General features: G+C 47.3%; 1 protein-coding gene across 2 annotated transcripts; it reads left to right on the top strand.

Moving 5' to 3' along the window:
• Positions 1-3694: 3694 nt before the first annotated feature.
• LOC137346252 (class I histocompatibility antigen, F10 alpha chain-like) lies at positions 3695-105081 on the top strand. 2 transcript variants are annotated; one of them, XM_068009702.1, is made up of 8 exons: positions 3695-3880; positions 70696-70956; positions 78306-78578; positions 79216-79479; positions 87840-87950; positions 88643-88675; positions 89042-89089; positions 104698-105081. In XM_068009702.1, the coding sequence occupies exons 1-7, from the start codon at positions 3832-3834 to the stop codon at positions 89086-89088; spliced, it is 1038 nt and encodes a 345-aa protein (XP_067865803.1). In that variant the 5' UTR covers positions 3695-3831; the 3' UTR covers position 89089; positions 104698-105081. The 2 variants fall into 2 exon arrangements, with proteins under 2 accessions (XP_067865803.1, XP_067865801.1); XM_068009700.1 differs by having other exon boundaries at positions 3747-3880; positions 87843-87950.
• The last annotated feature ends 18929 nt before the right edge of the window (positions 105082-124010 follow it).

The raw sequence follows: 124010 nt of genomic DNA, 5'->3' as shown, positions 1-124010 counted from the left end.
CCATTTAGTTTATATTGCCTCTCCTCATTCTTCCTTCCAAAATGCATCACTTCAAACAGTTCTCTGCATTAAATTGTATCTGTTGTGGATCTGCCCATTTCACCAGTCTGTTTAATGAAATGTTGGCCTTTATCTCGAGGGAGCTGGAATGCAAAGTGGAGGAAGTGATGATTCAGGTGGACGGAGCCTTGGTCAGACCCCACCTAGAGGAACTGTGTTCAGTTCTGGGCACCGCCCCTCAGCAAGGATATATTGTTCTTGGAGGGGATGCAGTGCAGATTGACCAGAATGATACCAGAGCATAAAGGGAGGTTACATACACTCGGCTTGTAGTCCCCTTGTATAGAAGGTTGAGGGATGATCTGATTGAGATATTTATAATGTTAAAAGGATTTGACAGTGTTAATACAGGGCAACTATTTCCTGTGGTGGAGAAATTGAGAGCAAGGAAAATATCAGCGGGGAGGATAAAAGAGCAGCTCGGAGAGTGAGACTGGCGGGGAGGATAAAAGAGCAGCTCAGAGAGTGAGAGCACACTGAGACTGGCGGGGAGGATAAAAGAGCAGCCCTGGAGAGTGAGAGCACACTGAGACTGGCGGGGAGGATAAAAGAGCAGCCCTGGAGAGTGAGAGCACACTGAGACTGGCGGGGAGGATAAAACAGCAGCCCTGGAGAGTGAGAGCACACTGAGACTGGCGGGGAGGATAAAAGAGCAGCCCTGGAGAGTGAGAGCACAGTGAGACCGGCGAGGAGGATAAAAGAGGAGCTCGGTGAGCGAGAGCACAGTGAGACCGGCGGGAGGCGGATAATAGAGCAGTTTGGAGAGTGAGAGCACGGTGAGACTGGCGGGGAGGATAGAAAAGCAGCTCGGAGAGTGAGAGCGCAGTGAGACTGGTGAGGAGGATAAAAGAGCAGCTCGGAGAGTGAGAGCACAGTGAGACTGGTGAGGAGGATAAAAGAGCAGCTCAGAAAGTGAGAGCACAGTGAGATGGGAGGGGAGGATAAAAGAGAAGCCCAATGCAATTAATTGAGAGGGGTGGTGAGGAGGAAAATAAGACTGGCAAAGAGAGAATATGAGAATAGAAAGACTGTCAACATAAAAGGGAACCCAAAAATCTTCATGGAACTAGTAAGCGGGTAGTAAGAGATGGAGTGGGGCCTATTAAGGGCCTAATGGCACAGGGCAAGGCTAGAATACTTAATGAATACTTTGTATTGTTGGCTACTAAGGAAGTAGAATCTGACAAAATATCAGAGGAGGGGCAATAGATAGGGTAAAAATAGAGAGGGAGGGTTACGAAAAAGGCTGGTGATGCTTTGGGTAGATAAATCACTGGTTGCATCCCAGTTTGCGAAAGAAAATGGGGGTGGAGCTAGTGGAAGGGCTTGCCATAATCTTCCAATCTTCCCTGGATATGGGGCAGGTGCCAGAGGATTAGAGAGTGTCAAATGTGGCATCCTTATTCAAGAAAGGGTGTAAGGACAGTCTGAGCATCTACAGGCCAGTTAGTTTAACATCAGTGGTGGGTAAGGTTTTAGAAACAATGATCAGGGTAAAAATCAACAGGCACTTGGAGAGGTTTGAGTGAATTAAGGAGAAGCAGCATGGATTTGTAAAAGGCAGATCATGCTTAACTAATCAAATTGAATTTTTGGATCAAGTAACAGAGAAAGTTGATGAAGGGAATGCGATGGATGTTATTTATATGGATTTTAAGAAAATGTTTGATAAGGTACCGCAAAAAATTGTGGTTAACAAAATTGAGGCTCATGGAATAGGAGGGTTGGAGTCTAATGGGATAGAAAATTGGCTTAAGTACAGAGAACAGTGAGTGGTGGTAAATGGCTGTTTTTCAGACTGGAGGATGGTAGACAGTGATGTTCCCCAAGGGTCAGTGCTGGAACCACTGCTTTTTTTGCTATAGATAAATGACTTGGATCTTGGAATACAGAGTAGAATTTCCAAATTTGCCACTGATACCAAACTTAGAGGAGTGGCAAACAGTGAGGATGATATAAACTGCCTGCAAAAGGACATAGGCTAGCAGAATGGGCAGACAGGTGGCAGATAGAATTTAATACAGATAAGTGTTAGGTGATATATTTTGGCTGCAGGGATAGGGTGAGGCAATATATACTTAATGGCACAGTTCTAAAGAATGTGAAGGAAGAGAGGGATCTGGGGGTGCATGTGCATCAACCTTGGAAGGACATATTGAGAGAGTGGTTCGCAAAGCAGATGGGATCTTGGGCTTCATAAACAGAGGCATTGAGTACACAAGCATGGAAGTTATGCTGAACCTTTACAAAGCTCTGGTGACGCCCCAATTGGAGAATTGCATCCAGTTCTGGTCACCACACTTCGGGAAGGATGTAAGAATCCTTGAGACGGTGCAGAGGAGATTTACCAGAATTGTTCCAGGGATGGAGGATTTTAGTTATCAGTTTAGGTTGAGAAAGCTGGGGTTATTCTCCTTAAAACAAAGGAGATTGAGGGGAGATTTAATAGAAGTGTATAAGATTATGACAAGCTTTGATAAGGTAGACAAGGAAAATTTGTTTCCATTAACTAATCGAACAAGGACTAGGGGGACACAGATTGAAAGCTTTGGGGAAATGATGCAGGGGGAATGTGAGGAAGAATTTTTTTTACGCATTGAGTGGTAATGACTTGGAACTCACTGCCCATGAGGGTGGTGGAAAATGGATGGGCAGTTGAAGGAAATACGTTTCCTTCCTGGGGTGGCACAGTGGCGCAGTGGTTAGCACTGCAGCCTCACAGCTCCAGGGACCCGGGTTCAATTCCGGGTACTGCCTGTGTGGAGTTTGCAAGTTCTCCCTGTGTCTGCGTGGGTTTTCTCCGGGTGCTCCGGTTTCCTCCCACAAGCCAAAAGACTTGCAGGTGATAGGTAAATTGGCCATTATAAATTGCCCCTAGTATAGGTAGGTGGTAGGCGAATATAGGGATAGGTGAGGATGTGGTAGGAATATGGAATTAGTGTAGGATTAGTACAAATGGTTGGTTGATGGTCGGCACAGACTCGGTGGGCCGAAGGGCCTGTTTCAGTGCTGTATCTCTAAACTGAACTAAACATTTGCAGGACAACGGGGATCAAGTGGAAAAGTGGGATTGACTGAATTGCTCCGTGGAGAGCTGGCATGGACTCAATGGGGCGAATGGCCTCCTCCTATGACATGAATGACTCTATGAATCTATCATCTTAAAATTCGAGCTATGCTGTTTAGGAAGGAAGTCAGGAAGCACATTTTCACAACAAGGGTAATAAACATTTGGAACTCTCTCCTCAAAATAGTTGTGAAAGGTGGGACAATTGGAGCGTTTCAGACTAAGATTAATTGAATATTATTGGATAACGGTATCAAGGGATATGGAGCAGAGCCAGGAAAATGGAATTAAGATACAGGATCAGCAATGATCTATTTGAATAGTGTAACAGGCCCGAAGAGCTGACTGACCACCTCCTGTTCGTAATAATCTTCTCACTTTTTGTAGCAAACGTTTATCCTCCCTGACAACTGGTGATGTAACTATCAGTATTTCTCTGATTTGGATAGTTCACGATATTTGTTAAGTTTGTTGGGGATCCCCGAATCAAACTGTCTGAAACTATTCCGCCTGGAGCCTGATGATTCATAGTTTGTTTTAATTCTGATTGGACATTAACTTATGTCAAACCAATCAGTCTGAGGAAACTGGAACAGAGTTTAATATCATCAGTACAGGACACAGCTCACAGACTGAGAAGCAAAGGTTTTTTGGAAAAGGATTTCCCACAAACTGCTCCTTTCAGCTTGTCGAGGGAAGCAACAATGATTGGACTGATAGTGCTGGTCCTTCTGTGTGGAGGGGTCTCTGCAGGTGAGTAATGGAGTGTGAGAGGGACAGTGTCAAACTGGGTATTGGGGCATTAACCCTCGGTCAGTGAGTGATGGGGTGTGAGAGGGACAGTGCCAGACTGGGTATTGGGGCATTAACCCTCGGTCAGTGAGTGATGGGGTGTGAGAGGGACAGTGCCAGACTGGGGACTGGGGCATTAACCCTCGGTCAGTGAGTAATGGGGTGTGAGAGGGACAGTGCCAGGCTGGGTATTGGGGCATTAACCCTCAGTCAGTGAGTAATGGGTTGTGAGAGGGACAGTGCCAGACTGGGTATTGGGACATTAACCCTCAGTAAGTGAGTGCTGGGGTGTGACAGGGATAGTGCCAGACTGGGTACTGGGGCATTAACCCTCAGTCAGTGAGTAATGGGGTGTGAGAGGGACAGTGCCAGACTGGGTACTGGGGCATTAACCCTCGGTCAGTGAGTAATGGGGTGTGAGAGGGACAGTGCCAGACTGGGTATTGGGGCATTAACCCTCGGTCAGTGAGTAATGGGGTGTGAGAGGGGCAGTGCCAGACTGGGTACTGGGGCATTAACCCTCAGTGAGTAATGGGGTGTGAGAGGGACAGTGCCAGACTGGGTATTGGGGCATTAACCCTCAGTCAGTGAGTGATGGGGTGTGAGAGGGACAGTGCCAGACTGGGTATTGGGGCATTCACCCTCGGTCAGTGAGTAATGGGGTGTGAGAGGGACAGTGCCAGACTGGGTATTGGGGCATTAACCCTCAGTCAGTGAGTGATGGGGTGTGAGAGGGGCTGTGCCAGACTGGGTATTGGGGCATTAACCCTCGGTCAGTGAGTAAACTAATTAGTTGGGGGGAGGGTTCAATTGAAGGGAAGTTTAAAAAATCTAAAAGAAACGAGAGAGCAGAGTTCCAGGGTAGTGAAGAGGCGAACGGTAATCTAAGTGTGACAGGAAGGGGCAGAAAATATAAGCAGAAGAGTTTAGCAGAAATTAGAACCAGAATGAGTAATAATGGTAAAAAGTCAAAGCTTAAAGCTCTTTATCTGAATGCACGCAGCATTTGTAACAAGATAGATGAGTTGATGGCACATATCGAAATAAATGAATATGATTTGATAGCTATTACAGAGACGTGGTTGCAGGGTGACAAAGACTGGGAACTCAATATTCAAGGGTATTCCAGAAAAATAGGCAAAAAGGAAAAGGAGGTGGGGTAGCTTTGTTAATAAAGTAAGGTATCAGTGCAGTGGTGAGTAGTGATATAGGTGCAATAGATCGTGATGTGGAATCAGTTTGGGTTGAAATCAGGAATAGCAAGGGGAAGAGGTCACGGGTGGCTGTCGTCTATAGGCCCCCCGAAGAGTTGCCTCATTGTCAGACAAAATATAAATCAGGAAATAATGGAGGCATGTAAGAAGGGCACGACAATTGTCATGGGTGATTTTAATCTGCATATTGATTGGCAGAGGTAACATGGAAGACGAATTTGTAGAGTGCATCAGGGATTGTTACTTAGAACAATCCATTGCAGAACCTACCAGGGAACAGGCTATTTTCGATCTAGTAATGTGTAATGAGGTAGGATTAATAAGAGATATGGTAGTTAAGGATCCTCGAGGGGGTAGCAATCACAACATGGTAGAATTTCAAATTCAGTTTGAGGGCGAGCAACTCGGGTCACAAACCAGTGTCTTCAACTTAAACAAGGGCAATTACGGAGGTATGAAGAAAGAGTTGTCTCAAGCAGGCTGGGAAAATAGTCCAAGGGGAAGGTCAGTGGATGAGCAGTGGCAGACATTTCAGCAGATATTTCATAACGCTCAGCAAAAATCTATCCCGGTCAAAAAGCAGGACTCGATGAGAAGGATGAACTACCCGTGGTTAACAAAGGCGGTCAAGGAGAGTATCCAATCAAAAACTAAGGCATACAAAGCGGCAAAAACTAATGGTAGGCCAGAGGATTGGGAATTTTTTGGGAACTAGCAGCGGATGACTAAAAAGCTAATAAAGAAGGAGACAACTGATTATGAAAGTAAATTGGCAAGAAATATAAAAACAAACAGCAAGAGCTTCTATGGGTATATAAAAAAGAGAGTAGCTAAAGTGAGCGTGGGACCCTTGGAGGATGCGACTGGAGAATTGACAACGGGGAACAGGGAAATGGCAGATAATTTAAACCAATATATTGCATCGGTCTTCACGGCGGAGGACACTATAAACATCCCACAGATATCAGATAAGCAAGGAGCTAATGGGAGGAAAGATCTTGTAACAGTCTCTATCACGAGTGACAAAGTATTTGACAAACTAATGGGAGTAAAGGCAAACAAGTCACTAGGACCTGATGGCCGACATCCAAGGGTTTTAAAGGAAGTGGCTGCAGAGATAATGGAGGCATTGGTCGAAATATTCCGGAACTCACTGGATTCCGGGATTGTCCCAGCAGATTGGAAAACCACTAATGTGATGCCCCTGTTCAGGAAGGGAGGGAGACAAAAAGCAGGAAACTATAGGCCAGTCAGCTTAACATCGGTCATTGGGAAAATGCTGGAGTCCATTATTAAGGAAGAAATAACAGGATGTTTAGAAAAGCTTAATGCAATCAAACAGAGTCAACATGGTTTTATGAAAGGGAAATCATGTTTGACAAATTTGCGAGAATTCTTTTGAGGTTATAACAAGCAGAGTTGATAAACAGGAACCAGTAGATGGAGTGTATTTAGATTTCCAGAAGGCATTTGATAAGGTGCCACATAAAAGATTATTGCACAAGATAGGAGCTCACGGTATTGTGGGTAATGTATCAGCATAGATTGAGGATTGGTTAACTCACAGACGACAGATTCGGGATTAATGGGTCTTTTTCAGGTTAGAAATACATAACTAGTGGAGTGCCACAAGGATCAGGCTTGGGGACTCAATTATTTATTTATATTAATGACATGGAGGAGGGAGCAGAGTGTAATGTATCCAAATTTGCTGCTGATACAAAAATAGGTGGGAGGGCACATTGTGATGAGGACATAAGGAATCTGAAGGGGGATATAGATAGGTTGAGTGAATGGGCAAAAACTTGACAGATGGAGTTTAATGTGGGGAAGTGTGAGATCAAAAGGCAGACTATTATTTAAATGGAGAAAGACTTCAATAAAGTTCAGCACAGAGGGATCTGAGTGTTCTTGTGCATGAAACACAAAGTTAGCATGCAGGTGCAGCAAGTAATTAAGAAGGCAAATGGAATTTTGGCCTTTATTGCTCGGGGGTTAGAGTTTAAAAATAGGGAAATCTTGTTACAACTGTACAGGGTGTTGGTGAGGTCGCACCTGGAGTACTGCGTACAGTTTTGGTCCCCATATTTCAGAAAGGATATACTGGCATTGGAGGCAGTTCAAAAGAGATTCACGAGGCTGATTCCTGGGATGAAGGGATTGACTTATCAAGAACGGCTAAACAGGTTAGGCCTTTTTTCATTAGAGTTTCGAAGAATGAGGGGTGATCTTATTGAAAGGTACGAGATACTGAGGGGGCTTGACAGGGTAGATGTTGAGAAGATGTTTCCACCAGTGGGGGAATCTCAAACTAGGGGACATAGTTACAGAATAAGGGGACACTCATTTAAAACTGAGATGCGAAGGAATTTCTTCTCTCAGGGTAGTGAATGTCTGGAATTCTCTCGCCCAGAAAGTTGTGGAGGCTAGATCACTGAAAGTATTTAAAGAGGAGGTAGATAGATTTTTGAAATATTGGGGAGTTGAGGGCTAAGAGGAGCTGGCACGAAAGAGGAGTTGAGGTCTGGGGCCGATCAGCCATGATCTTAATGATTGGCAGGGTAGGCTTGAGGGGCTGAATGGCCTACTCCTGCTCCTATTTCTTATGTTCTTAATGGGGTGTGAGAGGGACAGTGCTAGACTGGGTACTGGGCCATTAACCCTCGATCAGGGAGTAATGAGTTGTGAGAGGGACAGTGCCAGGCTGGGTACTGGGGCATTAATCCTCGGTCAGTGAGTAATGGGGTGTGAGAGGGACAGTTCCAGACTGGGTACTGGGGCATTAACCCTCGATCAGGGAGTAATGAGTTGTGAGAGGGACAGTGCCAGGCTGGGTACTGGGGCATTAATCCTCGGTCAGTGAGTAATGGGGTGTGAGAGGGACAGTGCCAGACTGGGTACTGGGGCATTAACCCTCGATCAGGGAGTAATGAGTTGTGAGAGGGACAGTGCCAGGCTGGGTACTGGGGCATTAATCCTCGGTCAGTGAGTAATGGGGTGTGAGAGGGACAGTGCCAGACTGGGTACTGGGGCATTAACCCTCGATCAGTGAGTAATGAGTTGTGAGAGGGACAGTGCCAGGCTGGGTACTGGGGCATTAATCCTCGGTCAGTGAGTAATGGGGTGTGAGAGGGACAGTGCCAGACTGGGTACTGGGGCATTAACCCTCGGTCAGTGAGCAATGGGGTGTGAGAGGGACAGTGCTAGACTGGGTACTGGGGCATTTACCTTCGGTCAGTGAGTAATGGGGTGTGAAAGGGACAGTGCCAGACTGGGTACTGGGCCATTAACCCTCGGTCAGTGAGTAATGGGTTGTGGGAGGGACAGTGCCAGACTGGGTACTGGGGCATTAACCCTCGGTCAGTGAGTAATGGGTGTGAGAGGGACAGTGCCAGGCTGGGTACTGGGAAATTAACCCTCGGTCAGTGAGTAATGGGTGTGAGAGGGACAGTGCCAGGCTGGGTACTGGGGCATTAACTCTCGATCAGTGAGTAATGGGGTGTGAGAGGGACAGTGCCAGACTGGGTACTGGGGCATTAACCCTCGATCAGTGAGTAATGGGGTGTGATCGGGGCTGTGCTAGACTGGGTACTGGGGCCTCAGCACAAAAGCAAAATACTGTGGTTGCTGGAAATCTGAATAAAAATAGAAAATTCTGGAAATACTCAGCAGTTCTGGCACCATCTGTGGAGAAAGTGTTAACGTTTCAGGTCGATGACCTTTTGTCAGAACCGGGAAAAGTTAGAAATGCAATCAGGTTTAAAGAGGTGAAAGGGGGAAGGTTGGAAAAAGAACAAAAGGGAAGGTCTGTATCGGGTGAACGGGAGAAGGGGTTAAATGGAAAAAAAAAGAGTTGTTGCTGCAAGGCCAAAGGGAGTGGTAATGGCACAAGTAAAGAGGAGGTGTGATTGGCAGAATCATGAAAACCTGCCCTTCTAAAGCAAAGAAAAAGGATAAAAACAAAAGTAAAACTGAAATCCGCAAAGAAGTAGGAAACAAAATGGAGGAAGGGATTACATTCTGAAATAGTTGAACTCAATGATTCTGGAAGCTGTAAACTGCCTCATTGAAAGATGAGGTTCTGTTCCTCGAGCTTCATTGAAACAGTGTATGAGGCTGAGGACAGAGATGTCAGAGTGAGAGCAAGGTGGAGAATTAAAATAACAGGGAACGAGAAGCTTGGGTCACTCTTGTGGACTGAATGGAGGTGTTTCACAAAGCGGTCACCCAATCTGCTTTCTCCACAATGCAGAGGAGATCGCATTGTGAGCAGTGAATATAATATACTTGATTGAAAGAGGTACAAGTAAATCACTGAAATAAAATAAAAGATAATGCAGATGCTGGAAACCTGAAATTAAAACAGTTCTGGAAATACACAGCTGGTCGGGCAGCATCTGTGGAGAGAGAGAAACTGAGTTAACATTTCAGGTCTGTGACCTTTCCTCAGTGGAAATTGGAAACAAAGTGTATTGGTGCCATTTTCTGATATCACACTGATCTGGAAAATTGCATCAGTTTCCAATTTCCACCTTTCACTCACCTTCACATGTTGCATCTCCAACTCTTCCCTTCTCTTCCTTGACCTCTCAGCCGACATCCAGGAATGGAGACAATCAGCTTATATTCACGATAAACCTACTGATTCTTTCAGCTAACTCGACTACTCTTCCTCACACTCTGCTTCCTGTAAGGACTCCAGTCTATTCTCCCAGTTTCTCCATCTCCATCATATCTGTTCTGACGATGCACCCTTTCATACCAGTGCTTCCGATATGTCTTCCTTTCTCCTCAACGAAGGAGTCCCCCCACCATAGTTCAAGGGGGCTCTTGATCATGTCCGTCCCATTTCCCGCACATCTGCCTTCACCCCTTCCCCTCCCTCCCAGAACCATGATGAGGTTCCTCTTGTCCCCACCTTCCACCCCACCAGCCTCCGTATTCATCCTTGGCCATTTGAACCACCTCCAGCGTGATACGACCACCAAACACATCTTCCCCCTCCCATTTCAACATTCCAAAGGGACATTTCCCTCTACGACACCCTGGTCCACTTCTCAATCACCCCCAACAGCCTCTCCCCTTTCCACAGCCCCTTTCCATTGCAAGCGCATGAGATGCAACACCTGCCCTTTTACCTGCTCTCTTCTCACTGTCCAAGGCCACAAACATTCCTTCCAGGTAAAACAGCAATTTACATGTACTTTCAATTTAGTCTCCTGTATTCACTGCTCATGATGCAGTCTGCTCTACATTTGGGAGATAAAATACAGATTGGGTGATTGCTTTGCGCAACACCTCTGTTCAATCTGCAATTTCCCAGCTTCCGGTGGCCTTCCATTGTAACTTTACGCTTTGCTCCCACTCTGACCTCTCTGTCCTCGGCCTCCTGTTCCAATGAAGCTCAATTTAAGCTCGAGGAACTGAACCTCATGTTTCAATGAGGCACTTTACAGTCTTTCGAACTCAACATTGAGTTCAACAATTTCAGATTGTCATCTCTGGCCCCTTTTTTGTTTCCCTTTTTTTTGCAGCTTTTGATTTTAACTCGTTTTTCGATTGTTTTTGGTTTCGGAAGCAGCTGTTCATGATTCCGTCATTTACACCTCTAGACTCCTCTTTTGTTTCTTTACTTGTCCTATTACCACTCCCTTTGGCCTTCCACCATCAACCCTTTCGTGATTTAATCTCCCCTGCCTTCCATCTTCCCTGTTATTCTTTTCCCACCCTCCCCCTGTTCACTTGCTTAAAACCTTAATGACATTTATAACTTTTCCCAGTTCTGATCAAATGTCATCAACCGGAAACGTTAACTCTCTTTCTTTCTCCACAGATATTACCTGACCTGAGTATTTCCAGCATTTTCTCTTTTTACTGGAGCATTTCCCCTTGCTCAGTGGATAATGGAGTCTGAGGGAGATGGTAGCAGGCTCGGTACTGGGGCTGGAGAAGGAGAGACCATGGTGGGAGCAGGGTGTGGGCAGTGGACTGAGGGACAGGGATATGGGGATGGAGAGAGAGGAACATAAGAACAGGGGTAGGGTATTCAGCCCCTTGAGCCTGTTCCACTATTCAATTAGATCATGGTTGATCTATGTCTCAACTCCATTTTCCTACGTTTGCTCAATCTCCGTCGAGACACTGACCCAACAAAAGTCTATCTCAGCTCTGAAAGCTGCAATTGATCCCCTGTATCCACAGACTTTTGGGGGAGAGAGTTCCAGGTTTCCACTGCTCTTTGTGTGAAGAAGTGCTTCCTGATTTCACTCCAGAACAGTCTGGCTCTAATTTTAAGATTATGTCTCCTCGTTCTTGATTCTCCCACTCGGGGAAATCGTTTCTTCATATTGATTCTATCAAATCCTTGTAACATTTTAAACACCTCGATCACATCACCTTCAATCTTCCATAATGGAGAGAATACAAGCTGAGTCTAAACAACATGTCCTCATAATTTAACCCTCTAAACCCCAGGATCATTCTGGTGAATCTGTGTTGCTCTCTCCCCAAGGCCATTCTATCCTTCCTGAGGTCCGGGGCCCAGAACTGAACACAGTTACTCCAAATGGAGTCTGACCAGAGCTTTATATAAACTGGAACATAACTTCCACCCCTTTGTATTGCAGTCCCCCCGAGATAAAGGCCAGCCTTCCAAATCCTTATTGTCCCTGTCCACTGGTCTGTAATGATTTCTCCATTTGCTCTCCCCAGGTTCAAGTTTCCCACCGGATGGAAAATATACCCATTTATCTTTCTTAGACCCAAAGTGGATGATCTCATATTTCCCACAGTGAACTCCATCTGCCCTAGTTTTGCCCGCTCATTTAATCTGTCAGTGTCTCTTTGTAACTTCCTGTCTCCTGTCTACACAATTTACTGAGTTACCCAACTTCGTGTCGACAGCAAACTTCGATATAAAATGCTCTGGGTTAAATTCAGGAGCTCCCCCACCTCACACAGTGTTAACAGTCCACACTCAAATGTTGAGCTCTGAGGAGCTCCAGAGACCTCACCGTACAGTAGATGGTGCTACAGGAGCAGGGCGCACAGATTACAACAACAATTTATATTTATATAGCGCCTTTAATGTAATGAAAGGTGAGTGCAGCAAGTTCCAGGTAACAAATCGGGTTAGATTGTGGGGGGACTGGAGGAAGAACGGGTGAGACATGAGTTCACAGAGTCCCTGATTGGAATTCAGTGTGAGATCTGGGAGATCACAGGCTTTTAGAGCATTGTCAGGGGTTGGGAAGGGAGGTTGTGGGATATCAGTGCCTCTTTCTCTCTGTTTGGTTCTTTTTTTGGGGGTTCATGTACTGCTGTCTCTCTCTGGGGTTGGTATTTTGGGGTTCATGTCCTGATATCTGTGTGTGTGTGTGGGGTTGGTGTTTTGGGTTTCATGTCTTGATGTCTTTCTCTATGTGTGGGTTTGGTGTTTTGGGGTTCATGTCCTGATGTCTCTCTGTGAGGTGTTGGTGTTTTGGGGTTCATGTCCTGATGTCTCTCTCTGTGTGGGGTTTGTGTTTTGGGTTTCATGTCCTGATGTCTCTCTCTGTGTGGGGTTTGTGTTTTGGGGTTCATGTCCTGATGTCTCTCTGTGAGGTGTTGGTGTTTTGGCGTTCATGTCCTGATGTCTCTCTCTGTGTGGGGTTTGTGTTTTGGGGTTCATGTCCTGATGTCTCTCTCTGTGTGGGGTTTGTGTTTTGGGGTTCATGTCCTGATGTCTCTCTGTGAGGTGTTGGTGTTTTGGGGTTCACGTCCTGATGTCTTTCTGTGGGGTTGGTGTTTTGGGGTTCATGTCCTGATGTGTCTCTCTGTGTGGGGTTGGTGTTTTGGGGTTCATGTCCAGATGTCTTTCTGTGGGGTTGGGTTTTGGGGTTCATGTCCTGATGTGTCTCCGAGTGGTGTTGGTGTTTTGGGGTTCATATCCTGATGTCTCTCTGGTGGGGTTGGTGTTTTGGGGTTCATGTCCTGATGTCTCTCTCGTGTTGGTGTTTTGGGGTTCATGTCCTGATGTGTCTCTGCGTGGGGTTGGTGTTTTGGGGTTCATATCCTGATGTCTCTCTGTGTGGGGTTGGTGTTTTGGGGTTCATGTCCTGATGTGTCTCTCTGTGTGGGGTTGGTGTTTTGGGGTTCATGTCCAGATGTCTTTCTGTGGGGTTGGGTTTTGGGGTTCATGTCCTGATGTGTCTCCGAGTGGTGTTGGTGTTTTGGGGTTCATATCCTGATGTCTCTCTGGTGGGGTTGGTGTTTTGGGGTTCATGTCCTGATGTGTCTCTGCGTGGGGTTGGTGTTTTGGGGTACATATCCTGATGTCTCTCTGGTGGGGTTGGTGTTTTGGGGTTCATGTCCTGATGTCTCTCTCGTGTTGGTGTTTTGGGGTTCATGTCCTGATGTGTCTCTGCGTGGGGTTGGTGTTTTGGGGTTCATATCCTGATGTCTCTCTGGTGGGGTTGGTGTTTTGGGGTTCATGAACTGATGTGTCTCTGTGTGGGGTTGGTGTTTTGGGGTTCATGTCCTGATGACTCTGCGTGGGGTTGGTGTTTTGGGGTTCATGTCCAGATGTCTTTCTGTGGGGTTGGGTTTTGGGGTTCATGTCCTGATGTGTCTCCGAGTGGTGTTGGTGTTTTGGGGTTCATATCCTGATGTCTCTCTGCGTGGGGTTGGTGTTTTGGGGTTCATATCCTGATGTCTCTCTGGTGGGGTTGGTGTTTTGGGGTTCATGTCCTGATGTGTCTCTCTTTGTGGGGTTGGTGTTTTGGGGTTCATATCCTGATGTCTCTCTGGTGGGGTTGGTGTTTTGGGGTTCATGTCCTGATGTCTCTCTCGTGTTGGTGTTTTGGGGTTCATGCCCTGATGTGTCTCTGCGTGGGGTTGGTGTTTTGGGGTTCATATCCTGATGTCTCTCTGTGTGGGGTTGGTGTTTTGGGGTTCATGTCCTGATGTGTCTCTCTGTGTGGGGTTAGTGTTTTGGGGTTCATGTCCTGATGTGTCTCGATATGTGGGGTTGGCGTTTTGGGATTCATGTCCTGATGTGTCTCGATGTGTGGGGTTGGTGTTTTGGGGTTCATGTCCTGATGTCTCTCTGTGTGGGGTTGGTGTTTTGGGGTTCATGTCCTGATGTTTCTCTGTGTGGGGTTGGTGTTTTGGGGTTCATGTCCTGATGTTTCTCTGTGTGGGGTTGGTGTTTTTGGGTTCATGTCCTGATGTTTCTCTGTGTGGGGTTGGTGTTTTGGGGTTCATGTCCTGATGTTTCTCTGTGTGGGGTTGGTGTTTTGGGAGTCATGTCCTGATGTTTCTCTGTGTGGGGTTGGTGTTTTGGGGTTCATGTCCTGATGTTTCTCTGTGTGGGGTTGGTGTTTTGGGGTTCATGTCCTGATGTTTCTCTGTGTGGGGTTGGTGTTTTGGGGTTCATGTCCTGATGTGTCTCGATGTGTGATGTTGGTGTTTTGGGGTTCACGTCCTGATGTGTCTCTCTGTGTGGGGTTAGTGTTTTGGGGTTCATGTCCTGATGTCTCTCTGTGTGGGGTTGGTGTTTTGGGGTTCATGTCCTGATGTTTCTCTGTGTGGGGTTGGTGTTTTGGGGTTCATGTCCTGATGTTTCTCTGTGTGGGGTTGGTGTTTTGGGGTTCATGTCCTGATGTCTCTCTGTGTGGGGTTGGTGTTTTGGGGTTCATGTCCTGATGTCTCTCTGTGTGGGGTTGGTGTTTTGGGGTTCATGTCCTGATGTTTCTCTGTGTGGGGTTGGTGTTTTGGGGTTCACGTCCTGATGTTTCTCTGTGAGATGTTGGTGTTTTGGGGTTCACGTCCTGATGTCTTTCTGTGGGGTTGGTGTTTTGGGGTTCATGTCCTGATGTCTCTCTCTGTGTGGGGTTGGTGTTTTGGGGTTCATGTCCTGATGTCTCTCTGTGTGGTGTTGGTGTTTTGGGGTTCATGTCCTGATGTCTCTCTCTGTGTGGGTTTGGTGTTTTGGGGTTCATGTCCTGATGTCTCTCTGTGTGGGGTTGGTGTTTTGGGGTTCATGTCCTGATGTCTCTCTTGTGTTGGTGTTTTGGGGTTCATGTCCTGATGTCTTTCCGTGGGGTTGGTGTTTTGGGGTTCATGAACTGATGTCTCTCCGTGGGGTTGGTGTTTTGGGGTTCATGTCCTGATGACTCTGCGTGGGGTTGGTGTTTTGGGCATCATGTCCAGATGTCTTTCTGTGGGCTTGGGTTTTGGGGTTCATGTCCTGATGTGTCTCCGAGTGGTGTTGGTGTTTTGAGGTTCATATCCTGATGTCTCTCTGGTGGGGTTGGTGTTTTGGGGTTCATGTCCTGATGTGTCTCTCTTTGTGGGGTTGGTGTTTTGGGGTTCATGTCCTGATGTTTTTCTGTGGGGTTGGTGTTTTGGGGTTCATGTCCTGATGTGTCTATCTGGGGTTGGTGTTTTGGGGTTCATGTCCTGATGTGTCTCTCTGTGGGGTTGGTGTTTTGGGGTTCATGTCCTGATGTTTTTCTGTGGGGTTGGTGTTTTGGGGTTCATGTCCTGATGTGTCTCTGTGTGGGGTTGGTGTTTTGGGGTTCATGTCCTGATGTGTCTATCTGGGGTTGGTGTTTTGGGGTTCATGTCCTGATGTGTCTCTGTGTGGGCTTGGTGTTTTGGGTTCATATCCTGATGTCTCTCTGTGTGGGGTTGGTGTTTTGGGGTTCATGTCCTGATGTCTCTCTGTGTGGGGTTGGTGTTTTGGAGTTCATGTCCTGATGTGTCTCTCTGTAGGGTTGGTGTTTAGGGGTTCATGTCCTGATGTGTCTCTCTGTGTGGGGTTAGTGTTTTGGGTTTCATGTCCTGATGTGTGTCTCTGTGTGGGGTTAGTGTTTTGGGGTTCATGTCCTGATGTCTCTCTGTGTGGGGTTGGTGTTTTGGGGTTCATGTCCTGATGTCTCTCTGTGTGGGGTTGGTGTTTTGGGGTTCATGTCCTGATGTCTCTCTTGTGTTGGTGTTTTGGGGTTCATGTCCTGATGTCTTTCCGTGGGGTTGGTGTTTTGGGGTTCATGAACTGATGTCTCTCCGTGGGGTTGGTGTTTTGGGGTTCATGTCCTGATGACTCTGCGTGGGGTTGGTGTTTTGGGCATCATGTCCAGATGTCTTTCTGTGGGCTTGGGTTTTGGGGTTCATGTCCTGATGTGTCTCCGAGTGGTGTTGGTGTTTTGAGGTTCATATCCTGATGTCTCTCTGGTGGGGTTGGTGTTTTGGGGTTCATGTCCTGATGTGTCTCTCTTTGTGGGGTTGGTGTTTTGGGGTTCATGTCCTGATGTTTTTCTGTGGGGTTGGTGTTTTGGGGTTCATGTCCTGATGTGTCTATCTGGGGTTGGTGTTTTGGGGTTCATGTCCTGATGTGTCTCTCTGTGGGGTTGGTGTTTTGGGGTTCATGTCCTGATGTTTTTCTGTGGGGTTGGTGTTTTGGGGTTCATGTCCTGATGTGTCTCTGTGTGGGGTTGGTGTTTTGGGGTTCATGTCCTGATGTGTCTATCTGGGGTTGGTGTTTTGGGGTTCATGTCCTGATGTGTCTCTGTGTGGGCTTGGTGTTTTGGGTTCATATCCTGATGTCTCTCTGTGTGGGGTTGGTGTTTTGGGGTTCATGTCCTGATGTCTCTCTGTGTGGGGTTGGTGTTTTGGAGTTCATGTCCTGATGTGTCTCTCTGTGGGGTTGGTGTTTAGGGGTTCATGTCCTGATGTGTCTCTCTGTGTGGGGTTAGTGTTTTGGGTTTCATGTCCTGATGTGTGTCTCTGTGTGGGGTTAGTGTTTTGGGGTTCATGTCCTGATGTCTCTCTGTGTGGGGTTGGTGTTTTGGGGTTCATGTCCTGATGTCTCTCTGTGTGGGGTTGGTGTTTTGGGGTTCATGTCCTGATGTCTCTCTGTGTGGGGTTAGTGTTTTGGGGTTCATGTCCTGATGTCTCTCTGTGTGGGGTTAGTGTTTTGGGGTTCATGTCCTGATGTCTCTCTGTGTGGGGTTGGTGTTTTGGGGTTCATGTCCTGATGTCTCTCTGTGTGGGGTTGGTGTTTTGGGGTTCATGTCCTGATGTCTCTCTGTGTGAGGTTGGTGTTTTGGGGTTCATGTCCTGATGTCTCTCTCCGTGGGGTTGGTGTTTTGGGTTTCATGTCCTGATGTGTGTCTCTGTGTGGGGTTGGTGTTTTGGGGTTCATGTCCTGATGTCTCTCTGTGTGGGGTTAGTGTTTTGGGGTTCATGTCCTGATGTGTCTCTCTGTGGGGTTGGTGTTTTGGGGTTCATGTCCTGATGTGTCTCGATGTGTGGTGTTGGTGTTTTGGGGTTCATGTCCTGATGTCTTTCTCTCTGTGGGGTTGGTGTTTTGGGGTTCACGTCCTGATGTTTTTCTGTGGGGTTGGTGTTTTGGGGTTCATGTCCTGATGTCTTTCTCTCTGTGGGGTTGGTGTTTTGGGGTTCATGTCCTGATGTTTCTCTGTGTGGTGTTGGTGATTTGGGGTTCACGTCCTGATGTTTTTCTGTGGGGTTGGTGTTTTGGGGTTCATGTCCTGATGTGTCTCTGGGTGGGGTTGGTGTTTTGGGGTTCATATCCTGATGTCTCTCTGTGCGAGGTTGGTGTGTTGGGGTTCATATCCTGAGGTCTCTCTCTGTGTGGGGTTGGTGTTTTGGGGTTCATGTCCTCATGTGTCTCTGTGTGGGGTTGGTGTTTTGGGGTTCATGTCTTGATGTCTCTCTGGGTGGGGTTGGTGTTTTGGGGTTCATGTACTGATGTCTCTCTGTGTGGGGTTGGTGTTTTGGTGTTCATATCCTGATGTGTCTCTGTGGGGTTGGTGTGTTGGGGTTCATGTCCTGATGTGTCTCTGTGTGGGGTTGGTGTTTTGGGGTTCATATCCTGATGTCTCTCTGTGTGGTGTTGGTGTTTTGGGGTTCATGTCCTGATGTGTCTCTGTGTGGGGTTGGTGTTTTGGGGTTCATGTCCTGATGTGTCTCTTGTGTTGGTGTTTTGGGGTTCATGTCCTGATGCCTCTCTGTGTGGGGTTGGTGTTTTGGGGTTCATGTCCTGATGTCTCTCTTGTGTTGGTGTTTTGGGGTTCATGTCCTGATGTGTCTCTGTGCGGTGTTGGTGTTTTGGGGTTCATGTCCTGATGTGTCTCTGTGCGGTGTTGGTGTTTTGGGGTTCATGTCCTGATGTGTCTCTGTGTGGGGTTGGTGTTTTGGGGTTCATGTCCTGATGTGTCTCTGTGCGGGGTTGGTGTTTTGGGGTTCATGTCCTGATGTGTCTCGATGTGTGGGGTTGGTGTTTTGGGGTTCATGTCCTGATGTGTCTCTGTGTGGGGTTGGTGTTTTGGGGTTCATGTCCTGATGTGTCTCTGTGTGGGGTTGGTGTTTTGGGGTTCATGTCCTGATGTGTCTCGATGTGTGGGGTTGGTGTTTTGGGGTTCATGTCCTGATGTCTCTCTTGTGTTGGTGTTTTGGGGTTCATGTCCTGATGCCTCTCTGCGTGGGGTTGGTGTTTTGGGGTTCATGTCCTGATGTCTCTCTTGTGTTGGTGTTTTGGGGTTCATGTCCTGATGTCTCTCTTGTGTTGGTGTTTTGGGGTTCATGTCCTGATGCCTCTCTGTGTGGGGTTGGTGTTTTGGGGTTCATGTCCTGATGTCTCTCTTGTGTTGGTGTTTTGGGGTTCATGTCCTGATGCCTCTCTGTGTGGGGTTGGTGTTTTGGGGTTCATGTCCTGATGTCTCTCTTGTGTTGGTGTTTTGGGGTTCATGTCCTGATGCCTCTCTGCGTGGGGTTGGTGTTTTGGGGTTCATGTCCTGATGTCTCTCTTGTGTTGGTGTTTTGGGGTTCATGTCCTGATGTCTCTCTGTGTGGGGTTGGTGTTTTGGGGTTCATGTCCTGATGTCTCTCTTGTGTTGGTGTTTTGGGGTTCTTGTCCTGATGTCTCTCTTGTGTTGGTGTTTTGGGGTTCATGTCCTGATGTCTCTCTTATGTTGGTGTTTTGGGGTTCATGTCCTGATGTCTCTCTTGTGTTGGTGTTTTGGGGTTCATGTCCTGATGTCTCTCTGTGTGGGGTTGGTGTTTTGGGGTTCATGTCCTGATGTCTCTCTTGTGTTGGTGTTTTGGGGTTCATGTCCTGATGTGTCTCGATGTGTGGGGTTGGTGTTTTGGGTTCATGTCCTGATGTTTCTCTTGTGTTGGTGTTTTGGGGTTCAAGTCCTGATGTGTCTCTGTGCGGTGTTGGTGTTTTGGGGTTCATGTCCTGATGTCTCTCTTGTGTTGGTGTTTTGGGGTTCATGTCCTGATGTCTTTCTCTCTGTAGTGTTGGTGTTTTGGGTTCATATCCTGATGTCTCTCTGTGTGGTGTTGGTGTTTTGGGGTTCATGTCCTGATGTGTCTCTCTGTGTGTGGTTGGCGTTTTGGGTTTCATGTCCTGATGTCTCTCTTGTGTTGGTGTTTTGGGGTTCACGTCCTGATGTCTTTCCGTGGGGTTGGTGTTTTGGGGTTCATGAACTGATGTGTCTCTGTGTGGGGTTGGTGTTTTGGGGTTCATGTCCTGATGACTCTGCGTGGGGTTGGTGTTTTGGGGTTCATGTCCAGATGTCTTTCTGTGGGTTTGGGTTTTGGGGTTCATGTCCTGATGTGTCTCCGAGTGGTGTTGGTGTTTTGGGGTTCATATCCTGATGTCTCTCTGCGTGGGGTTGGTGTTTTGGGGTTCATATCCTGATGTCTCTCTGGTGGGGTTGGTGTTTTGGGGTTCATGTCCTGATGTGTCTCTCTTTGTGGGGTTGGTGTTTTGGGGTTCATATCCTGATGTCTCTCTGGTGGGGTAGGTGTTTTGGGGTTCATGTCCTGATGTCTCTCTCGTGTTGGTGTTTTGGGGTTCATGCCCTGATGTGTCTCTGTGTGGGGTTGGTGTTTTGGGGTTCATGTCCTGATGTGTCTCTCTGTGTGGGGTTAGTGTTTTGGGGTTCATGTCCTGATGTGTCTCGATATGTGGGGTTGGCGTTTTGGGATTCATGTCCTGATGTGTCTCGATGTGTGGGGTTGGTGTTTTGGGGTTCATGTCCTGATGCCTCTCTGCGTGGGGTTGGTGTTTTGGGGTTCATGTCCTGATGTCTCTCTTGTGTTGGTGTTTTGGGGTTCATGTCCTGATGTCTCTCTTGTGTTGGTGTTTTGGGGTTCATGTCCTGATGCCTCTCTGTGTGGGGTTGGTGTTTTGGGGTTCATGTCCTGATGTCTCTCTTGTGTTGGTGTTTTGGGGTTCATGTCCTGATGCCTCTCTGTGTGGGGTTGTTGTTTTGGGGTTCATGTCCTGATGTCTCTCTTGTGTTGGTGTTTTGGGGTTCATGTCCTGATGCCTCTCTGCGTGGGGTTGGTGTTTTGGGGTTCATGTCCTGATGTCTCTCTTGTGTTGGTGTTTTGGGGTTCATGTCCTGATGTCTCTCTGTGTGGGGTTGGTGTTTTGGGGTTCATGTCCTGATGTCTCTCTTGTGTTGGTGTTTTGGGGTTCATGTCCTGATGTCTCTCTTGTGTTGGTGTTTTGGGGTTCATGTCCTGATGTCTCTCTTGTGTTGGTGTTTTGGGGTTCATGTCCTGATGTCTCTCTGTGTGGGGTTGGTGTTTTGGGGTTCATGTCCTGATGTCTCTCTTGTGTTGGTGTTTTGGGGTTCATGTCCTGATGTGTCTTGATGTGTGCGGTTGGTGTTTTGGGTTCATGTCCTGATGTTTCTTTTGTGTTGGTGTTTTGGGGTTCAAGTCCTGATGTGTCTCTGTGCGGTGTTGGTGTTTTCGGGTTCATGTCCTGATGTCTCTCTTGTGTTGGTGTTTTGGGGTTCATGTCCTGATGTCTCTCTTGTGTTGGTGTTTTGGGGTTCATGTCCTGATGCCTCTCTGTGTGGGGTTGGTGTTTTGGGGTTCATGTCCTGATGTTTCTCTTGTGTTGGTGTTTTGGGGTTCATGTCCTGATGTCTTTCTCTCTGTAGTGTTGGTGTTTTGGGTTCATATCCTGATGTCTCTCTGTGTGTTGTTGGTGTTTTGGGGTTCATGTCCTGATGTGTCTCTCTGTGTGTGGTTGGCGTTTTGGGGTTCATGTCCTGATGTCTCTCTTGTGTTGGTGTTTTGGGGTTCACGTCCTGATGTCTTTCCGTGGGGTTGGTGTTTTGGGGTTCATGAGCTGATGTGTCTCTGTGTGGGGTTGGTGTTTTGGGGTTCATGTCCTGATGACTCTGCGTGGGGTTGGTGTTTTGGGGTTCATGTCCAGATGTCTTTCTGTGGGGTTGGGTTTTGGGGTTCATGTCCTGATGTGTCTCCGAGTGGTGTTGGTGTTTTGGGGTTCATATCCTGATGTCTCTCTGCGTGGGGTTGGTGTTTTGGGGTTCAGATCCTGATGTCTCTCTGGTGGGGTTGGTGTTTTGGGGTTCATGTCCTGATGTGTCTCTCTTTGTGGGGTTGGTGTTTTGGGGTTCATATCCTGATGTCTCTCTGGTGGGGTTGGTGTTTTGGGGTTCATGTCCTGATGTGTCTCGATGTGTGATGTTGGTGTTTTGGGGTTCACGTCCTGATGTCTCTCCGCGTGGGGTTGTTGTTTTGGGGTTCATATCCTGATGTCTCTCTGGTGGGGTTGGTGTTTTGGGGTTCATGTCCTGATGTGTCTCTCTTTGTGGGGTTGGTGTTTTGGGGTTCATATCCTGATGTCTCTCTGGTGGGGTAGGTGTTTTGGGGTTCATGTCCTGATGTCTCTCTCGTGTTGGTGTTTTGGGGTTCATGCCCTGATGTGTCTCTGCGTGGGGTTGGTGTTTTGGGGTTCATATCCTGATGTCTCTCTGTGTGGGGTTGGTGTTTTGGGGTTCATGTCCTGATGTGTCTCTCTGTGTGGGGTTAGTGTTTTGGGGTTCATGTCCTGATGTGTCTCGATATGTGGGGTTGGCGTTTTGGGATTCATGTCCTGATGTGTCTCTTGTGTTGGTGTTTTGGGGTTCATGTCCTGATGTCTCTCTTGTGTTGGTGTTTTGGGGTTCATGTCCTGATGTCTCTCTTGTGTTGGTGTTTTGGGGTTCATGTCCTGATGCCTCTCTGTGTGGGGTTGGTGTTTTGGGGTTCATGTCCTGATGTCTCTCTTGTGTTGGTGTTTTGGGGTTCATGTCCTGATGCCTCTCTGTGTGGGGTTGGTGTTTTGGTGTTCATGTCCTGATGTCTCTCTTGTGTTGGTGTTTTGGGGTTCATGTCCTGATGCCTCTCTGCGTGGGGTTGGTGTTTTGGGGTTCATGTCCTGATGTCTCTCTTGTGTTGGTGTTTTGGGGTTCATGTCCTGATGTCTCTCTGTGTGGGGTTGGTGTTTTGGGGTTCATGTCCTGATGTCTCTCTTGTGTTGGTGTTTTGGGGTTCTTGTCCTGATGTCTCTCTTGTGTTGGTGTTTTGGGGTTCATGTCCTGATGTCTCTCTTGTGTTGGTGTTTTGGGGTTCATGTCCTGATGTCTCTCTGTGTGGGGTTGGTGTTTTGGGGTTCATGTCCTGATGTCTCTCTTGTGTTGGTGTTTTGGGGTTCATGTCCTGATGTGTCTCGATGTGTGGGGTTGGTGTTTTGGGTTCATGTCCTGATGTTTCTCTTGTGTTGGTGTTTTGGGGTTCAAGTCCTGATGTGTCTCTCTTGTGTTGGTGTTTTGGGGTTCATGTCCTGATGCCTCTCTGTGTGGGGTTGGTGTTTTGGGGTTTATGTCCTGATGTTTCTCTTGTGTTGGTGTTTTGGGGTTCATGTCCTGATGTCTTTATCTCTGTAGTGTTGGTGTTTTGGGTTCATATCCTGATGTGTCTCTCTGTGTGTGGTTGGCGTTTTGGGGTTCATGTCCTGATGTCTCTCTTGTGTTGGTGTTTTGGGGTTCACGTCCTGATGTCTTTCCGTGGGGTTGGTGTTTTGGGGTTCATGAACTGATGTGTCTCTGTGTGGGGTTGGTGTTTTGGGGTTCATGTCCTGATGACTCTGCGTGGGGTTGGTGTTTTGGGGTTCATGTCCAGATGTCTTTCTGTGGGTTTGGGTTTTGGGGTTCATGTCCTGATGTGTCTCCGAGTGGTGTTGGTGTTTTGGGGTTCATATCCTGATGTCTCTCTGCGTGGGGTTGGTGTTTTGGGGTTCATATCCTGATGTCTCTCTGGTGGGGTTGGTGTTTTGGGGTTCATGTCCTGATGTGTCTCTCTTTGTGGGGTTGGTGTTTTGGGGTTCATATCCTGATGTCTCTCTGGTGGGGTTGGTGTTTTGGGTTTCATGTCCTGATGTCTCTCTCGTGTTGGTGTTTTGGGGTTCATGCCCTGATGTGTCTCTGCGTGGGGTTGGTGTTTTGGGGTTCATATCCTGATGTGTCTCTGTGTGGGGTTGGTGTTTTGGGGTTCATGTCCTGATGTGTCTCTCTGTGTGGGGTTAGTGTTTTGGGGTTCATGTCCTGATGTGTCTCGATGTGTGATGTTGGTGTTTTGGGGTTCATGTCCTGATGTTTCTCTGTGTGGGGTTGGTGTTTTGGGGTTCATGTCCTGATGTCTCTGTGTGGGGTTGGTGTTTTGGGGTTCATGTCCTGATGTTTCTCTGTGTGGGGTTGGTGTTTTGGGGTTCATGTCCTGATGTTTCTCTGTGTGGGGTTGGTGTTTTGGGGTTCACGTCCTGATGTTTCTCTGTGAGGTGTTGGTGTTTTGGGGTTCACGTCCTGATGTCTTTCTGTGGGGTTGGTGTTTTGGGGTTCATGTCCTGATGTCTCTCTCTGTGTGGGGTTTGTGTTTTGGGGTTCATGTCCTGATGGCTCTCTGTGTGGAGTTGGTGTTTTGGGGTTCATGTCCTGATGTCTCTCTGTGTGGTGTTGGTGTTTTGGGGTTCATGTCCTGATGTCTCTCTCTGTGTGTGGTTGGTGTTTTGGGGTTCATGTCCTGATGTCTCTCTCTGTGTGGGGTTTGTGTTTTGGGGTTCATGTCCTGATGTCTCTCTCTGTGTGGGTTTGGTGTTTTGGGGTTCATGTCCTGATGTCTCTCTGTGTGGGGTTGGTGTTTTGGGGTTCATGTCCTGATGTCTCTCTTGTGTTGGTGTTTTGGGGTTCATGTCCTGATGTCTTTCCGTGGGGTTGGTGTTTTGGGGTTCATGAACTGATGTCTCTCCGTGGGGTTGGTGTTTTGGGGTTCATGAACTAATGTGTCTCTGTGTGGGGTTGGTGTTTTGGGGTTCATGTCCTGATGACTCTGTGTGGGGTTGGTGTTTTGGGCATCATGTCCAGATGTCTTTCTGTGGGGTTGGGTTTTGCAGTTCATGTCCTGATGTGTCTCCGAGTGGTGTTGGTGTTTTGGGGTTCATATCCTGATGTCTCTCTGGTGGGGTTGGTGTTTTGGGGTTCATGTCCTGATGTGTCTCTCTTTGTGGGGTTGGTGTTTTGGGGTTCATGTCCTGATGTTTTTCTGTGGGGTTGGTGTTTTGGGGTTCATGTCCTGATGTGTCTATCTGGGGTTGGTGTTTTGGGGTTCATGTCCTGATGTGTCTCTCTGTGGGGTTGGTGTTTTGGGGTTCATGTCCTGATGTTTTTCTGTGGGGTTGGTGTTTTGGGGTTCATGTCCTGATGTGTCTCTGTGTGGGGTTGGTGTTTTGGGGTTCATGTCCTGATGTGTCTATCTGGGGTTGGTGTTCTGGGGTTCATGTCCTGATGTCTCTCTGTGTGGGTTTGGTGTTTTGGGGTTCATGTCCTGATGTCTCTCTGTGTGGGGTTGGTGTTTTGGGGTTCATGTCCTGATGTGTCTCTCTGTGTGGGGTAGGTGTTTTGGGGTTCATGTCCTGATGTGTCTCTCTGTGGGGTTGGTGTTTTGGGGTTCATGTCCTGATGTGTCTCTCTGTGTGGGGTTAGTGTTTTGGGTTTCATGTCCTGATGTGTGTCTCTGTGTGGGGTTGGTGTTTTGGGGTTCATGTCCTGATGTCTCTCTGTGTGGGGTTGGTGTTTTGGGGTTCATGTCCTGATGTCTCTCTCCGTGGGGTTGGTGTTTTGGGTTTCATGTCCTGATGTGTGTCTCTGTGTGGGGTTGGTGTTTTGGGGTTCATGTCCTGATGTCTCTCTGTGTGGGGTTAGTGTTTTGGGGTTCATGTCCTGATGTGTCTCTCTGTGGGGTTGGTGTTTTGGGGTTCATGTCCTGATGTGTCTCGATGTGTGGTGTTGGTGTTTTGGGGTTCATGTCCTGATGTCTTTCTCTCTGTGGGGTTGGTGTTTTGGGGTTCCGTCCTGATGTTTTTCTGTGGGGTTGGTGTTTTGGGGTTCATGTCCTGATGTCTTTCTCTCTGTGGGGTTGGTGTTTTGGGGTTCATGTCCTGATGTTTCTCTGTGTGGTGTTGGTGATTTGGGGTTCACGTCCTGATGTTTTTCTGTGGGGTTGGTGTTTTGGGGTTCATGTCCTGATGTGTCTCTGGGTGGGGTTGGTGTTTTGGGGTTCATATCCTGATGTCTCTCTGTGCGATGTTGGTGTGTTGGGGTTCATATCCTGATGTCTCTCTCTGTGTGGGGTTGGTGTTTTGGGGTTCATGTCCTCATGTGTCTCTGTGTGGGGTTGGTGTTTTGGGGTTCATGTCCTGATGTCTCTCTGTGTGGGGTTAGTGTTTTGGGGTTCATGTCCTGATGTGTCTCTCTGTGGGGTTGGTGTTTTGGGGTTCATGTCCTGATGTCTCTCTTGTGTTGGTGTTTTGGGGTTCATGTCCTGATGTCTTTCTCTCTGTAGTGTTGGTGTTTTGGGTTCATATCCTGATGTCTCTCTGTGTGGTGTTGGTGTTTTGGGGTTCATGTCCTGATGTGTCTCTCTGTGTGTGGTTGGCGTTTTGGGTTTCATGTCCTGATGTCTCTCTTGTGTTGGTGTTTTGGGGTTCACGTCCTGATGTCTTTCCGTGGGGTTGGTGTTTTGGGGTTCATGAACTGATGTGTCTCTGTGTGGGGTTGGTGTTTTGGGGTTCATGTCCTGATGACTCTGCGTGGGGTTGGTGTTTTGGGGTTCATGTCCAGATGTCTTTCTGTGGGTTTGGGTTTTGGGGTTCATGTCCTGATGTGTCTCCGAGTGGTGTTGGTGTTTTGGGGTTCATATCCTGATGTCTCTCTGCGTGGGGTTGGTGTTTTGGGGTTCATATCCTGATGTCTCTCTGGTGGGGTTGGTGTTTTGGGGTTCATGTCCTGATGTGTCTCTCTTTGTGGGGTTGGTGTTTTGGGGTTCATATCCTGATGTCTCTCTGGTGGGGTTGGTGTTTTGGGGTTCATGTCCTGATGTCTCTCTCGTGTTGGTGTTTTGGGGTTCATGCCCTGATGTGTCTCTGCGTGGGGTTGGTGTTTTGGGGTTCATGTCCTGATGTGTCTCGATATGTGGGGTTGGCGTTTTGGGATTCATGTCCTGATGTGTCTCGATGTGTGGGGTTGGTGTTTTGGGGTTCATGTCCTGATGCCTCTCTGCGTGGGGTTGGTGTTTTGGGGTTCATGTCCTGATGTCTCTCTTGTGTTGGTGTTTTGGGGTTCATGTCCTGATGTCTCTCTTGTGTTGGTGTTTTGGGGTTCATGTCCTGATGCCTCTCTGTGTGGGGTTGGTGTTTTGGGGTTCATGTCCTGATGTCTCTCTTGTGTTGGTGTTTTGGGGTTCATGTCCCGATGCCTCTCTGTGTGGGGTTGGTGTTTTGGGGTTCATGTCCTGATGTCTCTCTTGTGTTGGTGTTTTGGGGTTCATGTCCTGATGCCTCTCTGCGTGGGGTTGGTGTTTTGGGGTTCATGTCCTGATGTCTCTCTTGTGTTGGTGTTTTGGGGTTCATGTCCTGATGTCTCTGTGTGGGGTTGGTGTTTTGGGGTTCATGTCCTGATGTCTCTCTTGTGTTGGTGTTTTGGGGTTCATGTCCTGATGTCTCTCTTGTGTTGGTGTTTTGGGGTTCATGTCCTGATGTCTCTCTTGTGTTGGTGTTTTGGGGTTCATGTCCTGATGTCTCTCTGTGTGGGGTTGGTGTTTTGGGGTTCATGTCCTGATGTCTCTCTTGTGTTGGTGTTTTGGGGTTCATGTCCTGATGTGTGTTGATGTGTGGGGTTGGTGTTTTGGGTTCATGTCCTGATGTTTCTCTTGTGTTGGTGTTTTGGGGTTCAAGTCCTGATGTGTCTCTGTGCGGTGTTGGTGTTTTCGGGTTCATGTCCTGATGTCTCTCTTGTGTTGGTGTTTTGGGGTTCATGTCCTGATGCCTCTCTGTGTGGGGTTGGTGTTTTGGGGTTCATGTCCTGATGTTTCTCTTGTGTTGGTGTTTTGGGGTTCATGTCCTGATGTCTTTCTCTCTGTAGTGTTGGTGTTTTGGGTTCATATCCTGATGTCTCTCTGTGTGTTGTTGGTGTTTTGGGGTTCATGTCCTGATGCCTCTCTGTGTGGGGTTGGTGTTTTGGGGTTCATGTCCTGATGTCTCTCTTGTGTTGGTGTTTTGGGGTTCATGTCCTGATGCCTCTCTGCGTGGGGTTGGTGTTTTGGGGTTCATGTCCTGATGTCTCTCTTGTGTTGGTGTTTTGGGGTTCATGTCCTGATGTCTCTGTGTGGGGTTGGTGTTTTGGGGTTCATGTCCTGATGTCTCTCTTGTGTTGGTGTTTTGGGGTTCATGTCCTGATGTCTCTCTTGTGTTGGTGTTTTGGGGTTCATGTCCTGATGTCTCTCTTGTGTTGGTGTTTTGGGGTTCATGTCCTGATGTCTCTCTGTGTGGGGTTGGTGTTTTGGGGTTCATGTCCTGATGTCTCTCTTGTGTTGGTGTTTTGGGGTTCATGTCCTGATGTGTGTTGATGTGTGGGGTTGGTGTTTTGGGTTCATGTCCTGATGTTTCTCTTGTGTTGGTGTTTTGGGGTTCAAGTCCTGATGTGTCTCTGTGCGGTGTTGGTGTTTTCGGGTTCATGTCCTGATGTCTCTCTTGTGTTGGTGTTTTGGGGTTCATGTCCTGATGCCTCTCTGTGTGGGGTTGGTGTTTTGGGGTTCATGTCCTGATGTTTCTCTTGTGTTGGTGTTTTGGGGTTCATGTCCTGATGTCTTTCTCTCTGTAGTGTTGGTGTTTTGGGTTCATATCCTGATGTCTCTCTGTGTGTTGTTGGTGTTTTGGGGTTCATGTCCTGATGTGTCTCTCTGTGTGTGGTTGGCGTTTTGGGGTTCATGTCCTGATGTCTCTCTTGTGTTGGTGTTTTGGGGTTCACGTCCTGATGTCTTTCCGTGGGGTTGGTGTTTTGGGGTTCATGAGCTGATGTGTCTCTGTGTGGGGTTGGTGTTTTGGGGTTCATGTCCTGATGCCTCTGCGTGGGGTTGGTGTTTTGGGGTTCATGTCCAGATGTCTTTCTGTGGGGTTGGGTTTTGGGGTTCATGTCCTGATGTGTCTCCGAGTGGTGTTGGTGTTTTGGGGTTCATATCCTGATGTCTCTCTGCGTGGGGTTGGTGTTTTGGGGTTCATATCCTGATGTCTCTCTGGTGGGGTTGGTGTTTTGGGGTTCATGTCCTGATGTGTCTCTCTTTGTGGGGTTGGTGTTTTGGGGTTCATATCCTGATGTCTCTCTGGTGGGGTTGGTGTTTTGGGGTTCATGTCCTGATGTGTCTCGATGTGTGATGTTGGTGTTTTGGGGTTCACGTCCTGATGTCTCTCTGCGTGGGGTTGGTGTTTTGGGGTTCATATCCTGATGTCTCTCTGGTGGGGTTGGTGTTTTGGGGTTCATGTCCTGATGTGTCTCTCTTTGTGGGGTTGGTGTTTTGGGGTTCATATCCTGATGTCTCTCTGGTGGGGTAGGTGTTTTGGGGTTCATGTCCTGATGTCTCTCTCGTGTTGGTGTTTTGGGGTTCATGCCCTGATGTGTCTCTGCGTGGGGTTGGTGTTTTGGGGTTCAGATCCTGATGTCTCTCTGTGTGGGGTTGGTGTTTTGGGGTTCATGTCCTGATGTGTCTCTCTGTGTGGGGTTAGTGTTTTGGGGTTCATGTCCTGATGTGTCTCGATATGTGGGGTTGGCGTTTTGGGATTCATGTCCTGATGTGTCTCTTGTGTTGGTGTTTTGGGGTTCATGTCCTGATGCCTCTCTGTGTGGGGTTGGTGTTTTGGGGTTCATGTCCTGATGTCTCTCTTGTGTTGGTGTTTTGGGGTTCATGTCCTGATGCCTCTCTGCGTGGGGTTGGTGTTTTGGGGTTCATGTCCTGATGTCTCTCTTGTGTTGGTGTTTTGGGGTTCATGTCCTGATGTCTCTCTGTGTGGGGTTGGTGTTTTGGGGTTCATGTCCTGATGTCTCTCTTGTGTTGGTGTTTTGGGGTTCTTGTCCTGATGTCTCTCTTGTGTTGGTGTTTTGGGGTTCATGTCCTGATGTCTCTCTTGTGTTGGTGTTTTGGGGTTCATGTCCTGATGTCTCTCTTGTGTTGGTGTTTTGGGGTTCATGTCCTGATGTCTCTCTTGTGTTGGTGTTTTGGGGTTCATGTCCTGATGTCTCTCTGTGTGGGGTTGGTGTTTTGGGGTTCATGTCCTGATGTCTCTCTTGTGTTGGTGTTTTGGGGTTCATGTCCTGATGTGTGTTGATGTGTGGGGTTGGTGTTTTGGGTTCATGTCCTGATGTTTCTCTTGTGTTGGTGTTTTGGGGTTCAAGTCCTGATGTGTCTCTGTGCGGTGTTGGTGTTTTCGGGTTCATGTCCTGATGTCTCTCTTGTGTTGGTGTTTTGGGGTTCATGTCCTGATGCCTCTCTGTGTGGGGTTGGTGTTTTGGGGTTCATGTCCTGATGTTTCTCTTGTGTTGGTGTTTTGGGGTTCATGTCCTGATGTCTTTCTCTCTGTAGTGTTGGTGTTTTGGGTTCATATCCTGATGTCTCTCTGTGTGTTGTTGGTGTTTTGGGGTTCATGTCCTGATGCCTCTCTGTGTGGGGTTGGTGTTTTGGGGTTCATGTCCTGATGTCTCTCTTGTGTTGGTGTTTTGGGGTTCATGTCCTGATGCCTCTCTGCGTGGGGTTGGTGTTTTGGGGTTCATGTCCTGATGTCTCTCTTGTGTTGGTGTTTTGGGGTTCATGTCCTGATGTCTCTGTGTGGGGTTGGTGTTTTGGGGTTCATGTCCTGATGTCTCTCTTGTGTTGGTGTTTTGGGGTTCATGTCCTGATGTCTCTCTTGTGTTGGTGTTTTGGGGTTCATGTCCTGATGTCTCTCTTGTGTTGGTGTTTTGGGGTTCATGTCCTGATGTCTCTCTGTGTGGGGTTGGTGTTTTGGGGTTCATGTCCTGATGTCTCTCTTGTGTTGGTGTTTTGGGGTTCATGTCCTGATGTGTGTTGATGTGTGGGGTTGGTGTTTTGGGTTCATGTCCTGATGTTTCTCTTGTGTTGGTGTTTTGGGGTTCAAGTCCTGATGTGTCTCTGTGCGGTGTTGGTGTTTTCGGGTTCATGTCCTGATGTCTCTCTTGTGTTGGTGTTTTGGGGTTCATGTCCTGATGCCTCTCTGTGTGGGGTTGGTGTTTTGGGGTTCATGTCCTGATGTTTCTCTTGTGTTGGTGTTTTGGGGTTCATGTCCTGATGTCTTTCTCTCTGTAGTGTTGGTGTTTTGGGTTCATATCCTGATGTCTCTCTGTGTGTTGTTGGTGTTTTGGGGTTCATGTCCTGATGTGTCTCTCTGTGTGTGGTTGGCGTTTTGGGGTTCATGTCCTGATGTCTCTCTTGTGTTGGTGTTTTGGGGTTCACGTCCTGATGTCTTTCCGTGGGGTTGGTGTTTTGGGGTTCATGAGCTGATGTGTCTCTGTGTGGGGTTGGTGTTTTGGGGTTCATGTCCTGATGCCTCTGCGTGGGGTTGGTGTTTTGGGGTTCATGTCCAGATGTCTTTCTGTGGGGTTGGGTTTTGGGGTTCATGTCCTGATGTGTCTCCGAGTGGTGTTGGTGTTTTGGGGTTCATATCCTGATGTCTCTCTGCGTGGGGTTGGTGTTTTGGGGTTCATATCCTGATGTCTCTCTGGTGGGGTTGGTGTTTTGGGGTTCATGTCCTGATGTGTCTCTCTTTGTGGGGTTGGTGTTTTGGGGTTCATATCCTGATGTCTCTCTGGTGGGGTTGGTGTTTTGGGGTTCATGTCCTGATGTGTCTCGATGTGTGATGTTGGTGTTTTGGGGTTCACGTCCTGATGTCTCTCTGCGTGGGGTTGGTGTTTTGGGGTTCATATCCTGATGTCTCTCTGGTGGGGTTGGTGTTTTGGGGTTCATGTCCTGATGTGTCTCTCTTTGTGGGGTTGGTGTTTTGGGGTTCATATCCTGATGTCTCTCTGGTGGGGTAGGTGTTTTGGGGTTCATGTCCTGATGTCTCTCTCGTGTTGGTGTTTTGGGGTTCATGCCCTGATGTGTCTCTGCGTGGGGTTGGTGTTTTGGGGTTCAGATCCTGATGTCTCTCTGTGTGGGGTTGGTGTTTTGGGGTTCATGTCCTGATGTGTCTCTCTGTGTGGGGTTAGTGTTTTGGGGTTCATGTCCTGATGTGTCTCGATATGTGGGGTTGGCGTTTTGGGATTCATGTCCTGATGTGTCTCTTGTGTTGGTGTTTTGGGGTTCATGTCCTGATGCCTCTCTGTGTGGGGTTGGTGTTTTGGGGTTCATGTCCTGATGTCTCTCTTGTGTTGGTGTTTTGGGGTTCATGTCCTGATGCCTCTCTGCGTGGGGTTGGTGTTTTGGGGTTCATGTCCTGATGTCTCTCTTGTGTTGGTGTTTTGGGGTTCATGTCCTGATGTCTCTCTGTGTGGGGTTGGTGTTTTGGGGTTCATGTCCTGATGTCTCTCTTGTGTTGGTGTTTTGGGGTTCTTGTCCTGATGTCTCTCTTGTGTTGGTGTTTTGGGGTTCATGTCCTGATGTCTCTCTTGTGTTGGTGTTTTGGGCTTCATGTCCTGATGTCTCTCTGTGTGGGGTTGGTGTTTTGGGGTTCATGTCCTGATGTCTCTCTTGTGTTGGTGTTTTGGGGTTCATGTCCTGATGTGTCTCGATGTGTGGGGTTGGTGTTTTGGGTTCATGTCCTGATGTTTCTCTTGTGTTGGTGTTTTGGGGTTCAAGTCCTGATGTGTCTCTCTTGTGTTGGTGTTTTGGGGTTCATGTCCTGATGCCTCTCTGTGTGGGGTTGGTGTTTTGGGGTTCATGTCCTGATGTTTCTCTTGTGTTGGTGTTTTGGGGTTCATGTCCTGATGTCTTTATCTCTGTAGTGTTGGTGTTTTGGGTTCATATCCTGATGTCTCTCTGTGTGTTGTTGGTGTTTTGGTGTTCATGTCCTGATGTGTCTCTCTGTGTGTGGTTGGCATTTTGGGGTTCATGTCCTGATGTCTCTCTTGTGTTGGTGTTTTGGGGTTCACGTCCTGATGTCTTTCCGTGGGGTTGGTGTTTTGGGGTTCATGAACTGATGTGTCTCTGTGTGGGGTTGGTGTTTTGGGGTTCATGTCCTGATGACTCTGCGTGGGGTTGGTGTTTTGGGGTTCATATCCTGATGTCTCTCTGGTGGGGTTGGTGTTTTGGGGTTCATGTCCTGATGTCTCTCTCGTGTTGGTGTTTTGGGGTTCATTCCCTGATGTGTCTCTGCGTGGGGTTGGTGTTTTGGGGTTCATATCCTGATGTGTCTCTGTGTGTGGTTGGTGTTTTGGGGTTCATGTCCTGATGTCTCTCTTGTGTTGGTGTTTTGGGGTTCATGTCCTGATGCCTCTCTGTGTGGGGTTGGTGTTTTGGGGTTCATGTCCTGATGTTTCTCTTGTGTTGGTGTTTTGGGGTTCATGTCCTGATGTCTTTCTCTCTGTAGTGTTGGTGTTTTGGGTTCATATCCTGATGTCTCTCTGTGTGTTGTTGGTGTTTTGGGGTTCATGTCCTGATGCCTCTCTGTGTGGGGTTGGTGTTTTGGGGTTCATGTCCTGATGTCTCTCTTGTGTTGGTGTTTTGGGGTTCATGTCCTGATGCCTCTCTGCGTGGGGTTGGTGTTTTGGGGTTCATGTCCTGATGTCTCTCTTGTGTTGGTGTTTTGGGGTTCATGTCCTGATGTCTCTGTGTGGGGTTGGTGTTTTGGGGTTCATGTCCTGATGTCTCTCTTGTGTTGGTGTTTTGGGGTTCATGTCCTGATGTCTCTCTTGTGTTGGTGTTTTGGGGTTCATGTCCTGATGTCTCTCTTGTGTTGGTGTTTTGGGGTTCATGTCCTGATGTCTCTCTGTGTGGGGTTGGTGTTTTGGGGTTCATGTCCTGATGTCTCTCTTGTGTTGGTGTTTTGGGGTTCATGTCCTGATGTGTGTTGATGTGTGGGGTTGGTGTTTTGGGTTCATGTCCTGATGTTTCTCTTGTGTTGGTGTTTTGGGGTTCAAGTCCTGATGTGTCTCTGTGCGGTGTTGGTGTTTTCGGGTTCATGTCCTGATGTCTCTCTTGTGTTGGTGTTTTGGGGTTCATGTCCTGATGCCTCTCTGTGTGGGGTTGGTGTTTTGGGGTTCATGTCCTGATGTTTCTCTTGTGTTGGTGTTTTGGGGTTCATGTCCTGATGTCTTTCTCTCTGTAGTGTTGGTGTTTTGGGTTCATATCCTGATGTCTCTCTGTGTGTTGTTGGTGTTTTGGGGTTCATGTCCTGATGTGTCTCTCTGTGTGTGGTTGGCGTTTTGGGGTTCATGTCCTGATGTCTCTCTTGTGTTGGTGTTTTGGGGTTCACGTCCTGATGTCTTTCCGTGGGGTTGGTGTTTTGGGGTTCATGAGCTGATGTGTCTCTGTGTGGGGTTGGTGTTTTGGGGTTCATGTCCTGATGCCTCTGCGTGGGGTTGGTGTTTTGGGGTTCATGTCCAGATGTCTTTCTGTGGGGTTGGGTTTTGGGGTTCATGTCCTGATGTGTCTCCGAGTGGTGTTGGTGTTTTGGGGTTCATATCCTGATGTCTCTCTGCGTGGGGTTGGTGTTTTGGGGTTCATATCCTGATGTCTCTCTGGTGGGGTTGGTGTTTTGGGGTTCATGTCCTGATGTGTCTCTCTTTGTGGGGTTGGTGTTTTGGGGTTCATATCCTGATGTCTCTCTGGTGGGGTTGGTGTTTTGGGGTTCATGTCCTGATGTGTCTCGATGTGTGATGTTGGTGTTTTGGGGTTCACGTCCTGATGTCTCTCTGCGTGGGGTTGGTGTTTTGGGGTTCATATCCTGATGTCTCTCTGGTGGGGTTGGTGTTTTGGGGTTCATGTCCTGATGTGTCTCTCTTTGTGGGGTTGGTGTTTTGGGGTTCATATCCTGATGTCTCTCTGGTGGGGTAGGTGTTTTGGGGTTCATGTCCTGATGTCTCTCTCGTGTTGGTGTTTTGGGGTTCATGCCCTGATGTGTCTCTGCGTGGGGTTGGTGTTTTGGGGTTCAGATCCTGATGTCTCTCTGTGTGGGGTTGGTGTTTTGGGGTTCATGTCCTGATGTGTCTCTCTGTGTGGGGTTAGTGTTTTGGGGTTCATGTCCTGATGTGTCTCGATATGTGGGGTTGGCGTTTTGGGATTCATGTCCTGATGTGTCTCTTGTGTTGGTGTTTTGGGGTTCATGTCCTGATGTCTCTCTTGTGTTGGTGTTTTGGGGTTCATGTCCTGATGCCTCTCTGTGTGGGGTTGGTGTTTTGGGGTTCATGTCCTGATGTCTCTCTTGTGTTGGTGTTTTGGGGTTCATGTCCTGATGCCTCTCTGTGTGGGGTTGGTGTTTTGGGGTTCATGTCCTGATGTCTCTCTTGTGTTGGTGTTTTGGGGTTCATGTCCTGATGCCTCTCTGCGTGGGGTTGGTGTTTTGGGGTTCATGTCCTGATGTCTCTCTTGTGTTGGTGTTTTGGGGTTCATGTCCTGATGTCTCTCTGTGTGGGGTTGGTGTTTTGGGGTTCATGTCCTGATGTCTCTCTTGTGTTGGTGTTTTGGGGTTCTTGTCCTGATGTCTCTCTTGTGTTGGTGTTTTGGGGTTCATGTCCTGATGTCTCTCTTGTGTTGGTGTTTTGGGCTTCATGTCCTGATGTCTCTCTGTGTGGGGTTGGTGTTTTGGGGTTCATGTCCTGATGTCTCTCTTGTGTTGGTGTTTTGGGGTTCATGTCCTGATGTGTCTCGATGTGTGGGGTTGGTGTTTTGGGTTCATGTCCTGATGTTTCTCTTGTGTTGGTGTTTTGGGGTTCAAGTCCTGATGTGTCTCTCTTGTGTTGGTGTTTTGGGGTTCATGTCCTGATGCCTCTCTGTGTGGGGTTGGTGTTTTGGGGTTCATGTCCTGATGTTTCTCTTGTGTTGGTGTTTTGGGGTTCATGTCCTGATGTCTTTATCTCTGTAGTGTTGGTGTTTTGGGTTCATATCCTGATGTCTCTCTGTGTGTTGTTGGTGTTTTGGTGTTCATGTCCTGATGTGTCTCTCTGTGTGTGGTTGGCATTTTGGGGTTCATGTCCTGATGTCTCTCTTGTGTTGGTGTTTTGGGGTTCACGTCCTGATGTCTTTCCGTGGGGTTGGTGTTTTGGGGTTCATGAACTGATGTGTCTCTGTGTGGGGTTGGTGTTTTGGGGTTCATGTCCTGATGACTCTGCGTGGGGTTGGTGTTTTGGGGTTCATATCCTGATGTCTCTCTGGTGGGGTTGGTGTTTTGGGGTTCATGTCCTGATGTCTCTCTCGTGTTGGTGTTTTGGGGTTCATTCCCTGATGTGTCTCTGCGTGGGGTTGGTGTTTTGGGGTTCATATCCTGATGTGTCTCTGTGTGGGGTTGGTGTTTTGGGGTTCATGTCCTGATGTGTCTCTCTGTGTGGGGTTAGTGGTTTGGGGTTCATGTCCTGATGTGTCTCGATATGTGGGGTTGGCGTTTTGGGATTCATGTCCTGATGTGTCTCGATGTGTGGGGTTGGTGTTTTGGGGTTCATGTCCTGATGTCTCTCTGTGTGGGGTTGGTGTTTTGGGGTTCATGTCCTGATGTTTCTCTGTGTGGGGTTGGTGTTTTGGGGTTCATGTCCTGATGTTTCTCTGTGTGGGGTTGGTGTTTTGGGGTTCATGTCCTGATGTTTCTCTGTGTGGGGTTGGTGTTTTGGGGTTCATGTCCTGATGTTTCTCTGTGTGGGGTTGGTGTTTTGGGGTTCATGTCCTGATGTTTCTCTGTGTGGGGTTGGTGTTTTGGGGTTCATGTCCTGATGTGTCTCGATGTGTGATGTTGGTGTTTTGGGGTTCACGTCCTGATGTCTCTCTGTGAGGTGTTGGTGTTTTGGGGTTCATGTCCTGATGTTTCTCTGTGTGGGGTTGGTGTTTTGGGGTTCATGTCCTGATGTCTCTGTATGGGGTTGGTGTTTTGGGGTTCATGTCCTGATGTTTCTCTGTGTGGGGTTGGTGTTTTGGGGTTCATGTCCTGATGTTTCTCTGTGTGGGGTTGGTGTTTTGGGGTTCACGTCCTGATGTTTCTCTGTGAGGTGTTGGTGTTTTGGGGTTCACGTCCTGATGTCTTTCTGTGGGGTTGGTGTTTTGGGGTTCATGTCCTGATGTCTCTCTCTGTGTGGGGTTTGTGTTTTGGGGTTCATGTCCTGATGGCTCTCTGTGTGGGGTTGGTGTTTTGGGGTTCATGTCCTGATGTCTCTCTGTGTGGTGTTGGTGTTTTGGGGTTCATGTCCTGATGTCTCTCTCTGTGTGTGGTTGGTGTTTTGGGGTTCATGTCCTGATGGCTCTCTGTGTGGGGTTGGTGTTTTGGGGTTCATGTCCTGATGTCTCTCTGTGTGGTGTTGGTGTTTTGGGGTTCATGTCCTGATGTCTCTCTCTGTGTGGGGTTTGTGTTTTGGGGTTCATGTCCTGATGTCTCTCTCTGTGTGGGTTTGGTGTTTTGGGGTTCATGTCCTGATGTCTCTCTGTGTGGGGTTGGTGTTTTGGGGTTCATGTCCTGATGTCTCTCTTGTGTTGGTGTTTTGGGGTTCATGTCCTGATGTCTTTCCGTGGGGTTGGTGTTTTGGGGTTCATGAACTGATGTCTCTCCGTGGGGTTGGTGTTTTGGGGTTCATGAACTAATGTGTCTCTGTGTGGGGTTGGTGTTTTGGGGTTCATGTCCTGATGACTCTGTGTGGGGTTGGTGTTTTGGGCATCATGTCCAGATGTCTTTCTGTGGGGTTGGGTTTTGGGGTTCATGTCCTGATGTGTCTCCGAGTGGTGTTGGTGTTTTGGGGTTCATGTCCTGATGTTTTTCTGTGGGGTTGGTGTTTTGGGGTTCATGTCCTGATGTGTCTATCTGGGGTTGGTGTTTTGGGGTTCATGTCCTGATGTGTCTCTCTGTGGGGTTGGTGTTTTGGGGTTCATGTCCTGATGTTTTTCTGTGGGGTTGGTGTTTTGGGGTTCATGTCCTGATGTGCCTCTGTGTGGGGTTGGTGTTTTGGGGTTCATGTCCTGATGTGTCTATCTGGGGTTGGTGTTTTGGGGTTCATGTCCTGATGTCTCTCTGTGTGGGTTTGGTGTTTATGTCCTGATGTCTCTCTGTGTGGGGTTGGTGTTTTGGGGTTCATGTCCTGATGTGTCTCTCTGTGTGGGGTTGGTGTTTTGGGGTTCATGTCCTGATGTGTCTCTCTGTGGGGTTGGTGTTTTGGGGTTCATGTCCTGATGTGTCTCTCTGTGTGGGGTTAGTGTTTTGGGTTTCATGTCCTGATGTGTGTCTCTGTGTGGGGTTAGTGTTTTGGGGTTCATGTCCTGATGTCTCTCTGTGTGGGGTTAGTGTTTTGGGTTTCATGTCCTGATGTGTGTCTCTGTGTGGGGTTAGTGTTTTGGGGTTCATGTCCTGATGTTTTTCTGTGGGGTTGGTGTTTTGGGGTTCATGTCCTGATGTGTCTATCTGGGGTTGGTGTTTTGGGGTTCATGTCCTGATGTGTCTCTCTGTGGGGTTGGTGTTTTGGGGTTCATGTCCTGATGTTTTTCTGTGGGGTTGGTGTTTTGGGGTTCATGTCCTGATGTGCCTCTGTGTGGGGTTGGTGTTTTGGGGTTCATGTCCTGATGTGTCTATCTGGGGTTGGTGTTTTGGGGTTCATGTCCTGATGTCTCTCTGTGTGGGTTTGGTGTTTTGGGGTTCATGTCCTGATGTCTCTCTGTGTGGGGTTGGTGTTTTGGGGTTCATGTCCTGATGTGTCTCTCTGTGTGGGGTTGGTGTTTTGGGGTTCATGTCCTGATGTGTCTCTCTGTGGGGTTGGTGTTTTGGGGTTCATGTCCTGATGTGTCTCTGTGTGGGGTTAGTGTTTTGGGTTTCATGTCCTGATGTGTGTCTCTGTGTGGGGTTAGTGTTTTGGGGTTCATGTCCTGATGTCTCTCTGTGTGGGGTTGGTGTTTTGGGGTTCATGTCCTGACGTCTCTCTGTGTGGGGTTGGTGTTTTGGGGTTCATGTCCTGATGTCTCTCTGTGTGGGGTTAGTGTTTTGGGGTTCATGTCCTGATGTCTCTCTGTGTGGGGTTAGTGTTTTGGGGTTCATGTCCTGATGTCTCTCTGTGTGGGGTTGGTGTTTTGGGGTTCATGTCCTGATGTCTCTCTGTGTGGGGTTGGTGTTTTGGGGTTCATGTCCTGATGTCTCTCTGTGTGGGGTTGGTGTTTTGGGGTTCATGTCCTGATGTCTCTCTCCGTGGGGTTGGTGTTTTGGGTTTCATGTCCTGATGTGTGTCTCTGTGTGGGGTTGGTGTTTTGGGGTTCATGTCCTGATGTCTCTCTGTGTGGGGTTAGTGTTTTGGGGTTCATGTCCTGATGTGTCTCTGTGTGGGGTTAGTGTTTTGGGGTTCATGTCCTGATGTCTTTCTCTCTGTGGGGTTGGTGTTTTGGGGTTCCGTCCTGATGTTTTTCTGTGGGGTTGGTGTTTTGGGGTTCATGTCCTGATGTCTTTCTCTCTGTGGGGTTGGTGTTTTGGGGTTCATGTCCTGATGTTTCTCTGTGTGGTGTTGGTGATTTGGGGTTCACGTCCTGATGTTTTTCTGTGGGGTTGGTGTTTTGGGGTTCATGTCCTGATGTATCTCTGGGTGGGGTTGGTGTTTTGGGGTTCATATCCTGATGTCTCTCTGTGCGATGTTGGTGTGTTGGGGTTCATATCCTGATGTCTCTCTCTGTGTGGGGTTGGTGTTTTGGGGTTCATGTCCTCATGTGTCTCTGTGTGGGGTTGGTGTTTTGGGGTTCATGTCTTGATGTCTCTCTGGGTGGGGTTGGTGTTTTGGGGTTCATGTACTGATGTCTCTCTGTGTGGGGTTGGTGTTTTGGTGTTCATATCCTGATGTGTCTCTGTGGGGTTGGTGTGTTGGGGTTCATGTCCTGATGTGTCTCTGTGTGGGGTTGGTGTTTTGGTGTTTATGTCCTGATGTGTCTCTTGTGTTGGTGTTTTGGGGTTCATGTCCTGATGCCTCTCTGTGTGGGGTTGGTGTTTTGGGGTTCATGTCCTGATGTCTCTCTTGTGTTGGTGTTTTGGGGTTCATGTCCTGATGCCTCTCTGTGTGGTGTTGGTGTTTTGGGGTTCATGTCCTGATGTCTCTCTTGTGTTGGTGTTTTGGGGTTCATGTCCTGATGCCTCTCTGTGTGGTGTTGGTGTTTTGGGGTTCATGTCCTGATGTGTCTCTGTGTGGGGTTGGTGTTTTGGGGTTCATGTCCTGATGTGTCTCTTGTGTTGGTGTTTTGGGGTTCATGTCCTGATGCCTCTCTGTGTGGGGTTGGTGTTTTGGGGTTCATGTCCTGATGTCTCTCTTGTGTTGGTGTTTTGGGGTTCATGTCCTGATGCCTCTTTGCGTGGTGTTGGTGTTTTGGGGTTCATGTCCTGATGTCTCTCTTGTGTTGGTGTTTTGGGGTTCATGTCCTGATGCCTCTCTGTGTGGGGTTGGTGTTTTGGGGTTCATGTCCTGATGTCTCTCTTGTGTTGGTGTTTTGGGGTTCATGTCCTGATGCCTCTCTGTGTGGGTTGGTGTTTTGGGGTTCATGTCCTGATGTCTCTCTCTGTGTGGGGTTGGTATTTTGGGGTTCATGTCCTGATGTTTCTCTGTGACGGGTTGGTGCTTTGGGGTTCATGTCCTGATGTCTCTCTCTGTGTGGGGCTGGTGTTTTTGGGTTCATGTCCTGATGTCTCTGTTGTGTTGGTGTTTTGGGGTTCATGTCCTGATGTCTCTCTTGTGTTGGTGTTTTGGGGTTCATGTCCTGATGTCTCTCTGTGTGCGGTTGGTGTTTTGGGGTTCATGTCCTGATGTCTCTCTTGTGTTGGTGTTTTGGGGTTCATGTCCTGATGTGTCTCGATGTGTGGGGTTGGTGTTTTGGGTTCATGTCCTGATGTTTCTCTTGTGTTGGTGTTTTGGGGTTCATGTCCTGATGTGTCTCTGTGCGGTGTTGGTGTTTTCGGGTTCATGTCCTGATGTCTCTCTTGTGTTGGTGTTTTGGGGTTCATGTCCTGATGCCGCTCTGTGTGGGGTTGGTGTTTTGGGGTTCATGTCCTGATGTTTCTCTTGTGTTGGTGTTTTGGGGTTCATGTCCTGATGTGTCTCTGTGCGGTGTTGGTGTTTTGGGGTTCATGTCCTGATGTGTCTCTGTGTGGGGTTGGTGTTTTGGGGTTCATGTCCTGATGTGTCTCTGTGTGGGGTTGGTGTTTTGGGGTTCATGTCCTGATGTGTCTCTGTGTGGGGTTGGTGTTTTGGGGTTCATGTCCTGATGTGTCTCTGTGTGGGGTTGGTGTTTTGGGGTTCATGTCCTGATGTGTCTCTGTGTGGGGTTGGTGTTTTGGGGTTCATGTCCTGATGCCTCTCTGCGTGGGGTTGGTGTTTTGGGGTTCATGTCCTGATGCCTCTCTGCGTGGGGTTGGTGTTTTGGGGTTCATGTCCTGATGTCTCTCTTGTGTTGGTGTTTTGGGGTTCATGTCCTGATGTCTCTCTTGTGTTGGTGTTTTGGGGTTCATGTCCTGATGCCTCTCTGTGTGGGGTTGGTGTTTTGGGGTTCATGTCCTGATGTCTCTCTTGTGTTGGTGTTTTGGGGTTCATGTCCTGATGCCTCTCTGTGTGGGGTTGGTGTTTTGGGGTTCATGTCCTGATGTGTCTCTTGTGTTGGTGTTTTGGGGTTCATGTCCTGATGTCTCTCTTGTGTTGGTGTTTTGGGGTTCATGTCCTGATGTCTCTCTTGTGTTGGTGTTTTGGGGTTCATATCCTGATGTCTCTCCGAGTGATGTTGGTGTGTTGGGGTTCATATCCTGATGTCTCTCTTGTGTTGGTGTTTTGGGGTTCATGTCCTGATGTCTCTCTGGGTGGGGTTGGTGTTTTGGGGTTCATGTCCTGATGTCTCTCTGTGTGGGGTTGGTGTTTTGGGGTTCATGTCCTGATGTCTCATCTGTGTGGGGTTGGTGTTTTGGGGTTCATGTCCTGATGTCTCTCTTGTGTTGGTGTTTTGGAGTTCATGTCCTGATGTGTCTCCGTGTGTGGGGTTAGTGTTTTAGGGTTCATGTCCTGATGTTTCTCTGTGTGTGGGGTTGGTGTTTTGGGGTTCATGTCTTGATGTTTCTCTCTGTGTGGGGTTAGTGTTTTGGGGTTCATGTCCTGATGTCTCTCTCTGTGGGGTTGGTGTTTTGGGGTTCATGTCCTGATGTGTCTCTCTGTGTGGGGTTGGTGTTTTGGGGTTCATGTCCTGATGTTTCTCTCTGTGTGGGGTTAGTGTTTTGGGGTTCATGTCCTGATGTCTCGCTCTAAGTGGGGTTGGTGTTTTGGGGTTCATGTCCTGATGTCTCGCTCTAAGTGGGGTTGGTGTTTTGGGGTTCATGTCCTGATGTCTCTCTTGTGTTGGTGTTTTGGGGTTCATGTCCTGATGTGTCTCTGTGTGGGGTTGGTGTTTTGGGGTTCATGTCCTGATGTGTCTCGATATGTGGGGTTGGTGTTTTGGGGTTCATGTCTTGATGTTTCTCTCTGTGTGGGGTTAGTGTTTTGGGGTTCATGTCCTGATGTCTCTCTCTGTGGGGTTGGTGTTTTGGGGTTCATGTCCTGATGTGTCTCTCTGTGTGGGGTTGGTGTTTTGGGCTTCATGTCCTGATGTTTCTCTCTGTGTGGGGTTGGTGTTTTGGGGTTCATGTCCTGATGTCTCGCTCTAAGTGGGGTTGGTGTTTTGGGTTTCATGTCCTGATGTTTCTCTGTGTGGGGTTGGTGTTTTGGGGTTCATGTCCTGATGTTTCTCTGTGTGGGGTTGGTGTTTTGGGGTTCATGTCCTGATGTTTCTCTGTGTGGGGTTGGTTTTTTGGGGTTCATGTCCTGATGTCTTTCTCTCTGTGGGGTTGGTGTTTTGGGGTTCATGTCCTGATGTGTCTCTCTGTGTGGGGTTGGTGTTTTGGGGTTCATGTCCTGATGTCTCGCTCTAAGTGGGGTTGGTGTTTTGGGGTTCATGTCCTGATGTGTCTCTCTGTGTGGGGTTGGTGTTTTGGGGTTCATGTCCTGATGTCTCTCTCTGTGTGGGGTTGGTGTTTTGGGGTTCATGTCTTGATGTGTCTCGATGTGTGGGGTTGGTGTTTTGGGGTTCATGTCCTGATGTCTCTCTGTGTGGGGTTGGTGTTTTGGAGTTCATGTCCTGATGTCTCTCTGTGTGGGGTTTGTGTTTTGGGGTTCATGTCCTGATGTCTCTCTGTGTGGGGTTGGTGTTTTGGGGTTCATGTCCTGATGTCTCTCTGCGTGGGGTTGGTGTTTTGGGGTTCATGTCCTGATGTCTCTCTCTGTGTGGGGTTGGTATTTTGGGGTTCATGTCCTGATGTTTCTCTGTGAGGGGTTGGTGCTTTGGGGTTCATGTCCTGATGACTCTCTGCGTGGGGTTGGTGTTTTGGGGTTCATGTCCTGATGACTCTCTGCGTGGGGTTGGTGTTTTGGGGTTCATGTCCTGATCTCTCTCTGTGTGGGGTTGGTGTTTTGGGGTTCATGTCCTGATGTCTCTCTGTGTGGGGTTGGTGTTTTGGGGTTCATGTCCTGATGTCTCTCTGTGTGGGGTTGGTGTTTTGGGGTTCATGTCCTGATGTCTCTCTGTGTGGGGTTGGTGTTTTGGGGTTCATGTCCTGATGACTCTCTGCGTGGGGTTGGTGTTTTGGGGTTCATGTCCTGATGTCTCTCTCTGTGTGAGGTTAGTATTTTGGGGTTCATGTCCTGATGTTTCTCTGTGAGGGGTTGGTGCTTTGGGGTTCATGTCCTGATGTCTCTCTCTGTGTGGGGCTGGTGTTTTTGGGTTCATGTTCTGATGTCTCCCTATGTGGGGTTGGTGTTTTGGGGTTCATGTCCTGATGTCTCTCTGTGTAGGGTTGGTGTTTTGGGGTTTATGTCCTGATGTCTTTTTGTGGGGTTGGTGTTTTGGGGTTCATGTCCTGATGTGTCTCTGTGTGGGGTTGGTGTTTTGGGGTTCATGTCCTGATGTCTCTCTTGTGTTGGTGTTTTGGGGTTCATGTCCTGACGTCTCTCTCTGTGTGGGGTTGGTGTTTTGGGGTTCATGTCCTGATGTCTCTCTTGTGTTGGTGTTTTGGGTTTCATGTCCTGATGTGTCTCTCTGTGTGGGGTTGGTGTTTTGGGGTTCATGTCCTGATGTCTCGCTCTAAGTGGGGTTGGTGTTTTGGGTTCATGTCCTGATGTCTCGCTCTAAGTGGGGTTGGTGTTTTGGGTTCATATCCTGATGTCTCTCTGTGTGGGGTTGGTGTTTTGGGGTTCATGTCCTGATGTGTCTCTGTGTGGGGTTGGTGTTTTGGGGTTCATGTCCTGATGTGTCTCGATATGTGGGGTTGGTGTTTTGGGGTTCATGTCTTGATGTTTCTCTCTGTGTGGGGTTAGTGTTTTGGGGTTCATGTCCTGATGTCTCTCTCTGTGGGGATGGTGTTTTGGGGTTCATGTCCTGATGTGTCTCTCTGTGTGGGGTTGGTGTTTTGGGGTTCATGTCCTGATGTTTCTCTCTGTGTGGGGTTGGTGTTTTGGGGTTCATGTCCTGATGTCTCGCTCTAAGTGGGGTTGGTGTTTTGGGTTTCATGTCCTGATGTTTCTCTGTGTGGGGTTGGTGTTTTGGGGTTCATGTCCTGATGTTTCTCTGTGTGGGGTTGGTGTTTTGGGGTTCATGTCCTGATGTTTCTCTGTGTGGGGTTGGTTTTTTGGGGTTCATGTCCTGATGTCTTTCTCTCTGTGGGGTTGGTGTTTTGGGGTTCATGTCCTGATGTGTCTCTCTGTGTGGGGTTGGTGTTTTGGGGTTCATGTCCTGATGTCTCGCTCTAAGTGGGGTTGGTGTTTTGGGGTTCATGTCCTGATGTGTCTCTCTGTGTGGGGTTGGTGTTTTGGGGTTCATGTCCTGATGTCTCTCTCTGTGTGGGGTTGGTGTTTTGGGGTTCATGTCTTGATGTGTCTCGATGTGTGGGGTTGGTGTTTTGGGGTTCATGTCCTGATGTCTCTCTGTGTGGGGTTGGTGTTTTGGAGTTCATGTCCTGATGTCTCTCTGTGTGGGGTTTGTGTTTTGGGGTTCATGTCCTGATGTCTCTCTGTGTGGGGTTGGTGTTTTGGGGTTCATGTCCTGATGTCTCTCTGCGTGGGGTTGGTGTTTTGGGGTTCATGTCCTGATGTCTCTCTCTGTGTGGGGTTGGTATTTTGGGGTTCATGTCCTGATGTTTCTCTGTGAGGGGTTGGTGCTTTGGGGTTCATGTCCTGATGACTCTCTGCGTGGGGTTGGTGTTTTGGGGTTCATGTCCTGATGACTCTCTGCGTGGGGTTGGTGTTTTGGGGTTCATGTCCTGATCTCTCTCTGTGTGGGGTTGGTGTTTTGGGGTTCATGTCCTGATGTCTCTCTGTGTGGGGTTGGTGTTTTGGGGTTCATGTCCTGATGTCTCTCTGTGTGGGGTTGGTGTTTTGGGGTTCATGTCCTGATGTCTCTCTGTGTGGGGTTGGTGTTTTGGGGTTCATGTCCTGATGACTCTCTGCGTGGGGTTGGTGTTTTGGGGTTCATGTCCTGATGTCTCTCTCTGTGTGAGGTTAGTATTTTGGGGTTCATGTCCTGATGTTTCTCTGTGAGGGGTTGGTGCTTTGGGGTTCATGTCCTGATGTCTCTCTCTGTGTGGGGCTGGTGTTTTTGGGTTCATGTTCTGATGTCTCCCTATGTGGGGTTGGTGTTTTGGGGTTCATGTCCTGATGTCTCTCTGTGTAGGGTTGGTGTTTTGGGGTTTATGTCCTGATGTCTTTTTGTGGGGTTGGTGTTTTGGGGTTCATGTCCTGATGTGTCTCTGTGTGGGGTTGGTGTTTTGGGGTTCATGTCCTGATGTCTCTCTTGTGTTGGTGTTTTGGGGTTCATGTCCTGACGTCTCTCTCTGTGTGGGGTTGGTGTTTTGGGGTTCATGTCCTGATGTCTCTCTTGTGTTGGTGTTTTGGGTTTCATGTCCTGATGTGTCTCTCTGTGTGGGGTTGGTGTTTTGGGGTTCATGTCCTGATGTCTCGCTCTAAGTGGGGTTGGTGTTTTGGGTTCATGTCCTGATGTCTCGCTCTAAGTGGGGTTGGTGTTTTGGGTTCATATCCTGATGTCTCTCTGTGTGGGGTTGGTGTTTTGGGGTTCATGTCCTGATGTGTCTCTGTGTGGGGTTGGTGTTTTGGGGTTCATGTCCTGATGTGTCTCGATATGTGGGGTTGGTGTTTTGGGGTTCATGTCTTGATGTTTCTCTCTGTGTGGGGTTAGTGTTTTGGGGTTCATGTCCTGATGTCTCTCTCTGTGGGGATGGTGTTTTGGGGTTCATGTCCTGATGTGTCTCTCTGTGTGGGGTTGGTGTTTTGGGGTTCATGTCCTGATGTTTCTCTCTGTGTGGGGTTAGTGTTTTGGGTTTCATGTCCTGATGTCTCGCTCTCAGTGGGGTTGGTGTTTTGGGGTTCATGTCCTGATGTCTCGCTCTAAGTGGGGTTGGTGTTTTGGGGTTCATGTCCTGATGTCTCTCTTGTGTTGGTGTTTTGGGGTTCATGTCCTGATGTGTCTCTGTGTGGGGTTGGTGTTTTGGGGTTCATGTCCTGATGTGTCTCGATATGTGGGGTTGGTGTTTTGGGGTTCATGTCTTGATGTTTCTCTCTGTGTGGGGTTAGTGTTTTGGGGTTCATGTCCTGATGTCTCTCTCTGTGGGGTTGGTGTTTTGGGGTTCATGTCCTGATGTGTCTCTCTGTGTGGGGTTGGTGTTTTGGGGTTCATGTCCTGATGTCTCGCTCTAAGTGGGGTTGGTGTTTTGGGGTTCATGTCCTGATGTCTCGCTCTAAGTGGGGCTGGTGTTTTGGGTTCATATCCTGATGTCTCTCTGTGTGGGGTTGGTGTTTTGGGGTTCATGTCCTGATGTGTCTCTGTGTGGGGTTGGTGTTTTGGGGTTCATGTCCTGATGTGTCTCGATATGTGGGGTTGGTGTTTTGGGGTTCATGTCTTGATGTTTCTCTCTGTGTGGGGTTAGTGTTTTGGGGTTCATGTCCTGATGTCTCTCTCTGTGGGGTTGGTGTTTTGGGGTTCATGTCCTGATGTGTCTCTCTGTGTGGGGTTGGTGTTTTGGGGTTCATGTCCTGATGTTTCTCTCTGTGTGGGGTTAGTGTTTTGGGGTTCATGTCCTGATGTCTCGCTCTCAGTGGGGTTGGTGTTTTGGGGTTCATGTCCTGATGTCTCGCTCTAAGTGGGGTTGGTGTTTTGGGGTTCATGTCCTGATGTCTCTCTTGTGTTGGTGTTTTGGGGTTCATGTCCTGATGTGTCTCTGTGTGGGGTTGGTGTTTTGGGGTTCATGTCCTGATGTGTCTCGATATGTGGGGTTGGTGTTTTGGGGTTCATGTCTTGATGTTTCTCTCTGTGTGGGGTTAGTGTTTTGGGGTTCATGTCCTGATGTCTCTCTCTGTGGGGTTGGTGTTTTGGGGTTCATGTCCTGATGTGTCTCTCTGTGTGGGGTTGGTGTTTTGGGGTTCATGTCCTGATGTTTCTCTCTGTGTGGGGTTGGTGTTTTGGGGTTCATGTCCTGATGTCTCGCTCTAAGTGGGGTTGGTGTTTTGGGTTTCATGTCCTGTTGTTTCTCTGTGTGGGGTTGGTGTTTTGGGGTTCATGTCCTGATGTTTCTCTGTGTGGGGTTGGTGTTTTGGGGTTCATGTCCTGATGTCTTTCTCTCTGTGGGGTTGGTGTTTTGGGGTTCATGTCCTGATGTGTCTCTCTGTGTGGGGTTGGTGTTTTGGGGTTCATGTCCTGATGTCTCGCTCTAAGTGGGGTTGGTGTTTTGGGGTTCATGTCCTGATGTGTCTCTCTGTGTGGGGTTGGTGTTTTGGGGTTCATGTCCTGATGTCTCGCTCTAAGTGGGGTTGGTGTTTTGGGTTTCATGTCCTGATGTTTCTCTGTGTGGGGTTGGTGTTTTGGGGTTCATGTCCTGATGTCTCTCTCTGTGTGGGGTTGGTGTTTTGGGGTTCATGTCTTGATGTGTCTCGATGTGTGGGGTTGGTGTTTTGGGGTTCATGTCCAGATGTCTCTCTGTGTGGGGTTGGTGTTTTGGAGTTCATGTCCTGATGTCTCTCTGTGTGGGGTTTGTGTTTTGGGGTTCATATCCTGATGTCTCTCTGTGTGGGGTTGGTGTTTTGGAGTTCATGTCCTGATGTCTCTTTGTGTGGGGTTGGTGTTTTGGGGTTCATGTCCTGATGTCTCTCTGTGTGGGGTTGGTGTTTTGGGGTTCATGTCCTGATGTCTCTCTGCGTGGTGTTGGTGTTTTGGGGTTCATGTCCTGATGTCTCTCTCTGTGTGGGGTTGGTATTTTGGGGTTCATGTCCTGATGTTTCTCTGTGAGGGGTTGGTGCTTTGGGGTTCATGTCCTGATGACTCTCTGCGTGGGGTTGGTGTTTTGGGGTTCATGTCCTGATGACTCTCTGCGTGGGGTTGGTGTTTTGGGGTTCATGTCCTGATGTCTCTCTGTGTGGGGTTGGTGTTTTGGGGTTCATGTCCTGATGTCTCTCTGTGTGGGGTTGGTGTTTTGGGGTTCATGTCCTGATGTCTCTCTGTGTGGGGTTGGTGTTTTGGGCTTCATGTCCTGATGTCTCTCTGTGTGGGGTTGGTGTTTTGGGGTTCATGTCCTGATGTCTCTCTGTGTGGGGTTGGTGTTTTGGGGTTCATGTCCTGATGACTCTCTGCGTGGGGTTGGTGTTTTGGGGTTCATTTCCTGATGTCTCTCTCTGTGTGGGGTTGGTATTTTGGGGTTCATGTCCTGATGTTTCTCTGTGAAGGGTTGGTGCTTTGGGGTTCATGTCCTGATGTCTCTCTCTGTGTGGGGCTGGTGTTTTTGGGTTCATGTCCTGATGTCTCTCTGTGTGGGGTTGGTGTTTTGGGGTTCATGTCCTGATGACTCTCTGCGTGGGGTTGGTGTTTTGGGGTTCATTTCCTGATGTCTCTCTCTGTGTGGGGTTGGTATTTTGGGGTTCATGTCCTGATGTTTCTCTGTGACGGGTTGGTGCTTTGGGGTTCATGTCCTGATGTCTCTCTCTGTGTGGGGCTGGTGTTTTTGGGTTCATGTCCTGATGTCTCTCTGTGTGGGGTTGGTGTTTTGGGGTTTATGTCCTGATGTCTTTTTGTGGGGTTGGTGTTTTGGGGTTCATGTCCTGATGTGTCTCTGTGTGGTGTTGGTGTTTTGGGTTCATATCCTGATGTCTCTCTGTGTGGGGTTGGTGTTTTGGGGTTCATGTCCTGATGTCTCTCTTGTTTTGGTGTTTTGGGGTTCATGTCCTGATGTCTCTCTGTGTGGGGTTGGTGTTTTGGGGTTCATGTCCTGATGTCTCTCTTGTGTTGGTGTTTTGGGGTTCTTATCCTGATGTGTGTCTCTGTGTGGGGTTGGCGTTTTGGGGTTCATGTCCTGATGTCTTTCTCTCTGTGGGGTTGGTGTTTTGGGGTTCATGTCCTGATGTGTCTCTGTGTGGGGTTGGTGTTTTGGGGTTCATGTCCTGATGTTTCTCTATGTGGGGTTGGTGTTTTGGGGTTCATGTCCTGATGTCTCTCTCTCTGTGGGGTTGGTGTTTTGGGGTTCATGTCCTGATGTCTCTCTCTGTGTGGGGCTGGTGTTTTGGTGTTCATGTCCTGATGTCTCTCTGTGTGGGCTTGGTGTTTTGGGGTTCATGTCCTGATGTCTCTCTGTGTGGGCTTGGTGTTTTGGGGTTCATGTCCTGATGTTTCTCTGTGTGGGGTTAGTGTTTTGGGGTTCATGTCTTGATGTCTCTCTCTGTGTGGGGTTAGTGTTTTGGGGTTCATGTCTTGATGTGTCTCGATGTGTGGGGTTGGCGTTTTGGGGTTCATGTCTTGATGTGTCTCGATGTGTGGTGTTGGTGTTTTGGGGTTCATGTCTTGATGTGTCTCGATGTGTGGGGTTGGTGTTTTGGGGTTCATGTCTTGATGTGTCTCGATGTGTGGTGTTGGTGTTTTGGGGTTCATGTCTTGATGTGTCTCGATGTGTGGGGTTGGTGTTTTGGGGTTCATGTCTTGATGTGTCTCGATGTGTGGGGTTGGTGTTTTGGGGTTCATGTCTTGATGTGTCTCGATGTGTGGGGTTGGTGTTTTGGGGTTCATGTCTTGATGTGTCTCGATGTGTGGGGTTGGTGTTTTGGGGTTCATGTCCTGATGTCTCTCTGTGTGGGGTTGGTGTTTTGGGGTTCATGTCCTGATGTCTCTCTGTGTGGGGTTGGTGTTTTGGGGTTTATGTCCTGATGTCTTTTTGTGGGGTTGGTGTTTTGGGGTTCATGTCCTGATGTTTCTCTGTGTGGGGTTGGTGTTTTGGGGTTCATGTCCTGATGTCTCTCTTGTGTTGGTGTTTTGGGGTTCATGTCCTGATGTCTCTCTGTGTGGGGTTGGTGTTTTGGGGTTCATGTCCTGATGTCTCTCTTGTGTTGGTGTTTTGGGGTTCATATCCTGATGTGTGTCTCTGTGTGGGGTTGGCGTTTTGGGGTTCATGTCCTGATGTCTTTCTCTCTGTGGGGTTGGTGTTTTGGGGATCATGTCCTGATGTGTCTCGATGTGTGGGGTTGGTGTTTTGGGGTTCATGTCCTGATGTTTCTCTATGTGGGGTTGGTGTTTTGGGGTTCATGTCCTGATGTGTCTCAATGTGTGGGGTTGGTGTTTTGCGGTTCATGTCCTGATGTGTCTCTGTGTGGGGTTGGTGTTTTGGGGTTCATGTCCTGATGTCTCTCTGTGTGGGGTTGGTGTTTTGGGGTTCATGTCTTGATGTGTCTCGATGTGTGGGGTTGGTGTTTTGGGGTTCATGTCCTGATGTCTCTCTGTGTGGGGTTGGTGTTTTGGGGTTCATGTCCTGATGTGTCTCAATGTGTGGGGTTGGTGTTTTGGGGATCATGTCCTGATGTGTCTCGATGTGTGGGGTTGGTGTTTTGGGGTTCATGTCTTGATGTGTCTCTGTGTGGGGTTGGTGTTTTGGGGTTCATGTCTTGATGTGTCTCTCTGTGTGGGGTTGGTGTTTTGGGGTTCATGTCCTGATGTCTCTCTGTGTGGGGTTGGTGTTTTGGGGTTCATGTCCTCATGTGTCTCTGTGTGGGGTTTGTGTTTTGGGGTTCATGTCCTGATGTGTCTCGATGTGTGGGGTTGGTGTTTTGGGGTTCATGTCCTCATGTGTCTCGATGTGTGGGGTTTGTGTTTTGGGGTTCATGTCTTGATGTGTCTCTCTGTGTGGGGTTGGTGTTTTGGGGTTCATGTCCTCATGTGTCTCGATGTGTGGGGTTGGTGTTTTGGGGTTCATGTCCTGATGTGTCTCGATGTGTGGGGTTGGTGTTTTGGGGTTCATGTCCTGATGTTTCTCTGTGAGGGGTTGGTGTTTTGGGGTTCATGTCCTGATGTGTCTCGATGTGTGGGGTTGGTGTTTTGGGGTTCATGTCCTGATGTGTCTCGATGTGTGGGGTTGGTGTTTTGGGGTTCATGTCTTGATGTGTCTCGATATGTGGGGTTGGTGTTTTGGGGTTCATGTCCTGATGTGTCTCGATGTGTGGGGTTGGTGTTTTGGGGTTCATGTCTTGATGTGTCTCGATATGTGGGGTTGGTGTTTTGGGGTTCATGTCCTGATGTGTCTCGATGTGTGGGGTTGGTGTTTTGGGGTTCATGTCCTGATGTGTCTCTGTGTGGGGTTTGTGTTTTGGGGTTCATGTCCTGATGTCTCTGTGTGGGGTTGATGTTTTGGGGTTCATGTCCTGATGTCTGTCTGTGTGGGGTTTGTGTTTTGGGGTTCATGTCCTGATGTGTCTCTCTGAGTGGGGTTGGTGTTTTGGGGTTCATGTCCTGATCTCTCTCTGTGTGGGGTTGGTGTTTTGGGGTTCATGTCCTGATGTCTCTCTGTGTGGGGTTGGTGTTTTGGGGTTCATGTCCTGATGTCTCTCTGTGTGGGGTTGGTGTTTTGGGGTTCATGTCCTGATGTCTCTCTGTGTGGGGTTGGTGTTTTGGGGTTCATGTCCTGATGACTCTCTGCCTGGGGTTGGTGTTTTGGGGTTCATTTCCTGATGTCTCTCTCTGTGTGGGGTTGGTATTTTGGGGTTCATGTCCTGATGTTTCTCTGTGAAGGGTTGGTGCTTTGGGGTTCATGTCCTGATGTCTCTCTCTGTGTGGGGCTGGTGTTTTTGGGTTCATGTCCTGATGTCTCTCTGTGTGGGGTTGGTGTTTTGGGGTTCATGTCCTGATGTCTCTCTGTGTGGGGTTGGTGTTTTGGGGTTCATGTCCTGATGACTCTCTGCGTGGGGTTGGTGTTTTGGGGTTCATTTCCTGATGTCTCTCTCTGTGTGGGGTTGGTATTTTGGGGTTCATGTCCTGATGTTTCTCTGTGACGGGTTGGTGCTTTGGGGTTCATGTCCTGATGTCTCTCTCTGTGTGGGGCTGGTGTTTTTGGGTTCATGTCCTGATGTCTCTCTGTGTGGGGTTGGTGTTTTGGGGTTTATGTCCTGATGTCTTTTTGTGGGGTTGGTGTTTTGGGGTTCATGTCCTGATGTGTCTCTGTGTGGTGTTGGTGTTTTGGGTTCATATCCTGATGTCTCTCTGTGTGGGGTTGGTGTTTTGGGGTTCATGTCCTGATGTCTCTCTTGTGTTGGTGTTTTGGGGTTCATGTCCTGATGTCTCTCTGTGTGGGGTTGGTGTTTTGGGGTTCATGTCCTGATGTCTCTCTTGTGTTGGTGTTTTGGGGTTCTTATCCTGATGTGTGTCTCTGTGTGGGGTTGGCGTTTTGGGGTTCATGTCCTGATGTCTTTCTCTCTGTGGGGTTGGTGTTTTGGGGTTCATGTCCTGATGTGTCTCTGTGTGGGGTTGGTGTTTTGGGGTTCATGTCCTGATGTTTCTCTATGTGGGGTTGGTGTTTTGGGGTTCATGTCCTGATGTCTCTCTCTCTGTGGGGTTGGTGTTTTGGGGTTCATGTCCTGATGTCTCTCTCTGTGTGGGGCTGGTGTTTTGGTGTTCATGTCCTGATGTCTCTCTGTGTGGGCTTGGTGTTTTGGGGTTCATGTCCTGATGTCTCTCTGTGTGGGCTTGGTGTTTTGGGGTTCATGTCCTGATGTTTCTCTGTGTGGGGTTGGTGTTTTGGGGTTCATGTCCTGATGTCTCTCTCTGTGTGGGGTTAGTGTTTTGGGGTTCATGTCTTGATGTCTCTCTCTGTGTGGGGTTAGTGTTTTGGGGTTCATGTCTTGATGTGTCTCGATGTGTGGGGTTGGCGTTTTGGGGTTCATGTCTTGATGTGTCTCGATGTGTGGTGTTGGTGTTTTGGGGTTCATGTCTTGATGTGTCTCGATGTGTGGGGTTGGTGTTTTGGGGTTCATGTCTTGATGTGTCTCGATGTGTGGTGTTGGTGTTTTGGGGTTCATGTCTTGATGTGTCTCGATGTGTGGGGTTGGTGTTTTGGGGTTCATGTCTTGATGTGTCTCGATGTGTGGGGTTGGTGTTTTGGGGTTCATGTCTTGATGTGTCTCGATGAGTGGGGTTGGTGTTTTGGGGTTCATGTCTTGATGTGTCTCGATGTGTGGGGTTGGCGTTTTGGGGTTCATGTCCTGATGTCTCTCTGTGTGGGGTTGGTGTTTTGGGGTTCATGTCCTGATGTCTCTCTGTGTGGGGTTGGTGTTTTGGGGTTCATGTCCTGATGTCTCTCTGTGTGGGGTTGGTGTTTTGGGGTTCATGTCCTGATGTCTCTCTGTGTGGGGTTGGTGTTTTGGGGTTTATGTCCTGATGTCTTTTTGTGGGGTTGGTGTTTTGGGGTTCATGTCCTGATGTTTCTCTGTGTGGGGTTGGTGTTTTGGGGTTCATGTCCTGATGTCTCTCTTGTGTTGGTGTTTTGGGGTTCATATCCTGATGTGTGTCTCTGTGTGGGGTTGGCGTTTTGGGGTTCATGTCCTGATGTCTTTCTCTCTGTGGGGTTGGTGTTTTGGGGATCATGTCCTGATGTGTCTCGATGTGTGGGGTTGGTGTTTTGGGGTTCATGTCCTGATGTTTCTCTATGTGGGGTTGGTGTTTTGGGGTTCATGTCCTGATGTGTCTCAATGTGTGGGGTTGGTGTTTTGCGGTTCATGTCCTGATGTGTCTCTGTGTGGGGTTGGTGTTTTGGGGTTCATGTCCTGATGTCTCTCTGTGTGGGGTTGGTGTTTTGGGGTTCATGTCCGGATGTGTCTCTCTGTGTGGGGTTGGTGTTTTGGGGTTCATGTCCTGATGTGTCTCTCTGTGTGGGGTTGGTGTTTTGGGGTTCATGTCTTGATGTGTCTCTCTGTGTGGGGTTGGTGTTTTGGGGTTCATGTCTTGATGTGTCTCGATGTGTGGGGTTGGTGTTTTGGGGTTCATGTCCTGATGTCTCTCTGTGTGGGGTTGGTGTTTTGGGGTTCATGTCCTGATGTGTCTCAATGTGTGGGGTTGGTGTTTTGGGGATCATGTCCTGATGTGTCTCTCTGTGTGGGGTTGGTGTTTTGGGGTTCATGTCTTGATGTGTCTCGATGTGTGGGGTTGGTGTTTTGGGGTTCATGTCCTGATGTCTCTCTGTGTGGGGTTGGTGTTTTGGGGTTCATGTCTTGATGTGTCTCGATGTGTGGGGTTGGTGTTTTGGGGTTCATGTCTTGATGTGTCTCGATGTGTGGGGTTGGTGTTTTGGGGTTCATGTCTTGATGTGTCTCGATGTGTGGGGTTGGTGTTTTGGGGTTCATGTCTTGATGTGTCTCTGTGTGGGGTTGGTGTTTTGGGGTTCATGTCTTGATGTGTCTCTCTGTGTGGGGTTGGTGTTTTGGGGTTCATGTCCTGATGTCTCTCTGTGTGGGGTTGGTGTTTTGGGGTTCATGTCCTCATGTGTCTCTGTGTGGGGTTGGTGTTTTGGGGTTCATGTCCTGGTGTGTCTCGATGTGTGGGGTTGGTGTTTTGGGGTTCATGTCCTCATGTGTCTCGATGTGTGGGGTTTGTGTTTTGGGGTTCATGTCTTGATGTGTCTCTCTGTGTGGGGTTGGTGTTTTGGGGTTCATGTCCTCATGTGTCTCGATGTGTGGGGTTGGTGTTTTGGGGTTCATGTCCTGATGTGTCTCGATGTGTGGGGTTGGTGTTTTGGGGTTCATGTCCTGATGTTTCTCTGTGAGGGGTTGGTGTTTTGGGGTTCATGTCCTGATGTGTCTCGATGTGTGGGGTTGGTGTTTTGGGGTTCATGTCCTGATGTGTCTCGATGTGTGGGGTTGGTATTTTGGGGTTCATGTCTTGATGTGTCTCGATATGTGGGGTTGGTGTTTTGGGGTTCATGTCCTGATGTGTCTCGATGTGTGGGGTTGGTGTTTTGGGGTTCATGTCTTGATGTGTCTCGATATGTGGGGTTGGTGTTTTGGGGTTCATGTCCTGATGTGTCTCGATGTGTGGGGTTGGTGTTTTGGGGTTCATGTCCTGATGTGTCTCTGTGTGGGGTTTGTGTTTTGGGGTTCATGTCCTGATGTCTCTGTGTGGGGTTGATGTTTTGGGGTTCATGTCCTGATGTCTGTCTGTGTGGGGTTTGTGTTTTGGGGTTCATGTCCTGATGTGTCTCTCTGAGTGGGGTTGGTGTTTCTGGGTTCATGTCCTGACGTCTCTCTGATTGGGGTTGGTGTTTTGGGGTTCATGTCCTGATGTCTCTCTCTCTGTGGGGTTGGTGTTTTGGGGTTCATGTCCTGATGTCTCTCTCTGTGTGGGGTTGGTGGTTTGAGGTTCATGTCCTGATGTGTCTCTGTGGGGTTGGTGTTTCTGGGTTCATGTCCTGACGTCTCTCTGATTGGGGTTGGTGTTTTGGGGTTCATGTCCTGATGTCTGTCTGTGTGGGGTTCGTGTTTTGGGGTTCATGTCCTGATGTCTCTCTGTGTGGGGTTGGTGTTTTGGGGTTCATGTCCTGATGTCTCTCTGTGTGGGGTTGGTGTTTTGGGGTTCATGTCCTGATGTCTCTCTGTGTGGGGTTGGTGTTTTGGGGTTCATGTCCTGATGTTTCTCTGTGTGGGGTTGGTGTTTTGGGGTTCATGTCCTGATGACTCTCTGCGTGGGGTTGGTGTTTTGGGGTTCATGTCCTGATGTCTCTCTCTGTGTGGGGTTGGTATTTTGGATTCATGTCCTGATGTTTCTCTGTGAGGGGTTGGTGCTTTGGGGTTCATGTCCTGATGTCTCTCTCTGTGTGGGGCTGGTGTTTTTGGGTTCATGTCCTGATGTCTCTCTGTGTGGGGTTGGTGTTTTGGGGTTCATGTCCTGATGTCTCTATGTGTGAGGTTGGTGTTTTGGGGTTTATGTCCTGATGTCTTTTTGTGGGGTTGGTGTTTTGGGGTTCATGTCCTGATGTGTCTCTGTGTGGGGTTGGTGTTTTGGGTTCATATCCTGATGTCTCTCTGTGTGGGGTTGGTGTTTTGGGGTTCATGTCCTGATGTGTCTCTGTGTGGGGTTGGTGTTTTGGCGTTCATGTCCTCATGTGTCTCGATGTGTGGGGTTGGTGTTTTGGGGTTCATGTCCTGATGTCTCTCTCTGTGTGGGGTTGGTATTTTGGGGTTCATGTCCTGATGTTTCTCTGTGAGGGGTTGGTGCTTTGGGGTTCATGTCCTGATGTCTCTCTCTGTGTGGGGCTGGTGTTTTTGGGTTCATGTCCTGATGTCTCTCTGTGTGGGGTTGGTGTTTTGGGGTTCATGTCCTGATGTCTCTCTGTGTGGGGTTGGTGTTTTGGGGTTTATGTCCTGATGTCTTTTTGTGGGGTTGGTGTTTTGGGGTTCATGTCCTGATGTGTCTCTGTGTGGGGTTGTTGTTTTGGGTTCATATCCTGATGTCTCTCTGTGTGGGGTTGGTGTTTTGGGGTTCATGTCCTGATGTGTCTCTGTGTGGGGTTGGTGTTTTGGGGTTCATGTCCTCATGTGTCTCGATGTGTGGGGTTGGTGTTTTGGGGTTCATGTCTTGATGTGTCTCTCTGTGTGGGGTTGGTGTTTTGGGGTTCATGTCTTGATGTGTCTCGATGTGTGGGGTTGGTGTTTTGGGGTTCATGTCCTGATGTCTCTCTGTGTGGGGTTGGTGTTTTGGGGTTCATGTCCTGATGTGTCTCAATGTGTGGGGTTGGTGTTTTGGGGATCATGTCCTGATGTGTCTCTCTGTGTGGGGTTGGTGTTTTGGGGTTCATGTCTTGATGTGTCTCGATGTGTGGGGTTGGTGTTTTGGGGTTCATGTCCTGATGTCTCTCTGTGTGGGGTTGGTGTTTTGGGGTTCATGTCTTGATGTGTCTCGATGTGTGGGTTTGGTGTTTTGGGGTTCATGTCTTGATGTGTCTCTCTGTGTGGGGTTGGTGTTTTGGGGTTCATGTCCTGATGTCTCTCGATGTGTGGGGTTGGTGTTTTGGGGTTCATGTCCTCATGTGTCTCTGTGTGGGGTTTGTGTTTTGGGGTTCATGTCCTGATGTGTCTCGATGTGTGGGGTTGGTGTTTTGGGGTTCATGTCCTCATGTGTCTCTCTGTGTGGGGTTGGTGTTTTGGGGTTCATGTCCTGATGTCTCTCTGTGTGGGGTTGGTGTTTTGGGGTTCATGTCCTGATGTCTCTCTGTGTGGGTTTGGTGTTTTGGGGTTCATGTCCTGATGACTCTCTGCGTGGGGTTGGTGTTTTGGGGTTCATGTCCTGATGTCTCTCTCTGTGTGGGGTTGGTATTTTGGATTCATGTCCTGATGTTTCTCTGTGAGGGGTTGGTGCTTTGGGGTTCATGTCCTGATGTCTCTCTCTGGGTGGGGCTGGTGTTTTTGGGTTCATGTCCTGATGTCTCTCTGTGTGGTGTTGGTGTTTTGGGGTTCATGTCCTGATGTCTCTCTGTGTGGGGTTGGTGTTTTGGGGTTTATGTCCTGATGTCTCTTTGTGGGGTTGGTGTTTTGGGGTTCATGTCCTGATGTGTCTCTGTGTGGGGTTGGTGTTTTGGGTTCATATCCTGATGTCTCTCTGTGTGGGGTTGGTGTTTTGGGGTTCATGTCCTGATGTGTGTCTGTGTGGGGTTGGTGTTTTGGGGTTCATGTCCTCATGTGTCTCGATGTGTGGGGTTGGTGTTTTGGGGTTCATGTCCTGATGTTTCTCTCTGTGTGGGGTTGGTATTTTGGGGTTCATGTCCTGATGTTTCTCTGTGAGGGGTTGGTGCTTTGGGGTTCATGTCCTGATGTCTCTCTCTGTGTGGGGCTGGTGTTTTTGGGTTCATGTCCTGATGTCTCTCTGTGTGGGGTTGGTGTTTTGGGGTTCATGTCCTGATGTCTCTCTGTGTGGGGTTGGTGTTTTGGGGTTTATGTCCTGATGTCTTTTTGTGGGGTTGGTGTTTTGGGGTTCATGTCCTGATGTGTCTCTGTGTGGGGTTGGTGTTTTGGGTTCATATCCTGATGTCTCTCTGTGTGGGGTTGGTGTTTTGGGGTTCATGTCCTGATGTGTCTCTGTGTGGGGTTGGTGTTTTGGGGTTCATGTCCTCATGTGTCTCGATGTGTGGGGTTGGTGTTTTGGGGTTCATGTCTTGATGTGTCTCTCTGTGTGGGGTTGGTGTTTTGGGGTTCATGTCTTGATGTGTCTCGATGTGTGGGGTTGGTGTTTTGGGGTTCATGTCCTGATGTCTCTCTGTGTGGGGTTGGTGTTTTGGGGTTCATGTCCTGATGTGTCTCAATGTGTGGGGTTGGTGTTTTGGGGATCATGTCCTGATGTGTCTCTCTGTGTGGGGTTGGTGTTTTGGGGTTCATGTCTTGATGTGTCTCGATGTGTGGGGTTGGTGTTTTGGGGTTCATGTCCTGATGTTTCTCTATGTGGGGTTGGTGTTTTGGGGTTCATGTCCTGATGATGTCTCAATGTGTGGGGTTGGTGTTTTGCGGTTCATGTCCTGATGTGTCTCTGTGTGGGGTTGGTGTTTTGGGGTTCATGTCCTGATGTCTCTCTGTGTGGGGTTGGTGTTTTGGGGTTCATGTCCGGATGTGTCTCTCTGTGTGGGGTTGGTGTTTTGGGGTTCATGTCCTGATCTGTCTCTCTGTGTGGGGTTGGTGTTTTGGGGTTCATGTCTTGATGTGTCTCTCTGTGTGGGGTTGGTGTTTTGGGGTTCATGTCTTGATGTGTCTCGATGTGTGGGGTTGGTGTTTTGGGGTTCATGTCCTGATGTCTCTCTGTATGGGGTTGGTGTTTTGGGGTTCATGTCCTGATGTGTCTCAATGTGTGGGGTTGGTGTTTTGGGGATCATGTCCTGATGTGTCTCTCTGTGTGGGGTTGGTGTTTTGGGGTTCATGTCTTGATGTGTCTCGATGTGTGGGGTTGGTGTTTTGGGGTTCATGTCCTGATGTCTCTCTGTGTGGGGTTGGTGTTTTGGGGTTCATGTCTTGATGTGTCTCGATGTGTGGGGTTGGTGTTTTGGGGTTCATGTCTTGATGTGTCTCGATGTGTGGGGTTGGTGTTTTGGGGTTCATGTCTTGATGTGTCTCGATGTGTGGGGTTGGTGTTTTGGGGTTCATGTCTTGATGTGTCTCTGTGTGGGGTTGGTGTTTTGGGGTTCATGTCTTGATGTGTCTCTCTGTGTGGGGTTGGTGTTTTGGGGTTCATGTCCTGATGTCTCTCTGTGTGGGGTTGGTGTTATGGGGTTCATGTCCTCATGTGTCTCTGTGTGGGGTTTGTGTTTTGGGGTTCATGTCCTGATGTGTCTCGATGTGTGGGGTTGGTGTTTTGGGGTTCATGTCCTCATGTGTCTCGATGTGTGGGGTTTGTGTTTTGGGGTTCATGTCTTGATGTGTCTCTCTGTGTGGGGTTGGTGTTTTGGGGTTCATGTCCTCATGTGTCTCGATGTGTGGGGTTGGTGTTTTGGGGTTCATGTCCTGATGTGTCTCGATGTGTGGGGTTGGTGTTTTGGGGTTCATGTCCTGATGTTTCTCTGTGAGGGGTTGGTGTTTTGGGGTTCATGTCCTGATGTGTCTCGATGTGTGGGGTTGGTGTTTTGGGGTTCATGTCCTGATGTGTCTCGATGTGTGGGGTTGGTGTTTTGGGGTTCATGTCTTGATGTGTCTCGATATGTGGGGTTGGTGTTTTGGGGTTCATGTCCTGATGTGTCTCGATGTGTGGGGTTGGTGTTTTGGGGTTCATGTCCTGATGTGTCTCTGTGTGGGGTTTGTGTTTTGGGGTTCATGTCCTGATGTCTCTGTGTGGGGTTGATGTTTTGGGGTTCATGTCCTGATGTCTCTGTGTGGGGTTGATGTTTTGGGGTTCATGTCCTGATGTCTGTCTGTGTGGGGTTTGTGTTTTGGGGTTCATGTCCTGATGTGTCTCTCTGAGTGGGGTTGGTGTTTCTGGGTTCATGTCCTGACGTCTCTCTGATTGGGGTTGGTGTTTTGGTGTTCATGTCCTGATGTCTCTCTCTGTGTGGGGTTGGTGTTTTGGGGTTCATGTCCTGATGTCTCTCTCTGTGTGGGGTTGGTGGTTTGAGGTTCATGTCCTGATGTGTCTCTGTGGGGTTGGTGTTTCTGGGTTCATGTCCTGACGTCTCTCTGATTGGGGTTGGTGTTTTGGGGTTCATGTCCTGATGTCTGTCTGTGTGGGGTTCGTGTTTTGGGGTTCATGTCCTGATGTCTCTCTGTGTGGGGTTGGTGTTTTGGGGTTCATGTCCTGATGTCTCTCTGTGTGGGGTTGGTGTTTTGGGGTTCATGTCCTGATGTCTCTCTGTGTGGGGTTGGTGTTTTGGGGTTCATGTCCTGATGTCTCTCTGTGTGGGGTTGGTGTTTTGGGGTTCATGTCCTGATGACTCTCTGCGTGGGGTTGGTGTTTTGGGGTTCATGTCCTGATGTCTCTCTCTGTGTGGGGTTGGTATTTTGGATTCATGTCCTGATGTTTCTCTGTGAGGGGTTGGTGCTTTGGGGTTCATGTCCTGATGTCTCTCTCTGTGTGGGGCTGGTGTTTTTGGGTTCATGTCCTGATGTCTCTCTGTGTGGGGTTGGTGTTTTGGGGTTCATGTCCTGATGTCTCTCTGTGTGGGGTTGGTGTTTTGGGGTTTATGTCCTGATGTCTTTTTGTGGGGTTGGTGTTTTGGGGTTCATGTCCTGATGTGTCTCTGTGTGGGGTTGGTGTTTTGGCGTTCATGTCCTCATGTGTCTCGATGTGTGGGGTTGGTGTTTTGGGGTTCATGTCCTGATGTCTCTCTCTGTGTGGGGTTGGTATTTTGGGGTTCATGTCCTGATGTTTCTCTGTGAGGGGTTGGTGCTTTGGGGTTCATGTCCTGATGTCTCTCTCTGTGTGGGGCTGGTGTTTTTGGGTTCATGTCCTGATGTCTCTCTGTGTGGGGTTGGTGTTTTGGGGTTCATGTCCTGATGTCTCTCTGTGTGGGGTTGGTGTTTTGGGGTTTATGTCCTGATGTCTTTTTGTGGGGTTGGTGTTTTGGGGTTCATGTCCTGATGTGTCTCTGTGTGGGGTTGTTGTTTTGGGTTCATATCCTGATGTCTCTCTGTGTGGGGTTGGTGTTTTGGGGTTCATGTCCTGATGTGTCTCTGTGTGGGGTTGGTGTTTTGGGGTTCATGTCCTCATGTGTCTCGATGTGTGGGGTTGGTGTTTTGGGGTTCATGTCTTGATGTGTCTCTCTGTGTGGGGTTGGTGTTTTGGGGTTCATGTCTTGATGTGTCTCGATGTGTGGGGTTGGTGTTTTGGGGTTCATGTCCTGATGTCTCTCTGTGTGGGGTTGGTGTTTTGGGGTTCATGTCCTGATGTGTCTCAATGTGTGGGGTTGGTGTTTTGGGGTTCATGTCTTGATGTGTCTCTCTGTGTGGGGTTGGTGTTTTGGGGTTCATGTCCTGATGTCTCTCGATGTGTGGGGTTGGTGTTTTGGGGTTCATGTCCTCATGTGTCTCTGTGTGGGGTTTGTGTTTTGGGGTTCATGTCCTGATGTGTCTCGATGTGTGGGGTTGGTGTTTTGGGGTTCATGTCCTCATGTGTCTCTCTGTGTGGGGTTGGTGTTTTGGGGTTCATGTCCTGATGTCTCTCTGTGTGGGGTTGGTGTTTTGGGGTTCATGTCCTGATGTCTCTCTGTGTGGGGTTGGTGTTTTGGGGTTCATGTCCTGATGACTCTCTGCGTGGGGTTGGTGTTTTGGGGTTCATGTCCTGATGTCTCTCTCTGGGTGGGGTTGGTATTTTGGATTCATGTCCTGATGTTTCTCTGTGAGGGGTTGGTGCTTTGGGGTTCATGTCCTGATGTCTCTCTCTGTGTGGGGCTGGTGTTTTTGGGTTCATGTCCTGATGTCTCTCTGTGTGGGGTTGGTGTTTTGGGGTTCATGTCCTGATGTCTCTCTGTGTGGGGTTGGTGTTTTGGGGTTTATGTCCTGATGTCTTTTTGTGGGGTTGGTGTTTTGGGGTTCATGTCCTGATGTGTCTCTGTGTGGGGTTGGTGTTTTGGGTTCATATCCTGATGTCTCTCTGTGTGGGGTTGGTGTTTTGGGGTTCATGTCCTGATGTGTCTCTGTGTGGGGTTGGTGTTTTGGGGTTCATGTCCTCATGTGTGTCGATGTGTGGGGTTGGTGTTTTGGGGTTCATGTCCTGATGTTTCTCTCTGTGTGGGGTTGGTATTTTGGGGTTCATGTCCTGATGTTTCTCTGTGAGGGGTTGGTGCTTTGGGGTTCATGTCCTGATGTCTCTCTCTGTGTGGGGCTGGTGTTTTTGGGTTCATGTCCTGATGTCTCTCTGTGTGGGGTTGGTGTTTTGGGGTTCATGTCCTGATGTCTCTCTGTGTGGGGTTGGTGTTTTGGGGTTCATGTCCTGATGTCTTTTTGTGGGGTTGGTGTTTTGCGGTTCATGTCCTGATGTGTCTCTGTGTGGGGTTGGTGTTTTGGGGTTCATGTCCTGATGTCTCTCTGTGTGGGGTTGGTGTTTTGGGGTTCATGTCCGGATGTGTCTCTCTGTGTGGGGTTGGTGTTTTGGGGTTCATGTCCTGATCTGTCTCTCTGTGTGGGGTTGGTGTTTTGGGGTTCATGTCTTGATGTGTCTCTCTGTGTGGGGTTGGTGTTTTGGGGTTCATGTCTTGATGTGTCTCGATGTGTGGGGTTGGTGTTTTGGGGTTCATGTCCTGATGTCTCTCTGTATGGGGTTGGTGTTTTGGGGTTCATGTCCTGATGTGTCTCTGTGTGGGGTTGGTGTTTTGGGGATCATGTCCTGATGTGTCTCTCTGTGTGGGGTTGGTGTTTTGGGGTTCATGTCTTGATGTGTCTCGATGTGTGGGGTTGGTGTTTTGGGGTTCATGTCCTGATGTCTCTCTGTGTGGGGTTGGTGTTTTGGGGTTCATGTCTTGATGTGTCTCGATGTGTGGGGTTGGTGTTTTGGGGTTCATGTCTTGATGTGTCTCGATGTGTGGGGTTGGTGTTTTGGGGTTCATGTCTTGATGTGTCTCGATGTGTGGGGTTGGTGTTTTGGGGTTCATGTCTTGATGTGTCTCTGTGTGGGGTTGGTGTTTTGGGGTTCATGTCTTGATGTGTCTCTCTGTGTGGGGTTGGTGTTTTGGGGTTCATGTCCTGATGTCTCTCTGTGTGGGGTTGGTGTTATGGGGTTCATGTCCTCATGTGTCTCTGTGTGGGGTTTGTGTTTTGGGGTTCATGTCCTGATGTGTCTCGATGTGTGGGGTTGGTGTTTTGGGGTTCATGTCCTCATGTGTCTCGATGTGTGGGGTTTGTGTTTTGGGGTTCATGTCTTGATGTGTCTCTCTGTGTGGGGTTGGTGTTTTGGGGTTCATGTCCTCATGTGTCTCGATGTGTGGGGTTGGTGTTTTGGGGTTCATGTCCTGATGTGTCTCGATGTGTGGGGTTGGTGTTTTGGGGTTCATGTCCTGATGTTTCTCTGTGAGGGGTTGGTGTTTTGGGGTTCATGTCCTGATGTGTCTCGATGTGTGGGGTTGGTGTTTTGGGGTTCATGTCCTGATGTGTCTCGATGTGTGGGGTTGGTGTTTTGGGGTTCATGTCTTGATGTGTCTCGATATGTGGGGTTGGTGTTTTGGGGTTCATGTCCTGATGTGTCTCGATGTGTGGGGTTGGTGTTTTGGGGTTCATGTCCTGATGTGTCTCTGTGTGGGGTTTGTGTTTTGGGGTTCATGTCCTGATGTCTCTGTGTGGGGTTGATGTTTTGGGGTTCATGTCCTGATGTCTGTCTGTGTGGGGTTTGTGTTTTGGGGTTCATGTCCTGATGTGTCTCTCTGAGTGGGGTTGGTGTTTCTGGGTTCATGTCCTGACGTCTCTCTGATTGGGGTTGGTGTTTTGGTGTTCATGTCCTGATGTCTCTCTCTGTGTGGGGTTGGTGTTTTGGGGTTCATGTCCTGATGTCTCTCTCTGTGTGGGGTTGGTGGTTTGAGGTTCATGTCCTGATGTGTCTCTGTGGGGTTGGTGTTTCTGGGTTCATGTCCTGATGTCTCTCTGTGTGGGGTTGGTGTTATGGGGTTCATGTCCTCATGTGTCTCTGTGTGGGGTTGGTGTTTTGGGGTTCATGTCCTCATGTGTCTCGATGTGTGGGGTTGGTGTTTTGGGGTTCATGTCTTGATGTGTCTCTCTGTGTGGGGTTGGTGTTTTGGGGTTCATGTCTTGATGTGTCTCGATGTGTGGGGTTGGTGTTTTGGGGTTCATGTCCTGATGTCTCTCTGTGTGGGGTTGGTGTTTTGGGGTTCATGTCCTGATGTGTCTCAATGTGTGGGGTTGGTGTTTTGGGGATCATGTCCTGATGTGTCTCTCTGTGTGGGGTTGGTGTTTTGGGGTTCATGTCTTGATGTGTCTCGATGTGTGGGGTTGGTGTTTTGGGGTTCATGTCCTGATGTCTCTCTGTGTGGGGTTGGTGTTTTGGGGTTCATGGCTTGATGTGTCTCGATGTGTGGGGTTGGTGTTTTGGGGTTCATGTCTTGATGTGTCTCGATGTGTGGGGTTGGTGTTTTGGGGTTCATGTCTTGATGTGTCTCGATGTGTGGGGTTGGTGTTTTGGGGTTCATGTCTTGATGTGTCTCTGTGTGGGGTTGGTGTTTTGGGGTTCATGTCTTGATGTGTCTCTCTGTGTGGGGTTGGTGTTTTGGGGTTCATGTCCTGATGTCTCTCTGTGTGGGGTTGGTGTTTTGGGGTTCATGTCCTCATGTGTCTCTGTGTGGGGTTTGTGTTTTGGGGTTCATGTCCTGATGTGTCTCGATGTGTGGGGTTGGTGTTTTGGGGTTCATGTCCTCATGTGTCTCGATGTGTGGGGTTTGTGTTTTGGGGTTCATGTCTTGATGTGTCTCTCTGTGTGGGGTTGGTGTTTTGGGGTTCATGTCCTCATGTGTCTCGATGTGTGGGGTTGGTGTTTTGGGGTTCTTGTCCTGATGTTTCTCTGTGAGGGGTTGGTGTTTTGGGGTTCATGTCCTGATGTGTCTCGATGTGTGGGGTTGGTGTTTTGGGGTTCATGTCCTGATGTGTCTCGATGTGTGGGGTTGGTGTTTTGGGGTTCATGTCTTGATGTGTCTCGATATGTGGGGTTGGTCTTTTGGGGTTCATGTCCTGATGTGTCTCGATGTGTGGGGTTGGTGTTTTGGGTTCATGTCCTGATGTGTCTCTGTGTGGGGTTTGTGTTTTGGGGTTCATGTCCTGATGTCTCTGTGTGGGGTTGATGTTTTGGGGTTCATGTCCTGATGTCTGTCTGTGTGGGGTTTGTGTTTTGGGGTTCATGTCCTGATGTGTCTCTCTGAGTGGGGTTGGTGTTTCTGGGTTCATGTCCTGACGTCTCTCTGATTGGGGTTGGTGTTTTGGTGTTCATGTCCTGATGTCTCTCTCTGTGTGGGGTTGGTGTTTTGGGGTTCATGTCCTGATGTCTCTCTCTGTGTGGGGTTGGTGGTTTGAGGTTCATGTCCTGATGTGTCTCTGTGGGGTTGGTGTTTCTGGGTTCATGTCCTGACGTCTGTCTGTGTGGGGTTCGTGTTTTGGGGTTCATGTCCTGATGTCTCTCTGTGTGGGTTTGGTGTTTTGGGGTTCATGTCCTGATGTCTCTCTGTGTGGGGTTGGTGTTTTGGGGTTCATGTCCTGATGTCTCTCTGTGTGGGGTTGGTGTTTTGGGGTTCATGTCCTGATGTCTCTCTGTGTGGGGTTGGTGTTTTGGGGTTCATGTCCTGATGACTCTCTGCGTGGGGTTGGTGTTTTGGGGTTCATGTCCTGATGTCTCTCTCTGTGTGGGGTTGGTATTTTGGGGTTCATGTCCTGATGTTTCTCTGTGAGGGGTTGGTGCTTTGGGGTTCATGTCCTGATGTCTCTCTCTGTGTGGGGCTGGTGTTTTTGGGTTCATGTCCTGATGTCTCTCTGTGTGGGGTTGGTGTTTTGGGGTTCATGTCCTGATGTCTCTCTGTGTGGGGTTGGTGTTTTGGGGTTTATGTCCTGATGTCTTTTTGTGGGGTTGGTGTTTTGGGGTTCATGTCCTGATGTGTCTCTGTGTGGGGTTGGTGTTTTGGGGTTCATGTCCTGATGTGTCTCTGTGTGGGGTTGGTGTTTTGGGGTTCATGTCCTCATGTGTCTCGATGTGTGGGGTTTGTGTTTTGGGGTTCATGTCCTGATGTGTCTCGATGTGTGGGGTTGGTGTTTTGGGGTTCATGTCCTGATGTTTCTCTGTGAGGGGTTGGTGTTTTGGGGTTCATGTCCTGATGTGTCTCGATGTGTGGGGTTGGTGTTTTGGGGTTCATGTCCTGATGTGTCTCGATGTGTGGGGTTGGTGTTTTGGGGTTCATGTCTTGATGTGTCTCGATATGTGGGGTTGGTCTTTTGGGGTTCATGTCCTGATGTGTCTCGATGTGTGGGGTTGGTGTTTTGGGGTTCATGTCCTGATGTGTCTCTGTGTGGGGTTTGTGTTTTGGGGTTCATGTCCTGATGTCTCTGTGTGGGGTTGATGTTTTGGGGTTCATGTCCTGATGTCTGTCTGTGTGGGGTTTGTGTTTTGGGGTTCATGTCCTGATGTGTCTCTCTGAGTGGGGTTGGTGTTTCTGGGTTCATGTCCTGACGTCTCTCTGATTGGGGTTGGTGTTTTGGGGTTCATGTCCTGATGTCTCTCTCTGTGTGGGGTTGGTGTTTCTGGGTTCATGTCCTGACGTCTCTCTGATTGGGGTTGGTGTTTTGGGGTTCATGTCCTGATGTCTGTCTGTGTGGGGTTGGTGTTTTGGGGTTCATGTCCTGATGTCTGTCTGTGTGGGGTTGGTGTTTTGGGGTTCATGTCCTGATGTCTCTGTGTGGGGTTGGTGTTTGTGGGTTCATGTCCTGATGTCTGTCTGTTTGGGGTTGATGTCCTGATGTTTCTCTGTGAGGGGTTGGTGTTTTGGGGTTCATGTCCTGATGTTTCTCTGTGTGGGGTTGGTGTTTTGGGGTTCATGTCCTGATGTCTCTCTCTGTGTGGGGTTGGTGTTTTGGGGTTCATGTCCTGATGTTTCTCTGTGAGGGGTTGGTGTTTTGGGGTTCATGTCCTGATGTCTCTCTCTGTGTGGGGCTGGTGTTTTTGGGTTCATGTCCTGATGTCTCTCTGTGTGGGGTTGGTGTTTTGGGGTTCATGTCCTGATGTCTCTCTGTGTGGGGTTGGTGTTTTGGGGTTTATGTCCTGATGTCTTTTTGTGGGGTTGGTGTTTTGGGGTTCATGTCCTGATGTGTCTCTGTGTGGGGTTGGTGTTTTGGGTTCATATCCTGATGTCTCTCTGTGTGGGGTTGGTGTTTTGGGGTTCATGTCCTGATGTGTCTCTGTGTGGGGTTGGTGTTTTGGGGTTCATGTCCTCATGTGTCTCGATGTGTGGGGTTGGTGTTTTGGGGTTCATGTCTTGATGTGTCTCTCTGTGTGGGGTTGGTGTTTTGGGGTTCATGTCTTGATGTGTCTCGATGTGTGGGGTTGGTGTTTTGGGGTTCATGTCCTGATGTCTCTCTGTGTGGGGTTGGTGTTTTGGGGTTCATGTCCTGATGTGTCTCAATGTGTGGGGTTGGTGTTTTGGGGATCATGTCCTGATGTGTCTCTCTGTGTGGGGTTGGTGTTTTGGGGTTCATGTCTTGATGTGTCTCGATGTGTGGGGTTGGTGTTTTGGGGTTCATGTCCTGATGTCTCTCTGTGTGGGGTTGGTGTTTTGGGGTTCATGTCTTGATGTGTCTCGATGTGTGGGGTTGGTGTTTTGGGGTTCATGTCTTGATGTGTCTCGATGTGTGGGGTTGGTGTTTTGGGGTTCATGTCTTGATGTGTCTCGATGTGTGGGGTTGGTGTTTTGGGGTTCATGTCTTGATGTGTCTCTGTGTGGGGTTGGTGTTTTGGGGTTCATGTCTTGATGTGTCTCTCTGTGTGGGGTTGGTGTTTTGGGGTTCATGTCCTGATGTCTCTCTGTGTGGGGTTGGTGTTTTGGGGTTCATGTCCTCATGTGTCTCTGTGTGGGGTTTGTGTTTTGGGGTTCATGTCCTGATGTGTCTCGTTGTGTGGGGTTGGTGTTTTGGGGTTCATGTCTTGATGTGTCTCTCTGTGTGGGGTTGGTGTTTTGGGGTTCATGTCCTCATGTGTCTCGATGTGTGGGGTTGGTGTTTTGGGGTTCTTGTCCTGATGTTTCTCTGTGAGGGGTTGGTGTTTTGGGGTTCATGTCCTGATGTGTCTCGATGTGTGGGGTTGGTGTTTTGGGGTTCATGTCCTGATGTGTCTCGATGTGTGGGGTTGGTGTTTTGGGGTTCATGTCTTGATGTGTCTCGATATGTGGGGTTGGTGTTTTGGGGTTCATGTCCTGATGTGTCTCGATGTGTGGGGTTGGTGTTTTGGGGTTCATGTCCTGATGTGTCTCTGTGTGGGGTTTGTGTTTTGGGGTTCATGTCCTGATGTCTCTGTGTGGGGTTGATGTTTTGGGGTTCATGTCCTGATGTCTTTCTGTGTGGGGTTTGTGTTTTGGGGTTCATGTCCTGATGTGTCTCTCTGAGTGGGGTTGGTGTTTCTGGGTTCATGTCCTGACGTCTCTCTGATTGGGGTTGGTGTTTTGGTGTTCATGTCCTGATGTCTCTCTCTGTGTGGGGTTGGTGTTTTGGGGTTCATGTCCTGATGTCTCTCTCTGTGTGGGGTTGGTGGTTTGAGGTTCATGTCCTGATGTGTCTCTGTGGGGTTGGTGTTTCTGGGTTCATGTCCTGACGTCTGTCTGTGTGGGGTTCGTGTTTTGGGGTTCATGTCCTGATGTCTCTCTGTGTGGGTTTGGTGTTTTGGGGTTCATGTCCTGATGTCTCTCTGTGTGGGGTTGGTGTTTTGGGGTTCATGTCCTGATGTCTCTCTGTGTGGGGTTGGTGTTTTGGGGTTCATGTCCTGATGTCTCTCTGTGTGGGGTTGGTGTTTTGGGGTTCATGTCCTGATGACTCTCTGCGTGGGGTTGGTGTTTTGGGGTTCATGTCCTGATGTCTCTCTCTGTGTGGGGTTGGTATTTTGGGGTTCATGTCCTGATGTTTCTCTGTGAGGGGTTGGTGCTTTGGGGTTCATGTCCTGATGTCTCTCTCTGTGTGGGGCTGGTGTTTTTGGGTTCATGTCCTGATGTCTCTCTGTGTGGGGTTGGTGTTTTGGGGTTTATGTCCTGATGTCTCTCTGTGTGGGGTTGGTGTTTTGGGGTTTATGTCCTGATGTCTTTTTGTGGGGTTGTTGTTTTGGGGTTTATGTCCTGATGTCTCTCTGTGTGGGGTTGGTGTTTTGGGGTTTATGTCCTGATGTCTTTTTGTGGGGTTGGTGTTTTGGGGTTCATGTCCTGATGTGTCTCTGTGTGGGGTTGGTGTTTTGGGGTTCATGTCCTGATGTGTCTCTGTGTGGGGTTGGTGTTTTGGGGTTCATGTCCTCATGTGTCTCGATGTGTGGGGTTTGTGTTTTGGGGTTCATGTCCTGATGTGTCTCGATGTGTGGGGTTGGTGTTTTGGGGTTCATGTCCTGATGTTTCTCTGTGAGGGGTTGGTGTTTTGGGGTTCATGTCCTGATGTGTCTCGATGTGTGGGGTTGGTGTTTTGGGGTTCATGTCCTGATGTGTCTCGATGTGTGGGGTTGGTGTTTTGGGGTTCATGTCTTGATGTGTCTCGATATGTGGGGTTGGTGTTTTGGGGTTCATGTCCTGATGTGTCTCGATGTGTGGGGTTGGTGTTTTGGGGTTCATGTCCTGATGTGTCTCTGTGTGGGGTTTGTGTTTTGGGGTTCATGTCCTGATGTCTCTGTGTGGGGTTGATGTTTTGGGGTTCATGTCCTGATGTCTGTCTGTGTGGGGTTTGTGTTTTGGGGTTCATGTCCTGATGTGTCTCTCTGAGTGGGGTTGGTGTTTCTGGGTTCATGTCCTGACGTCTCTCTGATTGGGGTTGGTGTTTTGGGGTTCATGTCCTGATGTCTCTCTCTGTGTGGGGTTGGTGTTTCTGGGTTCATGTCCTGACGTCTCTCTGATTGGGGTTGGTGTTTTGGGGTTCATGTCCTGATGTCTGTCTGTGTGGGGTTGGTGTTTTGGGGTTCATGTCCTGATGTCTGTCTGTGTGGGGTTGGTGTTTTGGGGTTCATGTCCTGATGTCTCTGTGTGGGGTTGGTGTTTGTGGGTTCATGTCCTGATGTCTGTCTGTTTGGGGTTGATGTCCTGATGTTTCTCTGTGAGGGGTTGGTGTTTTGGGGTTCATGTCCTGATGTTTCTCTGTGTGGGGTTGGTGTTTTGGGGTTCATGTCCTGATGTCTCTCTCTGTGTGGGGTTGGTATTTTGGGGTTCATGTCCTGATGTTTCTCTGTGAGGGGTTGGTTTTTTGGGGTTCATGTCCTGATGTGTCTCGATATGTGGGGTTGGTGTTTTGGGGTTCATGTCCTGATGTTTCTCTGTGAGGGGTTTGTGTTTTGGGGTTCATGTCCTGATGTGTCTCTGTGGGGTTGGTGGTTTGAGGTTCATGTCCCGATTTCTCTCTCTGTGTGGGGTTGGTGTTTTGGGGTTCATGTCCTGAATGCTCTCTCTGTGTGGGGTTGGTGGTTTGAGGTTCATGTCCCGATTTCTCTCTCTGTGTGGGGTTGGTGGTTTGGGGTTCATGTCCCGATTTCTCTCTCTGTGTGGGGTTGGTGTTTTGGGGTTCATGTCCTGATGTCTCTCTCTGTGTGGGGTTGGTGGTTTGAGGTTCGTGTCCCGATTTCTCTCTCTGTGTGGGGTTGGTGTTTTGGGGTTCATGTCCTGATGTCTCTCTCTGTGTGGGGTTGGTGGTTTGAGGTTCGTGTCCCGATTTCTCTCTCTGTGTGGGGTTGGTGGTTTGGGGTTCATGTCCTGATGTCTTTTTCTCTGTTTTTCAGGCTCTCACTCTCTCCGGTATTTCTTCACGTCCATGACTCCAAATCCTGGTTTCCCGGAGTTTGTGGGTGTCGGTTATGTTGACGATGTCCAGTTTGTTATGTACGACAGCGATCGGAAGGAGTTGATTCCTCGGGAGCAGTGGATGGTGGAGAGTGAAGGGCCTGAGGCTTGGGCACGGAAGAAGTTCCTGGCACAGGAGCGAGAGATGAAGTTCAAGGCCCGTATTCCGATCCTCATGTCCCGAGCCAACCAGTCAGCGGGTGAGTCCTCAACCTCCTACTTCGCTCGGCCTCTTTCTGTGAGTTGACGGATCCGGGATGGAATGGGGCGAAGCTGGAAGTGGAGCAGGATCAGGGAGGCAATGCACCCGAGAAAAGTAGTTCCACAGGGTAGTGCCCAATGGGATAGTCGTTTCATTAAATACACAGATCAATTTCTGGGTGTCCTTTAACACACAGCACAGGGTCCGGGGGTGGGGGAGTGTTTCTTTAAATACACAGAGCAATGTCTCGGAGTGAGGGAGTGTTCCTCTAAAGACACAGCACAGGGTCCGGGGGTGGGGGAGTGTTCGTTTAAATAAACAGAGCAGTGTCCAGGAGTGAAGAACTGTTCCTTTAAATACACAGAACCAGTGGGGGGGAGGTGGGTGGATGTTGGGGGAGTGTTCCTTTAAATACACAGAGCAAGGTTTCGGAGTGAGGGAGTGTTCCTTTAAATACACAGAACGGGGTGGGGGGGGAGGGGTGTTGGGGGAGTGTTCCTTTAAATACACAGTGCACCAAGAGTGAGGGAGTGTTGCTTTAAATACACAGAACAGCGTTGTGGGGGGTGGGAGACTGTTCCATTAAATCACAGAATGGGGTCCAGGGGTCATAGACATAGAGTCATTTACAGCACAGAAGGAGGCCATTTGCCCATCAAGTCCATGCTGACTCTCCACTGAACTGTCCACTCAGTCCCACTGCTATGCTCAATCCCCCTAGCCCTGCAGGTTTATTTCTCTCAGGTGGCCGTGCAATTTCCTTTTGAAGTTATTGATCGTCTCTGCTTCCATCATCCTTGTGGGCAGTGAGTTCCAGGTCATTACCACCTGCTGCGTAAAAACGTTTCTCCTCAACCTCCTCCTACATCTCTTACCCAAAACTTTCAATCTGTGTCCCCTGGTCCTTGTACCATTAGTTAATGGGAACAGTTTTTCTTGATTACCTTATCTAAGCCTGTCATAATCTTCTACACATCTATTAAATCTCCCTCAATCTCCTTTGCTCCAAGGAGAACAAACCCAGCTTTTCTAACCTAACCTTGTAACTAAAATCCTCCATCCCTGGAACCATTCTGGTAAATCTCCTCTACACCCTCTCAAGGACCCTCACATCATTCCTGAAGTGTGGTGACCAGAATTGGAAGCAATACTCCAGTTAGGGTCTAACCAGAGCTTTATAAAGGCTCAGCATAATCTTCCTGCATTTGTACTCAGTACCTCTATTTATGAAGCCCAAGATCCCATATGCTTTACTAATCCTCTCTCAATATGTCCTGAAACCTTCAAAGATCTATGCACATGCACCCCCAGGTCCCTCTGTTTTTGCACACTCTTTAGAACTGTGCCATTAAGTATATACTGCCTCTCCCTATTCCTTCTGCCACAGTGCATTACCTCACATTGTGTTAAACTTCATCTGCCCCTTTCTGCGCACTATGTCCTATCTATGTCCTGATGCAGGCAGTTCAAGTTCTCCAAGTTGGTGTCATTAGCAAATTTTGGGATTTGTTTCTGTATTTCAAGATCCAAGTCATTTTTACAACATACATAAAAGCATTGATCCCAGCACTGACCCTTGGGGAACACCACTGTCTACCCGCTCCATTCTGAAAAGCAACCATTTACTATAACTCGCTGTTTTCTGTCCTTAAGCCAATTTTTTTTTTTATCCAATTGGGCATTGATCCACCTATTCCATGAGCCTCAATTTTGTTGATCAGCCTTTTATGTTGTCTGTTATCAAATACCTTTTTACAATCCGCATGAACAACATCCACAACATTTCCTTGATCAACCTTCCCTGTTACTTTATCAAAAAATTCAATTAGATTAGTCAAGCATGATTTTTTTTCATTCGTTCAGGAGATGTGGGCAACGTTGGCTAGGCCAGCATTTATTGTCCATCCCTTATTGCCCTTGGGAAGGTGCTGGTGAGCTGCCTTCTTGAACCGCTGCAGTCCATGTTGGGTAGGTACACCCACAGTGCTGTTAGGAAGGAAGATCCAGGCCTTTGACCTAGTGACAGTGAAGGAACGGGGATATAGTTCCAAGTCACGGCCACTCAGCTCCTGACCTCAGTACAAACCTGGTCCAAACATGGACAAAAGAGGTGAGGTGAGAGTAACTGCCTTTGACAGAGTATGGCATCAAGGAGCCCTAGCAAAACTGGAATCAATGGGAATCAGGTGGAAAACTCTCTGCTGGTCGGAGTCATACCTAACGCAGAGGAAGATGGCTGTGGTTGTTGGAGGTCAATCATCTCAGCTCCAGGACATTACTGCAGGAGTTCCTCAAGGTAGTGTCCTAGGCCCAACCATCTTTAGCTGCTTCATCAGTGACCTTCCTTTAACCATAAGATCAGAAGTGGGGATGTTCGCTGATAAATGTGCGATGTTCAGCACCATTCACAATGACTCACATACTGAGGAAGTCTGTGTGGAAATGCAGCAAGACCTGGACAATATGCAGGCTTGGGCTGATAAGTGGCAAGTAACATTCACGCCACACAATTGCCAGGCAATGACCATCTCCAAAAACGGAGAACCTAACCATCTCCCTTGACATTCCACCCACCATGTGGCGAAATTAATTTTCCTCATTCTTGGCAGGTGGAGGGTTTGCCTGACATCCTCCAGTATCACCACTGCATAGTTATTGCACATCTTTGTGATTTCCCTGCAGATTTGCTCTTCTATCTCTCTCACTATACAATACTCCTAGGACTGTTATCATAGACTTTTTTGCACCTCAACTCTAACCAAATGGATTCTGTCCTTACCCCTTCCATGCATCCTCCCTTTCCAGCACTGCAATGTCTTCCCTAATCAGGACTGCCACCCCACCTCCCTTATTTCCTTCTCTATCTTTGCTGAACATCTATCCTTGTATATTAAGCACTCAGTCCCCGCCATTTGTAAGCCATGTTTCCGTTATTGCCACCATATCATATTCCCAGAATGCTATTTGTGCTTGTAGCTCACCAACCTGATTCACCACACTTTTTGTGTTTACACATGTACATTGTAATCCTGTCTTTGCATTCTTCATAGTCCTTTTCCATTCACTCCCATCCAATATGGAACTATTCCCTTCTTTAAACATATGAGATCTTGGGCTTCATAAACACAGGCATTGAGCACAAAAGCAGGGAAGTTGTGCTGAACCTTTATAAATCTCTGGTTAGGCCCCAACTGGAGTATCCTGTTCAGTTCTGGTTATCACACTTCAGGAAGGATGTGAGGATCCGAGATAAGGTGCAGAGGATATTTACCAGAATGGTTCTAGGGATGGAGGATTTTAGTTACAATGTTAGGTTGGAAAAGCTGGGTTTGTTCTCCTTAGAACAAAAGAGATTGAGAGGAGATTTAATAGAAATGGACAAGATTATGACAAGCTTAGAGGAAAAACTGTTCCCATTAACTAATGGTACAAGGGCTAGGGGACACAGATTGAAGGTTTTGGACAAAAGATGCAGGGAGAATATGAGGAAGCACTTTTTACACAGTGGGTGGTAATGACCTGGAACTCGCTGTCCACAAGGATGGTGGAAGCGGAGACGATCAATGACTTCAAGAGGAAGTCGGATGGCCACCTGAGAGAAATAGACTTGCAGGGCAATGGGGATTGAGCAGGGGAGTGGGACTGACTGGATAGCTCAGTGGAGAGAAAGCACAGACTCGACGGGCCGAACAGCTTCCTTCTGTGCTGTAAATGACTCTATGATCAAGTACTAACACTCTCACTCAGACATCACGTAATACTTTCCTATTTCCTACTCTAATGCTATCGGTCTCTTTCAATTCTCTGTGCATCTTGGTGTCCTTTCTTGTATTATCTCACTGTTCCCACAGCCCTGCCAAGTTAGTTTAAACTCTCCCCAATAACACTAGCAAATCGCCCCACGAGGACATTTGTCCCAGCTCTGTTCAGATGCAACCCACCCAGTCTTGACAGGTCCCACCTTCTCCAGAACTGGTCCCAGTGTCCCAGGAATCTAAAGCCCTCCCTCCTGGAACATCTTTCCAGCCGTGCATTCATCTGCACTATCGTCCTATTTCTATACTCATTTGCATGTGGCACTGGGAGCAGTCTGGAGATGACTAATTTTGAGGTCCTACTTGCTTATTTCTTACCAAGCTCACTAAACTCTTTCTGCAGGGCCACATCCCTCATTCTAACTATGTTGTTACCAGTATGAGCCATGACTGTTGGTTGTTCCCTCTTTCCCCTCAGAGTGCTCTGCAGCCAGTGACATCCTTGATCCTGGCACCATGGAGGCAACACACCATCCTGGATTCACGTCTGCTGTCACAGAAACATCTGTCTGTTCCCCTGACTATTGAATCTCTTATCACTATTGCCTCATTGTGCTCCCCTGTGCAGCTGAGCCACCCGTGGTGCCATGGCCTCGGCTCTGACTGCACTCCCCAGGTGAACAATCATCAGTATTCAGAACTGAATACTGGTTGGAGAATGAGATGCAGTCAGGGGTCTCCTTCACTACCTGACTGTCTGGTGGTCATCTATTCCTCTTTTCCTATACACTGTTAAGCTGCAGGGTGACCACATCTATAAATGTGCTATCCACAAAGCTATCAATCTCACGGATGCTCCGCAGTGACACCAGTTGTTGCTTAAGTTCTGAAACCCAGAGCTCAGGCTTTGCAACTGCTGACAATTCCAGCACATATGGTTTACCAGGATATGGGAAGTGTCCTGGAGTTCCCACACAACACAGGATGTGCCCTCCAGAGGTTGGAGCAACCCTGCCATTTCTCTGTCTGTTAGATAATAAACCTTGGTACTACAATTAAACCATGCTACTAATAAGCCGTGCTACTACTAATAAATCCTACCAGTAGTAATAAACCTTACCAATAGTCATAATAACTTTACCATTGCTAATAAGAAACTACCAATACTGATAAACCTTACCACTATTAATACATCCTACCAATACTAAAATGTTCCCAATAGTAGAATTAACCTCACCAATAGTTATAAAGCTTATTTAAAAATAAAAGACAAGACTCACCAGCTACTCACTTGTTACTTGTGATTAATACTTAAAATGTTTAATGATTTAAATTCTCAATTGTTTAAACTCAGTCTCAAAGCAGCAATACTCACCAGCCAATCAACTCATGACTTTCCTGTGATGCAATGGTGTTTTTTTTAAACTCCGGCATCTAATTGGCTCTTCACAGATCAGCCACCTCTCCCAACTCCCTCCAGGTCAGTGAAGGCCCTGAGCCTAGGTCTCTCTTTATACGCTTCAGGTTCCTCGTAGATCCGCCGCCTCTCCTGACTCCCTCCAGGTGGGTGAAGGCCCTGAGCCTGGGTCTCGCTTTGCACACTCCATAGTAATTGGTTCCTCGCAGATCCGCCGCCTCTCCCGACTCCCTCCAGGTAGGTGAAGGCCCTGAGCCTGGGTCTCGCTTTATACACTCCCTGGTAACTGGTTCCTCACAGATCCGCCGCCAATCCCAACTCCCTCCAGGCAGGTGGGGGAATGTTCCTTTTGTCAGGCAAACCCCCACTGGCCAAGAATGAGGGAAATTAATTTTGCCACATGAACTTTGATTTTAAACTGCTTTAAAAAAACAATTAGAAACTTTGGCTGGAAAGAGACATTAGCATCTCAACAGACAAGTACTTCCAAGGACAAAGGAGCAATTCCCTGCTCCAATTTAATCCATAGTGGACGTTTGATTACCAGGCGTTGAAGGTGGAAATGCTAGCATTCCAGGTTAACTGCAAAGATGGCCGAATACACAAACAGATGTGGCCGGACTGGTTCGATTACATGGCTGGCTGACTGTTGGAGTTGTTTGAATTTTGAACTTGCCGCAGTGTGTTTGAAAATCAGAAGGCTGTTTGCTCTTGGACTGAGAACATCTCTCTCCTGTCTGCCTGCCCATCTCTCAGGGAATTGAATCTTGTGAAAACATGTGAACCTCAAAGAGAGAAAATTCTCCTATGTGAATAAGGTTTAAGAAGAACACTGGGCCCCGATGAACAGCAAGACTACCAACAATCAAGTGAGCTCGAAGCACAGTAAAGAACCTCCATTATAGACTGCCTTAAACCTTTCACCTTATAATTTCCTCTCTTTTCTGTTCCTATTTGCATGTGTGAATCGTCTGTGCATGCTAGCATGGGTGTGTCATATATCCGTAGGTGTGAACCATCTTAGAGTTTAAGTTTAAATAAGTTTAGTAAATTTCACTTTTCTTCTTTAAACCAAAGAAAACCTGTTTCTGCTCATTTCTTTGCCTTATAATTGGAAAGTTGTGAACAAGGATTCACAAAGGGGGAGTTCAATACACAGTGTATTTAAAATTAAACCCTGTTGCAATAAGACCAGGTGAAGATAGTAACCCCTAGACCAGGTGAAGATAGTAATAGACCCCTAGACACATTTCTCACCTGGTCGTAACATTTTAAATTATACAGAACAAGATTTGAGGTTGCGGGAGTGTTCAGTTAAGTACACAGAACAGAGTCCGGGTGGGGTATTCCTTTAAAGACACAGAACAGGGTTTGGATGTGGGGGAATGTCCCTTTAATTACACAGAACAAGGTCTGGGGGCAGGGTGGTGTTCCTTTAAATACACAGAACCAGGTCTGGGGGTGGGGGAGTGTTCCTTTAAGTACACAGAAAGAGGGCTCGGGGTCAGGGCAGTATTTTTTTTTCATTCGCTCGGGAGATGTGGGCATTGCTGGCGAGGCCACCATTTATTGTCCATCCCGAATTGCCCTTGAGAAGGTGGTGGTGAGTGTTGTTGTAAATATACAGAACAGGGTCCAGAAAAGGGGGAGTGCTCCTTTAAATAGAGAACAGGGTTCGGATGTGGGGGAATGTTGCTTTAAATACACAGAACAAGGTCCAGGGGTGTCCTTTTAAATAGACAGATCAGCATCCAAGTGCTCTTTAAAATATGTAGATCACGTTTCTTTATATATACAGATTGGTTTCCTGGGGCCCTTTCAGTTTACAGATCCTACAGCACCTGTCCTTTTAAATACACCGTTGGGTTCCGGGGCTTCTTTAAATGCCCCATCTCCCCAGGTGATTAATAACAGGCAGTGGGCGGGGTCTCCCAGTGGGACTAGGTCTGATTGGCTGTTAGCTGGGGAATAGTGGGTGGGGTCTCCCAGTGGGACAGAGGCTGATTGGCTGTGTGGTGGGCGGGGTCTCCCAGTGGGACTGGATCTGATTGGCTGTTAGCTGGGGGATAGTGGGTGGGGTCGCCTATTGTCATTGTGCCTGATTGGCTGTTTTTGTGGTGGGCGGGGGCTCCCAGCGGTACTGGGTCTGATTGGCTGGGTGTGTCTTATTGACAGGGATCCGTACAATCCAGATGATGACCGGCTGTGACCTGCGGGACGATGGGACCAGCACTGGATTCAACCAGTACGGCTGGGACGGACGAGACTTCCTCAGCTTTGACAAGGATCACATGGTGTGGGTGACACCGGTCCCATGGGGGCAGAACATCCAACACAATTGGAACCAGGACAGAGTTGGCAATCTGGGCTGGAAGAATTACTTGGAGGAGGAGTGTATTGAGTGGCTGAGGAAATACCTGCTGTACGGACAGCGAGAACTGAGAGTCGGTGAGTAAGGGGGGACGGAGGGACTGAGAGTCAGTGAGTGAGTGAGGGGGAGGGACTGAGAGTTGAGTGAGTGAGGGGGAGGGACTGAGAGTCGGTGAGCGAGGGGGGGACGGAGGGGCTGAGAGTCGGTGAGTGAGTGAGGGGGAGGGACTGAGAGTCGGTGAGCGAGGGGGGACGGAGGGGCTGAGAGTCGGTGAGTGAGTGAGGGGGAGGGACTGAGAGTCGGTGAGTGAGTGAGGGGGAGGGACTGAGAGTCGGTGAGTGAGTGAGGGGGAGGGACTGAGAGTCAGTGAGTGAGTGAGGGGGAGGGACTGAGTCGGTGAGCAGGGGGGGAACAGACGGACTGAGAGTCGGTGAGCGAGGTGGGGGGACAGAGAGTCGGTGAGATATTGAGGAGGAGAGACTGAGAGTCAGTGAGTGAGTGAGGGGGGTGGGACCGAGAGTCGGAGAGTGAAGGGAGGGAGGGACTGAGAGTCGGTGAATGAGGGGATGTGCGGATGAATGGACCAAGAATCGGTGAGTGAAGTCGTGGGGGTATCTGAGGGCAAGTGTGAGTTGGTGAATTGGCGGGGGGGTGGGGTGCTCCGGGACACACAACCTCAAGCTTCTTGTACTGATTCCTCTTTCTCTCTCTCAGTCGCCCCCGTCGTGTCCTTTACACGTCCAGGTGATTCTAACCGGCTGTCCTGTGTCGTCACTGGGTTTTACCCTCAGGCCATCGAGGTGACTCTGTGGAGAGATGGAGTGATGATCGATGAGATCCTGTCCTCTGGGATTTTACCCAATCACGACAGAACCTACCAGATCCGGAAATGGATAGAGTTTGATCCGGAAGACCAGGCTGAGTATTCCTGTCGGGTGGAGCACAGCGGGCTGACGGAGATGATGGTGGTGATTTATGGTAAGACTGTCTCTCACTGTTAGAGGGGACCCAGCCTCAGAGCAGGAGCACAGGAGGGAGGGTCAGTGCTGAGCTACCAGCCCAGGACAGGCTGAGGCCCAGGATACACAGTGTTTCCACCTCAGTGAGACCGTTAATGGTAAAACACAAGATCTGACATTCCCAGAGCAATTTCAAGAATTACAGGGCAAGATTTATCTAAACTAAAAATTCCCATTAACTAAACAATATTTTGTAAGTAACTGTTGGATCCCATCGGTTACAAAGAGAGACGAAGTCCGACCATAACTTTTAGAAACTTTATTGCCGTATATGGTTGTTACGTTGCAAGGGTACAAAAGAACAAAAAGCAAAACAAAGAACATGCAAAAGAACATGTGCTCACTGCAGCAAGTCTTTCTTATATAAAAGCCTTTCTTATAGTTATTCAAACAAAACTAGTAACGCCTCCCCCCCCCCCCCCCTTATTTCTGAGTGGTTTGCAGACTTCTATTATCAGTCCATGATTGGTTCATTCGACTCAGCATTTTATTCTTGCATTTTATTTCAGTAGTTTCACATTCCCCCTCCTTGAACTGTTAGGCTGATTATTAAACAATACTCTACTATTAAACTATCTGCAGCTGTCCTGTTAGCTTCTTAGGCTGTTATGTTTTATAAATTGGCTCCACAACTGCACAGTTAGTTTGTTTGCTGATTTAGCTTACTTTTAATCTGTCCCCAGAGTCCCCACTTTGACTCTTCAAACTTCTTTAAGAATCTTTCCATCAATCCCACCTTGGTGCCTTTAATGGTCTCTACTTGTCTAGAAACAGCCGTCAACACCCAGAGGGGTTGCGCTTAATACGTTGCCCACTTGTGCCACAAGAGGGGGCGGTGGGAGCTCTGTAAAGGCATAAGTTTGGCAGGGGCTTCAGTTACTTGTTTACAACAGCACTTAATCAGCAAAAACATAAAATACAAAGTTATGATTATACCAAAAAAGACCAAACCATGTACCATTGAGGTCCCTATTGAGCCCAACCAACCAGTTGCCCAACCCCATGAGGCGGGATTGGGGGGTTGTTTGAGCTTTTCTATCTCCTTTTCGATGTGCTCCGCCAGATTAGAGATCTCTTTGGAGCTGTCTAGAATGTAGGTGCAGCATTCGGGCCCTATCAAGGCGCAAGTACCCCCCCTTTTCTGCAAGGATAAAATCTAGGGCCATTCGGTTCTGAAGGGCCACTGTCCGGATAGCCACCATTTCTGTATTTATTTTAACCAGGGCTTCAGCGGTGTCGTTGGCAACTTTTTCTAGAACAGAGACCATGTTAATAGATTCCCTGGCCAGCTTAGCTGTCCCATACCAGGGAAACAAGATCGCAAAGAATCTCTCCGTCTCTGTGAAAGCTCGCCTCATCCTTTACCAGTGAGGTGGCACAGGCAGGGAGGTCAAGTGATGGATGTAAGGTGTAACATAACCCAAATAACATGATCCTGTCCAAAGTTTCGGCAACCAGGGATAGGCCTTGTGGCCGCAAATAAAGTAAGTGCCACTATAGGAGGGGAATTTGGAAGCATTTAGTGCCTTGGGCAGAAACGTGAGATTCCAATGGTTTTGACCTGTGTGATTAAAAAGGGAAATGGAGACGTTGTTGCCTGGGGGGGGTCTATGAACACAGTATAGTTGCAAATGCTGTTACCGACACTCAATTAGTTCCCCAAAGTGGAAAGGTTTGGTTAGCTAAAAGTAAGCAGATATTTAAAATGCATGCAAAGAGGATAATAAAAATTCTGAACATATTGGCAAATGCTAATTTTCCTGATAACTGGTCGGTCTTTAGTCACGGGTCGCTCGTTTGACGTGAGAGACGTGTATCCAGGCTTTCTTCCCTTCGACTTGAACTGCTGCCTGGGTGGTCAGTAGCACCTGGAAAGGTCCCTCCCACTTGGCGCCCAATGGTTCTTTATGTATTTTCTTCACGTAGGCCCAGACCCCCGGGACGATGTCGTGCCCTCTTTCTGGTGGGTCACCCCAAACTGCCGATACCTGCGAAGAAGCAGAACTGATAGCATTTGTTAGGTTCTGACAATATTCCAGTAAGCCATCACTCATCAGGTGACAATCAGCTTTTTGCAAATCAATTGTTCCCGGCGGAGACATGGGTCTCCCTGTTATTATTTCAAATGGACTCAGGCCTGTAGTTCTGTTCAGAGTCGCCCTAATACTGCACAGAACTATCGACAATGCCTGGGGCCATGGTATTCCTTCCTGGTGATACTTGGATAGTCATTGCTTTAGGGTCTGGTTCATTCGCTCCACTTCGCCTGAGGACAGTGTAAATTCCACGTAACGTTCAGTAGCCGACAGACTTCCTGACAGACCGCGCCTGTAAAATGAGTCCCTTGGTCAGAATAGCGGTGTGGTTGGCTGTGGCTCTTCTGGCTGGGACGGCCTGTAACCATCTGGAAAATCTGTCGACAATAACGAGAATGCCGGTGTATCCCTGGCCAGGTGGGAGAGTGATATGGTCAACTTGCAAGCACTGGAATGGGCCGGCTGGAGCAGGAGCTCTTAGTTGAGGCATTATCGTGGTGGGTCCTGGATTGTTTTTCTGACAGACCACACAGCGGTCAGCCAGCAGCTGGGCCTGTTTTTTGAACCCCCGACCCCACCAGCCTTTCTGGAACCGAGCCGTCATCTGTTGCAGGGCCAGGTGCCCCCAGGAGTGAATCTGTTGGGCTAAAAAGGACATCAGCGCCTGTGGCGCGACTGGCCTATTGGTGTCCCTTTGTCTTCAGATGCCGTCTTCACATCGCTTGATCCCTGCCTCTATCCATCTCCATTTTTTGTCTCTGGAGCACTCGCTCTGCATCATTTGTCGATCTTGTGCCAGACTGGGTGCACCCAGTTTACATATTTGCGTCCCTACATCCGAAGAATCACCCTGCGAGGTGGCTCCCTTGGCTGCCTGGTCGGTTAGGGCGTTTCCCTGTGCCTCTATGGTATTGTCCTTCGTATAGGCTTTACATTTCAGAATGGACACCTCTTGTGGTAATTGCATGGCCTCTAGCAAGTCTCGAACCTCTTCCCCGTTTCGGATAGGTGTACCAGCAGCAGTGAGAAATCCTCTCTTACGCCACAACTGACCAATGTCGTGAGCAACTCCAAAGGTGTATCGTGAGTCCATATAAATATTAGCCGTCTTTCCCTCCGCTATCCGACATGCCTCCGACAGGACCTGCAATTCCGCCTGTTGGGCTGACGTCCCAGAGGGCAGACATCCTGTCGCCATGACTTTGTGTAAGGTTGTAACTGCCCATCCTGCTTTCCAGGTACCGTTGTCAACAAAGGAGGAGCTGTCTGTAAAAAGGATTAAATCTGGATTGTGCAGTGCCTCCTCTGCTGCTAAGGTTACTTTCTCTGTCTCTATCATAGCCTCCACGCAGTCATGCTCTTCCCCCTCTTGCTCCCCAGGCAATGGGAGCATAGTTGCTGGGTTTATCAGGCTGGCTCGGACTATATGGAGGCTGGGGGCCTCTAGGACCGTTGTCCATTGGGTCCATTTGGCTGCTGTCACTTGGGATTCTCTATTCATGGACAGCAATGTGTGGACAGTGTGCGGGCACTTGACTGTTAGCTTTGGATCCAATACCAGACCTGCAGTAGCCATCACAGCTTGGCATGTAGCTTCCATGGCCCTTAAACAACTGCCCCATCCTGTTTTCTCGAATTGTATCCAATAGGTCTCTGTTGGTCCCCATGCTCCTGTGTCAATATGGCGGTCATATATCCCTCTTTTTCATGTACAAACAGGGTAAACGGTTTCCCGTTGCCGGGGATTCCCAGGGCTGGCGCCGAGCACAAGGCCCTCTTTAAGCTTTCGAAGGCCTCTTGTTCTTTGGCTAGAGTAACTGATTCTTTAGAGGCCCACTTTCCCTTCAAGAGATCGGTTAATGGTTGAGCCAGTTGTGTGTAGGAGTTGATTCAATTTCTGTTGAAATTACACAAACCCAGAAAGGACCTAATCTCCTGGATAGTGGTGGGCTGTTTGGCAGCCCGGATGGCTGTGGTCCTGTCCGAGGTAAGTTCCCTCTTTTCATTTGAAATCTTTTGTCCCAGGTACACGACCTCTTCTTGGGCAATTTGTGCTTTGTCGATACTGGCCTTGTGTCCTCTCCGATGAAGGTGGTCCAGCAGATCTTGTTCGTGTTGTTCTTCCGTTTCAGAGGCTAACAGGATGTTGTCCACGTACTGGATGACCGTGGAGTGTATGGAAGGTAACTCCCTCAAATGGTTTTGTAGGGCCATATGAAATACCGTAGGGCTGTTGTGGAAACCCTGTGGCAGCCGGGTCCAGGTGTACTGTTGTTGTCGAACGGGAAAGGCGAACCACAGTTGGTCCTCGGGTGCCAGTGGCACCGAACAAAATCCATTGGCCATGTCGATAACAGAGAACCATTCATGTTCCGGCCTCAGGGCATTGAATACCGTGGAGGGGTCAGCTACCAGAGGAGTCTTTTGATCAATACACTGGTTAGCCCTTCTATAGTCAACAGTAAGCCGTCAGGTCCCGTTTGGTTTCCGTACTGGCTACACAGGGCTGTTTGAGGTACTGTGTGTTTTAACCAGCATGCCTTGCTCCTCTAGCTGTCTAATTACGGGTCAGATTCCTGCAATAGATGTTGGACTAATGGGGTATTGTATAGTACAGGGCGGAGCGGATCCTGTAAACGTTACCGGTTCCATTTGAAGTCGCCCACAATCGTTCTTATCCCGAGCCCATATTGGGTGCTCCCTCAGCTCCTCCTTCTTCAGACTTCTGATAGACCATGTTAACTGGCCACCTTCAAAATGCAACGAGGAGTTCAGCTGAGTAAGAACGTCCATACCCAGAAGGGCCTGGTCCACCGGACCTATCCAGACTGGTGTTATCAATTCGTGTGGACCAAGACCAATGCGAACGGGCTGAGTTTTCCTGATCACCAACCCATATCCACCAGCCCCGTGGGTGGTCTTAACTTTACCGTCCATCGGTATAGAGTTCCTGTATCGTTGAGATAGACACGTTAATTCGGCTCCGATATCCATTCGGCAGTCTATATATTGATCGCCCACCCTCACGGTTATATACAATCCATCTCTTTGTTGTTCTATTAGCGCCAGGAGGGGCACCGAGAAGGCGAGGGAGGGCTCTGCTAGTTTTTTGCCGCACCAAGTAATTCTTTCCGTTGCTGAGGTGTCAGCTGTTTAAAGACTTCAAGGTCATTGCCCTCAGGGGAGGGACCTGGTCTTGGTGCCGTCCTCTTCCCCGTCCCCTGGCTGTACACATCTTAGCCCAATGGCCTTCCTTTCCGCAGTAGTGGCATGTCTCAGGTCACCTATCTTGCTTCCTATCAGGGCCTCTGGATGCCCAACCCCCCTGCAGAGCTCGGAGCTTCGCTGCCAAGTCCCTGTCCAGCTGACTGGGCCGGTCGACCAACATTGCGAAGGATATATCTGTGCCTTCCCAATTCGGTAGGTTTACCTTCAACATCTTTGATAGTTCTGGTTTTAATCCCGTGACAAACGCCGACTTCAGACGTGGGAAGCGGAAGTCCTCCGGGGCAAGGTCCGTTATCCTCGAGTATTCAAACCAAGTAGATCTAAACCTCTCTTCATACTCCCGCACCTCTTCGGTACCTTTTTGCTGACATGCGGCAATTTTGCTCCAATCCGTTTTTGCGGGGCAGAACGCTAGCAGCCACTGACTAATCACAGCCCATCCCGCATCTAGTTGTTGCTCGTCCTCGCCCAGAGCGGTTTGGACCTCTCTGTTCTGTCTTCGGCCCGCTCGCCCGAGCACCATTACAGTCAAAATCTGTCCCCTGTCCCACGGGTAGAGGTTGTAAATTCCCTTCAAACATTCCAACTGCTCCCTTTTTCGGGTCTGGCAATTCTTCAGACCATTTATCGATTTTCTCAGGGTCCGCAGGGACGTGCATCCAGTGTGTCTGGTGCTCAGACGTGATCACCTCATTGCCGTCTGTAGTCTTCTTTTCCTGTTTGACCTTAACACGTTTCTGTTTTTAAGGGGGTGAGCTGTGCAAAAGAAAGCTCATCATCCGAGTTATTCTCCTTGCTGGAGGACTCCGCTTCCTCTATACCGGCTTCCCGTCGTTGTGTTTTCTGTAGTTCTTTGCGTAATGAGTCCATGTTCGGGTACAAGTGGGGCTGTGGAGGTCCGCAGGGTGGTCCCGGGCCCTTTGGCTGGGCTGCCTGTTCTTCTCGTAATTGTCTCTTTGTTTTCAGATTCTAACTTTTCTGATTTAAGCTTTTCCCTCTTCAATTGTTCGCAAACCGCCTTCGTATTGGTCAGGTCACGGTCGCGTTCAGCTTGTCGGATAATCTCATTACTCTGTCAGATCTGGCCCATAACGGCCAAGGACCGTTGGGTCCGTTCTTTATCCTTTAAACGGGTCATTTTTCCCCAAACTCTCTTTATATCTTCCAAGGACCACTGTCCCTTGGAGACACCATATTTCTGTTCAATTTCGGTACACGTTTTAGCCAAATTCAACTGTTGTTCTATATATCCTTTTAACTGCCGAAGGATTTCATCTTTGGAAACATCTGCCAGGGCCCGCCCGCCTTTGACGGTGTTTGGTAACTGTCGGTCGTCTTCGTCACATTGTATCGATTCATTCAGGGAGGGAAGGGGGTCTCAAGCCGCGGGCTTTGTAGCCGAGTCGGTATGTTGTCAAATACCGCCGAGTCAGACGTTTATAAGGGGGTCTCGAGCCTCAGAAAAGTTCGAAATTGCGTGGTAGGGAACCGAAATTAGACAACGGCCGAGGACTTTTTAACGTAAAGAGGAGTCCTTACCTCCGGGGTGCCGATATAGATCTGATGTCTCGGGCTTCGGTTTTAATCCTCCAGCGATCCTGCCGACTATGCCAAGTTGTTAGATCCCATCAGTTACAAAGAGAGACGAAGTCCGATCGTAACTTTTAGAAACTTTATTGCAGGACGTGATTGTTACAAAGCAAAGAAAAAGAACATGCAAAAGAACAAAACAAAAGAGCAAAACAAAAGAACATGTGCTCACTACAGCAAGTCTTTCTTATAGCTATTCAAACAAAACTAGTAACCCCCCCCCCCCCTCCCCTTTGCTTCTGAGTGGTTTGTAGACTTCTGTTATCATTGCATGATTGGTTATTTTATTTTGGCATTTTATTTCAGTAGTTTCACATCCCCCCTCCTTGAACTGTTAGGCTGATTATTAAACAATAGGCTACTATTAAGCTATCTGCAGCTGTCCTGTTAGCTTCTGCTTGTGAGTTTTTTTTATAAACTGTCTCCACAGCTCCACAGTTAGTTTGTTAGTAATTCATAATTAGTTGGTTAGCTTACTTTTGATCTGTCCCCAAACCCGGGATATTACAGTGTTGGAGAAAACCCAGATTGTGCCCAATTGTTGAACAAATTCTCCGGACTCGGACGTTGAGAATCAAACACTTTATTGCATGATATCATGGGGGTGCACACCTTACCTAAATGTGGTCCAGTGCTGCTCCCGACAGCTACAAATCGTCGTGGACTTATATAGTGTAAAAGAAGCAGAGCTAGCAGTTTCACAATTAAGCATAAACCACAGGACAACCACAAGACCACCTGCAGCTCTGTGCCCTTTGCAAAGTCCGAGGTCAGTAGAGCGTTAGTTCGAGCATAACACGCTAGTTCCTTAATTCAATGCCCACTCCAGACTATATCTGGCCGTTACTTCTGGCTAGGTTGCACAAACATGATAAAAGCGGAAGAGTCAGCAATGAACAGTCGGCGTTCACTTCCCCAAAATCCATCATGAGCTCTGTCTCTTCCTAAGATAGTTGATTGTGGTCAGTTGCTCTGTCTACATTTTATGACCATTGGTTAGGTTAGCTACAAGCTGCGTCCTGTTTTTCTATTTCTACAAAGTTAAGTAATAATTAGCAAAGCTCAGAAAATTCTCCAACATACAGTACAGCAGGACCCGGTGTATCCTGGGATATTACAGTATGGCAGGTTCTGGTGTAACCTCCAGAAAGCTTGTTATAGAAGGATGATGCTGGAGCCTATTTTTACTCAGTTTGTACAGAGTAAAAGGATTTCAAACATGTAGCCCCTCCGTCAAATACTTTTACCAGTCTCAGTAAGTGTCTGCTTATAAGTGCTTAAGTAAGTCCCCAATTAACACCCTCCACTGCATATAATTAAAAAATTCATTCACAATTAACAGATTAATATCCCGGGATATTACAGTACGACTGGACCTAGTGTGTCTTGGGATATTATAGTACTACAAGGACACGCTGTATCCTGGGATATCTCTGATTCTCTCTCTCATTCTCTCGCTCTCCAGCAGGACTAAAGTCTGACTCCCAGATCCCTGTTACTGTCGGGATTGTACTTGTGATCCTCGGGCTGATCATCGTTCTCGTCATTGTGGCTGTCGCTGTCTATAAGAGGAAAGGTAGGAATTGGAGAGAATATGGACAGGGCCTCACTGGGGGAGAGGAAGCCGTGGGCCCCAGAGAGTGGAGGAGGGCAGACTGTGAGGCTCAGGATGTAGGGGGTGAGGCTCAGGGTCATGAGGAAGGGTACAGATTTAGGATGGAAAGGCTGAGCTGAGGGCCCAGAGTCATAGGTGGGGCTTATTTTGGAGCAAAGGAGCTCAGGGTGGGCACAAGAGAACCAGGATCGGGGCTCAGGGTTGGGACGAGGGGACCAGGATTGGGGCTCAGGGTTGGGACGAGGGGACCAGGATCGGGGCTCAGGGTTGGGACGAGGGGACCAGAATCGGGGCTCAGGGTTGGGACGAGGGGACCAGGATCGGGGCTCAGGGTTGGAACGAGGGGACCAGGATCGGGGCTCAGGGTTGGAACGAGGGGACCAGGATCGGGGCTCAGGGTTGGAACGAGGGGACCAGGATCGGGGCTCAGGGTTGGGACGAGGGGACCAGAATCGGGGCTCAGGGTTGGGACGAGGGGACCGGGATTGGGAATCAAGGTGGGGACGAGGGGTCCATGATCGGGGCTCAGGGTGGAGAGAGGGGCTCAGTGTGGGGGAGGGTCCGTCTCTTGCTTTCATTCGGAGTTCCTGCCTGTCTCCAATCCGATTTTCTGTTATTCTCTTGTCACTCACTGAGTATTCCTTGTTTTTCAGTGACAGGGACGAGCGGCTACAATCCTACAAAGAGTAAGCTGACCATCAAACATCATCTGGATCTTTGTGTAACTGTGTGAATCATTGCTCATTGGGTGTCTGACACACAACAGCTCATTTCTATGGCTTCCTCCATCTCTGCCTTACTCTCTCTGTGTCTCTGTCCATTTCTCTCTCTCTCTCTCTCTCTCTCTCTCTCTCTCTCTCTCTCTCTCTCTTTCTTTGTATCTTGCATGCTGGCTCTATCTCTGTCTTTCTTTCTCTGTGTGTGCATCTGTGTCTTTGTCTTTGTCCATCTCTCCATTTTTCTCTCTCTCTTTGTCTTTGTATCTTGTTCACTGACTCTGTCTCTATCTCTCATAGTGAACAGTTTGTTAATGCCTGTCCTTCCATTAACAGCTTCTGATAAAGGGGAATCCTCATCCAGCTCCTCCGCCAATGCCTGAGGTATGAATCGTGTTGATCAATCGTATGAGCAGATCCTTCCCTGGCCTTCTAACTGGGCTATGACAGCTGGTGTTAACTGTACAATCTGGTGGGTGGAATCTGAATGCAGTGTCTGTCTCTCCCTGTATAGTCACTAAAGACCAGCTCGTACAATTCAACACTGAGCTTTGAGACTGGCCCTCTGGAGATGGCTGCTCCTTAACTGTCGGAGGCTGGAGATATCCTGGGGAGGGGGTAGGGATTGAGGATAAAGACCCCTGGAAACGTCTCACAATGGGCGGCAAAGTGGCGCAGTGGTTAGCACCGCAGCCTCACAGTTCCAGGGACCTGGGTTCGATTCCGGGTACTGCCTGTGTGGAGTTTGCAAGTTCTCCCTGTGTCTGCGTGGGTTTTCTCGGGTGCTCCGGTTTCCTCCCACAAGCCAAAAGACTTGCAGGTTGATAGGTAAATTGGCCATTATAAATTGTCACTAGTATAGGTAGGTGGTAGGGAAATATAGGGACAGGTGGGGATGTTTGGTAGGAATATGGGATTAGTGTAGGATTAGTATAAATGGGTGGTTGATGTTCGGCACAGACTCGGTGGGCCGAAGGGCCTGTTTCAGTGCTGTATATTTAATCTAATAATCTAATCTGGACGTGGATTCCTGTCAGCTGCTCAGTTTCCTTTCCAGAGGTTTAGAGTTGTCATTCTCCCAGAATCGGTATTACTCCTATTTGGGGAGTGGGTCTGATGGGTTTTGTTGGCGTTTGCGGAGTAGGTCTGATGGGTTTTGCTGGTGGTTGGGGAGTGGAGAGGGATCGAGCTAATAGAGAGGGATGACCTAAGTTCAGGAAACTAGGATGTAGAAGCGGTTTGGGTCGAGATGAGAAATGATAAAGGCAAGAAGTCACTTGTGGGAGTGGTGTACAGGCCCCCGAACAATTATCACATTGTAGGACAGGGTATAAAGGAAGAAATAAAAGCAAAATACTGTGGATGCTGGAAATCTGAAATAAAAACTGTCTGCGTGGGTTTTCTCCGGGTGCTCCGGTTTCCTCCCACAAGCCAAAAGACTTGCAGGTTGATAGGTAAATTGGCCATTATAAATTGTCACTAGTATAGGTAGGTGGTAGGGAAATATAGGGACAGGTGGGGATGTTTGGTAGGAATATGGGATTAGTGCAGGATTAGTATAAATGGGTGGTAGATGTTCGGCACAGACTCGGTGGGCCGAAGGGCCTGTTTCAGTGCTGTATCTCTAATCTAATCTAATCTAATCTAAAACAAGAAACGCTGGAAATGCTCAGCAGGTCTGGCAGCATCTGTGGAGAGAGAAGCAGAGTTAATGTTTCAGGTCAGTGACCCTTCTTCAGAACTCAAGAAGAAGAGTTAGGGTTAGGGTTTCTTGTTTTTATAAAGGAAGAAATACTGGGTGCTTGTCAGAAAGGTATGATGATAATCATGAGGGATTTGAATCTACATATAGATTGGAAAAATTAGATGGGCAAAGGTAGCCTTGATGAGGAGTTCATAGATTGTTTTTGGGATAGTTTCTCAGAACAGCACATTCTGAAGCCAACCAGAGACAAGGCTGTACTACACCTGGTATTGTGCAATGAGATAGGATTAATTAATGACCTCATAGTGAAGGCGCACCTAGGCAGCAGCAATCATAATATGATTGAATTTTACATTAAGTGTTAAAGAGAGAAGAATGGCTCCAACACAAGTATTTTAAACTTAAATAAGGGCAGGACCGGGACTGATGTCCTCGGGGGAGTATTTGCTGGAGTGGTTGGGGAGGGTTTAAACTAAAAGGGCAGGGGGGAATGGGAACCTTTTCAAGGACTCAGAGGGGGAATCAAAGAAAAGAACAAAAGACAGTAAGGGGAATAAGAAAAGTGATAGGCAGAGAAATCAAGGGTCAGAATCAAACAGGGCCACAGTGAAAAATAGTGGGAAGAGGACAAGTAATGTTAAAAAGACAAGCCTTAAGGCTTTGTGTCTTAGCGCGCGGAGCATTCGCAATAAAGTGGATGAATTAGTCGCGCAAATAGATGTAAACAGGTATGATATAGTCGGGATTACGGAGTTATGGCTGCAAGGTGACCAGGGATGGGAAATGAACATCCAGGGAAATTCAGTATTTCGGAAGGACAGACAAAAAGCAAAAGGCGGTGGAGTTGCATTGCTGGTTAAAGAGGAAATTTAATGCAATAGTGAGGAAAGATATTTGCTCTGACGATGTGGAATCTTGTATGGGTAGGGCTGAGAAACATTAAGGGGCAAAAAACGTTAGTGGGGGTTGTATATAGACCCCCAAACTGTAGTGGTGACGTTGGGAATGGCATTAAACAGGAAATTAGAGATGTATGCGATAAAGAAACATCTGTAATTATGGGTGATTTTAATCTGCATATAGATTGGGCAAATCAACCGTAGAGGAGGAATTCTTGGAGTGTATACGGGATGGTTTTCTGGACCAATACGTTGAGGAACCAACCAGAGAACAGGCCATCCTAGACTGGGTATTGTGTAATGAGAGAGGAATAATTGACAATCTAGTGGTGTGAAACCACTTGAGGACGAGCGACCATAATATGATAGAATTCTTCATCAAGATGGAGAGTGACGTAGTTGATTCTGAGACAAGGGTCCTGAATCTTAGTAAAGGAAACTACGAAGGTATGAGGCGCGAGATAGCCATGACAGATTGGGAAGCGTTACTTGAAGGGATGATGGTGGATAGGCAATGACAAACATTTAAAGAGCACATGGATGAACTGCAACAATTGTTTATTCCTGTCTGGCGCAAAAGTAAACTGGGAAATGTAGCCAAACCATGGCTTACAAGGGAAATTAGAGATAGCATTAGATCCAAGGAAGAGACATATAAATTTGCCAGGAAAAACAACAGACCTGAGGATTGGGAGCAGTTTAGAATTCAGCAAAGGAGGACCAAGGGATTGATTAAGAAGGGGAAAATAGAGTACGAGAGCAAGCTTGCGGGGAACATAAAAACTGACTGTAAAAGTTTCTATAGGTATGTGAAGAGAAAAAGAATGGTGAAGACAAATGTAGGTCCCTTACAGTCAGAAACGGGGGAATTTATTATGGGGAACAAAGAAATGGCTGACCAACTAAATGCATACTTTGGTTCTGTCTTCACAAAGGAGGACACAAATATCATACTAGAAATGTTGGGCAATACATGGCTTAGTGACAGAGAGGAACTGAAGGAAATCAGTATTAGTAGAGAAATCCCAGAGTACTTAAGGAAGTGGCCCAAGAAATAGTGGATGCATTGGTGGTCATCTTCCAAGACTTTGTAGACTCTGGAACAGTTCCTACAGATTGGAGGGTAGCTAATGTCAACCCACTATTTCAAAAAGGGAAGTAGAGAGAAAGCAGGGAATAATAGACCAGTCAGCCTGACGCTGGTAGTGGAGAAAATTCCAGAGTCCATTATCAAAGATTTTATAGCAGACCACTTAGAGAACACTGGTAGAATCAGGCTGAGTCAGCATGGATTTACGAAAGGGAAATCATGCTTGACAAATCTACTAGAATTCTTTGAGGATGTAACCAGTAGAGTTAATGAGGGGGAGCCAGTGGATGTGGTTTATTTGGACTTTCAGAAGGCTTTCAACAAAGTCCCACATAAGAGATTAGCAAGTAAAATTAAAGCGCATGGGATTGGGGGTAGTGTATTGCGATGGATAGGAAATTGGTTGGCAGACAGGAAACAAAGAGTAGGAATAAATGGGTCTCTTTCCGAATGGCAGGCAGTCACTAGTGTTGCACCGCAGGGATTGGTGCTAGGACCCCAGCTATTCACAACATACATTAATGATTTAGATGAGGGAACTAAATGTAGTATTTCCAAGTTTGCAGATGACACAAAACTGGGTGGGAGGGTGAGTTGTGAGGAGGATGCAGAGAGGCTTCAGGGTGATTTGGACAAGTTGAGTGAGTGGACTAATGCATGGAAGATGCAGTATTATGTGGATAAATGTGAGGTTATCTACTTTTGTAGCAAAACCAGGAAGGCAGATTATCATCTGAACGGCTATAAACTGAGAGAGGGGAATATGCAGCGAGACCTGGCTGTTCTCATACACCAGTCGCTGAAGGTAAGCATGCAGGTGCAACAGGCGGTAAAAAGGGCAAATGCTATGTTGGCCTTCATAGCGAGAGGATTCGAGTACAGAAGCAGGGATGTCTTGCTGCAATTATACAGGGCCTTGGTGAGGCCACACCTGGAATATTGTGTGCAGTTGTGGTCTCCTTATCTGAGGAAGGATGTTCTTGCTATAGAGGGAGTGCAGTGAAGGTTTACCAGACTGATTCCTGGGATGGCGGGACTGACGTCTGAGAAGAGATTGGGTCGGTTCGGATTATATTTGCTGGAGTTCAGAATAGTGAGGGGGGATATCATAGAAACCAATAAAATTCTAACAGGACTTGACAGGGTAGATGCAGGAAGGATGTTCCTGATGGTGGGGGAGTCCAGAACCAGGGGTCATAGTCTAAAGATGCAGGGTAAACCTTTCAGGACTGAGGTGAGGAGAAATTTCTTCACCCAGAGAGTGGTGAGCCTGTGGAATTCACTACCACAGAAAGCAGTTGAGGCCAAAACATTGTATGTTTTCAAAAAGGAGTTAGATATAGCTCTTGGGTCTAAAGGGATCAAAGGATATGGGGCGAAAGCCGGAACAGGCTACTGAGTTGGATGATCAGCCATGATCATAATGAATGGCGAAGCAGGCTCGAAAGGCCGAATGGCCTACTCCTGCTCCTATTTTCTATGTTTCTATGAGGGAATGAAAGCAGAGGTAGCAAAAGTGAACTGGCAAAGTAGGTTAAGGGATAGGTCAATAGAGATGCAGTGCAGACATTTAAGGGCTTTTTTCAGAATACACAGAATAGATACATTCCAACGAGAAAGAAAAATTCCAAGGGGAGGACCCACTATCCGTGGTTAACTAAAAACATTAAAGATAGTATCAAACTTAAAGAAAAAGCATAAAATTGCACAAAGATGAGTGGCAGGTCAAGATTGGACAGAATATAAAATAGCAGCAAAGAATGACTAAAAGATTAATAAGGAGGGAAAAGTTAGAGTACGAGAGAAAGCTGGCAAGAAATATGAAAAACAGATGGTCAGAGTTTCTATAGATATTTTTTAAAAAGAGTTAAACTGAGCGTTGGTCCTATAGAAAGTGAATCTGGTGAATTAATAAGGGAAAATAAGGAGATGGCAGATGAATTGAACAAATAGTTTGCTTCGGTCTTCACCATAGAGGATACAAGTAACATTCCAGAAGTAGCTGTAAATCAAGAAATGAAAGGGAGGTAGGAACTCAAGAAAATTACAATCACCAAGGAAGTAGTACTGAGCAAATTGTTGGAGCTGCGAGCTGACAAGTCCCCAGGTCCTGATGGCCTTCATCCTAGGGTGTTAAAAGAAGTGGCCAGTGTGACAGCAGATGTGTTGGTTTTGATTTTCCAAAATTCCCTAGATTCGGGGAAGGTTCCATTAGATTGGAAAATAGCCAATGTAACTCCTTTATTCAAAAAGGGAGGGAGATAGAAAGCAGGAAACTACAGGCCAATTAGCTTAACATCTGTCTTAGGAAAAATGTTAGAAGCTGTTATTACAGATGTTATGACTGCGCTTAGAAAAATTCAAGGTGATCAGGCAGAGTCAACATGGCTTTGTGAAAGGGAAATCATGTCTAACCAATTTATTGGAGGTCTTTGAAGAAGTAACATGTCCTGTGGATAAAGGTGAACCGGTGGATGTACTGTACTTAGATTTCCAGAAGGCATTTGAAAAGATGCCATATAAAACGTGATTGCAGAAAATAAAAGCTCATGGTGTAGGGGGTAACATTGGCATGGATAGAAGATTGGCTAGCTAACAGGAAACAGAGAGCAGACATAAATGGGTCATTTTCTGGTTAACAAGATGTAACGAGTGGTGTGCCACAGGGTTCAGTGCTGGGGCTTCAACTTTCTACAATTTATATAAATGACTTATATGAAGGGACCAAAAGTATGGTTGCCAAATATACTGATGACACAAAGATAGGTAGGAAAGTAAGTTGTCAAGTGGTCATAAGGAGGCTACAAAGGGATATAGATAGGTTAAGTGAGTGGGAAAAGATCTGGCAAATGGAGTATAATGTGGAAAAATGTGAAATTGTCCATTTTGGCAGGAAGAATCAAAAAGAAGCGTATTATCTAAATGGTGAGATTTTGCAGAGCTCTGAGATGCAGAGGGTTCTGGGTGTCCTAGTGCATGAATTACAAAAGGTTAGTATGCAGGTACAGTAAGTAAATAGGAAAGCTAATAGAATGTTATCATTTATCGTGAGGGGAATTGAACAAAAAAGTAGGGAGGTTATGCTTTAGCTACACAGGGCATTGGTGAGACCACATCTAGAGTACTGTGTACAGTATTGATCTCCTTACTTAAGGAAGGATGTAAGTGCGTTGGAAGCAGTTCAGAAAAGGTTTACGAGACTAACACCTGGGTTGTCTTATGAGGAAATGTTGGACAGGCCAGGCTTGTATCTGCTGGAGTTTAGAAGAGTAAGAGGCGACTTGATTGAAACATATAAGATTCTGAGGGGTCTTGACAGGGTGGATGTGAAAATAATGTTTCCTCTTGTGGAAGAATCTAGAACTAGGGGGCCACTGTTCAAAAATAGGGGGTCACGCATTTAAGACAGAGATGAGAACTTATTTTTCTCTCAGACCATCGTGAGTCTTTGGAACTCTCTTCCTCAAAAGGCGGTGGAAGCAGAGTCTTTGAATATTTTAAGAGCAAGGGGGTGAAAGGTTGTTGGGGGGAGACGGGAATGTGGAGTCGAGGTTACAATCAGATCAGCCATGGTCTTGTTGAATGGCGGAGCAGGCTTGAGGGGCCGAGTGGCCTACTCCTGCTCTTAATTCGTGTGTTTGCAAGAGTGGTTTTGCTGGTGTTTGGGGGTCTGATGGGTTTTGCTGGTGTTTGGGGGTCTGATGGGTTTTGCTGGTGTTTGGGGGTCTGATGGGTTTTGCTGGTGTTTGGGGGTCTGATGGGTTTTGCTGGTGTTTGGAGGTCTGATGGTTTTGCTGGTGTTTGGGGAGTCGGTCTGATGCGTATTTTTGGTATTTGGGGAATGGGTTTATTCATTCATTTCACAGGGTGTGGGCATCACTGGCCAGGCCAGCATTTATTACCCATCCCTATTTGCCCATGCGAAGGCAGTGGTGAGCTGCCTTCTTGAACCGCTGCAGTCCATGTTGGGCAGGTACGCCCACAGTGCTGTTAGGAAGGGAGTTCTAGGATTTTGACCCAATGACAGTGAAGGAATGGCGATATAGTTCCAAGTCAGAATGGTGTGTGGCTTGGAGGGACCTTGCAGGTGGTGGTGTTCCCATGCATCTGCTGCCATTGTATTTCTAGGTGGTAGAGGTCATGGGTTTGGAAGGTGCTGCCTGAGCAGCCTTGATGTGTTGCTGCAGTGCATCTTGTAGGTGGTACACACTGCTGCCACTGTGTATCGGTGGTGGAGGGAGAAAATGTTGTAGATGGGGTGCCAATCAAGCGGGCTGCATTGTCCTGGATGGTGTCGAGCTTCTTGAGTGTTGTTGGAACTGTACCCATCCAGGCAATTGGAGAGTATTCCATCACACTCCTGACTTGTGCCTTGTGGATGGTGGACAGGCTTTAGGGAATCAAGAGGTGAGTTACCCGCCGCAGGATTCCTAACCTCTGACCTGCTTTTGTAGCCACGGTATTTATATGGCTACTCCAGTTCAGTTTCTGGTCAATGTTAACGCCCAGGATGTTGATCGTGGGAGATTCAGCGATCGTAATGCTATTGAATGTCAAGAGGAGATGGTTAGATTCTCTCTTGTTGGAGATAGTCATTGCCTGGCACTTGTGTGACGCAAATGTTACTTGCCACTCATCAGCCCAAGCCTGGATATTGTCCAGGTCTTGCTGCATTTCTACACGGACTGCTTCAGTATCTGAGGAGTCGTGAATGGTGCTGAACATTGTGCAATCATCAGTGCACGTCCCCACTTCTGACCCTATAATTTGAAGGAGGGTCATTGATGAAGCAGATGAAGATGGTTGGGCCTAGGACACTAGCCTGAGGAACTCCTGCAGTGATGTTCTGGAGTGAGATGATTGACCTCCAACAACCACAACCATCTTCCTTTGCGTTAAGTATGATTCCAACCGGTGGAGAGTTTTCTCCCTGATTCCCATTGACTCCAGTTTTGCTAGGGCTCCTTGATGCCACACTCGATCAAATGCTGCCTTGATGTTAAGTGCAGTCACTCTCACTTCATCTCTGGAGTTCAGCTCTTTTGTCCATGTTTGAACCAAGGCTGAAATGAGATCAGGAGCTGAGTGGCCCTGGTGGAACCCAAACTGAGCATCACTGAGCAGGTTATTGCTAAGCAAGTGCTGCTTGATAGCACTGTCAGTGACACCGTCCATCACTTTGCTGATGATCGAGAGTAGACTGATGGGACAATAATTGTCTGGGTTGGATTTGTCCTGTTTTTTGTGCAGGATATACCTGGGCAATTTTCCACATTGCAGGGTAGATACCAGTGTTGTAGCTGTACTGGAACAGCTTGGCTGGGGGTGCAGCTAGTTCTGGAGCACAGGTCTTCAGTACTATTGCCGGAATATTGTCAGAGCCCATAGCCTTTGCAGTATCCCATGCCTTCATCCGTTACTTGATATCACACGGAGTGAATCGGATTGGCTGAAGACTGGCGTCTGTGATGCTGGGGACTTCAGGAGGAGGCCGAGACGGATCATCCACTTGGCACTTCTGGCTGAAATTTTGCAAATGCTTCAGCCTTATCTTTCCCACTGATGTGCTGTGCTCCCCCATCATTGAGGATGGGGATATTTGTGGAGTCTCCTCTTGTTAGTAATTTAATTGTCCACCACCATTCACGACTGGATGTGACAGAACTGCAGAGCTTAGATCTGATCCGGTGGTTACAGGATCACTTAGCTCGATCTGTCGCATGCTGCTTATGCTGTTTGGCATGCAAGTAGCCCTGGCTTTCAGCTTCACCAGGTTGACACCTCATTTTGAGGTATACCTGGTGCTGCTCCTGGCATGCCCTTCTGCACTCTTCATTGAACCAGGGTTGGTCCCCTGTCTTGATGGTAATGGCAGAGTGGGGGATATGCTGGTCCATGACGTTACAGATTGTTACAGCACTGGAACAAGATATTGCTTCAAACTGTTCCACCTTATCTTTTCTTCTCTTTAGTCTCCCTATTTGCATGTGTGTATCGTATGTTCATGCCAGTGTGGGCATGTTTTATATCCGTAGGCGTGAACCGTATTATAGTTTAAGTTTTATGGTTTGATGACATTTCATCTTTCTTCTTTAAACTTGAGAAAGCCTGTGTGAATTGGTTTCTCTGTTGTGTTATTGGAAAACTGAGAACAAGGATTCACAAAGGGGGAGCTCAAAACACTTTGTTTAAAATTAAACCCTGTTACAATAAGACCAGGTGAAGATAGTAACAGACCCCTAGACACCTTTCGCAACTGGTTGTAACATGGGTTTTGCTGGTGTTTGGGGTCTGATGGGTTTTGCTTGTATTTGGGGAGTGGGTTTGATGGGTTTTGCTGCTGGTGTTTGTGGGACTGATGGGTTTTGCTTGTGTTTGGGGAGTGGGATTGATGGGTTTTCCTAATGTTTGGGATGGGAAGGGTTCTTGTAAGATCTAGGGTTTGCTTTAATTTAATTGTAAGACTTGGCTCAATTACAATTACAGTCTCAGTTGGGACAGTTGATCTAAAAGGGACTTCCAGCTCAGATTAGCTACAAAACCACATGGTTACGAGGGTGCTTTCACAGGCTTCACAGACTTTATTAAGTTTTCCTCAATAAGCACAAAATCGTGATACTTAGCAAAGGGCAGTGGTCAGCAGTTGTGTTCATGATGGAACACTGGTCCTCAACCTCCAGTTAACTTGTCCCTTGTTTGAGGTTGATTTTCTATCTTCTCTTCTTGATGATGATGCGTACATTTGGGATCTTAAAAGCTCTTTCTTTATACATTTTCCCAGCTTGGTTCTGTGCCATATTAGGAAAGCCCTGATGTCTGTTCATCTGATTGGTCAGTCGTTACCTAACTGCCCTTCCATGATGGTACCTTGAGCCTGGTTTAGGTCATTTTCATTGTCATTCAAGGGGCTCCAGATTCATGATTCTTTGCTGTGTATTTATCAGCAATGACCACTTAATGAGATTGATATGCACTTGTCCCGTTTCACAGCTACTTGGCTGGACATGTTTACGGGCCAAGTGCTGGAAAATGAGATTAGAATAGATAGGTTGATGATGGCTGGCACAGACACGATGGGCTGTAGGGCCTGTTTCAGTGCTGTATAACTAGATGACTCTATGACTATTATTGCTTGGATACATATGAACAGCGTGCGTCGGCGGTTGGTGGATCAGCTGCAGGTCCGGCAAGACCTGCCTACTTATAGGGGCCTTTTGGAGGATCCCCATGAGTATAAAAAGCTCACACACCATTAGTAGAGTCTGTAAAATTATTAGTAGATAAGTTGGTGCTGTGTAATTGGTAAGTTTGTAGACTCAAGTTGATCAGGCTGAGAGCTGTACTCAAAATCAATGAACCAGAGTTTGACAACTAAGGTTCATGGGGGGGAATGTTTGAATTTACGTGAGCTGATAATCTGATTATCGGAATTTGGATTTTGGTTAACCGAGATTAATCAGAACAATGTAAGTAGCAACTATATCAGACATGTTGGCTACATCCCATGTCAAGGTGCGAGTATCGGATATTACCCAGAACAATGGAAGCACCCAAGCAGTATCACTTAACTATTTGGGATTGTTTAGGACATCCAGGACACTTTGTAAAGTAGGGACTCACTTCAATAAACATTCTGAGCACCATGTAATAGAACTCACAAAAAAAGGGTGCAGAAATATCAGGAGACAGCCCTTTGTTGGAGGGAGAACACACAAGTCAGCTGGAGGGACAACATCAGGAGAGCACATAGGACAATCAAAGGGATAACTTCTACAAGTTTTTATCATCTTCGGGTTGCAAGAAATAGATTGTATGAATCTATTGTATAACGGTAATAGTTATTTGCATTGATAGTTTTGTTAGTATTGGTGTCTGAATGACAAACTTGCATTCGGACAGCACACTTGAGCCTGAATCATGAGGAATCATTTCATTGTGTTTGATTTATTTGGCATTGTCAACATGGATTTATGAATGGGAAATCATGTTTGAAGAACCTGTTGGAGTTTTTTGAGGATGTTACTAACAGAATTGATAAAGGCGAGTCAGTGGACATGGTATATTTGGATTTTCAGAAGGCTTTTGATAAAGTCCCCCACAGGAGATTGGTTTGCAAAATTACAGCACATGGGATAGGAGGTAATATATGGCGATCAGGATTAAGCATGGATTAAGGATTGGTTAACAGGCAGAAAACAGAGAGTAGGAATAAACGGGTCATTCTTTCGTTGGCAGGCTGTGACTAGTGGGATACCACAGGGGTCAGTGCTTGAGCCCCAGCTGTTCACAATGTATAATAATGATTTGGATGTGGGGACAAAATGTAGTATTTCCAAGTTCATGGATGACACAAAACTAGGTGGGAATATGTGTCGTGAGGAAGATGCAAAGCGGCTTCAAGGAGATTTGAACAGACTTCGTGAGTGAGCAAGAACGTGGCAGATGGAATATAATGTGGAAAAATGTGAGGTTATCCACTTTGTTAGGAGGAATATAGATGTGCAGAGTATTTCTTAAATGATAGATTAGAAAGTGTAGATTTACAAAGGGATCTGGGTGTCTTTGTCAATATGTCACTGAAAGCTCACATGCAGGTGTGGCAAGCAATTAGGAAGGCTAATGGTATGTTAACCTTTATCACAAGAGGATTTCAGTGCAGGAGTAGTGAATTCTTTCTTCAATTGTATAGAACCTTGGTTAGACTGCACCTGGAGTACTGTGTGCAGTTTTGGTCCCCTTACCTTAGGAAGGATATTATTACTATAGAGGGAGTGCAACAAAGATTCACCAGACTTGTTCCCAGGATGGCAGGACTGTCCTATGAAGAGAGATTGGGAAACTGAGCCAGTATTCTCTAGAGTTTCTAAGAATGAGAGGTGATCTCATTGAAACCTACAAAATACTTAAAGCGATAGATGAGATGTTTCCCTTGGTTGGGGAGTCTAGAACCAGGGGACACAATTTCAAAATAAGGGGGAAGCCACTTAGGACTGAGATGAGGAGAAATTTCTGTCCTCAGAGCGTTTTGAATCTTTGGAATTCTCTACCCCAGAGGGCTGTGGAAGCTCAGTCATTCAGTATGTTTAAAGCAGAGATTGACAGATTGCTAAATACAAATGACATAAGGGGATATGGGGATAGTGTGGAAAAGGCAATGAAGTGGATGATCAGCGATGATCATATTGAATGGCAGGGCAGGCTCGATGGGCTGAATGGCCTACTCCTGTTCCTATTTTCCTATGTTCCTAAAGGATAAAGCTAGAGGTTACAAAAATAATAAAAGGACACAACTAAAGGCTCTGTATCTGAATGCAAGTAGCATTCAAAACAAAACAGATGAACTGAGAGCACAAATAGAAATAAGTAAATAAGTAAATCTGATAGCCATTACAGAGACATGGCTGCAGGACGACATAGATTGGGACCTGAATATTGAAGGATACATGACATTTAGGAAGGACAGGAAGCTAGGAAAAGGTGGAGGGGTAGCTCTGTTAATTAATGATGGGATTAGCGCAATTAAGAGAGATGACTTAAGTTCAGGAGACTTGGATGTAGAAGCAGTTTGGGTAGAGATGAGAAATCATAAAGACAAGAAGTCACTTGTGGGAGTGGTGTACAGGTCACCTAACATTAAGCACACTGTAGGATAGGGCATAAAGGAAGAAATATTGGCAGCTTGTCAGAAAGGTACAGCGATAATTATGGGGGATTTTAACCTGCATTTAGACTGGAAAAATCAGATGCGCAGAGGTAGCCTAGATGAGAAGTACATAGAACGTTTTCAGGATAGATTCTTGGAACAAAACATTCTGGAACCAACCAGAGAACAGGCTATACTAGACCTGGTATTGTGCAACAAGATAGGATTAATTAATAACCTCATAGTTAAGGCGCCCCTAGGTAGCAGTGATCATAATATGATTGAATTTTATATTCAGTTTGAGGGAGGGAAGAGTGGGTATGAGACTAGTATTTTAAACTTAAATAAGGACATTTACGAGGGCATGAAAGCAGAACTAGCTAAAGTGAACTGGTAAATCAGGTTAAGGGATAGGTCAATAGAGAGGCAGTGGTAGACATTTAAGGAGATATTTCAGAATATACAGAATAGATACATTCCAATGAGAAAGAAAAATTTCAAGGGTGAGACCTGCCATCCGTAGTTAGCTAAAACAGTTAAAGATAGTATCAAACTTAAAGAAAAAGCCTATAATTGTGCAAAGATGGGAGGGAGGCAGGTCAGAAGATTGGACAGAATATAAAAAAAACAGCAAAGAATGACTAAAAGATTGATAAGGAAGCTAAAATTAGAGTATGAGAGAAAGTTAACTGGAAATATAATGACAGATAGTAAGAGTTTCTATGGATAGCAAAAAAAAAGTTTAAAAAAGTGAGCATTGGTCCTATAGAAAGTGAGTCTGGGGAATTAATATTGGATAATAAGGAGATGGCAGATGAATTGAACAGGTATTTTGCATCAATCTTCACTATTGAGGATACAAGTAACATCCCAGTATTAGCTGTCAGTCAGGAAATAAAAGGGAGGGAGGAACTCAAGAAAATTACGATCACTAGGGAAGTGGTACTGAACAAATTGTAGGAGCTGTGAGCTGACGAGGCCCCTGGTCCTGATGCACTTCATTCTAAGATCTGAAAAGAAGTGGCTAGTGAGATAGTTGATGGGTTAGTTTTAATTTTCCAAAATTCCATAGATTTGGAGAAAGTTCCATTAGTTGGAAAATAGCGAATGTAACTCCTTTATTCAAAAAGGGAGGGAGACAGAAAGCAGGAAACTACAGGCCAGTTAGCTTAACATCTGTCATAGGGAAAATATTAGAAGCTATTATTAAAGACATTATAACAGGGCATTTAGAAAAATTCAAGGTAATCAGGCAGAGTCAACATGGTTTTGTGAAAGGGAAATCATGCTTAACCAAATTATTGGAGTTCTCTGAGGGAGTTACATGTGCTGTGGATGTATTGTGTTTAGATTTCCAGAAGGCATTTGAAAAGATGCCGCATCAAAGGTTATTGCAGAAAATAAAATCTCATAGAGTAGGGGGTAACATATTGGAATGGATACAAGATTGGTTAGCGAACAGGAAACAGAATAGGCATAAATGGGTAATTTTCTGGTTGGCAAGATGTAACGAGTGGTGTGCCACAGGGATCTGTGCTGAGGCCTCAACTTTTTACAATTTATCTAAATGACGTAGAAGAAGGGGCTGAAGGTATGGTTGCTAAATTTGCTGATGACACAAAGATAGGTAGGAAAGTAACTTGTGAAGAGGACATAAGGAGGTTACAAAGGGATATAGATAGATTAAATGAGTGGGCAAAAACCTGGCAAATGGAGTACAATGTGGGAAAGTGGGAAATTGTCCACTTTGGCAGGAAGAATAAAAAAGAAGCATTTATCTAAATGGTGAGAGATTGCAGAGCTCAGAGATGCAGAGGGATCTGGGTGTCCTAGTGCATGAATCACAAAGTGTTCGTATGCAGGTACAGCACGTAACCTCATAGAATGTTATTGTTTATCACGAGGGGAATTGAATACAAAAGTAGGGAGGTTATGCTTCAGCTATACAGGGCATTGGTGAGACCACATCTGGAATACTGTGTACAGTACTAGTCTCCTTATTTAAGGAAGAATGTAAATGCATTGGAGGCAGTACAGAGATGGTTTATTAGGCTAATACCTGGAATGGGTGGGCTGTCTTACAAGGAAAGATTGGACAGGCTAGGCTTGTATCCTCTGGAATTTAGAAGAGTAAGAGGTGACTTGATTGAAACATACAAGATCCTGAGGCGTCTTGACAGGGTGGATGTGGAAAGGATGTTTCCCCTTGTGGAAGAATCGAGAACCAGGGGTCACTGTTTAAAACAGAGATGAGGAGAATTTTTTTCTCGCAGAGCGTTGTGAGTTTTTGGAATTCTCTTCCTCAAAAGGTGGTAGAAGCAGAGTCTTTGAATATTTTTAAGGCAGAGGTGGATAGATTCTTGATAAGAAAGGAGGTGTAAGGTTATCGAGGGTAGGTGGAAATGTGGAGTAATCAGTTCAGCCATGAATTTATTGAAAGGCAGAGCAGGCTCGATAGGCCATGTGTCCTACTCCTGCTCCTAATTTGTATGTTCGTACGATTTCCTAACACTCTGTAACAGGCTTGAGGGGCTGAGTGGCCTCCTCCTGTTCCTGTGTTTACTCTGGGCAGGCAAGGTGTAGGACAGTGAATCTCTCTCTCTCTGGTTAACCCTGTCCTTGTCCTGTGTCTCCTCCCCACTCTCCCCTCCCTAGGAACAGCTGAAGACTCTTGCCAGTGAGATGGTGAAGGACTCCCCAGAGTTTCACTGACTGCAGTCCCAGTTCACTGTGCTTTACAATGAGAGCCTGCAGCTCAAGGCCCAGATGGACAATGGCCACAATCTGCTCTTCACCACCCGAACCACAGTCGAGTGAAGGACATCACTGAAACAACATGAGATCTAGAGATGGGACTGATGGTGTTTGAAAGAACAACCTCATTGCTGGAGAATACAGCTTCAAATTTTCATTAGTTATTTAATGTGATCAGAATTGTCCAGTCTTTGGAGTTTTCCAATTCAATCTCAGAAATCAAAAATATAAATATACACGGACTGAACTTGATGTATCTGTTCAATTAAAAAAAAGTTTGAAAAATGTCGCCTCAGAGTTTAATACAGAGAGATTGTCTGCAGTACAAAGGGACACATCACTTCACACAGAAAATGTATCTTCCTATTGACAGTATCATGAAAATATATTACCCAATTCTTGCTGTCATTGGTGTTCCTGGTAAGTGACTATAGCCATTGAAGTTGTGTAAATCTGTGTGCGAGCTGGTCTCTGGTTTTATTCAGTGACTCTTTTTCCAGTATATTGATGACTGTATCGGTGCTGTTTCCTGCTCCTGTCCCGGACTGGAAAACTTTATCAACTTTGCTTCCAGTTTCCACCCTTCTCTCACCTTTACATGGCCCATCTCTGACACTTCCCTTCCCTTCCCTTCCTTTCCTCGACTTCTCTGTCTCCATCTCTGGGGATAGGCTGTCTACTAATATTCATTATAAGCCCACTAACTCCCACGGCTACCTTGACTACACTTCTTCACACCCTGCCTCCTGTAAGGGCTCCATTCCATTCTCCCAGTTTCTCCGTCTCCGACGCATCTGCTCTGATGATGCAAACTTCCACAACATCAGCGCTTCTGATGTCTTCCTTTTTCCTCAACTGAGAATTTCCCCCCACTGTTGTTGACAGGACCCTCAACCGTGTCCGGCCCATTTTCCACACCCCTCCCCTCACCCCTTCCCCTCCCTCCCAGAACCACGACAGGGTTCCCCTTGTCCTCACTTTCCACCCCACCAGCCTCCACATCCTCCACCATTTCCGCCACCTCCAGTGTGATGCCACAACCAAACACATCTTCCCCTTCCCTCCCCTGTCGGCATTCCAAAGAGATCGTTCCCTCCATAACACCCTGGTTCACTCCTTCATTACCTCTGACACCTTGTCCCCTTTCCACGGCACCTTCCCCTGCAATCACAGGAGGTGTAATACCTTTAATTTTACTTCCTCTCTCCTCACTATCCAAGGCCCCAAACATGCCTTTCAGTTGAAGCAGCGATTTACTTGTACTACTTTCAATTTAGTATACTGTATTCGCTGCTCACAATGTGGTCTCCTCTACATTGGGGAGACCAAACGCAGATTGGGTGACCGCTTTGCGGAACACCTTCGCTCCGTCCGCAAGCATGACCCTGAGCTTCCAGTTGCTTGCCATTTCAACACTCCCCCCTGCTCTCATGCTCACATCTCTGTCCTGGGCTTGCTGTAGTGTTCCAGTGAACATTAACACAAGCTCGAGGAACAGCAGCTCATTTATTGATTTAGGCACGCTATATCATGCAGGACTGAACATTGAGTTCAATAATTTCAGAGCATAACGGGCTCCCTTTTAATTTTCAGTTTTTTTTCTTTTTTTTCCATTTTATTTTATTTTATTTTAGTTTCTTTCATTGTTCATTTTTCTTACCATGCGCCTGTCCACTGTTTTCTACATGTTTGTGCTTTGGGCCAGGGCTGTTCATTATTTTGTCCATTAACACGCTCTCTGCACTAACGCTTTGTCTTTCAGCACACCGTTAACTCCTTTGCCTTTGCTCCATGACCTTCTGGTCAGTTATTCTCAGGACAAGGTCACAATCAACGCTTTCTCTTTTGTTATCTCTTGCCCCACCTCCACTTTATTTGCTTAAAACCTATTACATTTCTAACCTTTACCAGTTCTGATGAAGGGTCACTGACCTGAAACATTAACTCTGCTTCTCTCTCCACAGATGCTGCCAGACGTGCTGAGTATTTCCAGCATTTCATGTTTTTATTTCAGAAACAGATGTTAACTACTTACTGACAGTGAAACAGCAGGACAGCACTGTTACAACATTCTAATCCTCTGTATAATGAACTTTCTTATTCTGAGTATAGTTACTGTAAACACTTGAATTATTTTATTGATGATTAATCCCTTTCCCCAACAAAGTCCTGAGAATCTGTGGGTCATGAATGTTGAATTTTATTATCTGTCTATTACACAGGATGAATATTGGGCTGTGTTTATTGAATCATTCACTTCTGTAACTGATTATGGTTTGACAGATCAGTTCTTATCTATGATTCAGAGTCTCGACATATGTAACCTCTACCAATCTCTGCCCTTAGCTCAGTGAGGTGTGTCCCTGTGAGGAGAGACACCTATAACTGAGGAACAGATATATCAGGGTTTCATTTTCCAGACATCAGATGGAGAGAAGTAAATAATAACATTAGTAAACTGTTAATGATTAAATAAATACTACACTTCTCTCAGTTCTGGTATCACTCTGGTTAAAATAATTGCAACTTCTCCAGTGCATCAATATTCTTTTTGTAATATGGAGACCAGAACTGTACACAATAGGCTAAGTGTTGTATAACTAAGGTTCAAAATTGGTTTAATATCAGCTCTTTGCTTTTTCAATTCCATTCCTCTAGAAATGAACTCCAGTGCTTTGTTTGTATTTTTATGACCCTGTTAACCTGTGTTGCTACTTTAAATGATTTGTGAAAAATGATTTGGGAATCTGTCCTCCTGAACCCCTGTCCCCTTGACCCCATTTCAGATGCTTATTTTCCAAGGTATATTGGGGAACCTTATTCTTCTGACCAAAATTCAGCACCTCACATTTAGCTCGACTCAAATTCATTTACTATTTAAATTTCCATTGTGCAAGTTTATTTGTTATTATCAATATCTTCAGGTATTTTATTACGTTCTTCCTCTGTAATAACTCTACTCTCAATTGGATCTTTCTGCACCCCGCACCCCCCCCCCCACTTCTCTGCCAGAACCATAATAAGGTTCCCCTTATCCTCACCTTCCACCCCACCAGCTTCCACATTCAACAGATCGTCCTCCAACATTTTTGCCACATCCAGCTAAGTCCAACACCAAACATATATTCTGCTCCCCTCCCTTCCCCCCATTCATTGTGATTCACTCCTAATTCACCCCCAACATCAGCTCCTCTTCCCCAGGCATCTTCCCGTGCAAGCACAGGAGATGTAACACCTGCCCTTTTACCTCCTCCAATCCCACTGTCCAAGGCCCCAAACATTCCTTCCAGGTGAAACAGTGATTTACTTGGACTTCTTTCAATTTATTAGCAGTATTCGCTGCTCACGATGGAATCTCCTGGACATTGGGAGAGGAGCAAACACAGATTGAGTGATTGCTTTGCTGAGCTCCTCTGTTCAGTCTGCAAGTGTGACCCTGAGCTTCTGGTCACTTGTCATTTTAATTCTACATCCCGCTCCCACTCTGACCTCTCTATCTCCAACGACCTACACCCTTCCAATGAACTTCAATGAGGAACAGCACTGGATTTTTCAATTTGCGATCTTATTGCCTCTCAGACTCAGCATTGAGATGAAAAACTTCAGATTATAACCGTCGGCCCCACTTTCTGGGATGGCCTGTGCTGGTAATGGAGGATGGCTACACCAGAGTCACTGGGAGTGGAGGGGGTGTGGGCTGGTGCTCTGGGTGAGGATCCCTTATTAGTACACAGCTGGCAGACTGGTCCACACCCCTGGAGTCTACCCACCATTCTCCATCACTTTTCCCGGCCCCTGGAACCTTCTCCTCTGTTATTCTGCTGTAACCATTTACACCTCCTCTGGACCCATCCTCTGTTTCTTTAATTGTCCCATTCACCTTGCACCATCATCCCTTTTATCATTGAATCACTCCTGCCCTCCACCCGATCACAGACCTTCCCTTTTGTTCTTTCCTCCCCCTATACCCCACTTTTCACTGACTACATGATTGCTTTAAAACTGTTAATCTCTAATATCTTCCAGTTCTGATGAAAGCCCATCAGCCTGAAACATTAACTCTGTTTCTCTCTCCACAGATGCTGCCTGACCTGCTGAGTTTTTTTCAATATTCTCCTATTTTTATCAGATTTACAGCAGTTTCAGTATTTTGTTTTTACGCCAATGTTTATTCCTGGATATTAACAGGGGTGAGTGACATAGGTGGGGAGCAGAGTTTCAGAGTTTTAACTCCACAGACTGCCTCTTTTATCCTTGACAGGTTCCCCACCCTGAAGTCAGCCTGATTGACAGGCTTGGCCTCCAGTCGGGCAGGGCGGACTCTGGAGCAGGCCTCAAGACCAGGGCGGTCCAAATGCTGACTCCGGTGTTTTGGGGAGATGCCTGATATCGGGGGGTGTCCAATCACCATCTCCAGAGGGGGAGAGAGGGGTGACATCTCCGATCACTGGTCTGTCGATCCTCAACACCGGGGAGTGGTCTCCTCTCCTACAGTGTGGTCCAAGTCGGGGGAGGACGAGGGGAGTGACTGATCCAAGACACGATGAAACCTGATTTTTCGGGGGCTTCCGAACACGGGAAGGTGGTTTGATCCTGGTAGAGCGGGTCCGAGCCTGTAGGGGAGTCCCATCCAAGGAGGAGACTCTGATCCCAGGGAGTTATGGTCCTAGTGATGGTGGTGTCTGACTCCAGGGAGTGGTAGGGTGAGATCCCACGGAGGGGTGAAGTCCGATCTGGAGGTGGGCAGGTTGGAGGTCAGTTGGGATCAGGGTTAAGATTTCTATATTTTAACCTCTGACCCCTGTTTTTGTGCTAAAATCCTGCCCTTACTGTCTGGGTCAGACACGGAGAATGTTTGATCAGTAATTTCCTGTCTCTTTTCCCTTCTCTCTCTTACAGTTAATTTACTGGCGATTGTGATCCTGTCCCGGGGAAAGTGCGGCCTCTCCACCTGCACCACTGGCTACCTGGTGGCCATGGCAACGGCGGATCTACTGGTCATTATCACTGAGGTCATACTGTGGCGGATCATTTATTATTATTTCCAGGGATCATTCCTGTGTGTAGTGTTATCCTTCTCCTGCTTTGTGCAGCCATAGACTGTTCTGTCTGGTTCACCATCACTTTCACCTTAGATCGATTTGTGGCCATTTGTTGCCAGAAGCTGAAAACAAAATATTGTACCGAGAAAACTGCGGCTGTGGTTCTAGCAACAACCTGTATTCTGCTCAGTTTTAAAAAATGTCCCCTTCTACTTTATATATGAACCTGGAGAGATAATCGACAATCTACCGTGGTTCTGGTTTGCAAAGCCAAGCTATTTTACTGATCCTGGATGGGTGAGATATGCCAGGTTTGAATTGGTTTTAACCCCATTGATCCCATTCGCTTTAATCCTGTTGCTCAACACTCTGACAGTCAGATACATTTTAGTGGCCACTCGAGTCCGTAAGGGACTGAGGGGTCAGAGCAAGGGAGAGAATCACAGTGACCCAGAGATGGAGAGCAGAAGGAAGTCTGTGATTTTACTCTTCAGCATATCCGGCAACTTCATACTTCTGTGGTTGGTGTTTTTTTCAGAATTCTTATAACATTACAGGAACAGAACACGGATTGCACCGATTCTGAATATATATTTCAGTTATTCGAATATATGCTGCTGACATTAAGTTGCTGCACAAACACATTTATTTATGTGGTGACTCAGTCCAAGTTCAGAGAGCAGGTCAAGATCGCGGTGAAATATCCAGTTACATCAATTATTCAATTAATGAATAAACAAAACAACTGAGAGCAGCCCAGGGGCAGGTCCCAGTGTTTCCAGTCCATAAATGGAAAATTTATCCCCAGACTTCCATCAACAGAATGACAGCAGGAATCGCTGGGATGTGAAAATACCCCCAGCGGTGGGAGTGGGGGCTGGAAGAGACTAACACCACCCCCTGCAGGACAGGAGGAGAAACAGCAGCCACAGTCTCTCCTCCATCTCCATTGGTTCGATTCTCAGCTCCTCACATCTGCTCAGAAAACAAAAATGTTCTTACAAAATTCAAAATGCTGCAGATGCTGGAAATCTTCTCATGTGAATTGATTATTTTTCTGGAGACACTTTATTTGAGTCCGTCTCCCTTCCATTCCCACCATCTGGTCACTGCCATCTCTCTTTCTTCCTCTTTCTCCGAGTCAGACGGTGTTGGGTGTGGGAGGTTTGTGTCAGGACAAGCCCAGCCGAGGGACTAGGATAGGGAGTGGGGTCGGGCTCGGCACAGGAGCCGACAGCCCCGGGGCCTCAGCTTTGCGGTGCTCAGATGGACGGGGCTGAGTCCTTTCCTGGCTACCATATGAGTTGATATTGTTAACTGTTCCCTCTCCTCAAGTTCTATCCCACTCCCTTTCAAATCTCCAGTTATCATCCTTCTCCTAAAAAAAAACAGCCCTTGTCCCGCTCTGTCTTACAAACTAACGCGCCATCTCCAAACTCCCTTTCCTCTCCAAAGTCCTTGAACGTGTTGTCACCTCCCAAATCCATGGTCATCTTTCCCAGAACACCATGTTTGAATCCTCCAATCAGGTTTCTGCCCCTGTCACCATACTGAAACAGCTCTTATCAAAGTCACAAATGACATCCTATGTGACTGTGACAAAGGTCAACTTTCCCTCCTCGTCCTTTTCAACCTGTCTGCAGTCTTTGACATGGTTGACCACACCATCCTCCTCCAACACCTCTGCACTGTCGTCCAGCTGGGTGGGACTGCTCTCACCTGGTTTCATGCTTATCTATCTAATCAGAGTCAGAGAATCACTTACAATGGCTTCTCTTCCTGCTCCCACACCATTACCTCTGGTGTCCCCCAGGATCTATCCTTGGCCCCTCATATTTGTCCCCTACATGCTGCCCCTCAGCAACATAGTTGGAAAACACATCCCCTACACCCCTCCCTATCTCTGTAACCTCAACCAGCCCCTACACCCCTCCCTATCTCTGTAACCTCCTCCAGCCCCGACACTCCTACTTATCTCTAACCTACTCCAGCCCCAATGCCCCAAGCTATCTCTGTAACCTACTCAAGCCACTACACCCCTGCCTATCTCTGTAATCTCATAAAGCCCTACAAACCTCTGAGATCTCTACGCTCCTCTAATTCTGTCTTGTTAATCTTCCCTGATTTTAATCGCTCCACCATTGGCAGCCGTGCCTTCAGCTGCCTGGGCCCTAAGCTCTAGCATTTCCTCTCAAACATCTCTGCCTCTTGCCCTGTCTCCTTAAAGACCCTCTTAAACCACATTTCTACATTATAATATCACCTTATGTGGCTTTTATCAAATCTTGCTTTATACTGCTTGTGTGAAGCACCTTGGGAAGTTTCTAAGATTAAAGGAGTTATATAAAGATAACCTTATAACCTCTCTCCCTGTCTCCCCATCCCTCTCCCCTTTCCCACCTCCCTCCCCTCTTTCTCTCGACTCTCTCACTCCCTACATCCTCCCTCACCCAGTCCCTGTCCCCCCCTCCATCTCACCCTTTACCTTTTCCCACTCTACCCAATCCATCTCTCACCCTCACTCACCACCCTCCCTCACCATCTCTCTGTCCCAATCCCTATCCTACACACACTCTCTCTCCCTCCCATTCCCTCTTTATCTTTATATAACTCCTAATGTCACTTTCTCACCCTCTCTCGCACCCTGCTACACAGTGTGTCTTTTTTTGTCTTTAAGATCTATTATTCCACCAAGATTTAGAGAAAGATTGTAAGTGGAACTTCATCAAGAGCACACGGGGATAGTCCGTATGAAAGCAGTAGTAAGAAGCTAGTTTTGTCTTCAAAGGTAGATCGAGATATTGAAGAGTTGGTGAAAAGTTGTGAAGTGTGTCTCAGAATGAGAAATAATCTAACCAAGGTTCCTTTCATTCCATGATCAAACACAAGAAAACCGTGGGAACAAGTACATGTCAATTTCTTTGAAGTGGAAGGGAAAGAGTATTTTGTTTTGGTCGATAGCTATAGCAAGTGGATTAATGTTGAGTCTATGCTCAATACCACAAGTACTAAAACTATTGAGTTTTTGAGAAGTTGGTTTGTAATTTATGGGTTGCCAGAGGTGTTGGTGTCAGATAATGGTCCACAGTTTATGTCAGAAGAGTTTGAAATATTTCTGAGTAAGAATGGAGTCAAACACACTCTAATACCACCATATCACCCAGCATCAAATGGTGCTGCAGAAAGAAGTGTACAAATTGTGAAGAGGTCTTTGCAGAAGTATTTGCTAGGTGACAAGTTAGGCAGTAATTTCCATGTCTCCATCTTTCTCTTTGATACAGGCTCTCACATTATCTTTCAGTCTCTTGTTTTCTCTCTCTCTTTCCCTATATCTCTGTCTCTGTTTCCCTCTTCATCTCTCGCTTTGTCTGTCATTTGCTCTCACTTTCTCTTTCAATCTCTCTCATGCTGTCAATCTCTCTTTCCCCACTTTTTCTCTGTCACACCTCCCTCTACACCCTCCACCTCCCCCTCTCACTTACACTCTCATTTGGTCTTTCAGTCACCCTCTTTCTTTCTATTTGACTCGCTCTCCCCTCCCCACACTCTCTGTCATCCCCATGCCTCTCGCCAACCCACACTCTCTCCCTGTCTCCCCATCCCTCTCCCCTTTCCCACCTCCCTCCCCTCTTTCTCTCGATTCCCTCACTCCCTACATCCTCCCTCACCCAGTCCCTGTCCCCCCCTCCATCTCACCCTTTACCTTCTCCCACTCTACCCAATCCATCTCTCACCCTCACTCACCACCCTCCCTCACCATCTCTCCATCCTAATCTCTATCCTACACACACTCTCTCTCTCCCATTCCCTGTTTCCCTCCCTCTCTTGCCCCTTCCCCTCTCTCCACTCCTCTCTCTCTCCCTGTCCATCCCTCCTCACTGTGTTTGTCAACAAAGTGTACAGGGAGCTTGACGATGTATCTCTTTTTTAGTTGTCGAGGGAGCCTTTATTCTCCAGGCCCCTGTTATGTGTAGTATAAATAAATATATTTGTTCAAACAGGGAAATGAAACAAAACTTAAATTAAAACCTGAAAAATTAGTGAAGAACCTCACAAGGATGTGGTGCTCAGTAAAGTGTTCAATTATGTCATGAATGTCTGGTCTAAAGAGTGTGATGATGAGAAATTGCAGGAGTATTTCACACGTAGAAATGAACTGAGTGTAGATCAAGGCTGTTTCCTATGGGATTTAAGAGTCATTATTCCACCAAGGTTTAGAAAGAGATTGTTAGAGGAACTTCATCAAGAGCACACAGAGATACTCCAGATGAAAACAGTAGCAAGAAGCTATTTTTAGTCTCCAAAGGTAGATCGAGATATTGAAGAGTTGGTAAAAAGTTGTGAAGTGTGTCTCAGAATGAGAAATGATCCAAACAAGGTTCCTTTCGTTCCATGGTCAAACACAAGAAAACCGTGGGAACAAGTACATGTCGATTTCTTAGAAGTGGAAGGAAAAGAGTATTTTGTTTTGGTCGATAGCTATAGCAAGTGGATAAATGTCGAGTCCATCCCCAATACCACAAGTAATAAAAGTATTGAGGTTTTGAGAAGTTGTTTTGCAATTTATGGGTTGCCAGAGGTATTGGTGTCAGATAATGGTCCACAGTTTATGTCAGAAGAGTTTGAAATATTTCTGAGTAAGAATGGAGTCAATCACACTCTAAAACCACCATATCACCCAGCATCGAATGGTGCTGCAGAAAGAAGTGTACAAATTGTGACGAGGTCTTTGCAGAAGTATTTGATAGTTGACAAGCTAGGCAGTAATTTCCATGTTTCTCTTTGACACAGGCTAGACTATTTTCTGTTCTCTTACAGAATAATCCCATAGTCTACAACAGGTTGCACAACTTATGAGTTGGTGTTTAAACACACTCCTAGGACAAGGTTTAGTTTACTTTTCGGGCTGGAGGAAGGTTTGTAGTAGTGTTCCGCAGGGATCAGTGTTGGGACCCTTGCTTTTCCTGATATATATTAATGACCTAGTACTTGGTGTACAGGGCACAATTTCAAAGTTTGCAGACGAAACTTGGAAGTATTGTGAACTGTGTGGAGGATAATGTAGAACTGAAAGACATAGACAAGTTGGTGGAATGGGCAGACAGGTGGCAGATGAAATTCAATGCACAGAAATGTGAAGTGATTAATTTTGGTCAGAATAACATGGAGAGACAATATAAAATAAAGGGTACAATTCTAAAGGGGGTTCAGGTGTGAAACAGACAGATGTCCAGTCACCAAAATTAGGAAGCCGATCTCAGTCTCAGATCTACAACTGTTTTACTGGCAATTCATAGTTCAGTCCAAACATCAGTTCCCACTCTTTCCATCTGGACTAACTCTCTGTCCAAAGGCAACCCCGCAACTGGGCAAAAACCCAGCCCTAAACTATAATGAGTATCACCTGCTCTCTATTAGCACTGAAATGAGTCCTGTTTAATTAAAGGGACCAGTGTTTTCAATATTGTCACAGGAGCAGCGGGACCTAGGTGTATATGTGCATAAGTCATTGAAGGTGGCAGGACAGGTTGAGAGAGCGGTTAATAAAGCATACAGTATCCTGGGCTTTATTAATAGGGGCATAGAGTACAAGAGCAAGGAAGTTATGTTGAACTTGTATAAGACACTAGCTCGGTCTCAGCTGGAGTATTGCGTCCAATTCTGGGCGCCGCACTTGAGGAAATATGTGAGGGCATCGGAGAGAGTACAGAAAAGATTCACGGGAATGGTTTCAGGGATGAGGAATTTCAGTTATGAAGATAGATTGGAGAAGTTAGGACTGTTTTCCTTGAAGAGAAGGCTGAGAGGTGATTTGATAGAGATATTCAAAATCATGAGGGGCCTGGACAGAGTAGATAGAGAGAAACTGTTCCCACTCATGAAAGGATCGAGAACGAGAGGGCACAGATTTAAAGTATTTGGTAAGAGGAGCAAAAGTGACATGAGGAAAACGCAGCGAGTGGTTCAGGTCTGGAATGCGCTGCCTGTAAACATGGTGAAGGCAGGGTCAATTGAAGTATTCAAAAGGAAATTAGACAGTTATATGAAAAGGAGGAATGTGCAGGGTTATGGGGAGAAGGCAGGGGAATGAAACTGAGGGAGTTGCTCTTTCAGAGAGCCGGTGAGGACACGATGGGCTGAATGGCCACCTTCTGCATTGAAATTAATCTGTGATTCTGAGTGATTCTGTGAATTATCTGTTCATTAATAATCATCAGAATAGGGAATAGTGCCATGAGTCTGATTCTTATATTAAAGCAGAACATAGAACAAGTCCAAAAAACTTCAGACCAGTTAGCATAATGTCAGTGACAGGAAAGATAATGGAATCTTTATTCAAAGATGTAACAGAAACACATCAAGAAACAAGTAATAGAATAAAGAGTAGTCAGCACATATTGTAAAAAGGTCATACTTGACCAACCTTATTGAATTCTTTGAATAATATAATTTATTGCCCATCCCTAACTGCCCTTGAGAAGGTGGTGGGGAGCTGCCTTCTTGAACCGCTGCAGTCCATATGGAGTGGACAGTTTCAAATATTCACAACCCTCTGCGTGAAGACATTTCTCCTCATCTCAGTGCTGTTCGCAAGATTTGCAGACAAATCCAAATTGAGAGTAAGTTAATACAGAGGAACAGTGCAATAAAATACCTGAAGACATTAACAAACTTGCATAATGGAGATTTAAATACTGTAATTGTACAGGGCTTTGATGAGTCCACCCCAGGAGTACTGTGTACAGTTTTGGTCTGTGTACCTAAGGAAGGAAATTTTTGCCATAGAGGGGATGCGACAAACCTCTTCACGATGTAAATTCCTGTGATGAGAGATTGAGTAGAATGGGTTTATATTCTCTGGAGTTTAGAAGAATGAGAGGTGGTCTCCTTGAAATATACAAGATTCTGAGAGGGATTGACAGGGTAGATGAGAGACTGTTTCCCCCTGGCTGGAGAGCCTAGAACTAGGGGGCAGAGTCTCAGGATAAGGAGTCGACTATTTCCACTGAGATGAGGAGAAATTTCTTCACTCAGAGGGTTGTGAATCTTTGAAATTGTCCACTCCATAGTGCTGTGGATATTCAGTCACTGAGTATATTAAAGACTGAGCTCAGTAGGTTTTGGAGTCTAAGGAAATCTCAGGATAATTGTTTTGTGTGGGAATGTGGAGTTGAGGTTGTGGATCAGCTGTGATCTTAATAAATTGTGGAGCAGGTTCGAGGGGCCGAATGGTCTACTCCTGCTCCTACTTCTTATGTTTCATTCTTATGTGATTCATTACAAACAATAAATCTTGGATTCTATTCTGTAAGTATATTTATTCAATCAGTAAATAAGAAAAAGTAACATTTGGCAAAACAGACTGAGAGTGATAAACACACTTGACCAGTACAATTAAAATCTCACAATCTGACAGCATCCTAACAACACCTTCAAATTACATTTGCTCATCAGAATTCTACTGGAAGTTTCATCAGTTCATTCTGAGGAATTATTCACACACTGCCACACCCTCTGTCTCTCACATTCCTTTTCCATCTCCTTCTACTTTTCCTCCTCTGTATCTTCCTCTATCACTCCTCTCTCTTTCTCTCCTCATTGTCTCTTACTTTCTTTCTTAATTCTCCTTTTCTCCTCCCATTCATCCTAATCCTTCCTGTCGTCTATCATGGAGGTCTTAGATGACAGCATGTGGGAGAGTGTGGACAAGCCGCTAACTCTGGATGAGCTGACAAAGGCCGTCAGGTCCTTCGAGACGAGTAAAACTTAGACTCCAAAACCTAAGCGATGGCTTATCGGTTGAGTTGTATTCGGCCCTGTGGGACTCGGTCGGCCCGGACCTGCTGGAAGTATACGAGAGTATGCTCCTGGCCGGCAGCATGTCAGAATCCATGAGGAAAGGCATCGTCACCCTCATCTACAAGCGGAAAGGGGAGAGGGCAGAAATCATAAATTGGCAGCCCATCTCACTGCTTAATGTTGACTACAAGATTCTGTCCAAAGTCATCGCCAGTCGGGTCAAGCCTGCTCTAGAGCTGGTGATTCACCCCGATCAGACCTGTACTGTACCTGGCAGGAAGATTTCAGATAGGCGATCGCATCCCTGAGTAGCGCGAGACTTTGTATGGGACAGGAGGGTGGACACCTGACTCATCAGCCTGGACCAGGAGGAGGCTTTTGAAAGGATATCGCACACCTACATGATGGACACGCTCTCCAAAATGGGGTTTGAGGATGGAATCCTCAATTGGATCAAACTGCTCTACACAAACATCAGTAGTGCAGTCTCAATCAATGGTGGGAATCAGAAAATTTCCCGATCAAATCTGGAGTCAGACAGGGCTGTCCTCTCTCCCCAGTCTTGTTTGTTGCTGTATCGAACCTCTTGCTGAGTCCATTAGGAAGGCTACTGATATAAAAGGTGACAATCTCTGGCAGCGGAGGCACTCGTGTCAAAGCCTCCATGCACATGGACGACGTCACCGTCTTCCTTTTTGTTCATTCCTGGGATGTGGGCGTCACTGGCCAGGCCAGCATTTATTGCCCATCCCTAATTGCCCTGGAGAAGGTGGTGGTGAGCTGCCTTCTTGAACCGCTGCAGTCCATGTGGGGTAGGTACACCCACAGTGCTGTTAGGAAGGGAGTTCCAGGATTTTGACCCAGCGACAATGAAGGAACGGCGATATAGTTCCAAGTCAGGATGGTGTGTGACTTGGAGGGGAACTTGCAGGTGGTGGTGTTCCCATGCATTTGATGCCCTTGTCCTTCTGGGTGGTAGAGGTCACTGGTTTGGAAGGTGCTGTCTGAGGAGCTTTGGTGAGTTGCTGCAGTGCATCTTGTAGATGGTACACACTGCTGCCACTGTGCGTTGGTGGCGGAGGGAGTGAAGGTTTGTGAATGGGGTGCCAATCAAGCGGGCTGCTTTGTCCTGGATGGTGCCGAGCTTCTTGAGTGTTGTTGGAGCTGCACCCATCCAGGCAAGTGGAGAGTATTCCATCACACTCCTGACTTGTGCCTTGTAGTTGGTGGACAGGCTTTGGGGAGTCAGGAGGTGTGTTACTCACCGCAGGATTCCTAGCCTCTGACCTACTATTTTAGCCACAGTATTTATATGGCTGATCCAGTTCAGTTTCTGGTCAATGATAACCCCCAGGATGTTGATAGTGGGGAATTCAGTGATTGTAATGCCATTGAATGTCAAGAGGAGATGGTTAGATTCTCTCTTGTTTCTCTGCTCGGATTTGTTGTTCGTTTGCAGATAGATGAGCATCTGTGACCAGTTTGAACTGGCCTCGGGAATGAAAGTAAATTGCAGCAAGAGCGAGGCCATATGGTTTGGAGGAACTGGGGCATGCGTCAAAAACTGGAAGGAACAAGTAGCCATGGTGAAACAGAAACTGGTCATGTGGGAGCAGTGTTCCCTCTCCAAAGCGGGCAAGAACCTGATTATCAGATGTGAGGTACTATCAGTGTTGCTGTATGTGGTTCAGGTCTGGCCCATACCCCACTCCTGTGCCATGGCAGTCACCCGAGCCATCTTCCATTTTATCCGGAGAACGAAAATGGACCGTGTCCGGAGGGACATGATGTTCAAACCTCTAGATAAAGGGGGAAAAACGTACCCTACATCCCCCTCATCCTGATGGCCACCTTTGTGTGTGGCTGCATCCCCCAGTACGCAAACACCAAGTGTCATCACGTGCTGAGGTTCAATCTGTCCTTGTGTTATGAAGGATGGGTCCGACCATGTTGCTGCAGAATGCTCCATTCAGTTAGATTGTGCCATACCACCTGTCCCTCGTGGTAAAGTTTGTACTGAAAAACTCCTATGACCACAGGCAGCGATCCACATGGAATGTCCTCGAGGCCCTTTGGGAAAAGGAGATGGTGGACCCTGTCGGATGATTCCCCGAGCAGACTGTTAGTCATTTGGCAGAATACCTCATCACCAGAACTTTCAAACAAGCACCAAGATGTAGCTTGCATCTGCATGCTGTCCTCGAGTTAGCTGTGGGTGGGGAAGAGACCGTCATCCACCTCCTTCTGGAATGTTCCTTCACAAAGCAGGTCTGGAAAGTGATGCAGCAGTTTTTGTCGAGGTTCATCCAGAGCAGCTCCTTAATGCAGGACTCAGTGCTCTATTGTCTGTTCCCAGGGACACACACCGAGATAAAGGTCAACTTCTGCTGGAGGAACATCAACTTGGTGAACGACCCTTTTTGGGCTGCCCAAAACCTGCTGGTCTTCCAGTGCAAATAGCTGTCAATGACCGAGTGTTGTAGACTGGAACATTCCAAAGTACAGGACTAGGTGCTGAGGGATGCATTAAAGCTTGGGGCAGCCGCTGCAAAGGCTCAATGGAGAAAGGTCACTGTGTAAGGTCCTCCCACCCCCACCATAGTGAACCGAGAGGCTGGAACCCATGTAAAACCCCTCGTTTGACATGAAAGGTACATTATAAATATAACCTTTAATGGTAAGTGAAGAGAGGCACCTCATGTACTGTACTGAAGAAACTGATCTGTATTGCAATTTCTATAATGTCCAATTTGAACTGTGATGTATTTTTACAAATTTTAGGAATAAAGTATATTTTTGGGAAAAATGGAGCTCTCTGCTGGCCAGCAGATGTAACTGCAGAAGTGAACCAGCCATGTGCAGGCTGTTTTCAGACAGGAAAGGAGGGCTCCTGCACCTTGGCAGCAACATGTTAAACCAGAATCTACTTGTTAAGTTAAGAGCACTGCCTTCAGCTAATTGCTGCTTGAACACAATTACTCTAAAAAGACACACACTCCTTCAAGCTGGAATTAAACCAGTAACCGAAGGATAAGTTTGTTTCACTTTCCAGTGCAGGTTCACAGCATTTCATGCTCAACCATTGAAGGGAAGCAGTAAAAATAATTCTCTTTCCTGATAGTTCACCACATGATTTCTACCGTCACTGCTTGTATATCTGCTAGCATTGCAGCTGTGCAGGATGTGCACTAACACTCACTGATCGGGTCGGTGGTGCAAAACTCATCCGACTATAGATTGAAAGATTGCAGGTTTGACTCCTACTGGTGCGATAAGTTTTGTAAACTTTGCATTCTGACTTCACACAGTTTACAAGCTGATCTACCTGATTGTGCCGCCTGACCCCTTGCAGGGCAAGTGTCTTCTTAGTGCCATTGGCAGCGTTTTAGTCTCAAAATGTGAAGATCCTGAATAAAACTCCTCAGTAAAGTATCCAGTATTGTAAAGCTTTCTTTCCCTTCTCTCACCTCAGCTCTCCATCTTTGCTCCATATAAAAAGAAAGAATCCTTATTTACTATAACACACCAAAGGATTTGACGCCTCTCGACCTCTTTGTACCTCAGCATGTGGAAACACTTTGGAAGGAAGTACGTGCGCTACCGTTCACTGACACCTGACACCACTGCTGTGTCTGATCAATTACCCTGAGTGTGAGGGAGCAGTCGAGAGCCCTGTCTGACTGACAGAGACTTCTTTTGCTTTCAAGTGAGTGCTGAGTGTTTGGATGAGTTGCTGCTCAAAGGAGCTCTCTGTTGGCCAGCAGATGTAACTGCAGAAGTGAAACAGCCGTGTGCAGGCTGTTTTCAGACAGGAAAGGAGGGCTCCTGCACCTTGACAACAACATGTGAAGTTGTAACAGGGTTATGTAGGATATACGACACAGAAACTGGCCATTTGGCCTATCCAGTCCATACTGGTGTTTATGCTCCATTCGAGCCTCCTCCCATCTTTCCTCATCTAAGTCAACATAATCCTCTATTCCTTCTCCCTCATATACTTGTCTACCCTTAAATACATTTATACTATTCACTCCAACCACTCTCTGTAGTAGCGAGTTCCACATTCTCACCAATCTTTGAGTAAAGAAGATTTTTCTGATTTCCCTATTGGATTTCTTGGTGATTATCTTATATTGATAGCTTCTAGTTCTGCTTTTCCCCACAAGTGGAAACATTCTCTCTGTATCCACTCTATCAAAACCTTTCAGAATTTTAAAGATCTCTATTAGGGGACCTCTCAGCCTTTATTTTTCAACAGTAAAGAGACCCAGCCTGTGAATCCTTTCCTGATAAATATACCCCACATTTCTGGTACCATCCTTGTGAATCTTCTCTGCTCCTCCAGTGCCTCTATATCAGGGTTGTCCACATACAGCCCATGGGCCAGAATCTGGCCTGCCAAAGGTTTCCTTCCAGCCCAACAATCTGTCCGTGGCTCAGCTCTGATTGATGACCGCCTTGTGTGGAAACTCCTGCCTGTGATTGGTCACTCTCTGTGACTGACAGGGGCTGCCCAGGCGGGGTTAGCGCTGATTGGTGGAATGCAGTGCAGGCACCCTGGGGGATCAGCCACCCCTGTTGCTTTTGTGCGGTTCAGTAAATGTCCTGTACCCTGCACACTGGGCCGGTTCCCGTCTCCACTTGCTCCAACTTAAATAATACAGGCATGGTAAATATCTGGTTTGGCTGCAGCGAGTAGTGGGAACATGGAACTAGAGTGGGGAGCACGGAGCGAGGGAGATACAGAGACAGAGAAAGGGAAAGAGAGAGAGAGGGGAAGAGGGAGAGAGAGAGATGGGGAAGAGGGAGAGAGAGAGGCAGCGAAGAGGGGGAGAGAGAGAGAGATGGGGACGGGATAGAGAGAGATAAAGACAAGAAGGGGGGAGAGAGAGAGAGACGGGGAAGGGAGGAGAGAGAGACGAGGAGGGGGGAGAGAGAGAGAGACAGGGAAGGGGGAGAGATAGAGTGACGGGGAAGAGAGAGAGAGACAGAGAGTGATGAGGAAGGGAGACAGAGAGATGGGGAAGGGGGGAGAGAGAGAGAGACGGGGAAGGGGGAGAGCGTCCCTACTTTTCAATTCTATCCTCGAAATAAAGCTTGGATTACTGATTTTCATGGCCTTGCTAACTTGTGGCATAACTTTTAGTGATTGGTGTATTTGTACTCTGAGATCCCTTTTTTCCTCTCCCTACCCCCAGACTCGGACCTTCTGAGTAATAAGTGACCTTCCTATTCTTCTTATCAAAATCTACTAACTCACATTTATCCATGTTGATCTTCTTTTGCCAATTATTTGACAATTCTGCAAGTTTATTAATGTCCTTCTGTAATTTATTGCAGTCCTCTTCAGTATTGACTATTCCCTCACAATTTGGTGTCTTTGACAAATTTAGAAATTGCATTTCTGATTCTAAAGTCCAAATTGTGTTATGACCGATGCGGGAGGAATGCACTGTTAATCCAGTCCCACTTCTCCGCAGATCACAACATATATTTAAATTTTCCAACTTACTGAAACAGTCTATTTTTAGCCTATATACCCTATTTTTCCCCAGAATAAACAACACCAAGCAGGTTTCTTTAATAAACAAAAACATTAGCAGTTTATTATAAACTAAGTTTGGTAGGAATATGGGATTAGTGTAGGATTAGTATAAATGGGTGGTTGATGGTCGGCACAGACTCGGTGGGCCGAAGGGCCTGTTTCAGTGCTGTATCTCTAATCTAATCTAAGTATTAACCAATTATGAAGTAAAACATACACACAAATTGAAAAATTAAAGCCCTTCATTTATCCTAGCCCTCACGCACACATACATACATACACAACCGGTTAACCGGGAAAAAATAAAAGGGATTTTTGTTTACAGCTGTTACAAAGAAGTAGAAGAAATTAAAAGAACCAAAAACTCTCAGGCTGAAGAGAATGTATGGAAGGTCGTCCTATGTTTTGCTGAGATGTCCCAAAGGTATCGCCAGCTGTCAATGGGATCTTCCAATAACAGTTCTTTCCAGGTGATGTTGCTGATCAGTTTGGGTAGGCTTTCCAAATGATGCAGCTACAGAAGGCTTCAGTCAGGTCTTAAAGCAGAAATGTATAAACAAAGGTTTCAGTTCCACATATTTGACATGCAAGTTATTTAATCGTGCAGGCTTTCCTTCAGAAACAGGAGGAAATAGGAATCTCTTGATGCAGGATTATTTCAAGAGTAAGAGGTGAGTTGTCTTCTCCTGCTGGGTCAATCAGCAAAACTGCCTTTTTTAACAGTTTAACTTGAAACTAAAACTTTTCCAGAATTCCGTCTCATGACTACCATAAATCTTGGCTTGTCACCTCTCTGCAAACATCACAAAACAACCCCTGCTGGGTTT

Source organism: Heterodontus francisci, chromosome 29, assembly GCF_036365525.1.
Source record: "Heterodontus francisci isolate sHetFra1 chromosome 29, sHetFra1.hap1, whole genome shotgun sequence".
In the NCBI taxonomy this organism is placed as follows: Eukaryota; Metazoa; Chordata; class Chondrichthyes; order Heterodontiformes; family Heterodontidae; genus Heterodontus; species Heterodontus francisci.
This window is presented reverse-complemented; position numbering and strand designations above follow the sequence as displayed.

Excerpts from the sequence above, each read along its gene's own strand:
- LOC137346252 (XM_068009702.1), top strand. The coding sequence starts at position 3,832 with ATGATTGGACTGATAGTGCTGGTCCTTCTGTGTGGAGGGGTCTCTGCA. Across the intron at positions 78,579-79,215 it reads ACAGCGAGAACTGAGAGTCG|TCGCCCCCGTCGTGTCCTTT; the intron begins GTGAGTAAGGGG and ends TCTCTCTCTCAG. Across the intron at positions 87,951-88,642 it reads CGCTGTCTATAAGAGGAAAG|TGACAGGGACGAGCGGCTAC; the intron begins GTAGGAATTGGA and ends CTTGTTTTTCAG.